This window comes from Megalobrama amblycephala, linkage group LG23 (assembly GCF_018812025.1).
Source record: "Megalobrama amblycephala isolate DHTTF-2021 linkage group LG23, ASM1881202v1, whole genome shotgun sequence".
NCBI classification, from domain to species: domain Eukaryota; kingdom Metazoa; phylum Chordata; class Actinopteri; order Cypriniformes; family Xenocyprididae; genus Megalobrama; species Megalobrama amblycephala.
The window spans coordinates 18,942,069-19,065,635 of NC_063066.1; the positions used below are offsets into that span (position 1 = coordinate 18,942,069).

The following is a 123,567-nucleotide window of genomic DNA, read 5'->3' on the forward strand; positions in this document are numbered from 1 at the left end:
CACACAGGACTCCTACAGGATAGTCGTCTGTAGAACTTCTGGGCAGGGTGCTGGCTGCTATCCCAAAATAAATAACCATATAAGAAATAACCATAATCTGAAATTGCGTATATTTCATCATTTATTTAACATTTTCACAAAAAATTTATCTTGTTCTCGGAAAGAACAAGATAAATAATAATAATAATGATAATAATAAATGCAGGCAAAAGCTCTGAACAGAACTTTTCATAAATGCTTTCTGTAGAAACCAGAGACAAAGGACCAAGAAAAACACAGCTGATAGTCCTCCATGAACACTGCACAAAATCTGTATTCTGTAGAAAGAGAGAAAATGTTACAGTATAGTGTAAGACAGCTAATTTAATTAAAGTGTATATAATACAAATAGATTTATTGTAATGGGGACTTTGTGCTCATTTTTATTCACATGTTGCAGTGTGTACCATAGTGTGCCTCTTCTGATGCCTAAGAGCAATATATCACATACTCAATGTAAATTATACATCAATTCAAAAAACTTAACTCTGTACTGACAAAATCTATATCTATATTCATGCATTTGCTGCACTTAAGATGTTACAAATGTGAATCAACAAATTTGATGAATAATGTGAGGTGAATAACGAGCACTTTTTAGGAAATTAAAACTATTATGTATTAAGTACTATGTACTTCCTGTTTACAATGTCTAGTGAAGCATAATTCTCTTGCCAATCCAATTAAAGCCCACATCTTGTACATCTTAGAAAAAATGTGTTTTAGCAATTCAGAAAAACTAAGAAACGTGAAAGCTGCTTAAAGGGATAGTTCACCCAAAAATTAAAATTGAAATATGATTGGAGTTATATTAAACAATGTCCTGGCTCTCCCAAGCTTTATAATGGCAGTAAATAGAGGTTTTGAGAGGTTTAGAGATTTTGAAGCCCAAAAAAGTGCAACTATCCAACATAAAAGATATCCACACGGCGCCGGGGGGTTATGCCTTCTGAAGTGAAGAAATGCATTTGTCTAAGAAAAATATCCATATTTAAAACTTTAAAAACTTAAATAACTGGCTTCTGGCAGACAGCCGTACACACGTCGACTTACAGCAAAAGAGTAACCCCTGAGGCGATGTAGGAGTAGTGTAAGCTTTGACGCGTCTCATTGTTCAAACAATTCACGAGTTCACATATCCATATAATTAAATAGAGTAAAGTTATGCGTATTTGGCGTGCTGTACGGGGAGAGGGCTCTGAGCTCGGAATTTTGGCCTGAACCCAGAGTACTCCCCCCGGTGTGGTAAAAGTAGATAGAACTATAAGTGAGGAGATGGGGTGGAGGAGGGATGCTGATAAACTCTCAGATGAACAGAGGTAAGTCTGCTGAATTTATACCTCTTGACATTGGTTGAGTTGATTAACTGAATGCTCTCCACCTGTGCTAATTAGGTTAATTATCTGAACATGCTCCTCCCGAACTTTGTATATAAAACTTCATATACAGATGCTGGTCATATAATTAGAATATCATCAAAAAGTTTATTTATTTCACTAATTCCATTCAAAAAGTGAAACTTGTATATTATATTCATTCATTACACACAGACTGATATATTTCAAATGTTTATTTCTTTTAATTTTGATGATTATAACTGACAACTAAGGAAAATCCCAAAGTCAGTATCTCAGAAAATTAGAATATTACTTAAGACCAATACAAAGAAAAGATTTTTAGAAATCTTGGCCAACTGAAAAGTATGAACATGAAAAGTCCAGTCCTTTTTGTCTTTAGCCCAGGCGAGACGCTTCTGATGCTGTCTGTTGTTCAAGAGTGGCTTGACACAAGGAATGCGACAGCTGAAACCCATGTCTTGCATACGTCTGTGCGTAGTGGTTCTTGAAGCACTGACTCCAGCTGCAGTCCACTCTTTGTGAATCTCCCCCACATTTTTGAATGGGTTTTGTTTCACAATCCTCTCCAGGGTGCGGTTATCCCTATTGCTTGTACACTTTTTCTACCACATCTTTTCCTTCCCTTCGCCTCTCTATTAATGTGCTTGGACACAGAGCTCTGTGAACAGCCAGCCTCTTTTGCAATGAGCTTTTGTATCTTGCCCTCCTTGTGCAAGGTGTCAATGGTCGTCTTTTGAACAACTGTCAAGTCAGCAGTCTTCCCCATGATTGTGTAGCCTACAGAAGTAGACTGAGAGACCATTTAAAGGCCTTTGCAGGTGTTTTGAGTTAATTAGCTGATTAGAGTGTGGCACCAGGTGTCTTCAATATTGAACCTTTTCACAATATTCTAATTTTCTGAGATACTGAATTTGGGCTTTTCCTTAGTTGTCAGTTATAATCATCAAAATTAAAAGAAATAAACATTTGAAATATATCAGTCTGTGTGTAATGAATTAATACAATATACAAGTTTCACTTTTTGAATGGAATTAGTGAAATAAATCAGCTTTTTGATGATATTCTAATTATATGACCAGCACCTGTAGGGCTGTTCAAACAAACAGGGCTGTGCAACAAACTCGAGCTCCTCTTCTCTTATATCGAAATCCTCTAATTCGTGACCAGTGTTTTGTTTTGCTCTATCCTCGAGCTTTCGTCATTGCGTCATGCATCGGGTCAGAGTTCACTTGCCGTAAATCGATGCATACGGCTGTCTGTTGGAAGCTAGTTATTTTAGTTTTTAAAGTTTTAAATATGGACATTTTTCTTACACAAACACATTGCATCTCTTCAGAAGGCCTTTATTAACTCCCCGGAGTTAGTAAAGTTGGTTATCTTTTATAATGGATGGATGCATTTTTGGGGGCTTCAAAATCTCATCCTCTATCTGCCATTATAAAGCTTGGGAGAGTCAGGACATTATTTAATATAACTCCGATTGTATTCGGCTGAAAGAAAAAAATTCATATACACCTAGGATGGCTTTCATTTTTGGGTGAATCTTTTAAGATGCTTTTCTGGGAAACGCAGCCCCAGACCTGTTGTGCACCAGTTCAACCGATTCATTGATATGATCTGAGTCATCGATCAATAGGACATCGATATTTACGATCGTTTAGTTAGAATAGGTATAACAAATACTGAAAATCCATGTGCACACAATATCAAGCACCTTTCTTCTGATTAAATAACTTAAGTGGAAAATGACTTATAAATCACTGGCAGATAGGCATGGTGCATTTCATGAGATGTTGAAGGCATGAAACGTTGAGCTATTCATCTGAATCAGAAGTAACATCTATCTCTGGTAAATAGAATATTATCTTTGACTTTTGTTTGCTTGTCATAATTTGTGAGAGTAGCATTTGCATTTTTATTTATTCTATCTAATGTAGTTTTAAACTTCTTTTCATTTAAGGATTTTTTCAAAACACAAATAAATAAAAAGAGTAGTGTATAGTTAAAGACGAGGAAATGTGTGTATTTGGATAGGATTTTTATTTTACATTTACCATAATGTTTAATACGGTATGAAGTAAATGAAATACAACATGAAAAAAAAACAAAAAAAACCTAAAGCAATACTGTTATCATCACAACAAATATTTCACTTCTGAATTGAGTAAAAACAACACATGGGATCTATAAGAGAAAAAAAAAACATACTAAAGAATGGATGAATAACACAATTTGTTATTAATAAGAAACAACAAGTTGTTATAAACGTCCTTGTATTTCACAACCTGTTATAAGTAGCTCAACATAACAAAAATAGAGTTATTTGCATTTTTGGAGTTGGAACAGAGGTGCTTGTTATGTTGCTATATATATACTTTAACTGTGAATAATGCGTTGACAGTTTCTGAGTAATAATATAATAATAATAAATAAGAAATTCCACTCTGAGATATTGTCTTTGCACTAGGTTAAGTGTGCTTTGCTTTGAGGCGTAGGGTTTGTGTACAAGTCAGTAATGAGATCTTGTTTGGGGTCATTAAAGGAAGAAGCATGTGGTAAGATGCTAAAAGAAAATTAGAAATACAGAAAATGAATAGAAATATGAAGAATAAGGTGTTTTGAGCGCTGCAGATCTGACTAGTTAAGGTCTAGTATTGTGTAAGAACAAGATCCTCATGAACACTGAATAATATTAAGTGTTATACAGACATTGATGCTGCTTGAACTGCTCAGTATCGCTGAATGTCTGGTTGCACTGGGAGCAGTGGTGGGAGTTTCGCAGCGGTGGGAGTTTCACCATTGCTTCTCCAATGTGGATGTGCTGATGCCGTTTCAGGTATTCCACTCGACTGAATCGTTTCCCACACGCCCCGCACTCATACGGCCTTTCACCCGTGTGGATGCGCTGGTGCCTCTCCAGGTTGCCGAGACGACTGAAGCTGCGGCCGCACTGCGGGCACCTGTGGGGACGCTCACCTGTATGAACCAGCTGATGGCGCTCAAGGGACCGCGAGTGCGTGAAGCGTTTGCCACAGAGTTCGCAGTGGTGCGGCTGCTCTCCCGCCTGCACGCATTCGTGGCTTTTAAGGCTCCAGGCGTGGCCGAACGCTCTCCCGCACACCGAACACTGATAAGGCCGATCCTCGGCCGCAGGACATGAGTGCTTCATGAGGTCAGATGTGGAATTGAAGCCGCTGCCGCACCGTGCGCAGAAATGCAGCATGTCGCCGCTCTCTCCTCCTGACTCCTCTTCCTCTTCCTTGTTCGTAGGGGCTGATGGGAGTTCTGCAGGGTCTGCCCTATGTGACGAGGACGACATACCCTGTTGAGAGCTGCATAAACCATCTAATCCGATGAAGGCCACACCTTCAGATCCACACGCCTCCTGAGATGGGCTACCCAGGCCGGACTCCGCCTCTTCACGTTCACGCTCCGCCTTGAGGGCCGTCTCCAGTCCACTGAGCTCGTCTCCACCAGTCATTTGTTCCTCTGACAAGGCCGGTTGTTCCTCCCACACTTCAGCAGCAGTGGATTGAGGGCCAGTAGGGGTGGGGCCCATTTCTCCTGCAGACACAAATACTAATCATTTGCACATTAAGGAAATAGTTCACCACAAAAATTTAAACGCTAGAATGGAAGACCCAATCACACAGACTGAGCCATTTGACCAATCAGAGCAGAGCAGGCATGTGGAAATGTGGAGGGGTTTAGAGAGACTTTGAATGAATAGTTTCAGACTCTTTGAGAAATTAGGTGATGTACAATGTATATTATGAGAAAATGAAAGTGTTTTTGACCTTGGATGCATGTAAACCTGTTGTAGGAGACCTCCAAAATGAAATTAGGCACATTTATAACATTTCAGTTCACCTAGTTTGCATTTATTTGATCAAATATAGAGTAAATACGGTATTATTATGAAATATTATTACAATTTAAAATAACTGTTTTCTATTTAAATACATTTTGAAATCTAATTTATTCCTTTGAATTTTCAGCATCATTACTCCAGTCTTCAGTGTCACATGATCCTTCAGAAATCATTCTAATCATTCTATTTTGTGGAAACAGTAACATTTTTTCAGGATTCTTTGACAAACAAAACGTTCAAAAGAATGACATTTATTAAAAATATGTTTTTGTAACAATGTAAATTTCTGTTATTTTTAAGTTTTAGATTTTTTTATAAGCTTTACTGTAACTTTTGATCGATTGAATGTATCCTTGCTGAATAAAAGTATTAATTTCTTAAAAAAAAAAACTCTTCCTGACACCAAACATTTTTCCATTTAAAAAAATAAAAATCAATATTTTATATATATATATATACAGTCAAACCAAAATTTATTCAGACACCTTGAACATTTCATTCATTAATACAGTTTATTCACTATAGTATAAAAAATGGTAATAAAATATGACAAGATCTACTTAAAGCAAAACATGGTCATAATTTGAATAATTTTTGGTTCCAAATTTTTATCAATTTTATTTTTTATCAATTTTAGTCCACTGTATGAAGAATGTTTGGGTATAATATGTCAGAGTTTACTTTATTTAAAAAAAAAAAATCTACTGTCTGAATAATTTTTGGTTTGACTGTGTGTGTGTGTGTGTGTGTGTGTGTGTGTGTGTATATATATATATATATATATATATATATATATATATATAGTGACTATTTAATCACCCCTCATGTTGTTCCAAACATGTATGCTGTTCATTTTTTTCTGCAGAACACAAGAGGAAATTCTGAAGAATTTACACACTTTTCTATACAACAATAACTCATAGTGCCCATGACTGTCGAGGTCCCAAAAAATAATAATCATCATTTAAAAAAAATACTTGAAACTTGACAGCCGTGGTCCCTATATACTGTTAATGTATGGAAAACAATTTTGTTTTCAATATTTCTCCTTTTATGTTTCACAAAAAAAGTACTACTCCTTCAACTGTTCATGCTTGCTATCACAAAAAAAAAAAAAAAAAATTAATAACTGTTTTCCCAAACAAAGCATTGCAGTGCTCACCGTGGGTGGGACTGGGGGAGGGAGGGCTGGTTTCACTTTGGTTCATCTGTAGAGCCTCTTGCAACAGCCTCAGGGAGTCTGATCTGTAGCCTTCCACCTTTATCCATCATCCCACAGAAGCAGAAAGAGCGAAAACGCAAGGTGTGAAATAAATTCCCTTTGCTCACAATAATGCATCTCTTTTAAAACTGATAATAAACATTTAAGACAGATCTGAGGTGGGAGTAACCTTGTGTCCTTGTGTTACTTACTTGCTGTTATTTTAACATTTAAACTTGTTTTAGTGCACTGACAGCATTTTAGTTTGATTGACAAGTGAGTGGGCGGTCCCTTCCTGATGCAGTCATATGCTTTTCTGACAACCTGTCCAATTGTAGTTTGAACAACTAGATGATAAAATGCATGGACCCTATTTACACTAGTAAATATTACGTTGTCCACTTTTGTTCTGATCTATCTAGTCTATGCATATTTCTGAATATGACCACCTAAATGACATGATCTCAATCTAGAGGGAAAGACAGTGACACCAGCACTGAATAAAAAGTCAGTTTCTATAATTGCTGTCAGTGTCAACAATGATGGGTTATGATTTTTGGTGCAGTTTTTGCACTTGCAAAATATACTTTGAAATTAGTTTGAGTGTGCAAAATGGGATTGTTCTCTTTAGGTCCTTCTCCTGTCCGTATCCCTCTGCATCTCCTCTCTCTCCTGCAGCTGTTTCCTCACATTCGATTGGTTACTCACCTCCTCTTTAATGCTGGCCACCTCCTTCCTCTCCCCAGAGAGACATATCCTTTCCTCCTCCTCCTCCTCCCCACCTCCACCTCCTCCAGCTGGCAGATGGACACGGAACACGTCCCTCCTCTCATCCCTCACTCTTCCAGTCCCCTCCTCCCACGCATTAGCACTCCACTCCTTCCCTTGCTTGCCTCCTGAGAGAGAAAGATGGGAGGGGGAAGAGGAGAGAGGAGGACAGGAGGGGGAGGGAGGAATCCAAAAGAGGAGGAGAGGAAGGAGAAAGAAACCTGAGAACTGAGGAGCAAGTCGCCATTATGGTTTCTCACTTAATGCACGATCAAACAACAGTTTTCACCCAATAAATCCGAGTTGGCCAGTGCGCTTACTTTGGAGATCCATTCTTCGCGCTTTGCGCACGGTGTCGTCCGCGCCAAGCAGACCAGCCGCACGCCGACTAGCCGCCCAGCCCATGCCATATTTGCGTTCGTTTCTCAATTTATTCTCTGTCAGCCTCAGTCTCAATTTCAGCGCTTCGTTCTCTTTTCTGTTCAGCGAGATTTCCACCAGGTAGTCGTTCACCGTGTCCTGGAAGAGTTTGGTGATCTCGCACACGGATGCGCGGACTAAACTGTCCATGACAGCGGTCAGGTGCGCTTGAAAGGTCTTGACCGATTCCGCCATAGCTTTACTAGTGTTCAGTCGCACATATAATAAATAAAGTTGTGTCCAACAAAACTATCAACGAATCCCTCTTACGCCATATATCAGCACCAGTTATTCTTCATGTTTAAAAACATCCGCTTTACAATAACAACACTTAATTTAAATACGCGTGTGGATAAAACAATATGACATCAACAGTAGCAACGGCTGTCACCCGTAACTTTGTATACAGCCAATGGAATGGACCCTGTTCCTCTAGCTTTAAGCCAGTGACCGCACAAATCAAACCCCAGAAAGATGAAATTCCACTCCAGTTGAGCGAACAAATATTGTCGTCGGTTAAAAAAGATCCGCGTTCATGTTTTACGGATGTTATGCGCTATCAGCGGAACAATTTCACCGAGTCGCGACCACCCCTCTCAACTCAAGAGGTTTTAATTCTCGCCTACAATATTATTTCCGGATGTTGCGTTCTGCGCATGCGCAGAGCTACCGTAATTACCAGAAAAAGTGGACCAAGTTATGGCTGGTTAGCTTTGGCAGCTAGCCCATGCTGGTAGATTTTTTAATTGAATGAACATTTGAAAAGTATACAATTATGCATATAAAAATAAAACATTTAAAAGATTAAAAAAAAAAAAAAAACCTACTACAAAAATAAATAATACATCAGGTATAAATTGTATAATTGTATAATTCTATCTATCTATCTCATAGCAACCACCCAGAGCAACCGAGCAACCACATAGCAACCACCCAGAACACCATGGCAACTGCCTAGCAACCACACAAATCACCCTGGCAACATTCTAGTAACCAGCCCAAGTACCATAACAAACACCCTAGCAACCACCCAGAATACCTTAGCAACCGCATAGCAACACCTTAGCAAACACCCCGAGTACCCTCGCAACCGCATAGCAACACCTTAGCAACCACCCCGAGTACCTTACCAACCGCATAGCAACACCCTAGCAACCACCCAGAATACCTTAGCAACCGCATAGCAACACCCTAGCCACCACTCAGATTACACTAGCAATCGCATAGCAACACCCTAGCAACCACCCAGAATACCTTAGCAACCACACAGCAACACCTTAGCAACCACTTAGAGTACCACTCAGAGTACCCTAGCAGCCACATAGCAACACCTTAGCCACCACCCCGAGTACCTTAGCAACCGCATAGCAACACCCTAGCAACCACCCGAGTACCCTAGCAACTGCATAGCAACTATATCTATTTCTAATCTATCTATCTCATCTGACTCTATCTATCTATCTATCTATCTATCTATCTACCTTTTAAAACTACAAATCTAAAACTATTTAAAACTGAAAAGCTTCAAACTACAAGCTTTTAAAACTTCTTCAAACTTTCTTCTTGGCTTTTTCAAGCTAACTTAAAGTTTGTCTCCAAACTTTTTAATCTAGTTTATTTTATTATGCATTTAACGTCTAGTTATTTTGTCTTCTTCTGTCATAAAGTGGGTTTCATTAATCTTGATATGAATTATGGCATTTTTGCTTGTTTTCATGTGAAGCAGGCCTACTTTGAACTGCATTCCTTTTTGAAATGTGCTATAGAAATAAGGTTTATTGTTATTATTAGATGTTTCAGCATAATATAAATAATAAATAAAAAGTTATTTTTGAGTAAGTAGTCACACGCCATTTATGGCACACACAGGTAATTGTCTTCAATTAATTACCAAAAAGAAAAGATGAGTTTGTGCATCTCGGACTGCATGCGCCAGCCAAACAACTGTGGAATGCCACCGGATCTGTCAAACCTTTATTGGGTCACACCACGCGGTGTTTTACGGTAGCCTAGAAGAAGCACTGGCATCGTGGTCACTTACCTTATTCAACCAGGGCTCACATCTGGACACATTCCCGAAGGCGTTGATCCTTCTACCTTGCACTATTTTGCAGTACGTGCCTGTCTCTCCGTTGCAGTCATGCCGATGTTCGTAGTGAACACAAATGTAGCAAAGGACTCGGTTCCTGCTGAGCTGCTGTCGGAGGCCACGCAGGAGCTCGCCAAAGCGATGGGCAAACCCGCGCAGGTGAGCAGACTGCATTTTTCTTCTTTTTATTTTTTGTATATTTAAAACGTTTGACTTTGCATTTTAGTCTGCATGGAATGAAGGACTATAAGTACTGCCACGAGACAACGAAACATACGAGAGATTACTGTACAGTTATCCTCTTAGCTGTAGCTTAAGTCATCTTGGTTTGTTATTGTCTTAAACCTAAAGACATTTAGCCAGCCTATGCATCATTATTTGTCTCGATTTAAGCTTTACTAGTCTAGTGATGGGACAGACTCATTTCCTTGAATCATGCTTTCGAACGTTTCAAAGAACCGGTTCAAAAAATGATTCAGTGATTCTTTTACGTCTTGACGCAATTCTGTTATCGCGTTATCACAGTGACAGAACAGTATGAATCTAGAATGTTCCAATAAATCCATTTGTAGGCATTTTTTACTGTTTATTAAGGTTCACTAATACGATACCTCGTATTAAATTACTGTGCATTTCAGTTTAGTGTTTTGCAGCAATTTTATGATAAACCATATGCGTTTAAATCATACGATAATAAAATACTTTTTGTTTTGACTCGAGAACCGCTCATGGGATCAATTTGGTCCGATCCGAATCGTTTTATGAACAAATTGAAAAGTTAATATTCAAAAAGAACTGTAGTATTAACTGTTTAATCTTGTCTGTCTTTATATTGATACAGTATATTGCCATACACATCATCCCAGATCAGATGATGATGTTCGGGGGAAAAGGAGATCCGTGCGCGCTCTGTTCTCTCACCAGCATCGGAAAGATCGAGGGCGCGCAAAAGCAATACTCAAAACTTCTTATGGGCTTGCTCAGCAAACACCTTGCCATTTCACCTGACAGGTAGATCCATACAATACAGCTGGCTCTCTTTTACCAGAAGAGCATTTACCAGAATGTTGTGCAAAAATAAAGTTTTAGCTTGCAAAGTGAATTGTAGTTTTTAAAATGCATATGCATTCATGCATATTAAATTCAAGAGCTGCTTTTCATATAAGGGGTTATTTTGTACATGTCAAATTTAGTTTGATGTTTGTTTAATGAAACTTCTTGTATTGTTTTTCAGGATCTATATAAACTTTGTTGATATGGATGCAGCCAATGTGGCTTGGAACAGCACCACCTTTGGATAAAGAAAATGGATTTATGGCCTGATATAAGGCTGCGGTTTCTATTCAAGCTTTACCTGGAGAAGAGCAGTTGGGAACATAATGCTTTCAGTCGATTAAGTCTTAACAAAAAGCACTTACTGCTTACAGCAGACACCATCTTATTTGACAATAAAGTTTTCTTTAAACTGTATTGAGATGGGTTTTTGTTATACATGCTTCTTGAAAGAACAAATGCTCAGGAAGTCATAATGCAGTCCACATAAAAATCTTAAAATGCAATTACTTTTTCTAAAACTAGGTCCAGAGGAAATATGATTGACAAATTCAGTTTACATTGTTTTTATAGTAGTTTTTAAACATCAGATTCAGATTAGTTTGCGCCAATCCTGGGTTTTAGGTAACATGAAAGTGACTTGGCTTTTAGCGGTGTTTATCACCATAGTAACTTATGCTCCACGGCCTAACCTGCTCCCGGGCAGATTATGTTCTGGTTTAGAGATCTCAAACCGAAATTGGGCCAATCAGATGTGAGCAAACTGACACATCCAATGCAATAGTCACTCCCTCAGTTTCTCTTCCTCCAAATTAAAGGTCACTATATGGCAACAAAAAAAAAAAAAAAAAATTAACAAAATTGTCTGGCTTTAATGATAATTACTTAGAATTATTTTATGATTTATATATGATTTATCTAATTATTATATGATATATTATTAATTACAAGTGATTTTAGTTTAGCAGTTAAGCAGTTTTAATGAATATTAATATATACAGATCATATGTAATATAAATAAGCTGTAAATAAACTTGAAATATGATGTGACCTTACATTTGAGTCTCTATCGCTATATTTGATCAACTATATAAACTAACTTCACCACTTTAACTTGCACTGATAGAGCAAGACATTTTCTTTTATCTATCCTCTTTCATAGACAAGTATTGTCATCAGTGTAAAAGAGTTTAAATACTTAATTTTCTTCAATCTCTTAACCTTCAGCAAAAGAGTTTTGAATCGCGCTGGCTGTCTTGCGAGAAGTGAATCATAGTTTATCACATGCAAGGCATGTGATTGGCTGTTCACCACTGATGTCACTCATTCATGTGCACATGCTTCACAGACTCAAGATCAAAGCCTGAGTTGACAAAGAAAGTTGATAAGCATCATGGTACCAACAAAGCTGGATTGGAGTGGTTTGGTTTTGTCAACTCAAAACTAATCCTATAACCCTGAGTTTGTTCAACTACCATCATGGTACAGGCCCCTGGTGAGAAAAAGTAATGCAAAAGTAATGCAATTCATTATTTTTTAATAAAAAGTAATGCAAAAAGTTAATTTTTTGGGGAGTAACACAATATTGTAACTTTCCCCCACACTGATTAGCATAATGATGATGCAGATTAAAGGGAGATCATGCTAGCTTTATTAGTATTCAAGCAGTAAAAAAAAAAAAAAAAAGTGATTTGTCATACATTGACAGAGTAGAGACAGGTAATAGCAAAACAGAACATTAAGAGTTTGAAAGCTTAACAGAAGAAACAAGGCAAGGTCAATTATCCAGTCCAGAACAACAGAGCTGCTCATCAGAAAACAGACGGGGAAATTTTCCCATTAGTCCATTAACATCATTATGCATCCAATGTCCAGGAACAAAGACGACTGACTAGAGGGAGAAAATGAATTAGGAAAAAATCATTTTATTGCTATTTACAAAAGCTATAATATGTTAAAAACAAGTTAATAGCAAAAAAAAAAAAAAATGCATTTCCTCACCGGTCTCCTTATAACCTCTACTCGCTCTTTAGCGCTTTTTTCAGGGCAGACACCACTTCAGCAGGATCGGGAAACTTCAGTTTGCGTGGAGGACCCTTCTTAATGCCAGACCACAAAACAATCTCTGCTCAGGAGAAAGAAATACAGAGGCAGCATATGCAAACAACTCTTTGGACATCCATAAATTGTGCTGTACAATTTTGTTACTCGATGGCATCAGAAAAGAGACATATATGGATACTGGTTGGCAGTCTTACCTTTGTCTCCCTCCATCAGCGTGACCTCAAAGCTGTTCCGCCGAGGTTTCTGTGGATTGAGTACCACCTGAAGATCAGGGTGGGAAGCCGCAAGTGCCTCACGCACACCTTCCGCATTCCGCCCGTAAACCCGTCAGCTTTTACTGTAAAGCAGCAAGAATATGAACATGACTCACATATAAGGGTGTCAAAGCTTTTTTATTAAAAGGGCAATATCTGCCACCTGCAAGTCATTTTTTTTAAGGTGCCATTTTATCTTTATGAGGGAGTTTTTCTTTTCTAATAATATGAAGACAGTCTTCTAATCATGTAAAACACTACAACTGATTGAATATATTCTATTAATATGGCTTTAAAATCAAAGTAGCAAAACAAAGCACCTGTAAATAACACACAAATTATTACACACTCAACACTGCATGAACATTTTAAATAACTAGCCATGTGTTCTCACCAATGCTCGATGACGACCCTTTGTCCTGTTTCTTCATCTTTTTTCTCTACGCCATCAAGCTTTTCTATCTTCTCCTCCACTGCAGCTGCTTCTGAATCTACATCAGCCTTGCGCTTCCGACCACGACCTGCATATTTAAAGGGTTAGTTCACCCAAAAATGAAAATAATGTCATTTATTACTCACCCGTTTACTCAGACCTTTGTGAAGCTTCAGAGCGTTATGAATCTTTTGTGTCGAAGCATGATTCGGATCGCGTGTCAAACCACCAAACTGCTGAAATCACGTGACTTTGGCGCTCCGAACCGCTGATTCGACACGCTGATTCATAATGCTCTGAAGCTTCCTGAAGCAGTGTTTTGAAATCGGCCATCACTATATAAGTTGTTATTTCGGGGTTTTTTGGCACACCAAAAATATTCTCGTCGCTTTATAATATTAATATTGAACCACTGTACTCACATGAACTGATTTAAATATGTTTTTAGTACATTAATGGATCTTGAGAGAGGAAATGTCATTGCTGGCTATGCAGGCCTCACTGAGCCATCGGATTTCAACAAAAATATCTTAATTTGCGTTCTGAAGATGAACGAAGGTCTTACGGGTGTGGAAAGACATGAGGGCGAGTAATAAATGAAATTATTTTCATTTTTGGGTGAACTAACCCTTTAAGTGGATCACAGAGTTTCAATTTTGCATACATTAAAATAAACTGGTAATCAAAATTGCATTTTTATATATATATATATATATATATATATATATATATATATATATATATATATATATATATATATATATGTGTGTGTGTGTGTGTGTGTGTGTATGTATATATATGCACACACATATGTACTGTCTGTACAACCACTTTACAATAAGGTCTTATTTGCTTATTGATTACAAACCCACTTTGCATACTTGTTGTCATAATACATTAATATTCTTAATACACACAATATTTATTTGTATAATATTCATAATTGTAGTCTAATTATTATTTATTATGGTCTCAAAAGCAGAAATCAGCAATTTAAAGGACATTTAAATCAGCATCCCATCAGCTATGAACAAAGTAATTTCAGTCAACCTGTAGTTATTGGGTTATATACGATATGCATTCATACTCGTTCGCAAGTTAATTATACGAACTTAAATTTGAGGAATTGTATGAAAGATTTTGCCTAATGTAAAATCTCTTGAGAAGGCGTGCCCTCACACAACCACCTTGACTCCCACTGAAAATACAGAACATGACAAACACGAAAACTCATATTCTGTTCATGTGAAGCGCAGCACAAAAGATAAAGTAATCTATTCTAGTTTAAAGACATTAAAAAGTTTTCAACACGTTCTGTGTTACGCACCTGATTTGGCTCGGGTCGCCATTGCAGCAACATGAGAAGTGTTTGGCGGGAAATGTTGAAGAAATAAAGCGACACGGACAGTGCCACCTTCTGGTGTGGAAAGTCTTGACAGTCTTCGCAGTCAAGGTATTTTTGAAGTTAGTGTGTAAAAACATTGAAAATGTCCCGGTATAGGGGTGTCATGCATTATACAGTATTAATTTGTTTAAATATGAAAGATAATGTAGAGTAATAGAGTTTTACACCACTACCAAGACGTTTTTTACCTTAATAACCACAAAATATAGAGGTGAATTCAGGTTGATTAGGACACTTTCTCCAAGTCATTTCAAAGGCAAAAAGTGTCCCATCACCCTGAATTCACCCCTATCAAAATTAATTTGAATAAAAAAATTGAAAACACAATTACAGAAAGTATTTTTATTGGCTTTTTGTGTATTTTTATATGAATAAATTAGAACACTGAAAAAATCGAAAATCAGTGTAAAATACAGTTCTAAATGTTTGAAGCACTAAGTCAGGATCTCATTATATAGCTGTAGATCATTTGTCTTTCATGTTTGGCTCTCAGAGTCTTGAAAGAAACAGAAAGTACACAAGACAAGACAATTAGAAATTAAAGGTGCAATAGGTGATTCTCTACAGAAACACTTTTTGTTATACTAGTTGAAAGTCTCCTCATATCCTGATGTTAAATGGTCTAAGTGTATTTTTATAAATATATATCGTCTGTGGAAGGCGTAGGACCAAAAAACGTTCATCTAATTATTATATTCAGCCCGAATTAAATAATATGATGTCCTACCTGCCTGTCAACATAGGCTATATTTTTACATACCCTTGCGCACCTCTGTGTGAAGTCTCTTCCAGTATGGGACATCCGAAGATGTTTTAATTCTTACATATGTGTCTTTGAGCAGCTGTATTTCTTCCCTGTTCATGGTCTGTCTTAAAATGAATTTTCTAAGGGAAATCAGTGCTGACAATCCATACTGTAGCCTAATAAAGAACAAGCAGATGCCACAATCAATAAATGTATTTAATTATAATGCTAAAATTATACTTACATGATATGATTAGGCCTTCAACAAAAAGACACAACAATTAATAAATGCATATTTTAATTATTATACTAAAATTATAGGCTACTTACGTGAAATGATTAGGCCTTCAGTCCTGTAATAAAGAACAACAAACAGATGCAACAATTAATAAATGTATAGTTTAATGATTATACTAAAGTTATACTTATCTACCAGCAGAAATACCATGTCTGGATGAAATGAAATGTTCTGGAGCAGAAACAATTTACTTAAGGAGACCAGTGCAGTCCTTGCAGACCATCAGTACTGTTATGATGGACAATGAACATCACATATCAAACTTCAGATTTTACAACAGAACACATCAAATAAGATGCCATAAATCTTGAATGTTTGGCAGTTTTGATCATTGTTATTTTATGAGAGAAACCACACAATGTCAATGTTAAGATCCATGTTAAGCGTTGTTACTTCAGATCACCATCATCGCCTCACAAATAGCCTGAAATCATCACCTTTACCTGTGCTTCATTAAAGTCTCACTTTATTCCTTTAAAATGTCTTGGTGATCTGTATAAAAATCAGCACAGTATTACCAATGTTTTGGCAATGGTTCTCAGTCGAGAATCAAAGATCCAAATCCAGAAATTTTAATTAATTTACAGTGCTTTAAAAAAAATAAATTCATAATGCAGCTGGAACGCATGACATCTTCACAAGTGAAAGACAAAGCCTATAGGCCATATACAATGTAGTATCAACAAAATACAATAAGACTATAAATTATGCAAATTAAATTAAGAAATAGCCTACAATAAATAAAGTGACGTTACATGATTGGGCTAGCCTACAATAATTAAACAAATCTTCCACAGTTTTTCTGGGTTTGTGTTTTTCTTTCTATCTTTGTTTGTTTGTTTGTTTGTTTTGTTTATACTTTTATTTTTAGAGGTTTTTTTTGTTACATTTAGATTATTTTGCTATTTTGATTCTAAAAGGGTCAAAATGGTCCATATTTCTGATGAATATTCAACCAGTAAATAACAAAATAGAAGACCTTTTTATGTGGAATTATAAGTTTTCTTTGCTTTTGTTTTTTTGAAGAACAAGGTATTACAGGCATATATATATATATATATATATATATATATATATGGTTATGGAATCATACTTGGGAATAAAGCTCTTTCTGATTCTGAACACGTTTTAAATTAGTCAGATTTTTCGATTCTTTATTTATATGAAATTTACGGAACACAGTCCAACGATTCAGAGTCAAAATACAGTAAATAACCATATCTGTGCAGTAATAATTTTAATTATTTAAAATTTAAAATTTCTTTTACTGTCTATGGTAATAACTGCAAGCTGAGAGGATCTTGGTCATTGGTCAACCATTGCATGACATCATCTCCAGGCGACACGACGACACCATCGCTGTGGTGTGTTGGTTTGGCAACACACCGGTCTGCTGTGAAGAAAGAAGAGATTATCTGTTAATTACAAGGTACAATTTAAACAGTGGATGTTTGGAAGAGTGTAAACACGTTACGAAATATTAAAAAATATCAGTTGCAAAAGCCCAACCTCGTCAGTTTCATTATATTCAACGGGCTAACAGTAACAAGCTAATACAGTGTGACATAATTCAAATAAAACACAGTATTTACCAAGATATATCACAGAGGGGACGAATTCAAACAGGTATAGCACAGTCATTTGTTACCGTCTCATGTTTGAGTATAGTAAAGTAACTCGCAAACATTGAACATCTTAGTTTTTTCTCTATCACAGCCATGACTGCAGAAGTCCCAGAAAAGTCAGCCGAGGAGGGCCTGAGTTCGTCGGGCAGTGCTGGGACTTCAGGCACACGATTCGACCTGGAGAAAGAGACAGAACTGCGTTTTGAGGTCGAAGCAGGAGAACGAGTCCAGCTCGAGCTGTTCTCCGGTATGGCAGAGGTGTTCGGATCCGAACTGAACCGAAATAAGAAGTACACTTTCGGGCCAGGCTCTAAGATCGCTGTGTTCACCTGGCATGGATGCACTGTGTCACTTTCAGGCAAGACAGAGGTGAGAGAGGCTAAAAGGATGTCGGTGGATACAATGACAAGGAACATGAATCAATTCAAACATGTCTTTCTTCTATAAATATAGGTGGCTTATGTGTCCAAAGATACCCCCATGATGCTGTATCTCAACACCCATGCAGCTCTAGAGCAGATGAGACGTCAAGCGGAGAAAGACAATGAGAGAGGCCCTCGGGTATGTTAACAGATGTCCCAAGCAATTTATTTCAAAGGTTTAGGGTCAGTAAGTTTTTATTTTAAAGAAAGTAATACTTTTACTCAGCAGTTTCCACAAAAATAATAAGCAACAACTTCTTGAGTAGCAAATCAGCCTATTAGAATGATTTCTGAAGGATCATGTGACACTGAAGACTGAATGATGCTGAAAATTCAGCTTTGCCATCACATGAATAAATTACATTAAAATAAACTAAATTGTAATAATATTCTAGAATATTGCTGTTTTTCTGATTTTTGATCAAATAAATGCAGATTTGGTGAGCAGAAGAATAGGAGAATCCGATGATAAAACGATTATAGATGCGTCTTGATGCATCATATACAGGATTTATTTTTCCACACTGTGTGACTATAGGCCTATATGTAGTTAATGGGATAGTTCACCCAAAAATGAAAATTCTGTCATTTACTCAACCTCAAGTGGTTCCAAACCCGTATGAATTTCTTTTTTCTGCTAAACACAAAGGAAGAATGCCAGTAACCAAACCGATCTCGCCACCCATTTACTACCATAGTAGGAAAAATAAATACTGTGGGGGGTGAGGTATTATTCTTCCAAATATCTTCCTTTGTGTTCAGCAGAACAAAGAAATTCATACGGGTTTGGAACTAGTTGAGGGTGAGTAAATGATGACAGAATTTTCATTTTTGGGTGAACTATCCCTTTAAGTTGTGTTTTAAACAGGGTTTGTTTTCATAGGTAATGGTAGTCGGACCAACTGATGTGGGAAAGACAACAGTATGTCGAGTGTTGTTAAACTATGCTGTGCGACTGGGACGAAGACCTACGCTGGTAGAACTGGATGTCGGCCAGAGCAGCGTGAGTAACAGATACCTGAACGATCAATGCAACATCTGCTAAACATTACAGAACTGTAAGAAATGAATTGCTATATGGATGCTTAATTGTTCTTGTCTGTAGGTCTCTGTGCCTGGAACTATGGCAGCTCTGTGCATCGAGCGTCCTGCTGACGTAGAAGAAGGCTTCTCTGTGCAGGCCCCGCTTGTTTTTCACTTTGGCTCCACCACACCAGGAACAAACATCAAACTTTACAACAAGGTAATGACAAATTTGCACTTAAGGGATTTGTTGTCTTTATACTTAAGTGATACACTGAGCTTTTGGCCATAAATTATTAGAGCAGATTGAGCTTGGCCACAAACTATCCTGACACTGTTTAATCAATAATAACAAGCAGCACATTAATCTTTCACTTAAATGCAGCTATAAAGTCTTGCTCTTCTTCTGTAATTGTTGATGAAACAACCAAGTCAATTTATGTAGCAGTAACTGAGGGAAAAGTAGTACTCGCTGGTTGCATTGTAACATGTTCATTTTATAAATCATTTTACAGCACACCAGCCACTGTGTCTAGTGGTTTCCAAAGTTACTAGCCACTCAGCATTTTCACTAGCCACAATTTTGACATCGATACCATGGGGAAAAACTTCCATATATAAATATATTTAATATTATCTCATTATTTAGCAGCAGAAATATTAGGCTGCTGTCACTTTAAGACCTGATGCACGGATCTATAATACTGTTACATGTGCATTTTCTTTTCTTTCGTTTCAGATATTTTTGACAACACTACATTGCGCTTAGTTTATTATTTCAGAAGCCATTTTAAAAAGACTACAGCTGACAAATGTATATATAAAATTCAACTCGTATACATGAAATTAAATTGTTAACCCATTTACTTGTTCAATGTATGTTCCTGTTTTTGTTTTGTTTTTTAAAGAAATTCATATTTTTATTTAGCAAGGATGCACTAAATTGATCAAAACTGACACTAAAAACTTTTACATGGTTGCAAAAAACTTTGTTCTTTTGAGCTTTCTATTCATCAATGAAATGCATTCCATTAAATTCCATTAAAATTCCATTAAAAATTTTAAGCAGCACTACTGTTTTCAACACTGATAATAAGAAATGTTTCTTGAGCAGCAAATCAGCATATTAAAATGATTTCTGAAGGATCATGTGACACTGAAGACTGGAGTAATGATGCTGAAAATTCAGCTATGCCATCACAGGAATAAATATTTTATTATGTTATAATATGCATCCTGGGTGAACATTAAGCCCCTTTCACACAGAGATTCTGGAAAATACATGGATAATGTGTCCCGGGATTTGCATCTGGCAATTTTCTGGGATCAACGCGCTGTGAAAGGGGCTTAAGAGACTTTGTTGAAAAATCTTACCAACCCCAAAATTTTGAACTGTAGTGTATGTCAGATTACAGAAGTAACAGGTTGTGAATGCTGTTTCAAGTTGACTTCACTATGAATAATCCAGACAAATTAAAAGAATGTTGTTATAATGACTAATTTTTTCTCTCTTTTTTTGTGTGTAGCTGACTTCAAACCTTGCAGAAGTGTTTTCCCAGCGCTGCGAAGTGAACCGCAAAGCTAGTGTGGGTGGCTGTATAATTAACACCTGTGGATGGGTCAAAGGTTCCGGCTACCAGGCTCTGGTCCACTGTGCTTCAGCCTTCGAGGTGGATGTTGTTCTAGTCCTGGACCAGGAGCGTCTCTACAATGAGCTTAAACGTGACCTGCCACACTTTGTACGTGTCGTCCTTCTTCCAAAATCTGGTGGCGTGGTGGAGCGCTCCAAGGACTGCCGGCGAGAGTCACGGGACGAAAAGATCCGGGAATACTTCTATGGTTTCCGTGGAACTTCCTTTTACCCTCACGCCTTTGATGTGCGCTTTTCAGATGTGCGCATTTACAAGATCGGTGCGCCCTCTATCCCAGACTCCTGTCTTCCCCTGGGTATGTCTCAAGACGACACCCAGCTTAAACTTGTCCCAGTCAGCCCTGGCAGGGATTTGACCCACCACGTGCTGAGTGTGAGTTCGGTGGAGGATGAAGCCGAGGCAGGTGCGGGTCAGAGCAGAGGGATTCTAGAGAGCCCCGTGTGTGGCTTCATAGTGGTGACGGCGGTGGACACACAAGCTCAGGTGATGACGGTTCTCTCACCGGCGCCCAGACCACTGCCACGACACACTCTGCTCATCATGGACATTCGCTTCATTGACCTTAAATAGAAACATACAAGTATTTGTAGCTATGTTTGGTTTTCAAAGGGCTCATTTTAATTATGTACATTTGTAAAAGCTGCTGTATTATTTTATTTTTTAATAAATTCAGATGCAATTTTATCTGTCCTTCTGAACATACAATAAAACAAACCAAAACCAGTTTGACTGTTATTCTGCATGCCATTTTTTTCTTCAGTGAAATTGCATCCTTTGAGCAAACAAATTGAGCAATTATTATGTTGACATGATAGATATTGTGTAGATACGAATCTCTTCCGGATCTCAGTTTGGGTGTCCTATACCTGTCCTTAAATGATGCTGGTGCCGAAGAAGATGATGATGCCTTGTTAAGAGTTTTATTTTTGGCTTATCAGACTCTACATCGGATAAACGACTTGGGGAGTTTTCAGCCCCGGGCATATACAGATCAAAAGCCGTTTCGCCGGCCGTAGAAAGACACTGAGATTAAGGGAGAGAGAGTATAGAGAGAGCTGAAGCTCCTCTTCCATCAGATAATACCGCTGCCCCGGGACCGGGATGTAGAAGAGAAACCGAGTCTCTAAATCACAGGATGTGTGATTAAATGCCTGCCATTTAAAGTACGTAAACAGTGGATATATCCGACACAGAGTGAGTATATACCAGTGGATGATATTCATAATAGATGTGTTATTACATTTAAAAAGTGTTAGACTCAATTTGCTATTTGCTTTTGCTCTGTGTCGACATCAGATCAATATAACCGCGTTTGAGATTCCTTCAGTCGAGGCTATAATAAATGGAGTCCGAGGCGTCACTTTGCGGCCTAGTTAAACAGAACGCAAAACACGAAATGAAAACTTAAATTATCGTATTTTGGTGTTGTTCATCAGTTATTTATCCTAATATTGAATAAATATGCATTCTTCTTGTGTTTTGAAGTATTGTTTTACTGTAAGGTAGTAAGTTATTTCGGAGGACTACATTCTTAGCTGTGGTGGTAAGCTAACGAAGACGGGACAAAACCGTAGGGTTTTGGGTTTTTGATTCAGAATTTTGCTTTCATGTCTGAAATTGTTTATGTTTTGATATTTAAGTAATATTGGAACTCAATTCACCAGTTTGGTTTGTGTTTTTGCTGTAATGAATGATTGTGTCAGTTAATGATTTGCCTACCTAAACAGCATTTTGGGGCATTATAGTTCAATTCAAACGTGTGCAGTGCACATATAATGCCAACAAATACTGTCCAAGTAGGTAGACAGCACACAAGAATTTTAAATGTAGCTTTTTTTTTTTATTAATTCGCAGGGCACTGCAGCTATCTATATTATAGTAAGCTGGTCCTGTCTTGTAAACGTAACAGCTAGCCATTTTCGTTGGAAAAACCATTGAAGCCACTTTTACATTGTATTTAATGTTAAAATGGCCATTGTGGGTCAGTGACATACTAACATAATTTTCCAGTTTATTATTGATTATGCTCTCTGGTCAGATATCATCTGACATCCATCATCCAGTTCTTTATTGATTAAAAAGTTGATGGTCAGGTATGATATAACATGTTTATTAATTAATCAAATCAAGATATAATTCCCATGTGCAGTGAATCGGTTTTCAGTTGGTACTGTGAATGAAGGCAGCAGGAGTAGCTGCAAGAAAAGAAGATTATGAGTCGTGTAATAAGGCTTTTGTATGCAACGCTCAAGGTCACTGTGTGGTCAATGGGACAGCAAAGCCAAGGAGAAAAAGGGGATAGTAAAGGGATGATGGGTTTGGGGGGTTTGTATACCAAAAAAAACTGGTGTGGTGGAGAATACAGGAAAAAGAGGCACACCCTTTCCTGGTGAGTCAGAAGTTGTGACACAGGGCAGCAAAAGCATGATCAGGTTTCAACACGATGTGTGTGTACACAGATGTAGGTTTCACAATTCATGTCTTTTACGTTTCGCTTTGTTCATGTGATCATTTGTATGATACAGGTTGCTTGTAAATGAAATGGAACCGGTATGGAGACTGCCAAGAATCTGTAAGATCAGGTCATGAGTTCATATCTTATGTGTTTCATCTTTTCCTCTTATAGAAACCGATCAGGCTTGTAAAGGAATCAAAAAGGAGCAGGGCGGCATTCTAGACTCATCAGTCTCATCTATGTGAGAAAAGAAAGGCCTCATGGGACACTATGCAGGAGTAAAATGGTTTTGCACACTCATGTGTCACCACGAATTGGAGTTTTCAACCCTGGACATATACGGATTGGGTGCAATTGCTATGGTGGACACGCACTCAGCAGTGGGTGTTCCTTTTTTGCATATGGACCTCTGAAAAACAACTCTGCCACGTTATCATGTGGATATCTAAACTTGCAAGATTCATGTGATTGTGACCTGGGAAACTGTGTTTTTCTGCTCACTTTTCGGCCAGTTTGTTTCTTATCAAAGTGTGAGCATAGATCACCCCAGAAGAGTGGAGAATGAGCTCTCATTTAGGGCACAAGATATCAAGAGCTCTGTTTTATATTTTGTTCTAGTAATTACGATCTTTTCTTAGACGGACTGTTCCAGGGGGAATCCAGACTCCCATTGAGATTGTAAAAAGAAAGTCATTTTTTTTTTTGTCTTGTAGTTTCTTTTTTTTCCTCATACTTTGTTTCACTGTATACCTCCTACCAAAACCTTTTTTTTCTTCCTGTAGCCTGACGTTGTACATGCACTCATCTGCTGTGATGCTTTGAGAGATATGACATTGGTCTCTAAGCGATACTGTATGAATGCCTGAACTCAAACTGCTGCTTCCTTTGAGCTCTTTTTAGTGTAACATGGGGCTTACCAGAGATTTGCACTAAAAGAGCTTTGCTGTCACTTGATTTTCCTTTTATTGACCAAATCTTGTTACATTCAAGCCATATGAACTTATTTTTGATGAAACTAGAGCTATTTTTGTATTACAGTAGTAAGTCATAGTATCACAAATTATGCGTATATGAATTTAGTCTATTTTTTATGTATCAGCACAGACATATACAAAAAGCATCTGCACTATTTTACATTAACGTTTGATTTAGGAAAGACATGCACCTTGATTTGTGAGAACATAATTCTATTTCAGTTTCACTAAAGTTATTGTTACGGCCATGGCTACACACCATCCTCACTCAGGTGGGAGACAAGCTTCCTTCTCTCTCTGACGGCTTCCCCTGTTCCCCAGTTTTTTTACTCCTCCAAATGCCTGTGGGTCTCAGTGTGGGCGGGGCTCTCGGAGACCCCTCCCCATCCCGCCCATTCCGCCCCAGTCGCTATGTGCCTGTGTCCGCAGCAACCGCCTTCCTCGTGGGGGCCACAACGCTGTTTCTCTGTTTCACGTGAGTAGCACCTAAATAAATTCATACAGAAATTCAGTATATCAGTTTTACTCTAAGTGTAATGAGAGCCATCTCTGCGCAGGTGTCCGTGGCTGTCAGACCGGTTCTCCTCCTCCATTCCACTCTATAATGCTGTGGTCTTCCTCTTCACACTGGCCAATTTCTGTATGGCCACATTCATGGACCCTGGCATCTTTCCTAGAGGTATGCACTTCATTTTGTTTTGTTTTTTTACGTAATTTACATTGAGAAAATGTGAGTAAATCCTGCATAGGAATGAATTGCGCCAGTGGACACGCACCATAAGAGAGATGAGACATAATGAATTATCATTACACCGCAGAATAAGTCTTCAGGAAAAATTGCTGTGTTTTCAGCGCTATGTGATCAGCCTTAGGAATAAAATATTCATATCCCCTGGATCAGATAGGTAATGTGGATCAAACACTTGTGTTTTTTGACATGCCACTTCATGTCACTTCATAAAAAAGTTGTGAAATAATATTTTTATGGTATGCCATAAAGTGTTTATTTTTAAATGTGATTGTTGGTACATTTTACCAATATTTACCATTCTTATATATTAAAAATAAAAATTAAAATATGAAAAATATGCAATATGAAAATTACTTAAAAATAAAAGCATTTTCTTATTAAAAGACAATATTTACTCCACAAAAAGCCTTTTAACAAAAGGCACATCTTGAAAAGGGCTCATCTTATATTCAAATATAATGTTACTAAAGATTTCTATTTGTAATAGATGCTGTTATTTGGAACTTTAAAGCCAAAAAATATGTATCAATGCAACTTTCATGAAGTAAAATCACTAAAAGCCTTCCTTCTGCCAGAAAAAAATAGTCCCTGACCGTGAACAGCAACAGAAGTTACATTATTACGCCATTAGATGGCGGCAAAGACTGTCTTTATGAGTGTGTCAGTCAGTAACGAAGAATTTCACATTGAAAAGATTGAATTGTTGTGAACACGGAACAAGACGCAACTGACAAATGCTTTGACTAGCACTATCAGTCACAGGAAAACCCCTTAACTGTTAAAAGGACAAGATAATACATCGGACATTTAAACTGGTTTTTTATTATGAACATAGGACTGACCTGAAGGAAAATGCTAAATCTGAATGCAGGTAATAAACTCGCTCAATCGATCTCTTTCTCACAACACTCTTCTACATAATACAGTAAGCTTCAATGAACAATATCACCTGAGAACAAACAGTTTATGTTGCTAAGAGTGGTTGCTAAGGGTGTTGTGTAGTGATACACAGAACCGTTGGGTGAAGCTATGTGATGAAATTATATTTTCCTTTGATTTTTCTTTTGGTGTGGTTATGACCTGGACAGTATTCATGAAATTGTGTTTGAGCTGTGACATGTGCGCACTTGTCTTACAGCTGAGGAAGATGAGGATAAAGAGGATGATTTCCGTGCTCCACTTTATAAGACGGTGGAGGTGAGGGGCATTCAGGTGCGGATGAAATGGTGCTCCACGTGTCGCTTTTACAGACCACCGCGCTGTTCACACTGCTCCGTGTGTGACAACTGTGTGGAGGTACACACAAACTCATCGTAGTATCGTAGTCTTGACTTTTTTTTATTGTCTAAATGTGTGTATGCATGTGTGTCTGTGTTTAGGAGTTTGACCATCACTGCCCATGGGTGAACAACTGCATTGGGAGGCGGAACTATCGTTATTTCTTTCTGTTCCTGCTCTCGCTCACTATTCACATTATGGATGTGTTTGGCTTCAGTCTGCTATACATCCTCCATCACACAAAACAACTGGACCAGATCCACTCTGGAGTCACGTATCCTTTACACATAATGCACTCACATATGCATGTGCACATAAATTACACACCAACCTGTTCAGTTCTGTTGGTATCCTTAACACACTACTCAGTATGGCAGTGATGTGTGTAGCTGGTCTGTTTTTTGTCCCGGTTGCGGGACTCACTGGGTTCCATGTTGTGCTTGTAGCCAGAGGGAGAACGACCAATGAACAGGTGTGTGTGTGTGTGTTCATGTGTATCTTTTGTCCATATTGTATGTGTTTAGTCAAACAGAATGATGTTCTTTTTCTGCCTGATTTACAAGGGCGTGTTCTCAATTTTCCTCTCTTCACCTCAGGTGACCGGGAAGTTCAGAGGCGGTGTTAACCCCTTCACACACGGATGTTTGAAAAACATTGCACATGTGCTGTGTAGTTCACAGGCTCCCAGGTTCAGAAATCTTATTTAAAGAAGTGTTTTGCAGATTTTGTTAGAATTGAAGTTCTAATTGTATGTAAATGTTTTTTTTTTGGGGCAGGTATCTTGGTCGCTTACGAAAGCCTCATTCTGTTCAGGTCCAGCCACCATTTTTGCGGCCACCTCTATCTGAAGCCCAACTTGCAGCTAAAGTCCTGGATAATGGCGTCCAGCAGGTACAAACATCTTGTCATACTTTTTTTCATCATGCTAACATTCATGGTTGGCAGCGCTTTCCAAATGGAGTAGGTCCGTAATGGTAGTTTTTTTGGTTTTGCGTAGTGTAAATTGTTTCAATAAATAGATAAAGATAATGTAATAAATATAGGATAATATATTTATAATAAATTTAGAATAGATATAATATAATAGATAAATTAGATGTGTGCTGAAAGGTTGTAGGTTCAAACCATAAAGCGAAACATAATTAGACATTGATTGATAATCATTTGAGCAGTGTTTTTGAGCCATATTTGGACTTTTATATTAAATTGGTTATCTTTTTTATTAATGTTAGACAGCCAATAAGTAAGCAATAAGCTACAAGAGGCTGTGCTCTTTCATGAATAAGTCACAGTTGAAGGGGTTGCTTCGCGTCGTGCCTAATAACACCCTTCAGCCGTGACTTATTCATGATAAAGCACTAGCCTCGAGTACCTTATTGCTTTTATAAAACGGTTACCGCACAATACAAATATTAAAGCCAAAAATATGTAACAATGCAACTTTCATGAAGTAAAATCACTAAAAGCCTTCCTTCCGCCAGAAAAAATAGTCCCTGACCACAAACAACAACATAAGTTAGATTATTACGCCATTAGATGGCAGCAAAGACTGTCTTTATGAGTGTGTCAGTCAGTAGCGAAGACGTTTACATTGAAAAGACTGAACTGTTGTGAACACAGAACAAGACGTAACTGATAAATGCTTTGACTAGCGCTGTCAGTCATGGGAAAACCCCTTAACTGTTAAAAGGACAGGATAATACATCGGACATTTAAACAGGTTTTTTATTATGAACATATGACTGACCTGAAGGAAAATGCTAAATCTGAATGCAGGTAATAAACTTGCTCACTCGATCTCTTTCTCACAATACTCTTCTACATAATACAGTAAGCTTCAATAAACAATATCACCTGAGGACAAACAGTTTACGTTCCTAAGAGTGGTTGCTAAGGGTGTTGTGTAGTGATACACAGAACTGTTGGGTGAAGCGGTCATAGCTGTGTTCTATTGTGAATAAAACACAGCTATTGACCAATCAGAATCAAGGACAGGAACTAACCATTTTATAAGTGGTCATTAAATTGCATATTTAATAAATTATAATAATTACAACATTAATAATGAATTTGATGTGTAATTGTTGTAGTCTAGTAATTATTTGGATACTGCTGTGCAGAAAAGTCATGTATAAAAAAATATTAAATATTGGTTCTGCTTTTCTAACGTTTAAACAAAAATAATTGACATTGGTTGTAAAAAAATCAATATCAGTCACCATTTTTCATTCTTACCTCCAAACTTTTCATTATTTAATATTTGTCATGCTCTTCAGACATTTTGTGTCTCTACAGCTGAAATGATCAAATTGCTGTCGAAAGTATTTGACATAAAATGCTAAAGATCTCTGTTAAGAGTAGGATCATACAATCCCTTTAGATGAACAGGCTATTTTTGCTAAGAGTTGCTCTGTGTGTGTGTACTTCAGTCTAAAAGTAGTCTGGAGATAATGGAGAGTCAGTCCACTGATGCTGATCCCCCTCCACCACCAAAACCAGAGCACAGATACCCTGGGTTGCCTCACACACAAAATGAAGGTTAGTGCACATGTAGATGTATCGTAGATGTCAGATCATGAGCAATATTGCTTTTTCCAATGATGTCAAGTAAAGATAAAAGGAAAAAATCATATATTTTTATAACAATCTTTTCTTTGATTCAGAGTGCAGCTTGCTGACTGAGGCTCCACCCACACCTTCATTGTATAAATATAGGCCGGCCTACAGCAGCCCAGGAAAAAACCACACGGCCTCCACACATTCCAGCAAGGTAAGTCTAATAAGTGCAAAAACTGTAAAATATATATTTTTTTGTTTAAGACAATCATGATGCACTTGAGGTTTGCATTGCATTTTTTTTTTTCCTTTTTTGTTTTTGTTAATCCTTTCTTTTATTATTTTTCTTGATTATCTGAAATCACTGGCAGTCAGTGAGCGAGTAAGTTTAGATGTGAGTCGTCCGTTGTTATGGTGTTTTGCACCTTGCTCTCGTGTTTTGTCATTTTGACTCTGCAGTTGTTGCGTTTTATTCAAGCTGGACTCTTTCCTGTTGCCGTTTTCCTCTCATTCTGAAGCATAACTTGACTCCTTTCCTTTCTTTTATCCATTCTGTAAAAATGGCATGAATCTAGTGTCAAATCCTCCTTGATGTTTTAAACATAATTCTTGTGCCTCCATACGTTCCTACGAAGCCCCTAAGGGGTAAAGGTGGGGAAAAATATGAGATGGGAAGAAAGAATTTTCCGTACTTCTGCGTTTACTCTGAAAACCTTTGTATTTTGCTGAGACACTTTGTTTGCTTGCAAAACTTTTGCATTCTCTTATAATGTGCTATTTTAAGTATTTTAAACTTGCAGTGACTGTATTTTGCCCCAGTCTGTTTAATTAAGTAAAAAAAATCTCAGATATGATTTATTTTGAGATTAAAGGGGACCTTTAATGCCCCTTTTACAAGGTGAAATATAAGTCTCTGGTGTCCCCAGAGTGTGTATGTGACGTTTCAGCTCAAAATACCCCACAGATCATTTATTATAGCTTGTCAAATTTGCCCCTATTTGGGTGTGAGCAAAAACACACCGTTTTTGTTTGTGTCCCTTTAAATGCAAATGAGCTGCTGCTTTCCAGAAGAAGGCGGGGCTTTAACAGCTCATGCTTCGGTTGCTCAACATCAAAGCTGGAGAATCTCATGCGGCCAAAATGATGATTGTCAGTAATGGTGTTCATCCTTACATTGTTCAAACCAGAGTCGGACACTGATGGAGAGACTCAGAAAGAAGTTACAACTTATAGAATGCATCTGGACGTTTGTGAATGGTTAGTGGATAAGTTTATGTAGCTGCTGTGGAGTTGATTCAACTTCCCGACTAGCATGTGCCATCATGTTAATCTTTTGTGCAAATGCAGCATTGAATTGACCACCGTTTTTGAAGCAGTCCAGCGTAAAATGACGGCAGATGCCGGCAGATTTGCAGATGTACTTTATGCTCTAACAGCAACATTTCACACTAATTAAAGTTAAAAAAGCGAAATCATAATCAACCACTCCTTTAAAGGTTTGTTTGCAAAAGCATTCAAATATATAGTTTTTCTATGCTTTTCAGTGTGATGGAATGCAAAACTTGCGCAAGAATCCAAAAGTTTTCCAAGCAAATGCAAAGTTTCTGGGTCGAACGCAAAAGTTTTATGAGAGAACGCAAAAGTATTTATGTAGAATTTTTCCTCCAATTTCATTTTTTTCCCCATCACTCTGTCCCCCTAGGGGCTCCGTACGTCCCTTTTATATGGTGTGGTTTGCTCAAACTTTGAGTTGTGTGCCATCCTTCATCTCTTTGGTGATGCTTCAGTTGTCGGGAACGTTTGGTGTATACTTCCTGTCTTTCTTTCTCCTCTCAGATGAGTCGAGGGAACAGTATGACCGAATCTCCCTCTGTCCCCGTCACCACTGGGCAGCCCAGCTACCGCTCAGACCCCAGTTTGTCAAGCCGAGGGGGTGCAGGGTGCCGTGGGGGAGGGGAGGGGGGTAGAGCAGGCTCGGTGGGGCTGGGTGGGGCCTCTGCGTTTGGCGGGCGATCTTACCCTTCTTTTACCGACACCCTCCTCCAATCAGCAGCAGCCTCTTGCTCCTCAAGCCTCCGCTCTGCCCAGACGGCCCACAATGCCCTTGGGCCCCTCATCTCTGAGGGTACAACCTCCACTAGCTACAAAAGTTTAGCCAATCAGACGCGCAACGGCAGCTTGTCATACGAAAGCCTGCTGACGCCGTCCGAAAGTCCAGAGTTTGAGTCTGCTGCTCATGAGCTGTCCCCGCCCAGACCGCACCCTCCGCACTCTCTTAGCACAGCACCGGGGCCCCCGCCTATTTTGGGGTACACGTCCCCTTTCCTGTCTGCTCAGCAGAGGGAGGGCTCTCTCCAGGCCTGCCCTGCCCCCCTAAGACCCTCCCCCAACAGAGCTTTCCTGCGCCCAACAAGCTCACCCCCTTCTCGAGCTCCACCCCTTTCTCCTCGCGCTCGCTCGTTGGGCTCCCCTCCTCCTGGCCCCGCCCCTGGCCATACACCTCTGGGCAAATCACTGTCCTACGGAGGTGGCGCCGAATTACAGCACCGCCCCTCTACCTCAGGGGGCGGGACTCCGATGCAGAAGTGAGTAATGCCTGCAGATTTTTAGCCGTCTCTCTCTTACCCCGCCCCAAATAACCTGCACGCCTGTGTGTGATGGTCAAGTAGAACATTGAGGTCCGGTGTTCGTGACTGTATTCATTTGGTTTGGTCTCTCTTCTTCTCTTTGTTCAGTAACACTGTCTCTTTCTTCCTGCAAACCATGGCCACTCTACTGTCTCTCAAATTTCTGTATGCACCCTCCATCTTTCTCTGTCCTTTTTCCTTCTCTGTTCTCTTTCTTTACGTTCGTCTGCTCTCTTCTGCCCTCCCCTCCTCCTGCCTTGTGGCCATAAGGATGACTCTGTCTCTGTGCTAAGGTTCGTCTTATTTTGTAGTTTTGATGTCTTAAAAGTCAACATATTAAAATTTACATAATTTACTTTCTAAATGTGTTACCAGTCTTACATTAGAATTTCCCAGTAATATTTATCATTTTCTTCTCTGAAAAAACTTCCTTTTGCCTGACATTATACCAAGGCGGATTAGGCTACTGTTATAGGTCAAAAAGCTTTTCTAAAATCTTAATTTCTAAATATTATAGTATAGAGTGCGACCCGGAAGTTAGCGTCACCCTGGTTCCCTTGACAAAAACGCAGTAGAATTTGTCAATTATCTTTTGGATTATTGCAGAAAATAAGCTCTGTACAACAAAGGTTTCTGATTCATACACATTTTGTTCATTATGATAATCTTCACAAATGAACACAACTTTTATGAATTTTTAAGCCTAAATACAATCGGTAGAAGTAAAAAGCTAAATGTAGACTGTATATGAACTACACCATGGTCACATGACGTCAACGTCACCATTAAGCTTTCAAGAACTCTTTCGGTCTTTATTTAAAAACATTTTCCCAAGTTTGAGTTAAAATAGACAGCAAGAGTGTGATTATGAACACAGTGAGGCTGTAATAGTGGACTGGTGAGTTTGCCCATTTGCTTTGAGTGAGTTTAATGTCCTTGACAACCTCTGTAGTCCCATTTAACTGCCTTTTTCAAGAATATAAATTAAAAAAAAACTTCACAAGGGGTATTACTGATGTATTTTATGTTGTAGAATAAAACTTGAAAGTATATTGAGCTTGTGTTCACTACAGACCTTATTTCAGGCATTTAACCAAAAATCCATTAAAAAAACGTATTGACTTCATGACGTCTGAACCAGAAGTGCTAAAATGCTGTTTTCTGGCCTACAATAATACATCATTCCTGCACCACTCTTTACATATTAAAATATATATATATATTGATAATATTAAAAATGAATCATTATTTTGGGCCAGTGTAAATGTTGCCAGGGCATTGAAGGCAAGTGAAAATCAGAAGTGGCCAGGAGAAAAATCCTTGAACCCTGACTAGTGTAAGGAAGGTTACAAAAATAGTAGCAAATTAAAACATTTGAAACAGACCTTGACCTTCCAGTCATTTGGCAATAAAATCCTTGCATAATATTATGGTAATAAATTGGCTTGTCATTTCATGTTGACTTGAACCCTTGTTTGTGAATGTGTCTTGCTTGCTTTGTCTCTGTTATATTTAATGCATATATTCCTACAACACTTTCACTGCATCCAACGTGTTTTTGGCTGCATTATTACCTTTTTCCACATGCATCCTAATTTTTCTTAAATTTCTCTCTTTTTTTTTTCCCCCCACCAACCATTCAGCTCGACTTTTAAACAAAACTTGGCCAATCATAACACCCACTCACACAAACCTGCAGGAGGGGTGAAGAAAGTGACTGGTGTTGGAGGAACAACCTATGAGATTTCAGTATGAACGAGAAAGAATCAGGATTCACTCGGCAGTTTTTGCCCTCTGAGCCTAGATTGGAAGGATGTAAAGCTGCTCAACCACACATGCAAAAAAGCATACAAAAGACTACAAACACAAAACGTAAGTGTTTCCCAGTCAAACTTCAACAGTCACTGTGGAGGACGTACACTGAGAACATGGACCAGTGAAGACGAGTCTTACAGCGTTTTGTTTTCTGAATATCAATATGGTACACAAATAACACAGACTTTCATAGTTATTTAAAGAATCATTTGGTACTTCAGTGTATTACCTACCGATTTTTACGCAAGACTGTCCAATGATCAATGGACATTCAGCCTTAGTAGGCGGGACCATGTGAGACACACTGCTGTCTTATCCAGAATGACGTCAACAGAAACCACAAACCTCTCAGCAGTCAGCCAATAAGCATTTAAAACATTTACAACATGAATCACTGTTAAGTCTTGCAGATTCCGGTGTGTTTCAAACCCTTAAAGGGACAGTTCACCTAAAAATGAAAATTCTGTCATCATTTAACAACCTTGTGTTGTTTCAAACCAGTTTGAAACCGCTTTTCCACTGCGTGGTACGACTTGGCATGGCTTGCTTTACTTTTGGTTTGCTTTTCCACTGCAGTTTAGTTACTGCTTCAAAGTGGGTGGGATTATAGACTGAGCATTATAGTTGCGCCGCCTCTACTGCCGTGGATCCGCTCCTCGGCTACCAATGAGAAAACCGTCTGCACGTTGTCTACTGACCGCGATACCAAGTCGGTACTGAAATTTTTAAAGAACGTGATGCTTTGAGCGCTGTTGAGCGGATTCGTAAACACCTCTGATTGGCCATTGTGTTCTCGTTGCTCATCAGATATGTCTGTGATTGGCTACATTGATCAACGCTTCAAAAACATGTTGTAAATAGTCATCAGTGGGCCTGTTTACACCTGGTCACTTCATGCGTTTTCACTGATCGGATAGCTATCCGATTGTGAAAAGACCAGGGCTGCGTTCCGCTCCAGTTTTAGACACGCACTCGCGAACTTCCCTACACACTTCCCCTCGGGGGAATCCCTGCCGCCAATTTGAAGTGCGTTCCACTTCGTGAAGTGGACGAGGGAAGTTTATATGGACAGACCCTCGCTCCCTCGATTTTTACACTTCAGGCAGCTCCATAACCCACAATGCAACACGATTATGACGTCACCGCATATCGCGTTTAATTTACCCTACCACAAACAATTCTATGATATATTAATTTTTTTTTTTAAACATTTAAAACACACATATATACATAAAGAATGCTGTATTAAACAAATTTGTAAGGGGAAAAAATAAATAATAAATCAGCTCCATTGCAGATTCCAAGTGATCAAGGGCTTAGGACGTTCCAGTTCAGCCCATTGCAAAGGTTCCGCCAGAAGTGGGCACTCGTGCAACGTAAGCAATGACGTACATCCTCCGAAACGCATTTGAAACGGATATAAATCCGATCGCTCAAACCACTTCAGAAGGTGGTCTGGGACGCATTCCAGGTCTAAATGCATCTGGTTGTTGAAACCACATTATGTAAATTGAACTCCTCCCAAAAATACTAAAAAATAAAAGTGTGAGCACGTGTTATAGGCTAAATAACATGTTATAGCCATATATGACAGAGCTACTGCATCACGCATTGCCGCAGATGAGCAGCTGAGTATCTCTTCAGCAAGACAACGCGCAAACTGCCGCAAATCAAAGTGAAAGTAAGTCGCAGGCACTCAAAACACAATCATCTTCATTAAAAGTAATGAGACTAAATGATTTTACCAGTGCTGTGGCCACAGACATATCTGATGAGTGCGTGAACACAAAGGCCAATCAAGAGGTGTTTACGAATCCGCTCAACAGCGCTCAAAGCGTCACATTTTTAAAATTTCAGAACCGACTTGGTTGTGCGAACAAATGATACTGCGGTGGCTGTTACTATTTAAATCTAGCGGGTTTGGTATCTTGTGTTTCAAATCCAATGACACTAGCAGTGGCGATTCTCTCTGACCAATCAGTGATCTGCATGTCACATTTTAGTATCGGTACGGCTTGCTTGGAACCTCAACCAAGGTTGTACTATTTAAGCGTGCCGTACCGTACCATGCAGTGAAAAAGTGCCAAAAGTGAGCCGTACCAAGCAGTACCATGCAGTGGAAAAGCACCGTATTTTCTCTAAAACACAAATGAAGATTTTAACAGATGTTCACGCTGCTCTTTTCCAGACAGTTGTGTCCATGGACTGCCCAGCTTCAACAAAGACAAAAAAAGCTCCATAAATGGGGTCCATACGACTTTTAAAGTAATAAGATAGCTTTTGTGAGAAACAGATTGAAATTTAAGTCGTTATTAACTGCAAATTATGCCATCAGTCACAACTGTCAAATCGCATATGCGTATACAGACTTCGGCACAAAACGCAAGAATTGCATTTGGTACTGTTGACATATTTAAAAACGTGCATGTGTGTTTTTCACAGAATTGTAATTTTTGGGTGAACTATTCCTTTTACCTTTTTTTTTTTCTTCTTCTTTTTTGTTTATTTTATACAGGTACAGGATGTATATTATAAGTATTAAATTTGATAAAGAAGATAATATTAAAATGCAGGCATATATGATGTATGATTGTTTGTTTTAGGTGGGAAGGTGTTTGTCAGATTTATATGGCTGCATCAGCCAGATGAAATTCTCAGCCAAAGAGACTCGTAAACAGATAGCACACTCGGCAAGTAGGAGCGAATGTATCTGTAAAGACACACAAGTTACTAGAGCACAAATGTTAAGCGAAAGGTCATTTACATTAAGTACTGAAGATACTGTATGCAAATTGTAACTTTGTGTCAGCGTGTCCACCAATCAAGAGCCATACTCTCTTGACACATGGTCAGCCAATCACAAGAGAGTTTATTTATTCAGCCAGAGGAGGCCAGTGCAAGTACATGCTGGATGCACCATCGTATAGATGGGGACATTGATTTTGAAATTTCTTTCTTTTATGTTATGTTATTATTTTTTTTTTTTTAAACTGGACATTGGTTAAAATAAACAACCAGAGTGCAGTCATTATCTCCTCATAGATATATAAGTTTGATTGTATTCCTCTATGTGAGAGAATGAGTGTGAAATTTTAGTTTAACTTACCTGACTGTTGTACAAGAGCACATTCCAACTATCCTTTTGGTTCAGATCAGAGGTCGTTCACGTCTTTTATCTGGCTTTTGAGGTCCGAGGACCAGCGGCTGGTCAGTGTAAGATATTAAAGCCGCTTATGCAGAGACACATGCAAGGTTTTTTTTAATCATTTGTCATTTCCACCATGGCCTTATGATGCCTTTTTAACTGTTATCAAGGGTATTTCAGTCTGTATTTTGGATCTGAGAGATGGCAGTTAGATTGTTGTGTTGAGTTTTGGGGAAGAATGCAGACTCTTTTTAACCCTTCTGTATTCCTTTAATGACTCTGAGTCACATGAGCAACACATTTTCAACGGAACAATAAATGATTCAAGAGTGAACACAAACTAAGTTTCCTTATTTTACATTGCAATGTTTTTTATTTCATTTTGTCATGATGTATAATGCATATCAGTGGCTGGATCAAGTGTTATTTATCAGTTCAGACACCTGCTTCACTAATAACAAGCACCATCTGCAAATGCATCTCTCGTTCCAGAGAATTCAGCAAGTAACTGGTGGTTTAAGTGCTTTTGGGATTTGGTTAAGTACATGTGGTAATCCTTTAGCAAAAGCCACTAAGGCTGATACAAATCTTCTAGTTCAATACCTTTCTGAGGTCAGGGAATATGCTGATGGAAGACTAAATAACAAGATTAAAAAAAACAGACCAGAATTCTAAACTTTGAGGAGGCCTTGTAGTATACTCTTAATAGAATTGTTCGTGAATAAAATGAAGCATTCTTGCCATTCATTTTTGAGTGGTTCTTGTATATGGAGACCCAAACCTGCATAAATTAAAAATAAATAAATAAATGTAAATATAGGAAAATAAATAAAGGAATATATGATTAAATGAATTTTTTTATTATTAAATTAATTCAGGACTAAACTTAGGTTTTGTATTATTTTTTCCCTTTATTATTTTTTAATGTTATTTTTATTTTTAACATTTTTTTCTCTATATCTCCATTCCTATAGAGGTGAGTAATAAATAAAAAACAAACTGTAAAAGTATTTTTTATTTTATTTTAAACTTCAAAAATATACAGTTGCATTTGTATAGTAGAGGTAAGCCATGATGTCAGCAGAGATATTTAACATTTAAAAATATCATCATTATGCTGGTTAATAATTAAAATAATTAATCTTGTACAGTACTTTGCAATCTGGTAAAACTGTTTAGAGGAAAATACATTCATATACAAAATCTAAATGATATGTTAACAGTCCAGGTAGCAGTCAAGTTCTTTATTAATATAAGATAATGACAAAATTAAACAGAGCTTCAGGTTTTCTTAAAGAGGTTAACTGAACCAAAAATTCTCTCATCATTTACTCACCCTCCTGTTGTTCCAAACCTGTATGCCTTTTTTTTTTTTCTTCTGTTTATCACAAAAATATATTTTAAAGAATATTGGTAACCAAACAGTTATGATTACCGTTGACGTTCACTGTATGAACAAAAATATCTCATGTTTCACAAAAGAGGATGGGTTTGGAGTGATATAGGGGGTGAATAAATAATGACAGAATTTACATTTTAGGTGAACTATCCCTTTAATAAAAATGTAAACCCAGAAGAATCAGGCGCACATCAGTGGATCATCACATAGATACTGGGCAGTTACTGATGCTGATGCATCCTTGGGTCGGCAATCAACTGAAATGAAAATTTTTAATAGACATTAAATGAATGTTTAACCAAGCAAAAATAAGAGCGCTAACACATACGTCAAAAAAAAAAAGTGAGTTTTTTTCAGAGTGAGTGCAAAAAATGGCAAACATACTTAATCAGGGGGCATAAATGCATGCTGATCCGGCAGCTGGCAGTACCAGGCAACTAGTGTCATCATCTGTCTCAATACTTAAACATGCAAAAACCCTGTCTGCCAGTGCGCTCTAATATCACAGTATTGAAGCTCTCTTATCCCAGCATCCTCTGCCTTGGCATCAGAGCCCAGCCAACACAGACAAACAAAAAGACCTCAGACGCTTGTGAATGCAGACACAGATCAGTCTCATTCACAGATGGTGACTACCAGAGATGGGAACAGATAGTCTGAGGGGTTAGAATGGGAAAGAGAGGGAGGAGGAGGCTTACGTTTTCTTCTCTTTGTCTTTTTTGATGGCAGAGGAGCCTTGAAGAGACTGTAGGGTTTCAGCAGCCACTTTCCTCCTGTTGAAGGTGTTCATCTCCTCTTCTAAATCTCTACGCTTCTCCTCCAGGTTCCTCTTCTCCTCCTGATGTGTACGTTTCAGCATCTCAAATCTTTCATGCAGCTGGGAATACACAACAAGAGTTCATCTAATAAGATATTTTTATTTTATTTTTGCAATGAAGTAAATTATTTATTATGAGTGTATCATATAATTAATTCTATTAATCTTTAATCGATTAACATCCCAAATTTTTACTGCTGAGAGACAAAAATAATGACTTTATTCAACAATTTGAACCATTGCCATATGCTCAGTGCAGGCTTCCGTGTTTACGTACGAACGCAGACTCAGTATTGGCCAGAGCTGAACACGTGAGCACCACGACGCATGCATGTGATGCTGACACAGGATCCAGCGTTCTGGCGTAAACAAGGAATTAGGAATAAGGAGTTCACTACGTATGACAACGGTTCAAATTGTTGAATAAAGTCGTTATTGTTTTGTTTTTGCACACAAAAAGTATTCTTGTTGCTTCATAACATTACGGTTGAACCACATTAGTCACGTTGTATAGTTTAACCATGTTTTTACTACTTTTCTGGACCTCAAAAGGTGCAATGATGTTGCTGCCTATGTGTGGTTCAGATACCCTCTGATTTCATCAAAAGTATCTTAATTTGTGTTCCGAACATGAATGCATGTGTGGAACAACATGAGGGTGAGTACTTAATGATAGAAATTTCATTTTTAGATGAACTAGCCCTTTAAAGGTGCCATAGAATGTCTTTTCAAAAGATGTAATATAAGTCTAAGGTGTCTCCTGAATGTGTCTGTGAAGTTTCAGCTCAAAATACCCCATAGATTTTTTTAATTAATTTTTTTAACTGCCTAATTTGGGGCATCATTAACTATGCGCCGATTCAGGCTGTGGCCCCTTTAAATCTCTCGCTCCCTGCACCCCCAAAGCTCTTGATTATAAGTGCAGTTATACAGTGCATAAACAAAGTTCACACAGCTAATATAACCCTCAAATGGATCTTAACAAGATGTTCATCATGCATGCTGCATGCATGCGTCGGATCATGTATAGTATAGTATTTATTTGGATGTTTACATTTGATTCTGAATGAGTTTGATGGTGCTCCGTGGCTAAAGCTAACATTACACACTGTTGGAGAGATTTATAAAGAATTAAGTTGTGTTTATGAATTATACAGACTGCAAGTGTTTAATAATAAAATAGCGACGCCTCTTGTCTCCGCGAATACAGTAAGAAACAATGGTAACTTTAACCACATTTAACAGTACATTAGCAACATGCTAACGAAACATTTTGAAAGACAATTTACAAATATCACTAAAAATAGCATGATATCATGGATCATGTCAGTTATTATTGCTCCATCTGCCATTTTTTGCTATTGTTCTTGCTTGCTTACCTTGCTTGCATAGTCTGATGATTCAGCTGTGCACAGATCCAGATGTTTTGCCCTTGTGCAATGCCTTGAACATGAGCTGGCATATGCAAATATTGGGGGCGTACATATTAATGATCTCGACTGTTACGTAACAGTCAGTGTTATGCCTGTTCTTCGGAGGTCTTTTAAACAAATGAGATTTATATAAGAAAGAGGAAACAATGGAATTTGAGACTCACTGTATGTCTTTTCCATGTACTGAACTCTTGTTATTCAACTATGCCAAGGTAAATTCAATTTTTGATTCTAGGGCACCTTTAATAAATCTTTAATACATTAGCTCGATTTCTGCCCGAGTCTCGTCGGATTCATTTTCACCAGCTGTAGATGTGAAGACAGCACCTCCCATGAAATCAAGGCATCATATCAAGCAAGTTTTGAATAGGCGACCTCTAGCGGCGAAAACTACATAGTGTGCCTTTAAAACAGTGGTACTTCTTACCTCTCTCTCCTTTTCTTTTAGCTCTGCTTCTGTCTCCTTCACTTTGTTGACAAACATCTGTCTCATCTGCTCCTCCTTGAGTTGTAGCTCGCCGATAAATTCTCTCCTCTTGGCCACGTATGTCTCCTGCAGACTGTATGTGAGGACAGATAGTGAGAAGCATTTTCACTTTTCATTTCATTTGATGCCTCACAACAAAACTGTGAACTATGTAATGTTTCCATTATCATATAAGTTTCAAATCAATTTGCTGATTTTTTTCTTTTACATGATCTACTTGAGAAGAAGTAGCAGCATTATGTAAGACTAAGACTGACTAGTACAAGTTAGCACTTAGTTGTAGAAGTGTCTTGGATGAGGTCTTGTCAGTACCTGAAGGGTTCGCTGTCAGGGTCAGTGTCTTTGAAGCCCATCTCCTCCAGTTTGCAGCGGCGGTACAGCTCATAGTGTCTGGCGTGGGTCTGTTCCCTCAGGTCCAGCATGTTGACACGGATTAACATCTCTCTCAGCTTTACAAAGTCACAGTGACTCTCATTCTCCACTGAGGACAAACAACATAACTACATTAAAGTCACCATGAAATCAAAACTGACAATTCTTTTTTTTTTAAAAATGAAATATTACAGTATTTATTATAAATGATTTATCATCATTATTTAAAAAAATTAATGTGCCTAAAAATCAAGTCTTGTCCCATTTTTTCTTGTTCAAGAAGTCATTTCACTCAGATATACATCACAATAGGGAAGAAATGACTATCACAACTACCATTTCATGTCGACTTTAATAATCTGGTGTAGTTCTCATGATGTCTTCAGCAATCAAGACACAGTTTGTTTCATTAATGTTGACAATCTATGTTTAAGATAAGCTATGGCTGTACTGTCAGCCATTAATAGAAATAAATATATCGCAGTGGATAATTAGGTAATCAATCATATGCCACTTTAATCTACAAATTGGTATTGGTCTGTATGATTAGTTTGTATGCATTACAGTGCGTGTACTGTCGAAGAAGATGCTGCATTTATTTGATGAAAAATACAGTAAAACAGTAATACTGTGAAATATTATTATAATTAAAAATATATATATTTTAAAAAGTCATTATATATAATCCTGTGATGGCAAAGCAGAATTTTCAGCATCATTACGCCAGTCTTTAGTGTCACATGATCCTTCAGAAATCATTCTAATATGCTGATTTGGTGCTTAAAGGGATAGTTCACCTAAAAATGAAAATTATCCCATGATTTACTCACCCTCAAGCCATCTTAGGTGTATATGACTATCTTCTTTGAGATGAACACACTTGGAGATGTATTTAAAAATATCCTGGCTTTACCAAGCTTTATAATAGTAGTGAATGGGGGCGCCTGTTTTGAAGCCTCCCAAAAAATGTATCCATCCATCATAAATATAATCCATACGGCTTCTGGGGGTTAATAAAGGCCTTCTGAAGCAAAGAAAAAATATCCATATTTAAAACTTTATAAATGAAAAGAAATAACTTTTATAAATAACTTTATAACTTTTTGACTTGCTCCAAATGTGTAATCCCTGACGTGATGTATGACGCAGGATGTAGGAGTATCGTAAGCTTAGACGCCTCTCACGGTTTAAACAAATAGGGCTGTGCATCAAACTCAAGCTCCTCTTCTCTTATATCGAAATCCTATGACATCTGTCTTTAAAGTTTCTCAAATTAGACTTCTATTTTGTGACCGGTGTTTTGTTTTGCTCTATCCTCTGAGCTTCCTCATTTGTCATTGAGTCCTGCGTCAGGTCAGAGGTTACTCTTCCGCCGCTAATTGATGCATACGGCTGTCTGCCTGAAGCTAGTTATTATAGTTAATAAAGTTTTAGATATGTACATTTTTCGGTAACACTTTAGTATAGGGAACACATATAAACTATTAACTACGACTTTTCCCTCAATAAACTCTGAATTTACTGCTTATTAATAGTTAGTAAGGTAGTTGTTAAGTTTAGGTATTGGGTAGGATTAGGAATGTAGAATTAGGTCATGCAGAATAAGTTATTAATATGTGCTTAATAAGTACTAATAAATAGTCAATATTCTAGTAATATGCATGCTAATAAGCAACTAGTTAAAAGACCCTAAAATAAAGTGTTACCCATTTTTCTCATACAAAACCTTTCGCCTTGCTTCAGAAGGCCTTTATTAACCCCCGGGAGTCGTATGGATTATATTTATGATGGATGGATGCATTTTTTGGGGGCTTCAAAATAGGCCACCTGTTCACTACTGTCACAGACACGTCAGGTTCCACCTCACTGCCTTACCCACGCACTCAATCACCCGAGTTCTGATCACCGTCACCTGCACCTCATCATCACCGCAATCATCAGCACTATAAAGCACCCACACTCACACACAGCATATGTCCGGTCTCGTTTGCACTACAGCATCTGTATGCTTACCTCAAGGACTCCTAAACGCCATACTTACCTGCTCCAGTCGTCTCCTTCAGCTCCTTCGTCTCCTGGTCCCCTCGTGTACCTACCTGCTTGTGTGTGTGTGAGTTTCTCCGCCGTCATCCCTCTACTCATCTCTCCATCTGCATCTACAAAACATCAAAGGACAGTATCACATTCCCTCATCCATTCAAGAACTGCTATATACTCGCTATTTCACCATCTGCTCTACTGTTTCATAAATAAACTTACCAGCATTGCTTTTATTCCTGCCTCCGTGTCTCTGTTATAACAACTACCATTATAAAGTTTGGTAGAGCCAGGATATTTTCAAATATATCTCCGATTGTGTTCGTCTCAAAGAAGATAGTCATATACTCCTAGGATGGCTTGAGGGAGAGTAAATCATGGGATAATTTTCATTTTTGGGTGAACTATCCCTCTTAAGAAGCATTTCTTATTATTATCAGTGTTGAAACTGTTGTGCTGCTTAATATTTTTGTTTTGAAAACTCAAATGAACAGCATTTATTTGAAACAATTTTTTTGTAACAAAGCAAGTCAAGTCACCTTTATTTATATAGCGCTTTTTACAATGTAGATTGTGTCAAAGCAGCTTTACATTGATAACTGGTATATAATTTTGGCTGCACAGCAGCTCTTAAAGAATAGTGTCAATGCAGGCAGTTCAAGGCACTGTTGATTATCAAATGTCAAGTCAAATGTCAAGTGTCCCCAACTAAGCAAGCCAAAGGCGACAGCGGCAAGGATCCCAAACTCCAACAGGTGACATCAGGTGGCAAACAGGTGGCAAGTAGGTGTTAAAATGGAGAAAAAAACCTTGGGAGAAACCAGGCTTAGTCGGGGGGCCAGTTCTCCTCTGGCGAACAGTGCTTTGTTACGACTCAGATTGCTATCATAAGGCCATAAGAGTCTTTTACTGTCACTTTTGATCAATTTAAAGCATCCTTGGTGAAAAAAAGTATTAATTTCTTTTTTAAAAAATCAACATTCCCTGTGGCTGCACAAGAAGCATAATATACACAAAGTATCAGTTGCATCCTTTGCTATTCATTTGCATTTGCACTAAAATGTTTCCTGTTTTCAATGGTAAATAAATAAGAGAGAAAAATAAATAATTGCCCAAATTGTCAAATTTTTTCTAACCTAAACTAAGTCAATGATAATATCTTCATCTGCTAGTAGCAGTACCTACCCTGTACCACTCCCCATGGATACTGTCTGGCTCGCACCATTTTATTCCCAATTTTAACCTCTTCACTGCTTCCAATCACAGCAAAAGGCAGATGCGCCTGCAACACAAGTGACTGGATCAACATTGAAGGTGTCTCTAGGAACATATTGTGTATCTGTTCTGATTCTGATCAATAGCAAAATTGTTACAAAACATTTAAAAATAATAATAATTTATTCTGACAGTTAATATTCTCAATAATATATATATATCTTACATTCATAGAAGAGTTTATTTCAGCCACAGCTTCATCGTCTGTTGGGAACTGGTAGATCTGAACACCATTGCTGACCAGTTCACTCATGATCTTGATCTTAAATTTTTGAAGCTCACTTTTGGAAATAGTGTCTGCCTTTGCAATGATGGGAATAATATTTACCTGGTTGGAAAGGAAAAATATGGATATAAATGAATAATATATATATATATATATATATATACACACACACACAAACAGTTTGTGAACACAATACCTTACTGTCCAGTTTCTTCATGGTAACTAAGTCCAGAGATTTCAGTGAATGTCCAGTGGGAGCAATAAAGTAGAGGCAGATATGGATTCGTGAATCATGATAGTTGTAAAGGGAACGTTTAATTTTAAGCTCTTCTTCAAGGAAGTTTTCAAACTGGGCATCAATGTAGTCCACAATAGGTTTATAGCTGCAGAGAAACAGGGAAAGGTGTAAGACTTTAATTTGATCCTGACATTTCATTATCAATGTCATTGCACCATTCATATATTTAAAGGTGCAATATATAATATTATCTGTCCGCTAGAGGCCTTTTCAAAACAAAGGCGTAGTTTGATGATGGCAAGTTGGAGCGTGAAATCTTGGGACATGTGGTCTTTATATTACAAGCCGGTGGAAAATAATCGGGATAGAACTCGGGCAGAAATCATGTTCATGGATGCGATTATTAATGTTACTGTAGTATGAAGGGTGGCTTGTGTTGATAAATGGCATGAAATTAATTTTAAAACGTATTGTATGATGGAGAAAATGCTGTATTACTGTTACTAAAAATAAAGCTGCATCTGATTATGCTATATTAGCTACTTCACAAAATAGTGTTTTTCTCTGAGGCATGGTAAAGCATGATACTCGCAAAAAATCAAGACAATTAGATTTAAACAATAAGACTAAACGTGTTGAGCTATACAATAATTAGTTTTCTGTCTATAAATATATCAAAACAGATGTTTTAATGTTTTGCAACAAAATATAACCGCAGACCGAGGGTAACGCGGGTATGACGCAATTGACAGGCGACTCCTCACACGCCCCGGAGCCTTGGTTAAAATTGCAATTTTCTCACGATTTACAAATAGTTGGAAATATTTGGGATATTGTAAGTACTCAAGTGAACAAAACATATAACACTGGCCTAGTGGTTTTTGGATATTTTACTGCAAAATTCTTATGTATTGCACCTTTAACATAAGTCTCAAGCACTAACCTTTCTTCTTTATTAACCTGGTCGCCAAATCCCACTGTGTCTACAATGGTCAGCTGCAAATCCACATTGCTTTCCTGTAGGTTGTACGTTCTGGGTCGTAAATGCACCTCGTTCTGGAAGTGGCTGGCCTCTTCATTTTCAAACGATGTGTTAAAAAGTGTGCTCATTAAAGTAGATTTGCCGATCCCAGTTTCACCTGTAGAAACAAAGCAATATCTTGCAATCTCTTGCTTCAATCTTAACATTTAAATGCCAGCTCTTCAGGATTTTAAAAGCACTTTTCCTCACCTACGCAGAGAATGTTGAAGCTGAATCCTTGGCTCACTGATTTGCTGACCAGCTGATCAGGTAGACTGTCAAAACCGACATGACCGTTGAGAGAGAGAGTCCTCATCTCCTCACTCTGAGAAATTACAACATCAAGAAAGTACGACATGATATACCAGGAAAACATTGATAGTGTCATGATGAATAATTGCCACAAGGGTATTTGTAAAAATGTCATTTTAGTGGATGTAATCTAGCAAATAAAATCTAACAAAACGTTTATTGTTGTTTTCAATATTAATAATAGTTTTAATAATCATGGCAGGTAAATGCAGTAATGCATTTGCATATAGTTGGGCTATGTAAGACTTTTTAAGAGAAATTAATACTTTTATTCAGCAAGGATGCATTAAATTAATCAAAAGTGACAGTAAAGACACTTATGTTATAGAAGATTTCTATTTCAAATAAATGCTGTTCTATTGAATTTTCTACTCACATCAAATAATCCTGAAAAAATAATGTATCACAGTCTGCACAAAAATATTAAGCAGCACAACTGTTTTCAACATTGATAATAATAAGATGTTTTTTGAGCAGCAAATCAGCAAAATATAATGATTTCTGAAGGATCATGTGACACTGAGGCTGAAAATTCAGCTTTGCCATCACAGGAATAAATTACATTATAAAAAAATATTAAAATAGAAAACAATTATATTAAATTGTAATAATATTTCACAATATTATCAGTGCTCCATCATAAATATACCAAAAACTGTCCTGGTTTTGCATACTTCACCCTAATATGTCTATTAATATATGGAGCTACTGATCGAAGCGGAGAAGCTGACCCATGTCATTTTGTAACTGAGCATATTGGCATGCATGGACCCGGGTTTGAGTCTCGATCACAGAGAAAAGCAACATGCTGAGGTATTCAGAGCTTCTCACTCTGTACAAACACAAGGAAGTGTTTCACACAGCCTTCATCTGTTCCACTGCCCCAGTATTCTTAACACACACTGGGGCACAAAGAGCTCTTTATGCAGCCTGTGTTTCTCAGTAACTGAAGGTTTCCACTGCCATTGCCCCGAGAAACATCTTTTAAGTGCTGGGTTCAAAGCATAAATGAACAGTAGTAGAATGATACTCTTGGACAAATGTAAAAACACCACAAACTTCATTAGGAAGAGAAGGACATTGGGATGCATGTTGACTGAAGTGGCAACCAGAAGACAGCAAAGCTGATCTGCTTACAAGAACTAATCAGCTTGAAATGACTTTGACAATGGATTTAGACCCTAATGTTAAACCATAAATATAAACTACAAGCATATGTATGTAGAAAAAGTTTAGTAATATTAGCCTACCTACAGAATGTCATGCATTTGGACTTATAGTAGGACCAAACTCAAGCAGAATCCTATTTTTCTCCGTTGCAACAAACATCTAAACACATACTGCATATAACATCTTGCACATATTAGCACATAAATATAGTTTTATTTATTTAAACATAGCAAATTATGAAATATGAACAAAGTTAAAGCATCTTGACCAACTAATCCAGTCGTCATACCTCTCGATGTACACATTCCAACTTTATCAACAATAAATATGCATGTTAAACTTTGAATAATAATGTACAGTAAATATAAGAGGTAAATAACTTACAGGATATATGTTTACATCTGTGGCAGCCATGTAGATAGTACTGACACTGACAGTATGCTTTCATTTATTGAGCTTACTCTCTCTCTCTCTTTCTCTCTCTCTCCTCCCAATATGGCCACTTGATGGAAACACCCCCTGGCAGATTAAAATGCTGTCCGTGTTGCCCCACGTTCACTCCTCCTCCTGTGCTTACAAACGCACTTGTTTCAGAAAAGACTTGTTTATTTGCTTTGAGTGTCTCTCTCAAGTGTCAAATCAAGTCTTAGTGCTGGGCAAGATACTCCGCAGATATAGCTAGCTAATCTAACAGGAAGCAACTAAAATAAAAATAAAAAAGCAGGCTTTAAAATGGTTTGAATAATAATAAAAAACATTTGAATAAAATCTAATTAAACAATTATCGTCTGTATATACTGTAGTGCACTGTGTCTACAGTAAACCGCCTGAAGTGGGCGCAATTTGGAGTTATATACAAATATGCCCAGTAGGTGTCGCCCTTTATCCGTTTTATTTATACACCTAACCTACAATCACACACGCGAAGAAATGGACACTGAGGAAACGGCTTTAAATGATACAATTTCAAAGATAACAAAATATTAGATCAAGTCAGACCTTTTAAAAAATATACTTTGTCTTAGAACTAACTTCACTTCTCTGAGAAATGTTTGCGAATCTCCTTTAAGGAGAATGAAGTGAGTTTCCCCTCAGTTTACACAGGTGTAATTCATCGCATTAACTATCAGCATGTTCCACAAACTTTCTAAGTCACGAAGTTTAACATTAACATCTATATTATTTTATAGCTTACATTAATTTTATGTATCTAATTCAATGACATTCATACACTTTAAGAGTTACTTCAAGTGCCCGAACACGGTTGAACTGCACCACAACCAACTGATGGTAAGTTAACTAAACTCTGTTCATTCATATTGAGAAAAACTGTAAGAAATTACACAGCTTTAAAATCTAGTGTGATGCACTAAAAAGTTAACTAAATAAAGACAGGCTGCAAACAAGACCCATTGCTTTATAATACTCTTTATTTAGGTAATCCACACAGTACAGTGTAATCTACACAGTACAATTTCTCCATTCACTGTAAAATAAGAAACATTTTTAAAATATTCATCTTGAAAATCTTACACCTATCTCATTCACTGTAAACAAATTATTGTATGAATCAGAGCAACTTGTTCATTTAAAGAGTAGACTACTGAGTCACACCTGTCACCTCAGAATATTCCCGCTTTGTTCCAAGTATGCAGACGCCTTGAATTATTGATTATGGGATCAGGAAATAAACAGTGATATGCTATGTTTATGTATTTTTGTCCAGGAAAACATTGCATTTCACTTAGTATATAATTAATAAAGCCAACTACCTCATAAAGATCAAAAACTTCTCATGGCTTCAATGCTGTTGTGATTCTCCTGAACAAATCAGCAGTTCTTGAGCAGTTTGATGTTAAATCCGTTATGAATTAAGTTCATTTATACAAGATCCGTAAGTATCACATTTCTGAAATGGAACTGGAATGATCGGAGCACCTATCTGGCCATCGCTCATGGAGGCAGAGCCCACCTAAAAAAATTTAGTCCTGGGCCCTGTCCATGTTAGTGTTGCTGATGACCCTGATCTAATCACAAAATAATATTCAACACATTATAAAAACCCTATCCATTATCATCCACCGAGAAGCATGATTAATAATACTGAAAACCTTCAGAGAATCTTTAAGAACAAGGACTTTTGTGCTTTTGTCAAAAAAACAAAGAATGGTTACCGATATAACTACCACCATATTCACGGAAATGTACGTGTTCTTAGTTTGATTTCATTACTGCCAACACTACATTCATGAACTGAACAAATGTGGCACATAAACAGTCTCACAACAACAAATATCAGAGTGCTCAACACACAGCTAACTGTGAGCTGTTACACTCTCTTATTACATTACATATTAAACATTACACATATTTAAATACCTCAACACATGGAGACTTATTCAATTAAATGGAAAGTTCACAAAGATTAACATCATTAATCGAAAAATATATAACATAGCCAAAAGTACATGGACACCCAAACACAATATGCGATTTTTGAAATCCTAATTTCGAAAATTATAAGCATTAACTGATCCGTTTACTGATATTTGACATTTCACTCTTCTAGGAAGGCTTTCTATGAGTGTTAGATCCAATGATGGGACCGGGCTCACAGTCGGTGTTACAATTCATCCTAAAGGATGGGGATTTGTGCAGGCCAATCTTCTTTTTTTTAAAAAGGTGGTAAATTCTAAGTCTCTAGAATGTCACTGAATGCAGTTGCATTAAGATTTGGCCTCAGAAATGACTGAAATAATCAATCCTGTCCATTCAAAGGAGTTGTCCACAAACTTTTTGCTATGTATTATAGATGGTAAATAGGAACAGGATTTAAGGAAAGGCAATGTAGCACTTTTTTGTGTGGAAAAAGATACAGAAAATGAGTACATTAGCATTCTATTAGTTATTCTAGGAGGTTTCATGTAGATTGTTGTGAGTGAGGACTTTAACAAATGTAACGAAATATGGCACATGAAAAATTTGAGGGTAAACCAAGGCCTTTCATTAAACAAAAAACAACTGAGGTTTGACAAGATTGTATAGAAAAACAATGCGTTTCCTTGAACTGCTAGAGGAATGGACTTTGGAACAGTCAATGAGAACACGTTGAACTTTAACCTCACACTATTTTAACTTACAAAAAGTTTGTTCATGCACTGTCGGCAGGCAGAAGAAATCATATGAACATACACACTATTCTTGTATTACACACTAAGAGTGAAACTCAAATACTGAGGATAGTAAAATAGATAAAACTCTTCTTAAAACTCATGCTGTAGTTTATTGGTTTATTAAACCTGGGTCTAAGGAAATTTGCAGCATAGGTTTGTATTTGGCAACGTTTTAAACGGATTGCACTATTGTCATAAAGAGGTTCCATGACTTTTCTTGAAACTGAAATGAAATTTGGCAGTACTGAATAAACTGCAACCATCATGAAGAGATAAACACGAAATACTGACAACAACAATGCAATACAGACTAACCCCAAAAAAAAAAAAAAAAGGAGGTCAACACCAGCCATCTTTGATCCTTACTGAAAATGGCATTGAGTGGCACATGGAATAATCTGGCAGCAAACAAAATTGTTTCAGAAATTAAAAAAAATACTAAATGTACAGTAGTGAGCACCGTCATACACGTCAGACAAAAGACCTGCACAAATCGGCAACAACAATAAGGATTTAACTTAAAAACAATTAAAACAGTCAAAAATGTAAAAATATCTTACAAAATGACTGAGTTGGGATGTCCTAGAGAAGACCGGGTGAACTTTGGCACACAAAAAGATGTTTTAGATGGTACGTGAAACCATTACAGTAGAGAGGAGATTCACCAACGTTTGTCTTTACAGTCCTTTGTTGAAGTAGACCTTCTCTACTCCAGGATGACTGGCTCGAATCTTCTCCTGCAGCTCTGGTTCCAAGCGGCTCACTGCCATAGAGCTGAATGCATTTAATTAGAAACAAATTGGAATTATGAAGTGCAAGAATGATTTACAAACCCAAACGAATCATTCTGAAAGGATTCAAAAGATTCCAAAATCATACATGCATTTAGTTCCAAACAGTTTTGAGAAAGTTCTCACCTCTTTTGTGGGAATAATGCACAACACAACGGGGTCGCAAACACAAGGCTAAGAAGAAGAAAGAAGATACAAAAGAATGGGTCACAAATTCTTGAATTCTTTTCAGAAAATAACATTTTATTAGACCGTCTATCTATCTTTGGCAACTCACCAAAACCCAACCAAGCCAACTTGAATGGGTGCACTCATCCACGGAAACCTCTGAAAAAATAAAGGGGGGGAAAAAATCAACCTGGCAGCAAAGCCCATGATTCTATGGGGCCATTGTAAGGGCTAAAGCATTCAAGCAGACTGGACACTGTAGTCGGGTATGTGCGTGCTCTGTTAAGGCTGAACAACTTTCATTAAAATTTTCAGTCAAGTAAACAAAACGTTTACAGTGCAATTTTGAAATTACCTTGAGGAAGGCCTTCTTTTCCAAAGAGTTCATTAAAAATGGGGGGATGGCTACAGGAAGAAAAAAATTAAATTAAAAGTTAAATTGCTTGCAATTGCAGTGTCCCATAACCAGATATGCACTTTAATAAATCAACATTGCATGTGCATAAGACAGTGTGGGCTGAAAGTTTGAGAAAACTCATGAAAATCCTAATATTTTTAATATCATATATTTTAATATAATATCGTTAAACTAAATTTCTGGGTTTAAAGGTGCAGTAAGTGATTTCTGAAAGGCATAGTTGATATCTGAAATCAACCCAAACAAACACACCCCTCCCTTCATTGCTCCGCCCCCAAAATGCACCAACACGCAATGCAAGAGTGGATGTCTCTTTACCATTGCTGACACCAGCTCCAGACAAACACTAACACTGAAAACTGTCATGTTACTATATTTAACATTACATTACAGCATATCTTGTTTCTGTGAAACATAGCAAAATATAGCAAAACCAATTTTACTCCCGTATGGAGCAGAAACAAAGCAACCTCAGCATCCGATTTCAAGCGCTTGCCTGATCATAACCCTTCTTTTTCCAGTGATATTCCTCTGACCTTTTCTTGTTTGTAATATCTCAGCCATTTCTCTTTCTACAGTCTTTCTTCAAATCTCCCTCTTGCTCAATCTCTCTCCTCCTCCCCCATCATGAGTGTATACACCCCCTACTGCTGATTGGCTACAAGTGTGTTTTGGTTAGGGCTGTGCGATTAATTGTAATTGATTTTCGATTTTGGCTTCCAACGATTACGAAAACAAGATAATCGAGGTAAATCAATTATTGTGCCGCGGCCGCATTCCGTCCAGCGCAGCTTGCTTTCCTTCACAGCGGTATGTATTAATTCCTCCCTTCAAAAGCCCAAACTTAACATCCAAATCAGCCAAATAAGTGAGTGTTGTAATATGCAGTCTACAGTGTTATTAAAAGTGCATAAAGCCGCAAAAGAGACTCTGTTCCCCAGGTGGCTTTCTGTGTGCGCACTCTGAGTCTGAGCCAAACACGGAAAAGCAAATGGGCTTCACGCCTAAACGCGTACAAACAAAAATGTCAAAATGCGTTTTTGGAGAGTATTCACATAAACACAGTGGGTTATGTCTTAAATAAATGTACACAGTTGAGAAAGAAAAAGCATGTGTAACAGTATATTGGATCCGTGCATTAGCTCTTTAAGTGACAGCAGCCTAATAAACCTGCTTCAGTAGCTTTAATAAGGATTAATCTATATTTAATATGTATAGTAAGACTATGCAGTGTTATTTTACATTTGATTATTCATTTTTTTGTTGTAGGCTATTACTTATGTGAATACCACTGTTAATACATCTTCCTGAAAAACTTGAAAAACACTGTTTATTTAATTTGTATTTTCGTTCTGTTGTATTCATTTGTCTGTTTTGTTTATAATAGTTTCTTTGTTTTTATTGTATTGTACTGTTTACTTTTCTTATGTAATTTTTTTAAGGACCTTTTTCTAACATTAGTTAATTTTTGCTTAAGTAGTTAGTTTTTGCTGAAGTATCGATAATTGTTAAATTTCAGTGATCATATCATATCATACCAAAAATAATCGTGATCATGATTTTGCCATAATCGAGCAGCCCTAGTTTTGGTCCAATACACTTTAAATCCAGAAATCATTAACTACACTTTTAATAAGCAAAGTCAGCTTAATGAAAGACAAACTCAAGACTTTTAGAGAAAACAAACCCATTCCCGGAGAGGCCATGAGGATTCTGGAAACCACCACTTGTGTGATGGCCTGTTGAGCTGCCTTTGAAGATTCTCCTAATCGATTGTCATTCTCATCTGTTATTGGAATGCCATGTTTGAGTTCCCTGAAACACAAAATGAAAGACATGCTCCATATGACATACTCACCTCATGTCTATTATAAATGAACAGCGACACGCAATATACATTACTGTTCAAAAGTTTGGGATCAGTAGAGATAATACCCCACAGATCATTTATTATACCATGTTGTAAATGCCCATTTTTTAAGGGGAAGGAACCCTGTCTTTAAATGCACATGAGCTGCTGCTCCCCACTGTCAGGTGGTGCGTCCCGTGAGTATTAAACCAAGTTCTCTTTCACGTCTTATTGCGAGTAAACTGTCAAAAACACACAAAGTTCACAAACAGTGGGTTATGTCTGTGAACGTAAACAACAGGGAAAGAAAATCGCATGTGTATATTAGATCTGTGTATTCAAATTAAATCAGCATAATATACAGTACCTACTGGTTGGATATGAATCCAACAACAAAAGAAAAACAGAAAATCACTCACTGCTCTTGACAATAACTTTTTTGGCGAGGAGATAAACATGTTGGACTGTGTACAGCTCACTCAGGGCGGGGTCAATGCTAATAGGGCATAGTCTGTCAGCAGTTGTGGGCAGGGCTAATCATTTGTGACATCATAAAAGCTACAATCTGCAAACTGCTTGTTCTGAGACACTGCTTATGAATTATGGGGATTTCAAAAATTTAGGTGGATTGAATAGACTGGACTGGACTGGATAAAGTGGGTGGATTTTTACCATTATAGGGTGGTTGTGTGCATACACTGCTGACACACATTTATGTTTAAACACCATGTAAAAGGGAATTTTGCATAATAGGTCCCCTTTAAAGGTGCAATCGAACGTTTTTTTTTTACAAGATGTAATATAAGTCTAAGGTGTCCCCTGAATGTGTCTGTGAAGTTTCAGCTCAAAATACCCCATAGATTTTTTTTAATAAATTTTTTTTAATTGCCTATTTTGGGGCATAATTAGAAATGCGCCGATTCAGGCTGCGGCCCCTTTAATTGGTCGCGCTCTCCGCCTCCTCCCGAGCTCTCGACTCTATCATTGCATAAACAAAGTTCACACAGCTAATATAACCCTCAAAATGGATCTTTACAAAGTGTTTGTCATGCATGCTGCATGCATACATCGGATTATGTGAGTATTGTATTTATTTGGATGTTTACATTTGATTCTGAATGAGTTTGAGGTTTTGCTCCATGGATAAAGCTAACATTACACACTGTTGGAGAGATTTATAAAGAATGAAGTTGTTTATGAATTATACAGACTGCAAGTGTTTAATAATGAAAATAACAACAGTCTTGTCTCCGTGAATACAGTAATAAACGTACAGTAATAACTTTAACCACATTTAACAGTACATTAGCAACATGCTAACAAAACATTTAGAAAGACAGTTTACAAATATCACTAAAAATATCATGATATCATGGATCATGTCAGTTATTATTACTCCATCTGCCATTTTTCACTATTGTTCTTGCTTGCTTACCTAGTCTGATGATTCAGCTGTGCACAGATCCAGACGTTAATACTGGCTGCCCTTGTCTAATGCCTTGAACATGGGCTAGCATATGCAAATATTGGGGGCGCACATATTAATGATCCCGACTGTTGCGTAACAGTCTGTGTTATGTTGAGATTCGCCTGTTCTTCGGAGGTCTTTAAACAAATGAGATTTACACAAGAAGGAGGAAACAATGGAGTTTGAGACTCACTGTATGTCATTTCCATGTACTGAACTCTCGTTATTTAACTATGCCGAGGTAAATTCAATTTTTAATTCTAGGGCACCTTTAAATTAATCAATCATAACAGTAAAGACATTTATAATGTTACAAAAGAGTTCTATTTCTGTTCTTTTAAAATTCTAAAAAATCCTGAAAAAAAAGTATCATGGTTTTCACAAAAATATTAAGCAGCACAACTGTTTTTAACATGGACAGTAACAAGAAATGTTTCCTAAGCACCAAAGCAGCATATCAGAATGATAATAGACTGGAGTAATGATGCTGAAAATTCAGCTTTGCCATCACAGAAATAAATTACATTTTAAAATATATAAAAATAGAAAACAATATTTAACAATATTACTGTTTTTATTGTATTTTTGATCAAGTCATTGCAGCCTTGGTGAGCATAAGAAACTCTTTTCAAAAACATTTTAAAAAATCTTGCCAACTCCAAACTTTTGAACAGTAGTGTGTATATATTAAGTATATGCACTTAGGATCTTTTTGTAATCACAATATTCCATGACTACTGAACAACCAATTCAGAGTAAAAAGGTCAAACCACTTTATGCAAATAATTTGTTCTAGATAATTATTTACCGTTGTCTCATGAGTGGAATATTGATACAGTTAGCAGCAGCTACAGCAGCGAATGGAACAAAGCGTCCTATGAAGTGGAGACACATGCTGAAAAACAGAAAATTTAATTTGTTAAATATACATAAATACTAATTATTACATGAATATATAGTGAGCACTGAGCATAATATTTAATACTTTGATGTGAAAGACTTTCAACAGATTAGTAAGCGATAACCAGTGATCGAAGTGGGACAAAAAAGTGCCGGTGCTCCTGAGGGTTGAAATCGCGTCAATGGTTGAAATCCCGTTTCGAGGGGCGGGGTGGTCAGAGAACCGGCAACATGTGAGAAGTGCCAGTACACAAGAAAAAGTTAAGGTACACTACAGATTAAAATACAGAAATGCTGGTACTGTGTACCAGCGTGTACCGGCCCACTTCGAGCACTGGCGATAACAGAGCATTACCTTTGCTAATGCATTTAGTCCTAAAGCAGTAGCCACGGCTCCTGTGGTGGCTGATACATATGCTGTGCCAAGCTGGCTGCAAGGACATATATTAGGAATTTAGGGATATTGCAAATTAGTTGAAAGAAGAAATGCATAAAGTGCATCTAAATTCCTCTCACTTTACTGTGATGGGGGCGTCTCCGCTCCTGTTGGTGTAGTTGACTATTGCATTGAAAGATTGATTGATCCACTGCCAAAACAGAACTGCTGGAGTCGTTCTAAAAGTGAGAAAGTGTATAAATATTCAGCATTATATGTGGTGAAACTGTATTATCCAGAGAAAAAAAATATATAGCTACACTATATAGCCACTATAATAATGGATTACACAGCAAAACCCAGCATGATTCACCTGTAGAACGTCATCATGCATCCAGTAATGGTCATGTTCATGGGGACCTGAGCAGACATACGACCAATCAGGAGCATTTTCTCGCCTGTGTCTGGATGGAATGCCGAGTCAAAAACATACTTCGCCCTCCATAGCTCATCTTCTGTGAGACCCGGTGATACCACCCCTTTTCTTCAGGGATAAGAGAATGGAAGATGAGGTGTATTTGGTATCTGGCAAACTCAGCATATGTAACAGTGAATGGTATACAAAAGCACATACTGTAAATGAATGCAGAGTAGAGTCTTACTTGTAATCCTGAATAATCTGACGTGCTTTTTCTAATTGTTCATTTGACAGGAGGATGTTTCTAGGGTCTGTGACAGTGAAGAAATGCTTTGCTCGACCCACAAATGTTCCCTGATCCCAGCGTGGCTCTTTAATGTTTATGGAGGTGGAGAGCTCGGCTGCCATGGTACACTGTGAACATATTACACTGTTAAAACCTTGGAGACACAGCACTTATTCTTTTAACACACAACAGTGGGAATGTATTTGAAAACAAGTAATTTTTCAAAAGATTATGGTTGTACGTTTCTTACCTAGTTTCTTACGCTCACCAAGGCATTTTTTGGTCAAATATGCAGTAAAAACAGTAATATTTTGAAATGGTATTACCATTTAAAATAACTATTTTCTATTTTAATATATTTTAAAATGTAATATATTAATTGTACTTTATTTCTGTGATGACAAAGCTGAATTTTCAGCATCATTACTCCAGTCTTCAGTGTCACATGATCCACCAAAAATTATTCCAATATGCTGATTTGCTGATTAAGAAACATTTATTATTATCAATGTTTAAAACTGTTTGTGCTGCTTAATATTTTTATGGAGACTATGATACTTTATTCTAGTATTCTTTGATAAATAGAAAGTTTTAAAAAAAACAGCGTTTATTTGAAATTAATGTTTTATAACATTATAAATGTTTTTAATTTTTAATCAATTTTATGCATTCTTGCTGAATAAAAGTATTGATTTCTTCCAAATAATAATAATAATAATAATAATAATTATTATTATTATTACTTGCCCCAGACTTTTGAATGGTAATGTAAATCCTAAGATAATTTTAATTAAAGTTTATTCCCTATATGGAGAAAACACTGTATTAAAATTAGGGTTGCAAAGGGGCGGAAAGTTTCCTGTAAATTTCCGGAAACTTTTCACAGGAACTTAACCTGGGGAATTTTGGAAATATTCCAATTTGAAAACTTAACAGGAATTTAAGGAAATTATAAGAATTAATTGGAAATTTGGGGAAATTTATATAAATTTATCATATTTATATAAAATGTATCATATAAAAACATAAATATAAACATTTTGTTTGGTCATAACATGAAATAACAGTTATTTAATTTTCGCATTCAATTAATTCTAATTTAGTAAATATGTAAAATAAATATATTTTTATTGCAGCAATTGTTATGTGTTATTTATTTCAGTGTCACATGATCCTTCAGAAATCATTCTAATATGCTGATTTGATACTCAGTTATTATCAATGTTGGAAACAGTTGTGCTGCTTAATATTTTTTTTGGAACGTAATACTTTTTTCATGGTTCATTGATGAATAGAAAGTTAAAAAGTACAGAATTTATTCAAAATAGAAATATTTTCTAACAATATCACTTTAATATCACTTTTTATCAATTTCACACATCCTTGCTGAATAAAAGTATTAATTTCTTTCAAAAAAAAAAAAAAAAAATTACTACCCCAAAATTTTGAACGGGAGTATATTGTTACAAAAGAGTTCTGTTTTAAATGAATGCATCAAAAATCCTGAAAAAAGTATCACAGGTTATTAATCAGCACAACTGTTTCCAACATTGATAATTGAGTATCAAATCAGCATATTAGAATGATTTCTGAAGGATCATGTGACACTGAAGACTGAATGATGCTAAAAATTCAGCTTTGCATCACAGAAATAAAGTATATTTTAATGTATATTAAAATAGAAAACCATTATTTTAAATTGTAGTTATATTTCACAATATTACTGTTTTTTTCTGTATTTTTGATAAAATGTGCACGTTATGGACTGGGGGAATGCACAGTGCATGCAGGGTGTGTGGCTTTAATAGCCCTGCAGTAATTAGTGTGCTGTGTGAATGTGATTGAGGAATGTGCAGGGTAAAAAAAAAATAATAATAAAAAAATAAAAAAATCAACTGAAATTGCATTAAATCTGATTGTTTTAACCAAAATGAAGCTGCAAGATATTTTTTTTCAACTACATTTAAGTACCCTGTTATAGGCTAACCTGCAATTTTGCAAATTCGCTGTTCATTTCCATTAATTCTCGTTAATTCCCATATATTCCTATTAATTCAAAGTTTCCAGCTTTGAAAATTCTCAGAATTCTCATCTAGAGAATCAAAAGCCATTTAAGATTTTAGAGAGAGAGAGAAAAAAAGAACTGAATAATGCTTGCACATGACATTCCTCTCTCGATTAGGCCACCGCTGAATCAGCATGTAGTTTCTAAAGACACAGCTGATCAGCCAAGCAAAGAAAGGCTTGAAAGAAAGGCTTGAACATCAGTCACTCTGAAAATGACATGTGGTGCTGCAAGTCCCATATAAAACATATGTATACATATGGCCTTTGTTTCTATTAAAGTATCATATTAGAAATTTAGTCACAGGGGAGGGGGCTGGTTAATAAAAGGGTAGCGCACACAATTTACTCATTATCATTTATTTTAAACCTGTATGACTTTCTTCTGTGGAAGACAAAATAAGATATTAGACTGAATGTAAAGAACTGACAGTCTTGGTAATCCTTCACTTTCATTGCATCATTTTCCACACAATGAAAGGGAAGATTACGGAGGCTGTCCTTCTGTCAGACTGCAGCACTTTTCTCAAAAAAGAAAGCTATATGGGTTTTAAATTATACAAGGTAGTATTTTGGGGTATTTGTACTGTCTTTGTGATTATTAACTTTCCAATGACGAATAGAAAACCAATTTTAGTACCAAGTCCTTCAAGGTTGAATGCCAGATAAAACTTTCAGACGAGACAGGATTTAACCTGTTATTTGCATGTGTATATTCCAAGAAAAGGCATTCACAGAGGCAGAATTAAATAAATTAAATAAACCACACGCTTTCGATGTGCAGTTTGTTGAGATTTTATCTTGACAACACACCAAAGCCGGCAAAAGGGAGGACAATAAATCACGCGTTTCAGTTCAATACCGCTGACAGCTACAAAAGTGGGTCCGCGTCTTTTTAAATCAAATCATGGTTCATGTGCTTCGCACGAGATCACTTCGGTGTGTGCGAGCCTGATGCTTTGGTTTGAGCTGCTTCTTTTTTGTAACCAACGTGTGTTTCACTGGCGAAAGAATGTCTGACTCGTTTGCGCTATTCGGTTCTTTTGAACAGTTGAACCGGTTCAAACAAACAATTCAGGGATTCAGCGATACGTCACGGACATCCCACACGCTCAAGCAATTTAGAGATTGAGTTTTAAACTCGATTTCATATGCGTACTGACAAAACTATTCATTTAAATTGCAAACACATTTTATTAACGTTTTATTTGTAATATATTTGCTATTTGTCAATGAAGTAAGTTACTTTCTGCTCCGCAAATATATGGGAACGTTTACGTCTCACTACAAATTGAAAGAGACGCTTCTCGTTGATTCGGACTGATTCAATCCGGTTCGTAAACGAATCGTTCAGTCAATTTCGTAAACAAATAGTTCTGACCATAGACCCGTATTTGTTCTGACTGCTGGGGTGCTTCTCAAATGAAAGGCTGCGTATCTCGGCTGCCACGTCATCAAACGTCACTGAAGGCCGTCTCAATTAGAAGGATCCTTGAAAAGCATCCTTCGTTTCGCACCCTTATTCAGCTGAATTTGAAGGATTGATGGGATGTATCCTTCGCGACCTTCATACCAATTCCCGAAATTAAACTGACAGAAACAACTTGGTATTCAGCTTGTCTGAATTTATCATGAAATGTAAGACAAAAATAATGTTTTGTAATGACATGAAAGCATGTTATATTTTGTTTTGGTGTAAATTACTCACATAACACTAAACTGCCAGTAATGTAAGCCGCTGGAAGACCGTATATGACTGCGATTCATCGTATTTCATTAAAGGGTTAGTTCACCCAAAAATTAAAATAATGTCATTTATTACTCACCCTCATGCCGTTTCACACCCGTAAGACCTTCGTTAATCTTCGGAACACAAATTAAGATATTTTTGTTGAAATCTGATGGCTCCGTGAGGCCTGCATTGCCAGCAATGATATTTCCTCTCTCAAGATCCATTAATGTACTAAAAACATATTTAAATCGGTTCATGTGAGTACAGTGGTTCAATATTAATATTGTAAAGCGACGAGAATATTTTTTGGTGCGCCAAAAAAACAAAATAACGACTTATTTAGTGATGGCCGATTTCAAAACACTGCTTCATGAAGCTTCGGAGTGTTATGAATCAGTGTATCGAATCATGATTCGGATTGCGTGTCAAACCGCCAAACTGCTGAAATCACGTGACTCTGGTGCCCCGAACCGAAGATTCGACATGCTGATTCATTGTGCTCCGATGCTTCATGAAGCAGTGTTTTAAAATCGGCCATCACTAAATAAGTCGTTATTTTGTTTTTTTGGCGCACCAAAAATATTCTCGTTGCTTTATAATATTAATATTGAACCACTGTACTCACATGAACTGATTTAAATATGTTTTTAGTACCTTTATGGATCTTGAGAGATTTCAACAAAAATATCTCAATTTGTGTTCCGAAGATGAACGAAGGTCTTTGGTGTGGAATGACATGAGGGTGATAAATGACATTATTTTCATTTTTGGGTGAACTAACCCTTTAATAGAAAGCCAAATAATACAAGAATTTGTATTACAAATTATTTTTCCAAAATTAAGTTGTATTAGTCTTTTCGTGCCGTTTTTTTTTATTATTATTATTTAATCAATCATATTCAACAATTTTACATTAGCCAGGGGTCTTCATGCCGTGCCGGTGGGGGCGGGAACATGTGTGACGTAGCCATGCGTCACTAGCGTTTAATGCTGAGGAGGACTCGAGCCTACAAGCCTCTGAAGGACTGAACTAAGTAGGACACAGCCTTCCGTTTGAGAAGCTCCCATAGTGGGCACAGGTTCAACCGATTCATTAAAGAAAGATCCGACTCAAAAGAACAATTCATTCACGAATCGGACTTCATATCGTGCTTTTTAAACATGAAAACAGTAGTGCACTGTGGATTGCAGTGATAAGATACAGACCGATACACGGGCCTCTTGATCCGAAATGAACTTTGAACAGAGACGCAGCGTTTGACACTTTGCCCAAACAACCCATTTCTTGCCCAATAGTGTGCTTTAATGACTATTTATTACTCTGTATTGTTTCAGTAGTCTAGTAATAATATGCATGCACACATCTTATTTCATAGGCTTTATCTGACGTGTTAAAGCATTGATGCTCTTTAAAGAGCAAAACAATATGGGATAAATGAAATTATTTAGATGGTGTCTTGTTTTGAAATCAATTGTTAGAATATCATCATTGTAGCCCATTGGCAAAGAATGGTTCAAAACCAGTCAGTACCGGTTGGGTGGCTTCCATTGGGGTTTTCAATATGTCATAAATCCAAATATAAATTATAATATGTGTAAATATCATGATAAAAATATTGGAGGGATGCTTCATATGATACACATCTTAATAAATTTTAGTTTTATCTTTAAAACCATCTGTACAACTCCAGCTGTGCACCTCTTTATCAACCTCTGGACGCCACATCACAAATCCACTAACTGGCAGCATAAGGTTTTACATTCTAATGCAGCCAATAGAAAAAAAGAAAGAAAAATATATCTTGAAAAATGACATCCGTGAAAAAAATATAACGAAATGTCCTGTTACTTACAGTGCAACAGTGCAAAGCCCGCCGTCAGACAAAATCACAGCACTCCGCAGCAGATGTCGGTCTCGCGCACTGAGGCTAATTTGGTATTTATGAATGTGAAGTACGCTGCAGTCAAAGCCACCCCTGTGCCCAACCAACCAGAGGCGCTGCTGATATTTCAAAATAAAAGTTTCCAATATTTTGGGAAATATTTGTAACATGAAAATGTTAGATTTATGTCGCGATCCAGGAAATTATTTTAAAAGATAAACAATTAGCAACGGGATTTTAGTTGCTTACGTTCAGTTACGTTCGAGTTTTATAAAATACTTTAGTCAGTCAACGAAAAGACTTTTGCTATGAAATCAAACGAATGAAAATGTTTTGATTATGAAATTCAGTGTTCTTCAAACACGCCTGATCAGGTCTAATAAGTCTTGGGTAAGTCAGTTTTTATGACATTAGTCTGTCTAAAACGTAAATAATGAATCTTTAGTATGAATACATTAAATGAAAGCACCACCGTCTGTCATTTCTATGTAATTTCTATGTAATACAGATGGCAATTAACACTTTAACCTAGTATTTCTTTATTAATTGATTCTCTGAAGAAACAAACGAATATGTTAATTACTTAGAGATGCCAGTAACTTCATTAAGCCATGAAAACTTTTTAGCTAAGTAAAACCCGTCTAATGACTGTATTGAGGAGCATAATTAACAAGAGTTAACAGGTCTAAGGAAATAGCTCCATCTAGCGGATATTTTAAACACCAACCAAGTCATTCCTGTTATGTATTGCGTTGTCATGTCCGCATGTCTGGTATGTCAAGTATTAAACTCACAATTTTAAACATGTAAATATTTTTTAAAGGACAGTTAAGTGGACATAAGGGTGAATTTTAAATAAGAAATATTTGTAATAAAATTTTTCAGATATTTTATCGTTTTTTCAAAAATGTAAATTTCAACGGCTCTGGACTATATGAAGTCTTCACATTTTAAAATATTCCATAATTTTCATTGTATAAATAGCTCCCTGAGCTTGGCCAGATCTTTTTTTTTTTTTTTTAAAGTCTCCTGTATTATAACTTTCCTTAACTCAAATTCCAGTACATTTTCATTTTTTTTTAATACAGTGCTCACAACTGTGCTGCATGACAGGAATGACCTAACCCAAATTGACAATCAAAATCAATCAGAAACCCTGATAACATTTTGCACCATCCTACAACAGAGGACGAACAGAACTTTACTTCTGTTGTCTAAAAAGAAACAGGCTTTACATAGATAAATAGCACGAGTCTTTATTGCCTTCAAATCCCTATTTAATTTGTGCTCTGGTTTACAAATTATTAGGAAATAATGCAGTAACATACAAAAGCAAAAACAAACAAAACCAAAGCTCTGTAAACTAAGTACAATAACAAATACTGCATTGAAAAAGTGCTTAAAGGACAATGACTAGACTAGACCTAAAGTGTCTCATACCCACCTGCAACAAACACGGCAGTAGGCAATCATTTAAAACAGCAATCGGACATTTGCCAGATGACAGCTCATTGTGAACCCGAGGCCATGCAGCATGAAAATGCAGCTATAATAAACAGCACTATTTTAAGATCATCACAACTTGTACATTATCCAGCCATAAGCATTTAGTGTATATTCAAAGAACGTTATTCCAAAACACAGCGCTTTAGAAGAATGCACATAAACCCATTAGTCTGGTGAAACCCTTACATCCTGATAAAAACACAAGTTATTTTCTAGAAGAGAGAAAAGTACAGATGAAAGAGTAGTGTTACATTTCATGTGTTTGTTGAGATGACTGCAGTTATCTTATTGCAGTTTTACATATGGCACATGATTTGGTCCAAGGACATGGGTTAGTGTTGGAAATTTTGAACAGATGAGCATGTCTTCTATGAATAACCATTGTCCACTGGTCAGATAGTGCTGCAATACTGTAATTTAAAAAAAAAAACCTTCCCATTTTAAAGAAAATAATCTGGAGTGCGACGAGTGACGTGAGGCTCTCCTCTACGTGGTGCTGGGTCAAACTGTAAACTAAAGGAAATCATTCTGTTAATAATAATATTTACAACTGTAAAATTACAAAAATGTATCAGGTTCAGGAAAGAGAAATTATCAATAAAAAAAAATGCTTTATGTCATATACATACAAGGAGTACTTGAGCGTGTCATCAAGTTCCATGATCGCAGCCTGGTTACCACATCGGTAGCAATAATTAGGTGCGCTGAAGATTGTTACCACATTACGTTCATGACACCAGTTATAACCCTGTGAAAATGTTTTTAAAAAATATATTAGCCAGTAGCTTATCAACAATCAGTTGGTCTACTGATTGTTGAAACTATATGAAGACTTCAGACGCAAAAGCCTCTAAGTTCCGTCTGAAATTTTCTTCCAAAATGAGCATTTTAATCAAGCTTGTTCAGTAATTTCACTTTAATGGCAATTAATAGGTCTTTTTCATTGCCATTAAAGTGAAATAACTGAACATAAACATACAAGCTTGATAAAAATGACCATTTTATAAGAAAATTTCAGATGGCATTTAGAGGCATTTTAGAAGTCTTCAAATATTAATAAAAACTATATTAAAAACAGTAATAAAAATGTCAGAAACATAAAACTAAATTAGTAAAACTTGAAATGAAACTGAAAAATAAAAAAATTATAATAGTATCTCAATGATATTAAAATAATGCTGTTTGTACAGTTTCAAATCTATGAATACTAAAGGGATAATTCACCCAAAAATGAAAATTCTGTCATCATTTACTCACTCTCATGTTGTTCCAATCCTGTATGAGTTTCTTTGTTCTGTTGAACTCTAAAGAAGATATTTTGAAGAATATCTTCTTTTGTGTTCAACAGAACAAAGAAACTCATATAGGTCTGGAACAACATGAGGGTGACAGATTTGTCATTTTTGGGTGAACTATCCCTTTAACAACTTCTCTACATATACATAAACATTGGTAATCAACCTCTCTTTTACCTCCATCACTAACTGGTGAGCTCTTGAGACCAGAGTCAAGCAGTTGGCATGGTTAAATGTTTCTGAGATGTCCTGGCCAAATGTGTACCCAGCCCCCCTGGGGGAAATCCCCCAACCTCCACGGTCATCTGGATCTGACCAGAGCAAATCACACATGGGACCCTGCCAATAAGATTTCATAAGCTTCTGTGAGTAGTATTCGCAGCTGGGACTCTAAATAATTTTGAATATTATAGTAACACAATATATCTTTCTGATATTCAAAGGTGGAGTTTGTACCTCATGAGGAACTTCTTGGATCCGGTCCAATGCACGAATGTGATCCAGCGTGTCAATTGAAGGTGACAATCCTCCATGGAGACAGAAAATCTGTGCAGACAGTTTGATTTAAGCCTTATGTGCGCTCAAATTACTGTGCAACATCTTTTTGTTTTGCTCTAAATGTCATAAAATAGTTACAACAAATGTAACATTGCTAATCACAAACCAATTTACCTGTGTGTCTACGAGGGCTGTAAGAGGAAGGTAGTCAAAGAGATCTGTGAAATATTTCCAAACATTAGCATTTCCATATTTTCTCAGGCACTCGTCATAAAAGCCATAAACTTGTGTGATTTGTCTGCTTTCGTGATTTCCACGGAGGATGGTGATTCTCTCTCGATATCGAACCTTGAGGATTTGTTACAAAAACAAGCCATTAACACAATACAAATTCACATTTCTTGTATTAGTAACTTCAAATCAATGTTAAAGCTGTGTCTATTCACATACCTTTAAAGACACCAGCAGTGTGACTGTCTCTACTGAATAGTAACCTCTATCCACATAGTCTCCCATGAATAGGTAATTAGTATCTGGAGATTTACCCCCGATCTTAAACAATTCCATAAGATCGTGAAATTGGCCATGTACATCTCCGCATACTGTGACCGGGCATCGAACTTCCTGGACGTTCGACTCTTTGGATAAAATTTCTTTAGCCTGGAATAGATAAAACAGGCAGGTTAGACTACAAGTCTCAACTATTAATCTAAAGTGCATTTAATATTTCTAACAAACTGTGGGATGCAATGTTGATTAATAAATAATGGAATATGCTTAATGGGCCTTTGTTCTTGGAAACAGATTAAAGGGTTAGTTCACCCAAAAATGAAAATTATGTCATTCATTACTCATCCTCATGCCGTTCCACACCCGTAAGACCTTCGTTCATCTTCAGAACACAAATTAAGATATTTTTGTTGAAATCCGATGGCTCAGTGAGGCCTTCATGGGGAGCAATGACACTTCCTCTCTCAAGATCCATAAAGGTACTAAAAACATATTTAAATCGGTTCATGTGAGTTCAGTGGTTCAATATTAATATTATAAAGCGATGAGAATATTTTTGGTGCGCCAAAAAAACAAAATAACGACTTATTTAGTGATGGCCGATTTCAAAACACTGCTTCAGGAAGATTCGGAGCATAATGAATCAGCGTGTCAAACCGCCAAACTGCTGAAATCACGTGACTTTGGTGCTCCGAACAGCAGATTCTGTCAGTAAGTCAGTAATTTGTTTGTTTTGGCGCACCAAAAATATTCTCGTCGCTTTATAATATTAATATTGAACCACTGTACTCACATGAACTGATTTAAATATGTTTTTAGTACCTTTATGGATCTTGAGAGAGGAAATGTCATTGCTCCCTATGAAGGCATCACAGAGCCATCAGATTTCAACAAAAATATCGTAATTTGTGTTCTGAAGATTAGCAAAGTCTTACGGGTATGTAACGACATGAGGGTGAGTAATAAATGACAGAATTTTCATTTTTGGGTGAACTAACCCTTTAAGAGGAACTAAATACACTGTAAACATTGTTTGTCTGATAACATAAAAATGTGCTCAAGTGGTATCTTAATTAATTTATTATTATTATTGTATTTTATATATTAAAAAATATATATTTTCCCTCAATAATACACAATGAGGCAAGATCTTCCTTTGTGCTCCACAGAAGAAGAAAAAAACATGCAGGTTTGGAACAGCGTGGGTGAGTAGCCTACATGATGACAGAATTTTCATTTTTAAGTAAACTATTTAAAGAAAAAACTGCATATTTTCACTTTTTACATCGTGAAGGGAAAACTTATAGCAGAACATTGAAAATTTTGGTTTAACAGAATAAGGACATACTGATTAATGCAGGTGGACTAATTATGGATGCTCCACTTTAAAATAAATAATAATATTGCTAAGCAATTTAAACAAGAATGGCTTTATTTTTAACACATTAAAAGAACATAAATTACATATAACACATTTTTTTCCCCTCCTCCCGACTGACTGAGGCTGGTGAACGTTTACCGTCCCATGTTGGCTTAGAACGCAAAGACAAACCCCAAACTCTGCCTGACAACGAACAACAAAAGTGGGCATAACCTGAAGAGCTCTGGTTGCTAACTGCGCCGCACAGCCGACAACCAATAGTCACATTCATGGCGCACAGACGGCCAATAATAGAATAATTCGGCACCGCCATCTTCGGATAAATGGCCAGTGGGAAGGGCGCACTGCAACTGTATCTGAGCCGATAACAAATTTAGACAGTCTGCTGCTGCGCCCACGGGCCGCCTGTCCCAACACGTGTTTTATCACACAGCGCAGGACTGACACAGGTGACGAGCACAGTCACACCGAACTCACCTTCTCGCATAAAATTTTCACTTGGTTTTCCGACAGTTGTTTGCACTCGTTCAGTTGCTCGATCCATTGGTCCAGTTCTTTCGTGAATAGCTTCTCGTCCATTCTCGACACTTCCTTAAAGCATTCAAGTAATGTTAAAAATCAGGTAAAACGACTCAGAATGCTTTATATGGGTTTGGCGTCATGCGTCAAAGTAATCAATCCCAGTTGAAAATAAAGCTGTAGAGTCCTTGATTACTTGGAAACGGACTGAAACGCTGTTACTTTTACTCCCGCAAGAATAAAACGATAATTACAGCTAGTGCTTTGTGAGCAGTAAACGATTAAAACTACAGCCTGAAAGCTCCTTTGATTTCGGTCGGACTCTGGTTATGATGCGCAGCAGCGACGAGAATCCGCTCATGTAGGTTGACGTCACCTAATCCGCATTCAAAATAACGAATCCTACTACCGCGAAGGCTTGCCTCTTAATATTCAGGAGCCAGGCCTGTTCCATTGGTAGTTTACGGTGCTGCATATTTCACAACATAATTAATATTTATAATCCATTAGTTCGCAATAGGAAGGCTATCAGTGAACGTCAGCCTGACCTTATTAATATTGACCAGACAAGTTTTCGCCATAGTAGCGTTTGTCGCAGATCTATTGCTTTGTCTCTTGTGCGTTTAGCGCCGCCAACTGATAAACAATGGGAATTACAGTCATTTCAGAACCGCTACATAGGTTTTCTGGTGTTAAATTAATAATTTTATTATAATTTATGTTCTGTTGCTGCAAAGTGAATTATATTTTTTACATAATAATGATAATAAAGCTATTTTTTATTATTATTATTCTCTGTTTCTGGAAAGTGTAGGATCTTTTTAGCTGTGTTTGTGTATGTCTTATGTTAAGAAGCAGTATTCATCATTTAAAATTCATTATTTAAACTTTGTTATTCATATACTGATTTAATGATATAATGTGGTCATGTTCATATGTTTTTATATTCTCATATGTCTTATAGTTGTTTTTTTATTTCTGTGACGGCGAACATAGATTATTCTGACTGGACTTTCTTCCCTGTGAGAAGAAACTTTTCATTCGAGTTCCTTAAATGAATAGAAATAATAATTTAAAAAAAACTCCACACAATACACGTCCAATAAGACACAGTGTGACATGGCGACAAATATCTGCACCAAATAAATATATATATATGTATGAATAAATATCGAGGACAAATAAGTGGCACCAGCGACTTCTGGTATTTGCTGAAGAATAGTATTAATTCCCACCAGCAGCTGACGCATGCGTATAAGCTATTCATACTATTTTATTATTTTTTTCTAGTGAAAATGGCTGCCTTTCAGGTTTAAACCTCAGCGTTTCAGGGAAAAAATATCCATCCCTTAAACCAGAATTAGCACGATCGTTAAGGAAAAAAGCATCTTGCGCTTCAAGAATGTGCATATTCCTGCGCGAATAAAATGATGCTTTTGCTTTCAAGAATGGAAGATAGATCTGTTTCATGTTTAACCCATTACATTCCGTGATCCGCGTTCCAGATGAGGTAAAGTTCTTTCTTTATTGCATTATTTAACGCAAAATTGTATCTATTTTATATTAAATTTCTTTTTATTTACAGTAACTGAAAGAATATTCTGTATTAACAACCGAATGGCGCCTGAAAAAAAAGAGACCAAACATGCAGATTGACAGGACAACGATGGACTTGCATAAGAGATATTTTGCGGTCTCTGGCATTTTGTGATAAAACATTGTGTTTGCTTATCCAACTGTACATTATTGCGACATACTTAAAATGTGACTATTTCCATAGTTTGTATGCCTACGACTCTCTGCGTTAACTTTCCATAGTTAATTGAACAGGCTTGTTGTTTTCTTTTTGATTGACGTCGTCAATCAATCACTTGCGATGCACGCGGTCGTTGTAAGATGTTGGAAAAGTATAATACTTTTATTTTCAGTTGTTATTTTACAATACACATAAACATTTTATACATCACTGTGTCTTTTTCTAATCCAATGTTCTTTTAAAATATATTTTATTTGAACAGAAAATGATGCACCAAGTAGCCAGCAACAGCAACGACTATGGTCTGGGTAGCATTGGGGATGATGGGCAACACCCAGCCAGTCATTTTGAGTTGTGCAGTTCACAGTCCAACAAATTTTACCCCACTGCTCCACCTCCCTCGCTACAACTGCCACTCCCAAACTTGCCCCCCTTGCCACAGAGCATGATCAAGCCCATGTCTTGCCAGATGCAGGACTCCCAGAATGAATTTCACTCCCAAAACGTTCGAATGAGGGGTGCAGATGCTCCAGAGGGCTCTAAGAAAAAGAAGGGCCTTGGGAAGTCCGGACGACGAGGCAGGCCCTCGGGTACCACCAAGTCTGCAGGCTACAGGACAAGTACGGGACGACCGCCCGGGACGACCAGAGCAGCGGGATTTAAAACCAGCCCAGGAAGGCCGCTGGGCACCACCAAAGCTGCAGGCTACAAGGTGAGCCCAGGTAGGCCTCCAGGCAGCATCAAAACACTATCAAGGCTTAACAAACTGGACTATGGCGCCTGCAACGGTGCACCGTTCCCTTACACCATGATGCAGAAGAGGGCCTTGTGCGAATCCACTGTGAAAGAGAAAGACGCTACCGAGTGAAAACCATTTTTTATTTATTGCAAGGAGGGACTAGGGATGTGGGTGCATGTCCAAAGTCACAGTGAATTGTGTTTGCAATGTCAAACTCTTGCAAGGAACAAAAAGAAAAGAAAAAAAAAAAAGATGGATTTTGATACCTAAGCTTGTGTATGTGCCAGTGTTCTCCTTTTGTGTATCTTTTTCCAAAGACCATTAGCATTACCTTTCTCGCTATGACGTATGTTAATCTATTGTACAGATGTGCATGACGGTAGTATTGTGAAATAAATACAGTATTGAACACATATTAATCTTTTTGGTCCTTAGACTTTGCTCAAGTAAACTGCGATTGTGTTGTTTTACATTTACCTTTTACTTAAAGCTTTTGATGTAAAGTTACAGTCTTCATCACACCTGGTTTGTTTCACTCTAGATTTTAGGACATTGCATTTGACTTGAAAAATCTTATCATCAGTAATAATTCTTCTGTTCCCCTGATGTGTATGTGAAAGTGCTCTGTTTGTAATGTCTAACAATATGTTTATCTTTTTTGTTGTTGTTGTTGTATTTATGAAATGTCTGGTGCCCTTTTAAGACAGAAGATGATGTGGATTTTTGATTTAAAAAAAAGTCAAGTCAGATTTCAGCAATGGCATAACCTTTCGTGCTCTTGTAAATATAACTGTGAGTTTATATCAGCCAGTGTGCTCTGTTCCATCCAAAATTGTTTTGCTGATTAATGATCCCATTTAAAATACCATGTTACTTTTGTTTTTGTTTTTTACCACTGGGCTAAAACAAGTTTTAAAGTCTCAATTTTGTGTAATTGAATACACCTGATCTGATAAAAAAATAATAAACACTTATCACTCAAAAAATATAAATTGTGTGGAAGAACTGCTGAAACACATTTCTATACAAAAAATTAGTACGATTTATAAATTATTTTTAAATACCAATAGAGTTGGTATTAAAATTGCTCTTTTAAAATGTGGCAAGTATATATATATGACTAACTGTTTCAACGATAAAATACAAAAAATAGACAAAGAAATATTATAAATAATTGATTTGCATTGGCTGAATAGGAAATTTGTTATAAATATGGTAAGACAAAATAGCACCAAAAAATAATGCCATGAACGTTAATTACATATTTTTACATTTTAGAATTTTTAATATTCTTTTTCAAGTCACTAACATTTTTATGGAAACAGCAGGCAAATTATGGGTTCTCTCCTACTGTCTTTGTTCTGGATTTATATCAGTGTCTAAACAAACACTAAGTGTGGAAAAGCTATAATGACCAAATTCTCTGAAAGGGAAAGTTGACAGATTAGACTAGTTTTTCTTTTAATGCAAATTTTTGGCGACTTCTATATCTATTTCATATGGGTAATAGTAAGATAGGCCCAAAAAAAATTTGTCTCATTTTATCTCATGACAATAGTGGTTGACGCATGTTTGTGGCAAGCCATTTTAACATGTATTCCCTTAATCTAACTGCCATCTGTTTCTATATTAGTAGCACATAGAAGCATTTAGCGTTTTTTTTTTAATTTTATTTGTGACAAATAACTATTCCATTACAGAAATTAATTACAGTTATTTGCTATTGAATTCTATGGGGACAACTATTCAGTATGTTTTGCTGTTTCCCCTTTATTGGTATCTAATTCAGGTTTAATAATATGCCTATCAAAATCATAGTAATATTTGAAGAGTTCAGATCCAAAAGCCTCTAAGTCCATCTGACTTGTTTTCTTTTAAATTAACTTTTTTTTTTTTTTTTTTTTTAACCAGGTTCCTATGTTTAGGTTTTGTAATTTCACTTTAATGGCAATGAAAAGGCTATTAGTCAGATATTAAAATGCCTTATTTTCAAAAATGTCACTTTAGTCAATTCATTGGTATTTAACAAATTTGACTGTCTTTTGCTGCAGTCCATGTGTGCTTTTTTTTGCAAAAACCTCTAAGTCCACCTCTTTGCCAACAATAGTAAAAAGTCTGTTTTTGTCAGTTTTACAGCAGCAAAATGAACATTGCTGTGCTCACTTGCTACTTGCGAAATCCTGTCATTGCCACTGTAACAATGGACAAAACATGATAAAATCTTGCAGCCCGGCAATTGAAAGCCAGCTGATATGCACACCGTCCTTCATCTTGAAATCACATGATTCAATTTGCGTCTTCTGATTTGTTCTTTCTGTCAACTGACAAAGGGAAGTAGCGTTTAGCGGTTTCTGCCAACGAACAGTTATTTCTGAAGGGCTAACGCTGGGATTTAGCAGATTTGAAGCGAAAGTATTTGATTAACATATATGTGCAGAGAGCATTCGCTCAATATCGTTATCTCATTTTGGACGGAGGTGGTTATTACCTTTTGCATTAGAACTCTTTATTTCATATCTCACTATTTACTTGCCATATCAGCCTGGCTAATTTATAGTAATAAAAATCTTACTAACAATAATAAAAATGTTATAGAATAATAACTAATAACAATAAAAATAAGTAATGACAAAAAGGTAGTTACTACTAGTAAGCTATACATGTTAAACCCGCTTGCCATAACTGTCTGACATATTACACTTATGCGTGGCATGGCCTAATTTCCAACCACCCACAAAATGCGCAAAGAAAACTTAGAAAATGAAGCATGTACGAGCTTGTGTATTTTAATCGAGGCCAATAAATTGTGTTTTCTCCTCATATGACTTCGTGTGGTCGGCTACCTTGCAAAGCACGAGTCGTCTCTCTAAAATGGAGGAAGTTACGCCTTTGTTAGGACAAGGAAACAAATGGCGTGAGGGTTAAAAAGCAAATGCTCACTGTTGTATCGTTCCATGCACCCAACAAGCACCGCGTCGACTGTGACAGTACGCATGGCGCGTTTTAAACAAAGTTAAACTTGCGTTCGCTTGCACATTGTCCATATGCATTTACTGCAAGTGAGAGATGTACCTGGGAAATAGTGAATCGGGTTAAGTGGATGTGAATGTATACCGACTGGGGGTTGGGTGTGCTGTGCCGATTGGTCGCTCTCACCAGCACACACACACACACACACACACAGGCAGTCAGTCAGGGCTTGTTTTAACACACACATACAACCAGGGGCACTCGGCAAGCGGGGCAAACAATCATGTATTTCAATAGAAATCGTGGCCGCTGAAAAACGTGCTTTCGATGTATTGACGTGGTGCTTCGGGGGAAAGTGACAGGCGCTCAGTTTCATTCTCGTTTATTTATTAATCTCCATTTTTGATGTTGGAGAGAGAAATGAGTGCCGAGGCCGGGCCTACTGGTGCAAATGCTGCTGGGATTTTGCAGATCCGCTTTCACAAATTGACCAAAAGTAACGCTACATGCTCGAATTTGAAGGGCTTTCCGGTGGTTTTGTCGTGACCGAGTCGTGAATGGTAAGAAACCGGCGATTTCTCTCCTGTACCTTTTGTATTTGGTGCGTTTTTCATCTCACCGTCGTGGGTGACTTTACTGCTGTACGACTGTATGGGAACTGTTGATGCACATGATGATAATGTAACATACTTTATCAGCGTTTTCACACTGAAATCGCGGTAGAGGTCATCTTTGAACAGTCCAGTAGGGGCATAATAAAGTGTCTTCGACATAGCGATTTATGTTGAGTTCTTTCAAGCTTTCTTATCTTTGTCTTGATGGATTCTTGACAAGACGGCCTACGAGGGTTGCGGCTTAAACCCGAGTAGCGACCCTGTTGCAAAATCCACTTTAAGATGCTAGCTGTGTTTTGGAACATGATAGCTGGTTTCTAGTCGGTGTAAGATGGTCATTAGCAGGTCGACCTGCTACCATGCTCCAAAAACCATCCTGGCCACCTTAATCCGGCATCTGGTTTATTGCTGGTCTAAGTTGGTCTTCCACCTCGCGCCAGCTAACAGCTTAAGCTGTAATGTTTTAGCAGGGATACTGGTGTTTTGCAATATTACAGTGTTTTTGCTGTTAAAAATGGTCATTAATGTGGAATCATCTTGTTTGGTGCTTAATTGTTTTGAAACCTTTGGTTTATTAATGCACAACTCAATAGTGTTCTGTGGCCAGTTGCAACAAACCGCTTAGAAGTTCAGAAAACCCTGAGTTCTAATTCCAAGGTTTTTATATCGTCTTAAAAACATCTTCTAAAAGCATTTTCCGGTTTATTTTGTTGCAGGATGGAGCCATGACAACATGAATCAGTCCTACAAAGTGGCTGGCAGGGATGGCTCGGAGTGTCGTGGCAATCCACAGGAGTCCAAGGCACTTGATAGCCGCATCAGCTCCTGTGGACACCAGAGCACAAAGCGACAGGGGGACCAGGGGTCTGCCATGCATTTCTTGAACTCTGGCTACAAACTCTCCGCATCGTCGTTCGCGTACAATCAGAGAGAATCCACCTCCAACTACAGCCCGCTGAGGAGACTTCAGGACCTGACCACTATGGTGAACCATGCGGACATGAGTTTGCAGGACAAGGACTTTCACGGGCGAAATAAATTGCTCATGCACAACCCCATTGGCGGCAGTGAATTCGGAATAGGCCTTTACCACACGTCCAATTCGCAAGGAAACACAGACAGGACTACTATTCAGGATCTGGACAAAAATGGTTTCTCACCAGTAAGCTCTGATAGCTTGGAACACTTTCCATCCATCCCAAATGGATTTTTGCATTTCGAGTCAACACTGTTTGACAGCGGGGACAGCAAGGATAATGACGAGGATGTGGATGGTGGGGGAGAAGCGGTGGCACCGTTTAAAGACGCGTCAAAGAAATGCCAGAAACGAAATCTGGCAAATACAAAGTCTCAGAGCAGCCACAGGCTGGACCTAAGTACAAACAAACATGGAAGTTGTAACCTTGTTGCTAAAAATACAGTGAAGTCTGACCCTCCTGCTAGTCCCTCGCATTTGCCTGTTGAGGTCATGATGGAGGATTTTGATAGTATGGATGATTATTCAGACAGTGACTGCGATCTGCCCAGCACTGGGAAAAGCGCTTCAATATTCAACTCTGGTCTCTCTAAAAGACCAAATTCACCTAGTGACTCCCATTCAAATCCTGTAAGATGTTTTTATATTCAACTGATTTGTTTTGTTGTCTTGATTGTGGTTTTTCCCCTAACAGGTGTACAGCAGGTGTTATAGAATATAGTTTCACTTAAGAACGTGCTGTTGTCCAGGAAGGGAAATCCATTTTATACGTGTGTGTGTGTGTGTGTGTGTATATATAAAAAGGAATGCACCAAAATGAAAATTCTAGGCCGAAACCGAAAATTCAGGATCGTCACAGAAAATTTACAAAAAATCTAGGCTGAAAACTGAACCTGAAAATAAATAATCAAAGTCAAATAAGTCAAACTTATTTAATCATCAACACTCAAATAATTCAAACTGAGTTGTACAAACATTTAAAATACACATAAGGCAGTTTTTGTCAACTTTTTTAAAACAGAAATGTTTCTACTACAGTTTGTTGGTGAAATATAAACATTTAAATGACAATCTGTAATAACTTGTTTTCATGACAGATTTCATTCAAACATAATGAAGACATCACTAACAGGTTAAGTAAAAATAAATTGAATACATATTTAGCTAAATACTCTTTAGAGTTATGAGGTAAATGTAATGTTAAGTGACACTGTATAGCCTATAAGCTGTTTTATTGACATCTTTCCACGGTTTAAACACTGATTGAGCGATTACATGAGACGCGATTCATTTTAGTAAGTTTTAATTTATCTTTCAACATTCCTTCTGGTGTTTACCCATCTTTGTTTGTTGTTGTAACTAGTAGTAAAGAGGAAGGGGTAGTCAGTTCACGTGTGCTTGAAGTGCTGCCACCTAAACCGAGGCAATACAGCGATCTGTCACGCCATTTTAAAGAGCGGCAAAAAGACATTTATTGTTTGAATTTTGTAATAAAATCAATTTTAAAAGTTGAAACTTTTCTTCATATTAAAAGTAACATTGCACAAAGCTTTTTGCGATTATTGGATGGCAGGTGGACTACAAATGTTCTAGTGCCATCAACAAAAAAAACAGCATAGACTAAAAGATTTTAGATTTGAGAAACCATAACATTACTGATTAAAATCAAGAAAATAATATTGTCAATTCAGAGCCAGTGTACACGTTTAACTATTGTAGCTTATCCATGTTGTGTGCACGAAATAGACACTGAACAAAGTCAAAATGTGCCATCGGAGAAGCACTAATTAAATGTCTTTTTCGGTCACAGAAAAATGTTCGCTAGCCGAAATTTTGGTGCATTCCTAATATATATGCAGTGTATATGTATACATATTCATGCACACATAGTGGGGTCCAAAGGTCTGAAACCACATCAAAAATCTGTGATTCAAAATCATATTTAAAACTTGAAATAAACATTTAAATATAAAGAAATTATGACATTTTTTAAAAAAAGATTCTACCCTAATCATCTAACCAAATTTGAGATACTGATCATGTGAACTCGTCTATATGTTTTTGCTTCCATTGAAGCACAACATGCTCTTTGGATCATCTCAAATCATGCTGGAGAACATGATCATCAGGTTTACACACATGTGTGGGGCACCTTGAGTGTCTGCTGTTATTAAAGCAAAATAAAGTTATTTCATAATGGACCAAAAAAATCAACTGCATTCAATCAGAAAATGCTGAATAGAAACAATTCCACTGGTAGTTTTGGACCCCACTGTATGTATTAATAATTAAAATTTTTAAATTTAATTAAAAACCGAATTTGCACACTAACACAAAAATACCAGAAAAAACTCAATGTGCAGGGTTTTTTTTTTTTTTTTTTTTAACTGATACTGTGATCATTTTCAATCGACCACAGTAACCCGCTGATGCAGATAATTTCACAGCAACGTTGGCTGGACCAATAATGTGAATTTGGGGTGGGTCAATCAGGTTTTTTTTTACCAGTAGCACACAGCGGGAGTGTTTGGGTAACTTTTTTGAAAACTCACTATTTTTACAATCCTGTATAGTGACATTAGTGGTGCATAAATGACACAACTCGACTTCAGCAACACATTTGCTTCTTTTAGGCTGAGGTATGTTGATTTAAAGTTGGTATTGCCCAGTTGTTTTTAAATTGCAAGTTGCCATAGACAGAAGTCATTTGTATTACCTTCCCCTAAGCTGAACCACAAAATTGCATTAAATTGTTGACTAGGAGCTCAACTTCATTTTTTTCCCCTAGCAGAGCAGAGGTGTTAAGTGCTTGTTGGTTTATACTTATTTTGTGAAACTTAAATGGCCACAACCTTTGTCACAGTTAGGACAAAGGCCCATATGCACTTGACCTGTATTTATCTGAAATGCTAAGAATAGCGTAAACAATCAATCTAAGCAGTCTTGTCTCATGATTAACGTTTAATGAATGATGATTGAGGTGACAATTTTTTTAATTTTAACCCAAAGTCCAACAGCCCAAAGAAGAAGCAGCTTCCAGGTGTAAAGTACTCTGTTGGAGATGTTGTATGGGCCAAATTCAACCGCAGACCCTGGTGGCCCTGTCATGTAACCACTGACCCACAGATTGAAGTCCACACCAAAATGAAAGGTGATTTCTTTTGTTATGATACACTTTTGTAAAACTATTCGTAGGGGATGTCTAATTTGTTTATATTCTGTCATCTGATGCGGCATTGCGATGATGGGACATGTTATTGACATGATATACTTATTGTTTTGCTTACACTTCTGTGATGTTGTTACAGTGTAATTACACAAATAAATACAGAGTAATATTAATTAATTACATGCACTTACTATAGGGATAAGGTTAATGTTTGGTTTGTGGAGTTTTTGGTTGGTTAGATTTAGTTATTTATAATTATGCATAATTTACTGTTATTACTACTATAGTAAGTACATGTAACCTGTGCATCACCTTTTAAATAAAGTGTTAGCACTTGTTCTCCTTTTACTTAATATTTAGACTTTCTGCAGTCCATTTGTCTATATCATTAAGACAGATAATATTATTTTCTTTCCACCGTTCAAGAAAGTAAATGCTTATGTACTAATTTATATTTCTGTTTAGCTTGCAACTTGGATATTTAGCATTATTACCGCTGAAACCAAAATGTCTTCTAGGTTAAAACATTTTTCTGAACCCATTGTTGTCATATTGTCACAGAATGATAACATTTTCTTGCAGATCCCAGTCGTCGGCCATGCCGCCTCTATTTTGTCAGGATGTTTGGGGAGATCATAGATCAAGCTTGGGTCCCGGCAAAATCCACTTTTCCTTTTGAAGGAGGTCATCAGTTTGAAAAACTCCCTGTTCTGAGACGGAGAGGAAGACAGAAGGACAAAGATTACAAATACACGGTAAAGTGTTGCAACTTTTTATGCTGTTGGGTCATTCTGTGTCAACTCAACCAGAGATAAGTCAGTTTGCACGCCTGTAACTCAAGAAGTATTAAAGATATCTTAATATCCTTTTAGATTCTGGTTATTATCAAACTTTTCCTTTGGTATCTTCATTTTATCTTCAGGTTCAATCCCAGAGATATGGAGATCTTAATGCGGTTTCATTAGTAAATTGGTCAAATGTGGGTCTCTTTTCATACAGCTGATACTTTTTTTCTGAAGATATAATATCTGAAGAACAAATAATGTTGAAACTAGCAATGTCTCTCTTTTTTTTTTTCTATCAACACAATTGTATAGAACATATCTGTCTGAGTGCCATAAATATTATTTTTCCAAAGTTGTCATGCCTGTTATCTTCATTTTTAAGACCATATATGGTTCAATCAAATGGATATAGGGATCCCAATGTGACTCCATGTTCAAATAGTTGAATTTCACCCATTTTCAATGGTCAAAAGGCAAATGTTGATAACTTTTCAAACAGCTGATACTTATTGGCCCGGTTTCACAGACAGGGCTTAGATTAAGCCAGGATTAGCCTTAGTTCAATTAGCACATTTAAGTAGCTTTTATGAACATGCTTTAAAAAAAAAAATTACTATTGTGCAACTTGAGACTTACATATTTTATTTTAAAATATGTCAGTGCAAGTTTCTTTCAGTTAAAACAGCTCAAACATGCATTTTAGTCAGGAACTAGGCTTAAGCCTTGTCTGTGAAACCGAGGGAGGAAGTGTTAAAGATATCTTAATATAATTTTAGATTCTTGCTCCTATCAAACCTTTCTTTTGGAATTTTCATTTTTAAGGCCCTTTATAGTTCAATCTTGGAGATATTGGGATGTAAATGTGGTAACATTATTACGATGCTGTGTATTTGAAAATCCCTTCCTCCAAATATTCCTGAAACTGATTCAAATATATATTCTTATAAATACACTTTTGAGAGCAAGTTAATGCGCCTCAACTTGACAATTTCAGTGGATTTTTGGCACTTGCACCTAACCCTGGGATATCGTCGTTCTAAACACTGCTTTTAACCCCAGGTAAAGGAACGTTTCACACTTGTAATTTAGAAGCGGAGTTAGCACCGCTTTTAACCTGGGGTTATGAAACCCTGCTCCGGAGCAGGGTTAGCACCACTTTTGGTGCCACGTTGATGCTCATCTTATGAATACCTATGATTAATTGTTAACGCCGGGTAAATTGTGAGCAGTGTGAAACATGAAGCAAGATAACCCAGGATTGTAAATTGTTCTGATAGAGGAAAACCAGATACATTTCTAGTTTCAGCATTATTTATTCTTCAGACATTGCCCGTTAAATGGAATAAGTATCAGCCATATGCAAATGGAACCACATTTGGTTTTTGACAATTGAAAATAGGTAATATACGACAAATTGAACATGGAGCCACATTGAGATCACCGTATCTGTAGTATTGAACCATATAGGGCCTTGAAAATTAAGATTTCAAAAGAAAACAGCCGTAGAATGTCTTTTTAAAAGATGTAATATAAGTCTAAGGTGTCCCCTGAATGTGTCTGTGAAGTTTCAGCTCAAAATACCCCATAGATTATTTTTTTTTATTCATTTTTTTAACTGCCTATTTTGGGGCATCATTAACTATGCGCCGATTCAGGCTGCGCGGCCCCTTTAAATTCTCGTGCTCTCCGCCCCCGGAGCTCGCAACTGCCTTAAACAGCATAAACAGAGTTCACACAGCTAATATAACCCTCAAAATGGATCTTTACAAAGTGTTCATCATGCAGCATGTCTAATCGCGTAAGTATGGTGTTTATTTGGATGTTTACATTTGATTCTGAATGAGTTTGATAGTATGCTCCGTGGCTAAAGCTAACATTAAACACTGTTGGAGATATTTATAAAGAATGAATTATACAGACTGCAAGTGTTTAAAAAATGAAAATAACGACAGTCTTGTCTCCGTGAATACAGTAGAAACGATGGTAACTTTAACCACATTTAACAGTACATTAGCAACATGCTAACGAAACATTTAGAAAGACAATTTACGAATATCACTAAAAATATCATGATATCATGGATCATGTCAGTTATTATTGCTCCATCTGCCATTTTTCGCTATTGTCCTTGCTTGCTTACCTAGTCTGATGATTCAGCTGTGCACAGATCCAGACGTCCTGCCCTTGTGTAATGCCTTGAACATGGACTGGCATATGCAAATATTGGGGTCATACATATTAATGATCCCGACTGTTACGTAACTGTCGGTGTTATGTTGAGATTCGCCTGTTCTTCGGAGGTCTTTTAAACAAATGAGATTTATATAAGGAGGAGGAAACAATGGAGTTTGAGACTCACTGTATGTCATTTCCATGTACTGAACTCTTGTTATTTAACTATGCCAAGGTAAATTCAATTTTTAATTCTAGGGCACCTTTAAGAACCAAATCTAAAATCATAGTTTTATATCTTTAATATTTTTACAGGCATGCAAAGTTTGGAAAAACAATATTTATGGCACTCTGACAGGTATATTTGCAATTGTGTTGATAGAAAAAAACCAGATCCATTACTAGATTCAACAATATTTGTTGTTCAGATATTTCTTTTTAAAAGAAAAAAATATCAGCTTTATGCAAAGAGACCCACATTTGGTTTTTGGCAACTAAAAATGTGTACGATTTACTAATTTACTAATGGAACTGCATTAAGATCTCCATATCTCTGGGATTGTACCATATGAGGCCTTTAAAATGAAGATACCAAAAGAAATGCTTGTTAAAAAACAAATTATAAAAGGATATTAATATATCTTTAAAACTTCTTGAGTTACAGGCATGCAAACATCGGGCAAAAAACACAAGAAGTGCTTTGTCCCATTTTTGAACTGTCACCATTGGCATATAATGCAACAAAGATTGCTAAAGTCAACAGATTTTACTAGTAGACCTAACAATCTCTGTGTAAAAATAAAATAATGATGCTGCCATCTTTCTAAAGTCATTTTTACCCCATGTAATTTGGCTCCAAATCTCAGGTAAAAATTATCATTTTGACATTTGATTACTGAGTCAATGCATCCATTACATTTAATATTTTGGTTTTCATCACTATTTTTTTTTTGTCTTTCTTCAGAAAACATTAATAAAATCAAAAATTTGAGCTGGGGAAGTTTCTGAAATTAGGTTGATTTGACATGGAATGGTCCTGTTATATTTTGAACAATGAATGCTTATCAAATGAGATTAATGCTTTTGATAGAAAGTTTACTATTTTTGTTCGTTCTACAGGTTCCTAAGCGTCTAATGCCATCATGGAAAGCTGGTGTCTTGGAGGCAGAGGCAGCATTAACTAAATGGTTAAATAGTGAACCTCCATTGTCTTTAATTCCTGATGTGCACATGCCTATTACAGAAGACAAGGCACCGAAAAGTCCCACTTGTCCGACGCCTAATACACAGTCCACATCATCAAGCTCACTTTTGTCCAATGGACTAGATGCGTCCATTAAGAACAGAGGAAAACCTAGCACTGGAAGCAAAAAGAAGGCAACTAAAAAGAATAGCTCAACTGTAAAATGTCCTGTAAAACTAAATGAGAGCTCTTTATCATCTAAATCAAAATCCAACCCTTCATCACACAGCTACAAACCTTCCACAGCTGCTGAATGGCACAAATCAGACCACCTAGATAGTCCGTATTCAGATATTGACTCGGTCCCAAGGATTCTGTGCCCCAAACGTTCAGAGGAATTGCTGCAGGTAGAGGTGGCAAAAGAATCAAGCACTAAGCCTAAGAAAATACAGCCAAGTAAAAAGACGAAAAAAGCCATTGCGAACAAGCCGGTGAAAAAAACAGAGTCTAGTTTAAAATGCACAACAAACAGTAAGCTAAAGAAGTCAATGCCCAAAGAAAAAACACTTAGGGCTACGAACTCCAGACAGAAGGAAAGCAGTTCCCCAGGGTCGTCAGATGGGTCTTTCGCCATGCACTCTTTCTATTTTCCTGCCAGCAGTGGCTTAATGTCAAGAGCACTTGCCGCCAGAGAAGAAACCAAGGAGGAAGACATAAGTCAGGAGCCAAAGTCTCGCTCACCGTGTGCTGGCGGTGAATGCTCAGAGATTAACAAGTGCTCATCCCCCATTGACCGTTCTGAGTTGTTAAAACAACAATGGGAGGTAAAAACAGAGGCCAGTGAAGAGTCCACAGATGCCTCCATCTCCAACACACCCCCAAACCCAACTCTTATTAAGTTTACTAGAATCCGAAATGAGAAAAATGGCATTCATAATGGACCTCGACATAAAGGACCTAAGTCAGAGGTGACTGAATTCTCCCTTAATATCAAAAACGAGAGCATGATCTCGGACACATCGTCTTCGTCCGTCCCTTCTCCCTCTGTCTCTCCCATGGATGCTTTACAGGATATGAAGGAGCTTTCTTTCAGGTCTCTTGTCAAAGAGGAATGCAGTTCAGGAGAACCTTCGCTCCGTGCGGATTCAAACTACAAATTCAGCACTTTCCTAATGCTCCTGAAGGACCTGCACGATAGCCGGGAGCAGGAAGGGAAACCTTTAACCCTCCCTCCCACATCTCCATCCTCTCTCATCAGGGAAGAACCTTCTCTCATCCCAGCTGGAGAAGATGTAACGAATGAGGTGCTTTGTGAAAAGGACTGGAAGGCGATTGCGGATCAGAACAGTCAGCAGGGAAAGACGTCAACGCCGAACAGCTCAAAACAGAGCAAGGCCAAGCCAAAATCGGCGGCGAAAAAGGAGATGAAAAAACACGATGATGGGAACAGTGTAGTCTCTCCAATAAAGAAGCAGAACTCAACGGTAGGTTTGGATGTACTTGAAAAGGGTTTGCCTCTGTTAGGGGAACTTTCCAACTCTCACCAGGATGCTGTTCCTGACGTCTGTGGCAAGGGCTCCATCTCCAAGTTTGCTCCTAAAAAGCGATGGCAAACATTTGGCACCAAGGCAAAAAGCGATTCGGTTGGTTTGAATCAAGATGTAGTGAAGGTGTCCACAGAGCTAAATGGAGTCTTCAAAGACAGTCTTCAAGAAACTGCTCATTCTGACAGCCCTGATAAAAAAGATGCTTCAGGTAAGTACTGAAATATTAGATTAAGTCCCAAAAGTTGAAAATCTCATAAATGTTTTATGCAAAATTCAATGAATTCTTCTGTTCTCAGAAAACAAAAGACTCAGAAAACCAAGCAAGAGGCTGATTGAATGGAGTGAAGAATATGAGCAAATATTTTCCACAAAGAAGAAAACAAAGAAAACCCCTGAATCCTGTAAAACGGTAAGCTAATTCTACAACACTTTACGTTGTTTCTGTTGACCCAGTGGACTTCAACCTACAAATATTGATCCTTTTTTGGTATTTAAAGGGCTAGTTCACCCAAAAATGAATGTTGTGTCATACTCACCCTTGGTCCTTCAACCAATCAGATCAATGATCCGGGTGACATACTTTGCAGAGCGACGCGAAAACTCCAGACAGGTTTAGTTTGTATTGGTTTGTAGCATTGATCAGTGGTTTGCAGAAGCAGCAATGGCATCGAGCGATTTTTGCAGGTTGTGCAAAAAAAACATGAAAGCGAGTGGTATTTACACCCACTCGATCGATTTGTTTGCTAAACTAAAGAAGTCATTCAGCATCGTCGAGAGGTTGAAAGGAATTGGATTGACGGTCATGCTTGCCGACGCTTCTCTATCGTCATCGTGTTATACCCGCTAATAGCGAGCAAGGTGGATAAGCCAGTCTGTGATTGGTTCCTGCAAAAGTGTAACAGAAGCAGCAGAAATGAATGTACTGGTTTCCAGACTGAGTTGCCGGGCGAAATCAAATCGCCGGCAGATCAGACTGGGTTTACCCAGTCTACCTCATGTTAGCTATCAGGCCTCAAAAATTCAAATTAAAAAGTATAAAAACTATGACATATGGGGGGGAAGTATTAAAACGATGGCATGATTCAATTTTGGGTAAGGTATTCTTAGTGTGCAAACTGTATTGCTGTATGTGAATAATGTTGTTTCATGCCTTTCCTGAAGGGATCTTGGATCACCAACACTAATGCTGCACAGCCGACATCAGAACAGATCGAACCTGAAGTTTTAAGCTCTTCACCTGAAAAACCCTCTGAGCAGGCCACACCAGATGAGCAGAAACAACAACCAGAAGGTCTTGCCCCACCTTCACCATTACCGCCATCCTGTGGAGGCACATCGTTGGACAGAGAGTCGTGTGAGAAGAAATCTGGTAAGAATGTGTACTTTAAGACACTTTATTTCACTTATAACTATCAGCTCTATGTATAAACATAATTTATATTGCTCTTGCAGCATCCTCAGATAGAAAGAGACCACGTAAGCCTGTACATAAAATTGTAGACAGCACCTCTGAGGGGGATTCTGTGAAGGTCCCAAAGAAAGAGGTGAGTGCTGAATTTGTGTTATCAATATGATTTGCAAAGAAAAATTACATTCTTTGGAGTCTTTTGCATTTTTTGTTCTTTTTTTTTTACCTCTGCTAAATAAGGAGAGTAAACAACACGATAACAGCCAAGATGACTCAGGTGTCAAAGATTTGCAGGTAATGTTTTGGGATGTGCTTTTTATGGAATGTTTTTTTTAAATAGTAATACAGGCATTAAATCTAAATTAAATGTATTTTTAAATTACTAATGTAAAATGTAATATTATAAAAAGTAATTTAAACATTATATAGCAATGTTAATAATAATAATTTAGAGAATCTGACAAGCAATACTACTGATGTTTTTACAGAAACAAGAAGAGCCTGGACCTACACCATCAAGCCCTTGTGCTGTATCAGGTTTGTTTTTTTTTCATGCTTTACTATATTCTGTCATCTATTTGTTGTATTTTATTGAGAATATTATAAATGATCCACCACCATATTTTGGAAAAAATTTGCAATGAGATTTATTTCTGTCATCCTCAGCGGCAGCACAAAGTGAGGATGAGACAAGAACATCATCCCCAATCCAGCAGGACACACCCAGCGTCTGCCAGAACCAGCTTGAAGGAGAGCAGTGTAGCCCGTCAAAGCCTCAGGCGAAGGAGCCACACACAGATGGCGAGGACTCCCTGATCTCTGAGGTCATTATTATTAGCTGCACAGTTTTTCATCACCCTAAAATTAATATGATGTCATAATTTACTCCCCCTCGTGTCGATTGCAAACCTAATATAAGTTTTTCATGTTTTATTCAAAACTTGATTCGTCATCTCTTTTTTTTATAGAGCTATTTGACTGTTTTTTGTGTTTAATTTTCAGGTTTCTGGTGCAGGACTCAATGACAGTGCTTTTTCAAGCAGAGATTCTTTATCAGGTGACTTCTCAGGACTCTTGACCAATAGAAAATCAGGAGAGAGAGGCGGAGGTGCATCGTTGAAGGAGAATGTTTGCCAGGTAAAAATATTATATATACCAAATGCTTGATGCAGATAATAATGTTAGATTTAGACAATATAATTTTCCCTCTTTTAGTCCTTTTGCTTTAGGAGCTTGGTCATATATTGATACACACTACCATGCAAAAAGTTAGATTTTTTTTATTTATTTATTTTTTTTTTAAAGAAACTTTAATCAGCAAGTATGCATTAAAGGGATAGTTCACCCAAAAATGAAAATTATCCCATGATCTACTCACCCTCAAGCCATCCTAGGTGTATATGGCTATCTTCTTTCAGACAAATACAATTAGAGATATATTTAAAAATATCCTGGCTCTTGCAAGCTTTATAATGGTTGTGAAAGGGGGGCCAGATTTTGAAGCACAAAAAAAGGTGCATCCATTCATTATAAAAAACAATCCACATGGTTCTTGGGAGTTAATAAAGGCCTTCTGAAGCGAAGCGATCCGTTTTTGTAAGAAAAATATCCATATTTAAAACTTTATAAGTTAAAATAGCTAGCTTCCTGCAGATGAATCTGCGAGAATATCGTACAAATATATTGAAATCCTCCAACATTTGTCTTTAAAAATTCTCGTTTTAGACTTCTAATTCGTGACCAGTGTTTTGTTTTGCTCTATCCTCTGCGCTTCTTCACCCTGGACACATCATTACATCATGCGTCGGGTCAGGGGTTACTTGGAAGAGCCAGGATATTTTTAAATATATATCTGATTGTATTAATCTGAAAGACGATAATGAGTAAATCATGTGATAATTTTCAATTTTGGGTGAACTATCCCTTTAAATTGATCAAAATTGACAGTGTAGACATTTACAATGTTACAAAAAATCAATTTAAAACGAATGCTGTTCTTTCTACCTATCAGCATATGAGAATGATTTCTAAAGAAAAAAAATCAAATAAATGCAGCCTTGGTGAGCATAAGAGACATTATTAGAAACTTATATATATATATATATATATATATATATATATATATATATATATATATATATATATATATATATATATATATATATATATATATATATATATATATATATATATATATATATATATATATATATATAAATTACCAACCCCAAACTTTTGAATGGTAGTGTATGACCTAAAAATGATTATCATAGCCGTTCAGTGTAAAATTGTTTTGGGACTGTATGGTGTAGGTATGTGAGAAGACAGGTGAACTGCTCCTCTGTGAGGGGCAGTGCTGTGGTGCTTTCCATCTGCAGTGCATTGGCCTCACTGAGACGCCTAAAGGCCGGTTTATCTGCCAAGAGTGTAAGACAGGTAAGTGACAAGCATCTAACACACAATCTTTTTCAAATTATGATATTGTGTTTGATTCATGAGGCAGTCGCTCCTTGTGAATCCAGTTGCATAAATAAAGTTCAGTTCAATAACGATTACACAGTGAACACATTAAAGTTAGCATGAAATGGAAGTTGCGATAGTATTTTCTTCCTTATTGTGACGTATATCTGAGTGAAACAGCTTCTTGAACAAGAAAAAATATCTGTTGGGGCTTGGTTTTGACCATCGGGAATTGATTGGACGGTGTGGTTTGCTATTGCTGTGATCTCATGTGAGTGACAGGTTGTCCCGCCCTCACGCTAGTAAGCACGTTAGAGAAGAGATGTTGCTGCAAGAGGGAGAGGAACTTATTTTGATTAAAGATTACGAGAATTAAAGGTGCCCTAGATTCAAAAATTGAATTTACCTTGGCATAGTTGAATAACAAGAGTTCAGTACATGGAAAAGACATACAGCGAGTCTCAAACCCCATTGTTTCCTCCTTCTTATATAAATCTCATTTGTTTAAACGACCTCCGAAGAACAGGCGAATCTCAACATAACACCGACTGTTACGTAACAGTCGGGGTGTACGCCCCAATATTTGCATAATGGCAGCCCATGTTCCCAACATTATGAAAGGGATTACACAAGGGCAGCCAGTTAACGTCTGGAGCTGCACACAGCCGAATCATCAGACTAGGTAAGCAAGCAAGAACAACAGCGAAAAATGGCAGATGGAGCAATAATAACTGACATAATCCATGATAGCATGATATTTTTACTGATATTTGTAAATTGTCTTTCTAAATGTTTCATTAGCATGTTGCTAATGTACTGTTAAATGAGGTTAAAGTTACCATCGTTTCTTACTGTATTCACGGAGACAAGAGCCGTCACTATTTTCATTTTTTAAACACTTGCAGTCTGTATAATGCATAAACACAACTTCATTCTTTATAAATCTCTCCAACAGTGTAGCATTAGCTGTTAGCCACGGAGGACAGCCTCAAATTCACTCAGAATAAAACTTTAACATCCAAATAAATACTTTACTCACATAATTCGAAGCATGCATACAGCATGCATGACAAACATCTTGTAAAGATCCATTTGAGGGTTATATTAGCTGTGTGAACTTTGTAAATGCGCTGTAATATAGTCGACAGCTCGTGTGGCAGGGAGCACGCGATTTAAGGGGGCGGCACCGAGTGTAAATCAGTGCATTGTTAATGATGCCCCAAAATAGGCAGTTAAAAAAATGAATTTAAAAAAATCTATGGGGTATTTTGAGCTGAAACTTCACAGACACATTCAGGAGACACCTTAGACTTATATTACATCTTGTGAAAAAGCATTCTTGGGCACCTTTAAAAAAATGATGTGCTCTGATAAATCATTTATAATAAATACTGCAGTATTCCATAAAAAATAAGAATTGTCAATTTTGATTTCATGGTGACTTTAAGACTTGTAATATGCATGTCTATGTTTTTCCTTCCTGTAGGTGTGCACACATGTTTTGTGTGTAAAAAGCCTGACAAGGAGGTCAAAAGGTGTATGATCCCTGTGTGTGGGAAGTTTTATCACATGGATTGCATACTGAAACATTCCCCCACCATCGCTCAGAACCGCGGCTTCCGCTGCTCCCTCCACGTCTGTCTGTCCTGCTACATCACCAACCCCGCCAATCCTGGTATCTCCAAAGGTGATCGTCATTCAGCTATTACATAAAACTCACTGATTTGAAGAAAAAAAATCTGTTGTTTCAAATATAACAAAAGGATCTGTCCGTGATCATAACTTGCTGATCTCACAGGCCGTTTGACCCGCTGTGTGCGCTGCCCTGTGGCTTACCATGCCAGTGACTACTGTATGGCTGCCGGCAGCGTTCCATTGGCCAATAACAGCTTCCTGTGCCCCAATCACTTCACTCCACGCAAAGGGTGCAAAAACCATGAACACATTAACGTCAGCTGGTGTTTCGTGTGTTCTGAAGGTACGTACACCAGTCGTCACTATTCTCTCTCTGTCAGTGGTGCCTAACAAGACTTACAATATTTATCTGGCGAGTGATAAACCGGCCAAAAAATGGGCCCTTACTTCTTTAGGAGGAAGTCTGCTCTGCTGTGAATCTTGCCCTGCTGCCTTTCACCGTGAGTGTCTGAAAATTGAGATGCCCCAGGGAAGCTGGTTCTGTAACGACTGTCGAGCAGGAAAGAAGCCCCATTACAAGGACATTCTTTGGGTGAAAGTGGGCCGCTACAGGTTTGCGCATTTTCACCAATTTTTTCCTCTAAAAATTATAGTGCAAAATTGATATTCACTGATGCATTTGTGCCAGGTGGTGGCCCGCTGAAGTGACTCAACCGAAAAATGTTCCTGATAACATCTACCGTATAAGGCATGAGGTGGGGGAGTTTCCTGTACACTTCTTTGGCTCCAAAGACTATGTGTGGACGTATCAGGCTCGCTGTTTTCCCTACATGGAAGGGGATGCCAACAATAAGGACAAAATGGGAAAGGGTACAGATGCCATCTATAAGAAAGGTAGTTTTCCGCTCTTATCTAACACAGTGTCCTAATTAAGTGATTTGTCCACACTGAACATGAAACTGCTATGTGGTGCCATACATCATAGCCAGTCAGAACATATTTGATGTCTAAAATAAAGCTATGTGGAGAGGGATTTTGACATATACTTTGTGATGACATTGGTTTGGACAAAATCTTGACATGGATTCTTTTGTAATGTGGAAGAAATCTGTCTTATTGCAAAATTGACTGATTACAAAATGGTGTAAAAACAAATTTTGTATAAAAGTTGAAGTCACTTTAGAAGTATAAAGCCTTAATATTCAAAGGTGCATGTGTAGCATACATCTTATATAATATGATATCATATAGAGCATGCCAAATGATTATATTTTAAAGGGGTCTTGAAAAAGAAAATACATTTTCCTTGATCTTTTAATATGAGGGCTTTGTACTTTAAAAAAGTCTCATAGCTTAAAACGTTTTCCATTGTTTAAAAAAAGCATTTATGTAATCAAGCTGCAAAAAATTGCTTTTTTGATGGTAGTTTTGTAGCATCTGACACATCACTATATATTTGCATGTGACTGCCTCTAAAGCAAGACATCGACAAATCGTTTTACATAATTGCACCATAGTCCCCGCCCACTGACACTGATACTGATACTTTTTCCTATGCATTGACGTTAGCCAATTATAACAGTGGCCATTTGACAAGCATTAAAAGAGCCGCCCCTTAAAATGAATAATTTCAGACAGGGTCAGAATGAGGGTTGAATATATAATAAATAAATACATTTTATATATATATATATATATATATATATATATATATATATATATATATATATATATATATATATATATATATATATAAGAAAAAGTGTGTGAACCAATTGCAGAATCTGTAAAAATGTGGATAATTCAAAATGCATGTTATTTTTTGTTTAGTACTGTCCTGAGTAAGATATTTTACATAAAAGATGTTTGCATTTAGTTCACAAGACAAAACAATAGCTGAATTTATTAAAATAACCCCATTCATAAGTATGTGAACCATTGATTCTTAATACTGTGTGTGGTTACCTGATGATCCACGACTGTTTTTTTGTTTTGTGATGGTTGTTCATCAGTCTCTTGTTTGTTCTGAGTAGTTAAACTGAGCTCTGTTCTTCAGAAAAATCCTCCAGGTCCTGCAGATTCTTCAGCTTTCAAGCATTTTTGCATATTTGAACCCTTTCCAGTGACTGAATGATTTTGAGATTCATCTTTTCACACTGAGGACAATTGAGGGACTCAAACACAACTATTAAAAAAGGTTCAAACATTCACTGATGCTCCAGAAGGAAACATGATGCATTAAGAGTCGGGGGTGAAAACTTTTGAACAGGATGTCACAATTTTTCTTATTTTGTTTAAATATCATTTTCATTTAGTACTGCCCTTCGGAAGCAACAGAAGATACTTGCATGTTTCCCAGAAGAAAAATTAAGTACAATTTACCTTGATATTTGAATTCAAAAGTTTTCACCCCCCATCTATTAATGCATCGTGTTTCCTTCTGAAGCATCAGTGAATGTTTGAACCTTTTTTAATAGTTGAGTTTGAATCCCTCAATTGTGCTCAGTGTGATAAAATGGATCTGAAAATCATTGTCACTGCTGGAAAGGGTTCAAATATGCAAAAAATGCTTGAAAACTGAAGAATCTGCAGGGCCTGAAGGATTTTTCTGAAGAACAGAGCTCAGTATAACTGTTCAGAACAAACAAGAGACTCATGAACAACCATCACAAAACAAAAAAAAACAGTCGTGGATCATCAGGTAACCACACCCAGTATTGAGAATCAATGGTTCACATACTTATGAATGGGGTTATTTTAATAAATTCAGCTATTGTTTTGTCTTGTGAACTAAATGCAAACATCTTTCATGTAACATATCTTACTCAGGACAGTACTAAACAAAAAATAACATGCATTTTGTATGATCTCTCTTATTTTATTAAAATTATTCACATTTTCACAGATTCTGCAAGTGGTTCACATACTTTTTCTTGCCACTGTGTGTGTGTGTGTGTGTATATATATATATATATATATATATATATATGTTTTTTTTTTGTGGAAAAAGATAATTAACATCATAAGTGAATCTCAAGGAACATAGTAAAATAGTAAACAAAAAATTCATATCATGCCCACTTTAAAATGTATTCCTTCGATATTGAGATAAATTTGGTTTAAATATTTTTTTTATTCTTCTTAGCTTTAAATGAAGCGGCCGAAAGATTCAGGGAACTGCAGGCGGAAAAAGAGATGAGACAGCTTCAAGAAGACAGGAAAAACGACAAGAAACCTCCTCCGTACAAACACATTAAGGTAATGACAATAATGAATTAAATTAAATAATAACCCAATGCTGTTATTTTTGTCTTTGGAACACAAAATTAGACTTTTTGAAAACTATATATGCAGCTTTTTCCCATAAATCGACAGTTTCTTGATAATAAAAAGGAGCATAGAAGTCCATATAACTCATTCTCATTTTGTGTTCCATGGAAAAAAAAAATAAGATTGAATGGCATATATGTGTGAGTGAACTATTCCTTTAAGACATTTCTTTTGTGTTAAAGGGTTAGTTCACCCAAAGATGAGAATTCTGTCATTACTCACCCTCATGTCGTTCCAAACCCGTAAGACTTTTGTTCATTTTCGGAACACAAATGAAGATCTTTTTGATAAAATCTGAGAGATTTCTACCCTCCATAGACGGCTACATCCACTTTGACTCTTCAGTCACTGATCTCATGTACACTGTTCGATTTTCGCTCAGGTGAACAGACCAATAGGGAAGGTGCAAATAATCACGGCAGATCTGTCTGAGATACCGCGCTGCAACTGCAAAAAGACAGACGAGAACCCGTGCGGCATTGACTCGGAGTGCATCAATCGCATGCTGTTGTACGAGTGTCATCCTCAAGTGTGTCCAGCAGGGGAGAATTGTCAGAACCAGTGCTTCACCAAACGGCAGTACACCGAGGTGGAGATCTTCAGGACACTGTCACGTGGGTGGGGTTTACGTGGTGTGTCTGACATCAAGAAGGTAGGTATTTTTTACTTGCTGTTTTTTTTTCTTTCTTTTTTTTTTAAGTGGCAGTGAAATGGAAGTTGTAATAGTCTTTTCTTCCCTATTATAACGTATATAAGTGAAATGATTTCTTGAACGAAAAAATGTAGGGCAGGAATTGATTTTGTACATCAGGAATTGATTGGATCATTTTAGTTTGCTGTTGGTTTGATCTCATGTGAGTGACAGATTGTCCCGCCCTCGTGTCGGGAAACACAACATAAGAGAAATTGTTTTTCTTTTTACAATTGATTATATTTATATAAATTATTATTGGTGTGTTTGTGTATATATATATATATATATATATATATATATATATATATATATATATATATATATATATATATATATATATATATATATATATATATATATATATATATATATATATATATATATATATATATATCAGAGATATCAAATGTTCGGAGGTGTCACCATGACCACTCCCTCTCCTTGGTCTTTAAAAATGGCTGACATTAACTTAGTGATCAAATTTAACACCCTTATGGAAATATTATAATACTTTTATTATCATTTACATGTGACTAATTTTCAAATTTATTAATTTTCAAATTAATTTTCAATGTTTGTCATAAATCAACATCTCAGGAAATGTTATGGTGTTTCAAAACAAAATATGACTTTCTGTTACGAAACAGGACATCGATTTTATACATGTCCTCAGTAGAGGACACCAGGACTTAAATCATGTTTATCAGGCATTTTGGGAGACAACAAGTCAATAGGGAAAGAAATTATACATCAATATTCCTGTGAAATATTAGATATTATTATGAAAATCTTGCCAATTATTACTCCTATTATAACACTTATTTTTTCATTACATGTTACTCCAAGAACACATTAATATGCAAATTACACACAGAATGTAGATACATTGTATATAATGGAGAAAAAAAAATATTTATGACCATTTTACACACACATTGCATAAAGCAACATGGTATATCAAATCATTCTGTTATATCTTTCAGAACATAATTGAGAATCATCTTTATTCAATTTATTCCCATTGTTTTTGCCTTTTCATGTCTATTCATGTCTTTTTTTTATTTGATGTCCACTACAGAGGACATTGCATGACAAATGAATAAAATATAATTTCTCAAAAATGTTATTTTTCCATTTTTGTTCTTATGCTCTAAACAATGTAATGACATAAAAAAATACTAAATTCACAAAACATTTTTTTATGCTAATCAGGAGGATATGTATACTTTTTTATTGGCTATTATTCGTGCTCTACTAATTATGTCTCTCTTCCCCATTTAATTACATCACTTGACCAATAGGGAGCTTTTGTGAATGAGTATGTTGGAGAGGTCATTGACGAAGAGGAGTGTCGAGCCAGGATCAAACACGCACAGGATAACGACATCTGTAACTTCTACATGCTCACACTGGATAAGGTCAGTCACCTGAGTCGACTCTCAATCCAGATTCATCTTCCTGATAACATGTTTTCCACTTACCTTGACACCGGGCTGTGTTCTTCATGTACGTGCAGGATCGCATCATAGATGCCGGGCCGAAAGGAAACCAAGCGCGTTTTATGAACCACAGCTGCCAGCCAAATTGTGAGACACAGAAGTGGACGGTGAATGGAGACACCAGGGTCGGATTGTTTGCGTTAGAGGACATTCCTAGAGGTGGGTTTAAATCTGAAGTAGATAATATGCTACACTGAAGTGGGTGAATGTATATTTAATAGGTTTGTCGGCTGTTCTCAGGTGTTGAACTCACTTTCAACTATAATTTGGAGTGTCTGGGTAACGGAAAGACGGTGTGTAAATGTGGGGCATCCAACTGCAGCGGATTCCTTGGTGTCAGACCGAAGGTGATGCATGCTGCATGTATTATGGATTTGTTTTTAAAGAAATATTCAGGATTAAAGTTGAGCACATTTTGTATGTTATACTTCATTATTTACCTGTTCCATCATACTCCAACTTTCTCTTTCTCAGAATCAGCCCACATCTGATGACAAGGCACGGAAACTGAAAAAGAAGGTTGCTGCGAAGCGCAAGAGTCAGTTGGAGGTCACCAAGGAGCGAGAGGATGATTGTTTCTACTGTGGTGATGGAGGGCAGATTGTGTCTTGTAAGAAGCCCGGTTGCCCTAAGGTCTATCATGCCGACTGTTTGAATCTGTCCAAGAGACCTGCAGGTGAGTGGATCATTTTCAAACAACATGAGTGTCTTGAATTTAACTATACCTTGCTCTGAAGTTTGATTATGATTATGATGACGTTTCTTTCATGGTAGGCTCACCTTTTCTTCCCTGTGTTGATGTATTTTGAAAAAAAAAAAAAAAGATGAAAAATAGATGAAAGCCTTTTGTTTACTCTACCGTTCATATGTCTGGGGTCGATAAGCTATTTTTTATTATTATTATTATTATTATTATTATTAAAATGTTCTTGAAGTCTCTTGTGCTGACCAAGGCTGGATTTATTTGATCAAAAATACAGTAAAAAGAGCAATATTGTGATGTTATTTAATTTTAAAATAACTGTTTTCAATTTAATATATTTTAAAATATAATTTATTTCTGTGAATTTTCAGCATCATTACTCCAGTCTTCAAAGTCACATGATCCTTCAGAAATCATTCTAATATGCTGATTTGGTGCTCAAGACAAGTTTCTTATTATTAACAATGTTGTGCTGCTGAATATTTGTGTGGAAGCTGTGATAAATGTTTCAGAAATCTTGGAAAGAAATGAATGGAAAGTTCAAAAGAACAGCATTTATTTAAAATGGAAAACTTTTGTATTATTATAAATGACTTGACTGTTTTTTTTTGTTTTTTTTTTAATCAGTTTAATGTGTCCTTGCTGAATATAAATATGCTTGCTATTACTAGTTTGTGGCAAGAGGTATTATGCAATTTTGTGTATTTCTTTCTGGAAAACCATGGCTGTAAAGAGTAACATATTCATAATGATTTCTGACCAGTCTTTAGAAAGTGGTATTACACAGTAGCATTTTAATGTTTAAACAAATTGTTAACATACCTAATATATAAAAAATGTGAACCCTAAAATCTTTTTTTTTTTCATTCTAATTTTCTTCACACCTCCTTGTGGCACCCCTGGGGGGGGTCCTTGGGCTTCAGTTTAAAGGTTAAATACAATTTAACATTTTTTAAACGAACAGAAAAACATTCACTTTTAATTTTAACAAACTGTTTCAAAATTATTTCAGCACTTAAATTTTCTTGCTTTTGTAATGCTAAATCATGGAAAAACTCTTCCACCGTTGGCTATTTAGTCAGCTATTTGTAAATGTACATGTTGTAGGATAATGATTACTGCCTGAGAATGTGGCTGAAATCAGTTTTTCACGATCTTATTCAAGCTGAATCATGATTGAATCTGCCCCGTGTGCATTTTTCAGGCCGTTGGGAGTGTCCGTGGCATCAGTGCAACGAGTGTGGGAGGGAGGCGGCGTCCTACTGCGAGATGTGTCCCAACTCCTATTGCAAACAGCACCGCGAGGGAATGCTGTTCATATCCAAACTGGACGGCAAGCTGTCCTGCAGCGACCACGACCCGTGTAGCCCCAATCCTCTGGAACCGGGCGAGATTCGGGAGTACAGGGAGACACCCCAGTCTGCCATACTGCCTGCTGCTCCGCTCTTCATTCCTGCCCCTAACAGACCCGCTTTCCAAGCCCAAAGAGACCCATACGCAGACGAGGTGGTGGACAATGTGGTTTTGCCACCCTCTTCCCCTTCTCCTTCTAAAGACATCAAGGAGGAAGATATGAGCGATGAAGGCGAGGTGGTGGAAGGAGTGATCGTGGATGAGGGAGAGCATGTAGACCTTGAGGTTGTGGAGGATGATGATGATGATGATGATGATGATGATGTTGAAGAAATGGACGACTGGGCAGATGAATATGCAGATGATGAATTTGAAGGCAATGAGGACTTAGGGGAAGTGGAGGGGGATGACCAGGAATCATCATGGGATGAGTCTGTTGAAGGAGAAAAGTGAGCTCTCCTACATTCATGCTAGACATCCATCTCATGCACACACAAACTCTCTCTCTGATGAGGATGGCGGACACAGTGGGTGACCTGCAGGGAAAGTCAGCTGCTGTTTTTCCAGTCGGTGCCCAGCTGAATGCAAAGCAACTTTTGAGAAAGATGGACATGTGCATCATTCTTAAGCCTTCTTAACCCAAGTCCTCTTGGAAAAGTCCATAAAGAGGGTTGAACCTGGTGCTGTGGGACTGTGACTTCTCAGTCCTTTTGTTGGTATATAATTAGTGTCTGGTGCTCTTTTGTGCATTTTTTTTTTTTTTTTTTTTATTTTCCTCTTTGACTTGTTTACATTCTCTGATCTACACATAAGGATGACCTCATGGGGGCTTGAAATGGGGCACTACAAACCATACTGTGTTGCGTACGAAATCTGCCATGCATAGATTTTGATTACACTTCATTGACCAACCAATTTGGTTTTTTTAAGAACATGTCTGATCATTTCTAACAAAAAAAGAAAGCGCAGACCCCCAAAGCAGCAGACCCTTTACCATGTGATTACAATGACATAGCTACATCATCAGGCCCAAATACGGCTTTACGCTCCACGGGTCACGGTGCTTGAAATGTCTGTCTGTTAGTGTAGCCTAGTGGCTAAATGAGAATGAATAATAGGAGTCCTAGTAAATCTTTTCAGCTGATTTGTGAATAATAAAAAAAGAGTGCTACTGTCAAAAAAGGACAAGGAAGTGTGACATACCCAGCATCAACCTGCGTGATTTCAGTCATGCACTTTGTGTTGCATTTGTGTTTTTGTGAAACCTTTCATTTCACTTCACTTCTCAGAAAATTGTCAAAACTAAAGAAACTTTTAGTTTTAAGTTTTAGTCTAGAGGAGTGATTGCATCACCTTTCGTTCTCCATGCTTGTGGCCTTTGAGTCTTGATGCTTTTAGGAAAGATGAGTTTGTACTTAGATAAGATGGATGTTACACAAGGCCTATCTCTACTTCCCTTAGTTGCTTCAGTTCAACCACCATCTCAAAATACTGGTCCAAAATCTTCAGATGCCTCGTTCATTATCCATTCAGAATGTCAGAGAAATTTAGTCTTGTTTGTATGTGTCTATGAGCAGGTAAACTTTAAAAGGTGCCTCTGAATGTTTTGCACTCTTTCAGAGATCGGGAGAAATCTCAAAACGTCACTTATATACATGAAACCCGTAACTTTTTTATTTTTTGCCGTTTAATATTTCCAAGCTAAAAACTCATTCAACAAACTGGCTGATGAAACTTATTATGTAAGTTCATTGCGGCTGCTTGGTCACCCTCTATTCAGATTGAAGCGATCATAATATGCAATAATGTTTGAGGGATGCAGATGACCCCTTAAAAATGCATATTTTGACAAATAAATGCTGTCTTTCCCCAAATTATTTTTTATTTGTAATAAAAAATATCATACTAGAACCCATTTTTGTTTCTAGTAGTCATATTATGGTTTAACTTTTGTAACCATACCAATTTGGATTATAAATATTGAAATTTCTCTCACCATCACTTTATTGTCAAATTATAAAAGCACCTTTTGTTTGCAATATCATTGTGCACCAGGTACAATCCCTGATTGAAAAACTGCCTCATAAAATGAAGTAATGTTTGTATTAACAGAATATGTTTGAAAAAGGAGTTATGTTCCATCACTCATATTGGTTTATGTTTCAATGCCTTTAGGCCTTTCACTCATTATTTCTGGTTCTATAGCTCTTTTTGCAACCTAATCATGCAGATGCTTTTTAAAAAAGTTTTTTTTTCTTCTTCTTTATCTTCATCATCATCATCATTGACCATTGTACTTCTGTTTTCTTAGCTCTGTGTAACTTTCAAAGTCATGTTTATTGTCTTTCTCTATTTATGGACTTTGTATAATCTTTTTCACACATTTTTGTGTTCCTTGTTTCTTGTATGTTTGCTAAATCTGCTGCTGTGTTTCAGCGCTCCCTTGATACCATGAAGAGGACAAAATGCAGATGACAGTTTCCTGAGGACATTTGGGCAAAAAGATTGCTGCCATGTTAGAGACCCATGATTTTGTACTGTACCTTGTGCATAATAAATATTATAAGTAAAATTTTACAATAGACACCAGTTTACTGTTTTTTTGTGTGTGTGTGTGTGTTTTTAACAAAATCAACTGTCCTTATTGGATATATGTAGATCACACCAGAGAGTAGTGACATTTAAATGTCATCAATCAAAAAATTACAAAATCAAGAGTCAAAGACGCATATAGAAAAGTGTAAATGTTACCATTCCTAGATATTTTTCTTGTTTTTCTAACAAAAAAGACCAGCAAGCATCTACATACCATAAATAAAACTTGAGTCTCAGTTGTAAAGAGCTTATGCGATACAATATTTTGCAATGGGTCCTGTGAAAATCCTCTATACTAGTCCCCCATATTTTTATATAAATGAAGTCCCGGAGTACAAGCGTATTGTCCCATATATTTGTTAATTACAGCTTCATATATATTTGTTTTATACTAGAACATTTCTTGTTTGCTGGTTTTGTTGGTCTCCAATCTGTTGTTTTATATATGTTTCTGGTTTTATAGACACATCTAATAATCGAAAGAGTTTGTGTTTTGTTGATCTTACCATTGAGGTAAATCCATTTACACCTCCAGGCCGCGGGTGGCAGCACAGCGTCAAACACATCACTCGAGAAGAAGAGACTCACTGCATCGCATCAGGGACGTCTGCTGGTGAAGTGGTGTCAAAACAGGCAAGAACATCATGTATTATTTAATTTACGCGTTTGACACAGCCTTCTAAAATTTGTTTAAGGTCAGTAATAGACTGACATGATTTAATTACAATCGTTAGTGTCAAAGTACGTGTTGAATTTGCGAGTTTTAGACTCATTGTAATAGCTAGATGTTATCCCGGTTATGCTAACAAGCTAACTGATTGTTTTGATCGTGTAGTATCTAATTTCAACGCACAATTTCAAATATTTTTACTGTTTTCTTTAAGTAGACATAAATGTCTTTGTAGTGGCTCACTCAAACAGTTGAAATAAACTCAGATTGATAGCTGCTGGCTATTTTAGCTCCATCATTATGCAGTGTTTGGGCTGTATAACCCTGACCCCGGCAGACTTTTTATACATTTGTTTTAAACTGAGAAATCCACAGTAGTTTATTCATGCTTAGTTTCATTCAGACTTTTTTTTTAGACTTAATTATGCATTGATACAGTACTGCTTTTTAGTGTTACATTTAATTCCAATTAAGGTTAACTGGTTGCAAAGCATTTCAGTCTTTATAGGCTGTTTGTTTTGATGACAACAGGCCTGTGAACCTAAATTCTTGGAACTGTATCTTGTAAGTGATCCGTTTATTTTTTTAGAAGAACATTGTTGTTGCATGTCTTTAGTTTAGGAATCTAAATATTAGATTTTATGTAATTTTTTTTTTTTTTTTTTTTTTTTTTTACAAAAGGTGTCACTCTGACTTTTGGCAATCTTGTCTTCCCTGGAATGCATTTACTGACCCATTGGCTTGATTTAATCAGCACTCAGTCATGCAACAATTCCATTAAAGTTGTTCATTTAAATTATTTACCTTGAAATTAGTTTGGTTACATTTACAATTTAATATTTCCATCATACCAACCTAAACCAGATGATTGGAATGAACAACCTAAATATGTAGTAATAGTAGCAGATTACACATCTAATGTAGTAGGTGTGTAATCTGTATATTTTTGTTGACTTTATTTTCTATTGTTTTGCAGGACGTTGTGTGTGTGTGTAAGCTGTAACGGCTGTGCTGATGGAGCAGTGTGCATGCGTGGAACGGGAGCTCGAGAAGGTGCTACACAGGTTTGTCACATATGGGCATCAGTCAGAAGAACGGCTGGATGAACTCCTGAGGAACGTCTGTGAGCTGAGGAGTCGATTGGTTGCCTACGGTGAGCTCAGAATCTGCTTGGACTCCATAATTTGGGCTTTGGTGCAATATGAGCCTCTAGTAGTTTGGTATTTATACCTTAGGCAACAAAACAGCTATTGGTGACTGAAATGAAGGCTTGGTGATTCATCTGAATGTCACAGAGCAGAATATATGTGTGGTTACTTTATTTTAAGGTGTCCTTGTTAGAGTTTTAACTAATAAATTAACTAATTAATCGTAGTAATTTTTCCTGTAAATAATCACGATAATCACAATTAAAAACATTGGAGTTTTTAGCGTTTTTATATTGTAATAATTTCACAGTTTCTCTCCAAATTAATGTCGAAACAACTTAAAGAAGGTATATTTTAAATATTTGTTTAATGGCATCTTTTTTATGAATGAAGGCCAGTATCATTGACACTAATACTGGTACTGATATCTGTATTTATTTATATATTTATTTATTTTTAAATGTTAATTATAGACATTCAGCGTTACAGTATAACTACAAGCTATCATTTTCAACATTAGGCTTTAAAAAACAATTTAAGAGAATTTAATTTAAAAATTTGAAGTAAATTTAAGTGAACTTAAAGGTGCAGTATGTAATAATTTTGTCCGCTAGAGGTCGCTAGAGGCCTATTCAAAACAAAGGCGTAGCTTGATGATGTTTGAGCGTGGAATCTTGGGACATGTGGTCATCACCTCATCGGCCGGTGGAAAATAATCGGGATAGGACTCGGGAAGAAATCATGTTCATGGAATGCGATTATTAACGTTACTGTAGTATGAAGCAGAGCAGGACCGAGTGTTGTGGGAGCTGAACGAGGCCGCTGGAGCGATTGTTCAACACGCCGCGAGCAGCGGAAATTTTATTATGCCACAGTCGCTGGCGCTGCTTCCGCTTTTCTGGTCATGAGTATGAGGTAACGCAGCTCTGTTTATCATATTAGATACATTGAGTGTGTTGAAAATTACGTTATAACATTACTCTGTGCGTTCGCTCGGCGACTGCTGTGAGACACTGTTGCACACTGCAGTAAGATAGATCCATTTTATAATAACATAATAAATATTGGATGACTTGTGTTGATAAATGGCATGCAATTCATTTTAAAACGTATTGTATGATGGAGAAAATTATGTATTACTGTTACTAAAAATAAAGCTGCATCTGATTATGCTATGTTAGCTACTTGACAAAATAGTGTTTTTCTCTGAGGCATGATACTCACAAAAAATCAAGAAAATTGATTTAAACAATAAGACTAAACTTGTTGAGCTAAATAACAACAATTAGATTTCTGTCTATAAATATATCAAAACAGTTGTTCCCTTGTCTATTAAAATGTGTAATTTATTAAACCGTCTTTGGTGTTTCCATGGTTTCTACAAAGTAAAACCGGAAACCGAGGGTAACGTGGGTATTACGCAATTGACAGGCGACTCCTCACACGTCCCGGAGCCTTGGTTAAAATTGCAATTTTCTCATGATTTACAAATAGTTGGAAACATTTGGGATATTGTAAGTACTCAAGTGAACAAAATATATAACACTGGCCTAGTGGTTTTTGGATATTTTACTGCAATAATATTACATATTGCATCTTTAAAACAATCTTCCCCTTTATAATAAATGTCATATTCATATTTACTGTAATATAGCCTACAGAAATTGAATAAATAAATTCACTGCATAAATTATAATATGTATTATAATATATTTTATTCTTATTCCTAGACTTAAGAATAAGTATGTTTCATGAGGTTCATAAGTGTTAAGACTAGGTCTCAGCTCCTAAATTATTTAGGAGAGCTGCAGAGGTCTCCTAACCTAGTTAGGAGTAACAAGATGGCAGTAAAGAAGAGGAAACACACACTCTCCAATAAAGATATGATGTATTTGAGTTATATGATGACATGGAGTTGATAAAACGATTTAAACTTGCTTGTCAATTCTTTTTGTAACTGACCTAATAAAAAATGTAATAACTTTAAATAAATGTGATAATTTTATAAATAAAGGTGATAGAGAGGATCTTTTCGTCGACTGAGAAACCAAACACTGTTAGTGAGTTTTTGAAATGAGCGCATGCGTAAGAACAACCCCCCTCCTTCACAGCTCATTTCGAGGGAACGCCTCACAAAACTCGTGCATGAGTATTTGAACACGAGTGTTTACCACCGGCATTCGCTGTGTTGTGTTAGTGGATTCATTATGTCGGACTCACCGCAGGTAACTCATAATCTGCAGTTGTTACTCCTGTCTCTTGACAAAAACATTGCATGCAGCGCCTGTGGAGTGTGGAAAGTTACTGGAGAGCGCAGCCTCGCACAAGGAACGTCATGGCAGTGATTGACAAGCCAGAGGGCCAATCCGCGCACGTCTCTCACAAGGAACGTAACGGCAGTGATTGACAAGCCAGAGGGCCAATCCGCGCACGTCTCTCACAAGGAACGTAATGGCAGTGATTAACAAGCCAGAGGGCCAATCGTTTACGCGATGAACGTTTTTAAGGCCCTACCTCATGCACAGATGATGTATATTAATATTATTACTTTCAGTGCACCTAATAAATAGTCTTTTATCAGTTAGTAAAGACAGTTTCAAGTAATATTGCAAAAATGTATAAAACAAAACATCCTCTTTAGCATCTTTAATAATTGTTTAATGCATTTTAATACATTTAATGACTTTGAATAAACTTTTTATAACTTTAAATGTAACTACCTCTCCCACGCTACAAATCAATGTTGTGACTGTAGAAATTAAATAGTAATGACTTTTTTTGGTGACTGTAAGAATGCAGCAGTGCACCGGTGATGACTCTGACCCATCAGTCCACAGTGAACAGGCTCTTAAATAGTGCTATTGCTAAACTTAGCACACCAAACATAGTGGCCAAAATTGATGTGCAGTTTTGTTTTTTTTGTTTTTAATGACCCTACAATTTTGCTTAAACCATCAAATTATGAGGAAAATATTTTTATTTTTATGTTTATATTATTTAAATGTTTTAAAATATGAGGGAAGGATAAAACACTAAACTAAGCAAAGGTATTTATCTGACAATTTTGGGCAAAAAAGGGAAATCTACAGCTACAGATTTCAGAAAACTGACATTGACTACAACATAATCAGTTTTAAATATTCCATTGGTTCTCTCTTGTTTTTGCATGTGTTCATAATTTCTTTGCATGACAGCCTGGCCAAAAATAATTTGAAATAATTAGAAATTTCATTATCACACATGAAACAATTGACTCCAAGCACAGCTACACGATATGCTTGCATCTTTTAACACATTTTTGAAAATATTTGAATTAAGGTTGAATATGTCAATTTTCATATGGCTGGACATCACATTTGGCGACTACTCTATGGCAGTTCATTGACTTTCCAACTGACCATCAAACCATGCTACAAAAGCAAGCCACTTTTATGTTGATAGTGGGCTTCCATGGAGTTGTTGGAGCCAAATTGACATTTGACAATTGACATTTACCGATTGTAAATGAAGAGACATATATCAATAGAAAAAGATTCCATACCATCAATACTAATTTGTGATAATTTTGCACAATTCAAAGCTATTTTTAAAAATAAATTAAAATTAACATTTCAGTGTCTTTTTAAATGATTTTTTTTTTTAAATAATAACATTAAATGATTGGTGTTGTGCTGCTGTGACTTCACCCTTGCAGACTCTCTATTGCCTGATTCAGAGGTTGAGGGCGGCCATTTTGAGTTGACATCATTGTAGTCCTTAGTTCACAACACTTGTCAGCACTTAAGAAAATTTGCAAAATGGTAAATTTGTAGTATAGTGGTACTTTTTTTTATTTTTAGCTCTGAAAGCTAGTTATCATCTTGGGAGAGAGTGACTCATATGTCAATGCTTGTAAATGAAAACAAGTCTAAAGAGGAGGAGGAGGAGGAGGAAGTCAAACAAGTGCTTTTTCAGCTTTGAAAAAGCCCAATTCAGTGACATTAAGTCAGGAACAATAGGTGTACTTTAGATGCCTGCATAAATAATAGCCTGCAGTGCAAACAAACATGTAAAAACTGAAAAAACTGTGTTTAGCTGTATAACCTCTAGCCCACACGTTTGTAGATGGTTACATAAGCATAACTCTGTTACATAGATGAGTCACAGTAGCATATGTCTGTTCAGATCAAAGTCCACTGAGTTGTTATATTTCATTCTACTCCATTTCTACTCTAGGTGTACAAGATGCGGATTTGTCAGTGCTCCATCAAACAATGGCCCAGTGCTGTAAGGAAATCAAGGAAACTGTGCAGATGCTCGCCTCAAGGCATAAGGACATCCATGGTAGTGTGTCGAAAGTGGGGAAAGCGATTGACCGAGTAAGAGTTCGAGATCTTAATTGTTTGTCTTGTTGTTTAGTTTAATTAAATCAAATATTAACAGCACATTAAACACAACAACAATTTATCTAAGTTAGGGTTTCCCAAACTGGGGTTTGCAAACACCTAAAAGTTTTGTGAGGGAACTGCAGACCGTTCTTGATTGATTGAAAGCTAATAAATAATGTACAATTAAAATAAATCAAATTAAAATAAAACACTTTTAATATTTTATGTTTACCTGCAGCCATGTGACCATTGTCTGCCATCAGAGAACCATGAACATATATGTTAACAGATATGTTAAAGGTGCCGTAGAACGTCTTTTTAAAAGATGTAATGTAAGTCTAAGGTGTCTCCTGAATGTGTCTGTGAAGTTTCAGCTCAAAATACCCCATAGATTTTTTTTTTATTAATTTTTTTAACTGCCTATTTTGGGGCATAATTAAATATGAGCCGATTTAGGCTGCGGCCCCTTTAAATGCTCACGCTCCCCACCCACGGAGCTCGCGCTTGCCTTTAACAACATAAACAAAGTTCACACAACTAATATACCCCTCAAAATTGTTCTTTACAAAGTGTTTGTCATGCAGCATGTCTAATCGCGCAAGTATGGTATTTATTTGGATGTTTACATTTGATTCTGAATGAGTTTGATGGTGCTCTGTGGCTAAAGCTAACATTACACACTGTTGGAGAGATTTTTTTTAAAGAATGAAGTTGTTTATGAATTATACAGACTGCAAGTGTTTAAAAAATGAAAATAACGACAGTCTTGTCTCCGTGAATACAGTAAGAAACGATGGTAACTTTAACCACATTTAACAGTACATTAGCAACATGCTAACGAAACATTTAGAAAGACAATTTACAAATATCACTAAAAATATCATGATATCATGGATCATGTCAGTTATTATCGCTCCAGCTGCCATTTTTCGCTGTTGTCCTTGCTTGCTTACCTAGTCTGATGATTCAGCTGTGCACAGATCCAGACGTTCTGCCCTTGTCTAATGCTTTGAACATGGGCTGGCATATGCAAATATTGGGGGCGTACATATTAATGATCCCGACTGTTACGTAACAGTCGGTGTTATGTTGAGATTCGCCTGTTCTTCAGAGGTCTTTTAAACAAATGAGATTTATATAAGGAGGAAACAATGGTGTTAGAGACTCACTGTATGTCTTTTCCATGTACTGAACTCTTGTTATTCAACTATGCCAAGGTAAATTCAATTTTTAATTCTAGGGCACCTTTAAATTATTGAAACATTAACTTAAAATTTCACTCCAAGTAAATGCCTTTGACTTTCCCAGTCCCTTTGTCTCTTTTCACAGTAGTTTCTGATTGCTTTCTTCTTTCTTTGGTAAAAGTGACAAAGTACAGCTCAAATTCTGTACTACATTGATGATAAAATTAGCCTTTACCATAGTAAATAATATGTGGTTGGAAATGTGTCTTTTAATTGCTGCATTCTCTTGTCCAGAACTTTGATGCGGAGGTGAGTGCAGTTGTAGCTGAAAATGTCTGGGACTCTCCAGAGAGGCAGAAATACCTCAGTGAAACTATCGTAGAACACCTGTATCGACAAGGCATGCTGAGCGTTGCAGAGGACCTCTGCCAGGTATGCTTTTCTTTTGTGTTATTTCAAAAATACTGTAAAAATTAGTATTAATTTCTGTAAACATTGATGTACTTCACATTTATGTTAAGCTCTGGATATATAAGTGCTTGTATTTTGTTGACAATTTGATCCTGGCAATAACATTGAGTGTTTCAATCTAACTTCACAGGAGTCTGGTGTAGTAATCGACATGAGCATGAAACAGCCATTTCTGGAGCTCAACCGCATTTTAGAGGCTTTAAGAACACAAGATCTCAGACCAGCTTTAGAGTATGTGTCCCATCCTTCTGCTTTCTACTGCCCACTTTTATTTTTTATTTTATCTTCATGTACACTTCCTTTCAAAAGTCTGGGGTATGGTAAAAATGGTAAAAATATTACACAATATTACTGGTTTTACTCTATTTTCGATCTGACCCCAAACTTTTGTATGGTAGTGTATCTATACACAGTCTTTAAACATACCCTGGAATCCTTGAGAACACTGAATTGGACGGGGTGTGACTTAAAATATTAGTTTGTTGCTGTAGATTTCAGGTTAGTAGTTCTAATGGTTATTTTGGTTGTATGATTGCTGTGGTAGGTGGGCGGTGACAAACCGTCAGCGGCTGCTGGATCTGAACAGCACTCTTGAGTTCAAGCTTCACAGACTCTATTTCATCAGCCTGCTCAACGGGGGCATCAGCAAGCAGCAGGAAGCTTTACAGTATGCACGCCATTTCCAACCGTTTGCCTCACAGCATCAGAGAGGTGAGGAAAGGTTCAGTCCCGAATAGATGAAAAACGGCCTCTTTAACCTCAACAAGGCTTTTATGTAAACATGTGGGTGGAGCCAAATCACCCTTAAGGCTGCTTTACCAGTAATGTCATGTTACTTGAAGCAGTTGTTTTGTTCATTTTTAAAGTTCTTGATAGATTGACAGCTGTAGTACACTACCAGATTCATTGTAATGAACAAAGTCTGAGATGATATCAAAGCCTTGTTTGTGTGTGCTCTGTAGATATTCAGATCTTAATGGGTAGTCTAGTGTACCTCCGCCATGGGATCGAGAACTCTCCGTACCGCAGTCTGCTGGAGACGGATCAGTGGGCAGAGATCTGTAACATCTTCACACGGGACGCTTGCGCCCTGCTTGGACTCTCTGTGGAGTCCCCACTCAGTGTCAGGTCAGAAAAACGTCTACAGTCTGCTCTTTCAAGTCCTAAAATCATGTAGGATTTTAAACGGGCCCTAACCAATGATTACTTTGATGTCAGGCCTTCTGCAGAACTTCTGAATTAATTCATGTCAACCCCTGACAATATCTTAAAATATGTCAGTGCCATTGTTTTGTCTCACACCAGTAATGTGTTTTTCTAAGGCATGTTTACTAAAGCTGCTTAAAGGATTAGTTCACTTCAGAATTCAGATTTCCTGATAATTTACTCACCCCCATGTCAAGATGTTCACATCTTTCTTTCTTCAGTCGAAAAGAAATTAAGGTGTTTGATGAAAACATTCCAGGATTTTTCTCCATATAGTGGACTTCAACGGCTACCAACGGGTTGAAGGTCCAAATTGCCGTTTCAGTGCAGCTTCAAAGGACACTATCCCAGATGAGGAATAAGGGTCTTATCTAGCGAAACAATCAGTCATTTTCTAAAAATAAAAATAAAAATTTATATACTTTTTAACCACAAATGCTCGACTGGCACTAGCTCTGGATGCACCACGCATTCCGTAATCAGTAATCCCGTTGGAAAAGTCACACGTAGGCGGAAGTACCATGGTAGGACGAAAAACTCTCATTCACTCTCAAATCTCATTTTCTTCTTCAACTTCAAAACATCGTTTTTTACGTTTTTTTGTAAAGGGCGTTTCACTTAGTCTTTGCACGTTCGCTTTGTAAACACTTGCTCGGTACTTCCTCCTACTTAACGCGTGACCTTTCCAACGTGAACACGTAATGCATGGTACATCGCAGAGCTAGTGCAAGATGAGCATTTGTGGTTAAAAAGTACATAATTTTATTTTAATTTTTTTTTTAGAAAATGGCCGATTGTTTTGCTAGATAAGACCCTTATTCCTCGGCTGGGATTGTGTAGAGACCTTTACAGCTGCGTTTAACAGCAAATGACTGAAGAAAGAAAGACAAACATCTTGGATGACATGGGTTAGTAAATTATCAGGAAATTTGAATTCTGAAGTGAACTATTACTTTAAGGGTGCGTTCACACTTGTCATCTTTGGTTCGATTAAAACGAACCCTGGTGCGATTGCTCGGTTAGTGCGGTTCATTTGAACATATGTGAACGCTGCCATCCGAACCCTGGTGCGCACCAAACAAGCGGACCGAGACCGCTGAAAAGATGGGTATGGAAGTAAAATAATGCCAAATGTTTTTGAAATAAAAAGCTTGTTGAATTGCACTATTTGAAAAAAATATGCATTACATTAGCTGTACTTGCATTTAGATGCACTGTATTTTTAAGGCTTGCATTTTTATGGGATGAAATTCAACATGGTCGTATATTTAGGCTGTGAATATTTCAATTAAAAATATTTCACACACATTTTCATTATTAAAAATTCAATAATTCATATTCACCTTTTAGATTTCACTTCCAAAATATTCATTCTGTTTAAAAATACAACCTATAAAATTCGACTAGCAATTCTCAGTCCATTTTATTTCGCTTTACAAATTCGCTTCCACAAATTCAGTGGCTCATATTCGGCAGAAAATTCAACATTTCACATCCGGGAACTGCAGGAAGAGCAGTAGAGTGCCGATGCATCATCTCTATCTGCTGTTAGTCATTTATGTTTAATTCAGTGTCTTTATGCTTACTTTCCCTGTGTAGCTACAGATTTCTCTCCAGTGAACAAGATAACGTTATTGCCCGATGCTGGTGTATAGATCAAACGTTAAATCTGAGATAGACATATATTTCTCTCTGTTGTTTAGTTTCCTTAACTTTATATCGCAGCGCTGTGTTGTAATACTAGGGCTTCCCATAGGCGCCGATTTATGTTTCTGCCGGTGGGTGCCCAGTGCCCCCCCCCCCCCCCCCCATTACATTCATATTATATTACATATAAATCCGCACTTACTTTTCGTGTTCCCTAATAGTGTAGTGGTAGAAATGTTGTTAATACAGTCAGAGGTCCAGCCGTGCTCTAATTATCAGTGGTTCGAATCTATCCTCATATCGTTTTTTTTTTCTCTCATAAAGTTCAAAGAAGTTAATTAATGTTTGTATATCAAGAGCAGGGACATGTCTGTGTGCATTTTGTTAATGATTTCCCTGGAAAGAAGAGTCAAGCGATAGATTGACGCGTATGTCAGAAGACTAACTTACATGAGCGAGCCACGCATGATTTCAAAAACAACACGTTTCAGCGCTAGTTCGCTTCTTATTTAACTCAAATCAACGTCAACTTGATGTTTTATTTGCATTATATCTGTGCAGCAATATGACAATTTCGACCCAAAAAGCACATTCTTTTCACGAGCGTTGTCGCGAGTCATGCTCTCGCTGATATCTGATGCAAGGAGTGTTTGAGCGCGCTCATGTATCTGATCGAGAGAAGAGCCATTTGTGCTCGCGCATCACTTGGATGCGCTCTCGACGTTTGCCATTAAAATATTCCCATATAAACGGTCTTATTAAACTATAAAAAAGGGTTTGGATAGTGTCTGAAAGCTCCAATTGATTTTCTATTGGTTAAAATCAATGGAGAATATCTCGTATATTTCCGTGGGTGCTCGACCATTTCCGTGGGTGCTCCAGCCTATGCTTCCCTCATCCGTCATAGCTGCCATCAGGACATATAAACTCTTAACACAGCTTAATGGACTCGTACAGTGATATAAAAGACCAAACTCGCACCTCATTTGTGATGTAGGTTAGACTATATAGGCTCCAAGAAAGCAGATACTGGCATTAAGTTGATTTGACGCTGAACGTTTGATTATGATATTCGCAAATTTAGGGACTGTCTCTAAAGTTACAACATTCTGTATTCACGTTTCTACCTTCAATAGCATTTAAAGAGAATGACTTAGTCACAAAACCAACTGTAAATTGTTCATCTAGGTGTCAGGTATAATGCAAACCTTTTAGATTTTTGATGTTTATTAAAATAAAAGGTAACACTTTATATTAAATAGTTGATATGAACGAACAATGAACTGCACTTCTACAGCACTTACTAATCTTTGTTAATGTTAATTCCAGCATTTACTAATACATTATTAAAATCAAGAGTTGTATTTGTCAACTTTAGTTAATGCACAGTGAAGTAACATGAACAATGAACTGCTGTATTTTTATTAACGTTAACAAAGATTAACAAATACAACAACAAATGTGTTGCTCATGGATAGTTCACATTAGTTAATACATTATGAACCTTACTGTAAAGTGTTTCCAAATAAACTGTCAAGTAATATGTAAAGATTGCTATGTATTTCACTACTGTTTTGGATCATACAAAAAAATGCCATAATTTAAAGCTCAATAGCATTTGATGAGAATGATTAACAATCACCAAAACTACCTGTGAAGTGTTCATCTATAGGTGCCAGGTCGAAGAGTGATGCACCCCTCTCTCTCTCTCTCTCTCTCTCTCTCTCTCTCTCTCTCTCTCTCTCTCTCTCTCTCTCTCTCTCTCTCTCTCTCTCTCTCTCTCTCTCTCTCTCTCTCTCTCTCTCTCTCTCTCACACACACACACACACACACACACACACACACACACACACACACACACACACACACTCAACTCAAAGTACATGCACATATACTTTTTCTTTTTTTTACACATTCATCACACAATTAGTTCTACTTAGTTAATTTTATTTCTAAATTTTATTTAAAATTTGTATAAGCAGGATAATCTATGATCAGGTAAAATAAAAAATGAACAAAGTAAAAAAAATTGTGTGATGAACGTGTAAAAAAAATAAAAAAAGAAATAGTATATGCATGTACTTTGAGTGAGGTGTGTTTGAATATGTATATGTGCATGTGTGTGTACAAGAGTTTGGTAGAAGGTAGAAACGTGAATACAGAATGTCGTAACTTTAGAGACGGTCCCTAAATTTGCGAATATCATAATCAAACGTTCAGCGTCAAATCAACTTTATGGCAGTATCTGCTTTCTTGGAGCCTATATAGTCTAACCTACATCACAAATGAGGTGCGAGTTTGGTCTTTTATATCACTGTACGAGTCCATTAAGCTGTGTTAAGAGTTTATATGTCCTGATGGCAGCTATGACGGATGAGGGAAGCCCTAGTATTACAACACAGCGCTGCGATACAAAGTTAAGGAAACTAAACAACAGAGAGAAATATATGTCTATCTCAGATTTAACGTTTGATCTATACACCAGCATCGGGCAATAACGTTATCTTGTTCACTGTAGAGAAAGCTGTAGCTACACAGGGAAAGTAAGCGTAAAGACACTGAATTAAACATAAATGCAGCTTTTGTGTCTTTATCAGCTTTTCTGCATTTATACTGGCCCTGATAATCATCACACATTCACTTACCGCTTGCTCTAATTCTGTAAATCCGTTTTTATGAATGAATGACTTACTAGCGTTGCTTTGGTCTTCCTAAACAGCCGCTAGCGACACCTGCTGGTGAAGAAGACTAACAGCAGATAGAGATGATGCATCGGCACTCTACTGCTCTTCCTGCAGTTCCCGGATGTGAAATGTTGAATTTTCTGCCGAATTTGAGCCACTGAATTTGTGGAAGCGAATTTGTAAAGTGAAATAAAATGGACTGAAAATTGCTAGTCGAATTTTATAGGTTGTATTTTTAAACAGAATAAATATCTTGGAAGTGAAATTTGAAATCTGAATATGAATTATTTAATTTTTAATAATGAAAATGTGTGTGAAATATTTTTAATTGAAATATTCACAGCTTAAATATACGACTGTGTTGAATTTCATCCCATAAAAATGCAAGCCTTAAAAATACAGTGCATCTAAATGCAAGTACAGCTAATGTAATGCATATTTTTTTTCAGTTAGAGCAATTCAACAAGCTTTTTATTTCAAAAACATTTGGCATTAATTTACTTCCATAGATGGGTCTCGGTCCGCTTCCAAACGAACTCTGGTGCGGTTCGAATGATATATGAATGCAACACGGACCAAAGACATGTAACCGAACCAAAAACAGGAAGACGAGACCCTAAAAAGGACAGAATCCTCACGCATGTCAGTTTTTCTTGTCATAGTCGCAAGTTTGCCCTTCACGGGCATCAGACGCGCGTCTCCATGCAGCAGATCATTTGTGTGTGTGACGGATGGATTCCCGCCGGTGTTTTGACTACTTTATACATTTTATAAGCTCTTCACGAGTTCCCAGCTGGCCAAAATACCATCACATGCAGGCTACGCACCGCTACGCACACACAACGAGCGCATTTACCTCAGCAAACAGCATTGTTTTGGATGTTCGGTAAGTTCCGTCTCAAAATAGGCAATACGTCATAAAATCCGACCAATCACATTGTGAATGTATCCCTATGCCTTAAGGTTCGGTATCCTTTAGTTCGGTGATAAAATTGCCAATCTGAACGCTAACCGGACCAGGACTAAATGTTTTTTTTTTCTTCTTTGGTCCGGACCAAATGAACCAAACGAAACGAACTACAAGTGTGAACGCACCCTAAATGTCCTAATTGAACTAAGGCCTAATCCTGTCTTAATCTAAGCTCTGTCTGTGAAACCAGGCCCAAGTCTTTATACAAGTTTTAGAAGTAGGTAGTTCAATGGAATGGAGGAAAACGCAAGGCTCTTGAGGCACGCTTTTAAAAGTTAAACGTTTAAAATCTTTAACTTGAAGTGCCCAATTTTTATATTGTTTATTTAGTGCTTTACTCGTCTGCCTAATGTACTGTTTGTTCTCATCATAATGTACTCGTCTGCATAATGTAAGTTTGGAATTTGTACGAATTTTTAAGTCTTCATTGTCACATAATCCTTCAGAAAACATTCTAATATGCTAACTTGGTGCTCAAGAAACATTTCTTATTGTCAATGTTGAAAACAGTTGTGCTGTTTAATATTTTTGATGAATTGTTCAGCACGTCATGTAAATAATTAGATGAGAATTTACAGTTTTAGGCACCATTTGCAATTTGTATTGACAGTAAAATCTTTTTCCCCATCAGTTTTGCGTCCGGCTGTATGGCGCTGCCTGTTCTCATGAACATCAAACAGGTTATTGAACAGAGACAGTGCAGCGGAGTTTGGACACATAAGGATGAGCTGCCAGTAAGTCTCTCTCTTTACCTTTAATGCTTGTTCTAAAAGTTTTAAATGTATAAATGTCTTTGTTGAAATGTTTTACTTGTACGAATTGTAATGTGAAATGTTTACATTATAATTAGGGATCCACTAATGACTTAGAACAAGATTTACTGATGCCAGTGGTTTGATAGTTCAGTTATTTAAACCCTGATAATTAATTATGCAACACAAACAACTGATTAAAATAATTATTTACACAACAAAATAAAAGTATCTCTATATCATGTTTTAAGACCAGCTGAGATATGGAAACTAAAGTGATATTCATGTGTATGTGACTGACAAATGACCAATGGACTACCAAAATTAAGATAAATTATACATTCTATCCATCTCCTTGTTCAGACTGTTGTAAGTTATTATAAACAGAATACACTGAAATAAAAAACAATCATGATTATGGTTACAGCTGGCTTAATTAATTATATACATGTCTGATATGTGCATGGTACTTACTTTTTATTGGCTGATACATCTGCTAATTATAAATAATGATGAATAAATGTGGTCATTTCAAAGACATTAATGCTTAATCCATCCCTGCTGTCTGTGTCTATTTGTGTTTAGATTGAAATAGACCTGGGGAAGAAGTGCTGGTATCACTCTGTGTTTGCCTGTCCTATCTTGAGGCAGCAGACATCAGAGAGCAATCCACCCATGAAGCTCATCTGTGGACATGTCATATCCAGAGACGCTCTTAACAAACTCACCAATGCTGGAAAGTAAGACTCTGACTTATGCGTCACCAAGACTCAAATAAAGCGTACTTCACTCTATATTACATTTAAAGTTTAATCTGTGCTGCCCAACTGACCCTAGACCTGATGCCTGATTATTTAAAGGTGCCCAAGAATGCTTTTTCACAAGATGTAATATAAGTCTAAGGTGTCTCCTGAATGTGTCTGTGAAGTTTCAGCTCAAAATACCCCATAGATTTTTTTAAATTAATTTTTTTAACTGCCTATTTTGGGGCATCATTAACAATGCACTGATTTACACTCGACGCCGCCCCTTTAAATGCCTACGCTCCCTGCCAAACGAGCTCTCTACTATATTACAGCGCATTTACAAAGTTCACACAGCTAATATAACCCTCAAATGGATCTTTACAAGATGTTCGTCATGCATGCTGTATGCATGCTTCGAATTATGTGAGTAAAGTATTTATTTAGATGTTAACGTTTTATTCTGAGTGAATTTGAGGCTATATGCTCTGTGGCTAACGGCTAATGCTACATTGTTGGAGAGATTTATAAAGAATGAAGTTGTGTTTATGCATTATACAGACTGCAAGTGTTTAAAAATGAAAATAGCGACGGCTCTTGTCTCCGTGAATACAGTAAGAAACGATGGTAACTTTAACCTCATTTAACAGTACATTAGCAACATGCTAACGAAACATTTAGAAAGACAATTTACAAATATCAGTAAAAATATCATCTTGCTTACCTAGTCTGATGCTTCATCTGTGCACAGATCCAGACATTACTGGCTTGTGTAATCCCTTAAACATGGGCTGGCATTATGCAAATATTGGGGCGTACACCCCGACTGTTACGTAACAGTCGGTGTTATGTTGAGATTTGCCTGTTCTTCGGAGGTCGTTTAAACAAATGAGATTTATATAAGAAGGAGGAAACAATGGAGTTTGAGACTCACTGTATGTCTTTTTCATGTACTGAACTCTTGTTATTCAACTATGCCGAGGTAAATTCAATTTTTGAATCTAGGGCACCTTTAAAAAGTGCAATCTACAGTGGTTGCTACCAGCAGTACCACTTGTAGCATTAGTTGATCGACATATTATTGCAAATAATTTTTTCACTTTTTCATGAATCTGTTTTAACCCATTCTTAAGCTTTTTGGCACTTTTTAAAGATGAAATGTGTTATTCTTTTTATGTTAAAGAGGCCCTATTATATGTGACCTAAACAAAATCACCTAGTTACCATACCTTAAAATCCCTGGTTATACCATGATATTTGGCACAAACCAAGTCAAAACCCATGTCTATAGGAAAAAAATATATATTCAACTTTTTTTTCCATGATTCCACAATTGTTAATGAAACAGACCTAAGACCTACTGTACCACACGGATCTAATGTTACACATCACGTTTTTTAAAATACTGTAATTCTGTGTATGTGTATATATCTGGATCACGTGCTGTCCGAGGCGTTCTTTTTGAGCGCACTTCGGTTCTGTCAGTCAGCGCCAGTAAGTTTGTTTTGTTTACATCAGCATGAGTGTGAAAATCACATTTAAAAGATTAGTCCACTTTCAAATAAAATTTTCCTGATAATTTACTGCACAAGATGTCATCCAAGATGTTCATGTCTTTCTTTCTTCAGTCGAAAAGAAATTAAGGTGTTTGATGAAAACATTCCAGTATTATTCTCCTTATAGTGGACTTCAGTGGTCTCCAAACGGTTGAAGGTCAAAATTACAGTTTCAGTGCAACTTCAAAGGGCTTTACACGATACCAGACGAGGAATAAAGGTCTTATCTAGTGAAACAATCAATCATTTTCTAAAAAAATACAAATGTATATACTTTATAAACACAAATGATCACCTTGCAAGTGCTTCCGCTTTCCGTATTCTTCAAAAAGCTTACGCTGTATGTCCTACGCCTTCGCCATTCTACTTACGAAATGAAGGCGGCACCAGTTTTTTCCGTAAGTAGAATAGGGAAGGCATAGGACATACAGCGTAAGCTTTTTGAAGAATACAGAAAGCGGAATGGTGGAAGCATTTTCAAGGCAATTATTTGTGTTTATAAAGCATATACATTTGTATTTTTTTTATTTATTTTTTTAAGAAAATGACCGATCGTTTCGGTAGATAAGACCCCTATTCCTCGTCTGGTATCGTTTAAAGCCCTTTGCAGCTGCACTAAAACTAATTTTGACCTTCAACCGTTTGGAGGCCATTGAAGTCCACTATAAGGAGAATAATCCTGAAATGTTTTCATTAAAAACCTTAATTTCTTTTTGACTGAAGAAAGGAAGACATGAACATCTTGGATGACATGGGGGTGAGTAAATTATCAGGAACATTTTATTTGAAAGTGGACTAATCCTTTAACTGGTTCAGACTCATGCCTTCAAGAATTCACTATTAATATTCACAAAGTTAGAATGTTTACAACGATACCAAACTTGTGCCGAGGGAAGCGCCAGTTGTCGAGAAGCGAGCAGAGAAACCTGCATTTTTCATGGACAAAAGAAAAGGTACTCTCAGAAAATATCCAAATAAAGATACTTTTAGATGTTCAATTGCTATTTGGAGCATTGGGATCACTAGAAGTGGGCTTAATGAACTCATTTTTGTAAAAACCTCAATTTCGACATTGACATTTTTCATTTGTTTTGCCTGTAGCTTGAAATACGCCCATGCACATTCCAACTCATTTTGCCAGAATGGGTCACATATATTAGGACCTATTATACATTTTCAACTTTTTTAGTGTGTAATATTGCATGAAAGCATGAAAAGGGTCTGCAAAGTTACAAAGCACAAAGTCCACTCCAAAGGGAGTTAATTAAGCACTGCACCCTGAAATGCCTGTTGTTGTCCTGAGTTTTCTTCTGTAAATGTACACATCACTATTCCTGATTTCAATAATTCCCGCCCAAGGCAGTGCAAAACAAAGAGGCGAGGCCTGGTTGAGTTGCTTTAGTAGCGTGTTGAAAATCGCGGTTATGGTAAGGGACATGACATTTCCGAAACATGCTCAAAGCGGTTGAACAATCACAACATGCTGGCCCAGCTGACCAATCAGAGCACACAGCACTTTTTTGAAAGGAGCGACCTCATAGAGACCAGAACTAAACAGAGCATTACTGACAGACTGGGAAGAGAGGTGCTGCAACAATGTAAAATATGTGATGAATAAGGTGTTTTTTGAACATTCAAGCATGTGAAACTACTAACAACCACATAGCAATGCCCTGGTCACTTCACCTTTTAAACTAATTTCAAGGGGTTCATTGTTGTTCTTAAATGTTGTTTTCAGTTATAAATGATATAAATGTAGTATTTTCCTTACTGACAATGTCTTAAACTCTCTTCCCAGGCTTAAATGCCCATATTGTCCAATGGAGCAGAATCCATCAGATGCCAAACAGATCTTCTTCTGATGTCTTTTTTCGGAGCGTAGCTGAATGACGTGTTGAAGGCCTCTTGGAGCCGCAGTTAGAATGACCTCATTCACTGGCATGACGAGCCTTCTGTGGCGGCTTCTCCCCCGTGACGCCACCTCCCTCTCCAAAGCTTTTAGTTTACAGAGGCCGGTGGCAACATACCTGTAGAACCTGAGTCAGTAAGTGTACCTAATGAGGAAAAGATCTTGCGGATCGTTCATTTGTTAACACAGCCTAGTATAAACAGGCTTTTATGAGTACGTATGTGTGTGCGCATTTCGCTTCCTCTCCATTTGTTTTAATTGCAGAGTATTTTTAAGTTTCCATGGTATAACACCTCTCTTTTTCTTTCTTTGTGACTTTTTATTAAGCGAATGGGAGTGATGCATATGTGTGGGTGACTTCTTGCCAGAATATATCCACAGTTTCCTCTTTTGAGATCACATTTAAATACATGAACGGGGATTCTTTGCACGTGAACGTGGTAGAATTGGTTTTTCAGTATGCATATTAACAATGATATAGAATAATAAAAATAAGGATTGGTGAACGGGTGACTGTTGATTTATAAACAAATTACATCTATTCCCAATGTAATAAAGGCTGTTATTGGAGTGAATGGCGTTTTGATTAGTGCATCATTGTGAATATTCATCAGAGATAAGACGGTTTGTGTGTGCAGATTGTGATCTTGTTCCTTGCGCTGGTCTGATGTCAGAGGAAACCTCTTTGTCCAAGCCATGTGTCTTGCTGTTTAAAAAAAAAAAGGTTTAAATTAATATACAGCAGTGATTTGTGATGGTATAACTTTTCATTAGTATAATTACATGTGTAATGTATTGAAAACACTTGCACACACCAATAGTTTCAACACAGATTTGACTAGACTTACATTACCTCTCAGCTTCGGGCTCCTCTGCTTACATAATCAAAACACGTTGATTCGAGAAATGCATCCTCTGCAGACAGTTGCATTAGCGATTGAAACTTTGCCAGCATAAAGTACTGAAACAATATGCCCGTTAATGTACATTTGATGGTAGACTGACTGTGTTTTAATGTTCCCCATCAAAATGTGACTTTCCAGGTGTTTTCCATAATCCATGAATGTAAAGTTCACTGTTTATATCTGTATAGGTGAAGGGAGACGGTTGAATAATATTGTATCCCTAAGGATATTCATCAAATGCTCACTGGCTTAAACACAATGTAACTGCTAATTGTTCCGTTCCATTTTAGGGATCGATATCTCGAAATGTGCATGCCGAAGCGGAATGTGTGGTTTGTAAATTTCCCTTTTACAGTGATTGAATGAAAATGAAATTTCACAGCCCTGCCCACCACAAGCTTCACCACAGACCTGAGACTCAATCGCCTATCAGAGAGAGAAAAACTTTACCGGAGCTCTATGACATTCTCGAAGGGCAGGCGTGAACCAGCACAGAGAATGTCTTCTTTTTCCCCTCCATTTTGGGAAAGGCAAAGGCTGTCCTCTTGTTTAATCCTTTAAGAGGTGTGTAGGAGTGCTGTGTGGCCACTGACATGTGCTGATAATAAACGTTGTCTGTTATTTCTTTTAGGAGACAATCATTTATTACCTCCCTGAAATTTGTAAGATCAAAGCAGAGTATTGTGAGTTTAAGAAAGTGATTTTTGTTTTAGTTTTCATTCAGTGATTGAGAAATCTCTACTAGCTTTCTCTACTAACTACTGCGAGGCAACTATTGTAAATATTTATCTTCTAACAGTACAGTATGTTTATTATACTTGCATCTAAATAATAAAAAGATTTATACTCAGCTTTTGAGTTTTCTGTCTGCCTCTACACACAAGTTTTATAATATAAATGAATGGATTGTACAGTCTTATTTCAGCCCTCTGATGCATGATACCTCAAGAATATTTTATACCGTCTTTCATTATGCAATCATTTACTATCTATTAATATGCAATCATTTCTCTTAGTATCTACTGTCAATGTTAGACATGCAAATGCACTGCTTATGATCAAAAGTGAGAGTAAAATCTTTTACATTGTTTTAAAGACTTCTATTTCAAACAAATGCTATTCTGTTTTTCAAAGAATACTAAAAAATGCATCACGGATTCCAAGAAAATCATGTGATGCTGGAAACTGGAGTAGTAGCAGTAATATTTCACAATACTACTATTTGAATTTTTGATCAAATAAATGCAGCCTTGTTGAGCATAAGAGACTTCTTAAAAAAAACAAACAAAAAAAAACATTACCACTGAATGATAGTATGTTCACAATTGTTGTAGGTTAAAGGGATAGTTCACCCAAAAATGAAAATTTTATGTTTATCTGCTTACCCCCAGGGCATCCAAGATGTAGGTGACTTAGTTTCTTCAGTAGAACACAAATGATGATTTTTAACTCCAACCGTTTATGTCTGTCAGTCTTATAATGCGAGTCAATGGTCACACAGTTTGTAAGAGTCAATAAATCGCGCTCTGACAACGGCAGTGATGTCTCGCGCATATACTTCAATGAGTGCCAGACATCACTTCCGTTGTCAGAGCGCGATCAGACCTCGCCAAGCGAATGCTGAACGCAGTTGGACATAGTGGTGTATTAGAGGTAAAAAATGATATAAATACTGTTCGGTTTCTCGCACAAACTGATCGTTTTGTGTCTTAGATCATCAATGTGCCGTCACAAGCCGCAGGGTTTAATTTGGATTCGTCTGTGCATGTTTATTGACTCTTATAAATTGTGTGACCATTGACTCGCATTATAAGACTGACAGACATCAACGGTTGGAGTTAAAAATCATCATTTGTGTTCTACTGAAGAAACTAAGTCACCTACATCTTGGATGCCCTGGGGGTAAGCAGATAAACATAAAATTTTCATTTTTGGGTGAACTATCCATTTAATGGTTTATGACATATTCTTTGCTTCACTACAAACTGATGTAGATTACAGCCATTTGATTGTTGATGCTATGGACATTAAAATACCTCTTGACTGAAACTATTGAAAACAATAGCCAGCAAACTGTTTTAAATGAGATGTTGACCCTTTACTCCCACAAGAGGGAAACCTCAGTTCACTGAAGAAGCTGTAAAGGCTTGCCATGTCAAGACATCAGACTGTTACAATGGCCAGAAGATTATTTACAGGGATTTATTGGAAAATTATAATCTTGCGGAAGTATTTGTTTTGATTGCTTTGATACAATTAAAGCTTAGTCTTTGTTGTAATAAAAGAAAATCTGTTAAGAATGCCTTTGATATTGTGACCATGACATACAGCAAAGTTTGTTTCTTCCCATTAAGGATCTAATTCTAACCCTTATACAGACAACGTACATACTCTTTAGTCTCTTGTAGGAGGCATGAGACAGAATTTTTAATTCAATTCTGTTATCATTATCATAGTTGAGTCTGTTTGGAGTATGTGGGGCACATGACCTAGTTCAAATTTTCTGGGCTCGTTTTGTCAGTTTGACCTAAAGCCAACACGTCTGCCCATGGTGCTGGACATTCAGACTTTGGAGCGCATATATTAATCTTACTTTTTTTCAGCAAAAAATGCAGGTAAGCACCCTTAGAGAAGATCCTTATAGGCCCTCCTGGCCTCTGGACCCCCCTGTACACACAGACATATACATGAAGCATATTTTGCATATTACATTTTTTTTAGCATCAAATAAATCAGAAATATTGATGACTTTGGCTATTTTTATACCCTAATAGGGCAACATATCCTGGGAGATACAACTCATAAAATCCAAACGTACATATCAAAAATTCCTTTGGATATGTTTTACTCCAGATGATATAAAAAGTGCATGAAATGATTTTTTGCTGATCATTTTCCACTCTTGCCTGTTTTAGGTCTAAGTCTCACAAACTTTTATAAAAAACTTTAAAGGTTTTCGCCTTACAGCAGTGGTTCTTTCAGTCATGGTGCATAAAAAAAAGGGATTAACTAGATAGAAAATGAACCCAAGGGGGCAAAGCTATGAATATAGATAAAACAGCAGCATTTTTTCCCCCCCCTTTTTTGAAAACAAGTTTCATGTTTTATGTGAATTTTTTTTAATTAAAATATTTTTTTTTTCAAAGGCTATTTCTGTTATTTTTCGAATTTCTTTTTAAACGCTCGACATCTAACTTCTTAGCCCTGTTGCTTTTCTCAGACTTTTAATACCAGTGAACAACTTCTTGCTTTTGAAGGAGCCACTTAAGTCTCTACCTGAAGACCGAATAGACTCCTTATTGTCCGAGTGACAATGACCCATTCTGATCCATGAAGCACAAAATTCCTCTCAGTAAAGCTGAATCTGATGTGCAGGTGTGCCGGGAATTGTGGAGTCACATTCTTCCTCTGAGAAACTATCTTC

General features: G+C 36.9%; 11 protein-coding genes and 1 long non-coding RNA gene across 22 annotated transcripts; 7 read left to right on the plus strand and 5 right to left on the minus strand.

Moving 5' to 3' along the window:
- Window positions 1-3,420: 3,420 nt before the first annotated feature.
- Window positions 3,421-8,379, minus strand: si:dkeyp-121d2.7 (zinc finger and SCAN domain-containing protein 22). Of its 2 annotated transcripts, none has more exons than XM_048176702.1 (4): window positions 7,558-8,379; window positions 7,178-7,365; window positions 6,431-6,527; window positions 3,421-4,961 (listed from the first exon to the last, which is right to left on the minus strand). In XM_048176702.1, exons 1-4 carry the CDS (start codon window positions 7,850-7,852, stop codon window positions 4,090-4,092), a joined length of 1,452 nt encoding a protein of 483 aa, XP_048032659.1. In that variant the 5' UTR covers window positions 7,853-8,379; the 3' UTR covers window positions 3,421-4,089. The 2 variants fall into 2 exon arrangements, with proteins under 2 accessions (XP_048032659.1, XP_048032660.1); XM_048176703.1 differs by having other exon boundaries at window positions 7,178-7,465; window positions 7,558-7,794.
- Window positions 8,380-9,622: 1,243 nt separating this feature from the next.
- On the plus strand, window positions 9,623-11,216 carry mif (macrophage migration inhibitory factor). The gene is made up of 3 exons (XM_048177014.1): window positions 9,623-9,905; window positions 10,588-10,757; window positions 10,981-11,216. Exons 1-3 carry the CDS (start codon window positions 9,798-9,800, stop codon window positions 11,045-11,047), a joined length of 345 nt encoding a protein of 114 aa, XP_048032971.1. The 5' UTR covers window positions 9,623-9,797; the 3' UTR covers window positions 11,048-11,216.
- A 1,103-nt stretch (window positions 11,217-12,319) lies between these two features.
- selenoh (selenoprotein H) lies at window positions 12,320-15,029 on the minus strand. Its single transcript, XM_048176023.1, has 5 exons — window positions 14,878-15,029; window positions 13,512-13,638; window positions 13,058-13,200; window positions 12,801-12,924; window positions 12,320-12,690 (listed from the first exon to the last, which is right to left on the minus strand). Exons 1-4 carry the CDS (start codon window positions 14,897-14,899, stop codon window positions 12,818-12,820), a joined length of 399 nt encoding a protein of 132 aa, XP_048031980.1. The 5' UTR covers window positions 14,900-15,029; the 3' UTR covers window positions 12,320-12,690; window positions 12,801-12,817.
- A 2,237-nt stretch (window positions 15,030-17,266) lies between these two features.
- Window positions 17,267-21,443, plus strand: clp1 (cleavage factor polyribonucleotide kinase subunit 1). Of its 2 annotated transcripts, none has more exons than XM_048176021.1 (6): window positions 17,267-17,427; window positions 17,715-17,992; window positions 18,077-18,184; window positions 18,929-19,048; window positions 19,151-19,288; window positions 20,595-21,443. In XM_048176021.1, exons 2-6 carry the CDS (start codon window positions 17,717-17,719, stop codon window positions 21,288-21,290), a joined length of 1,338 nt encoding a protein of 445 aa, XP_048031978.1. In that variant the 5' UTR covers window positions 17,267-17,427; window positions 17,715-17,716; the 3' UTR covers window positions 21,291-21,443. The 2 variants fall into 2 exon arrangements, with proteins under 2 accessions (XP_048031978.1, XP_048031979.1); XM_048176022.1 differs by having other exon boundaries at window positions 17,313-17,624.
- Window positions 21,444-21,555: 112 nt separating this feature from the next.
- On the plus strand, window positions 21,556-34,254 carry zdhhc5b (zinc finger DHHC-type palmitoyltransferase 5b). Of its 2 annotated transcripts, none has more exons than XM_048176019.1 (12): window positions 21,556-21,914; window positions 23,347-24,624; window positions 24,707-24,828; window positions 26,039-26,196; window positions 26,280-26,452; window positions 26,548-26,650; window positions 26,775-26,866; window positions 26,955-27,069; window positions 28,608-28,716; window positions 28,842-28,948; window positions 30,571-31,319; window positions 33,005-34,254. In XM_048176019.1, the coding sequence occupies exons 2-12, from the start codon at window positions 24,488-24,490 to the stop codon at window positions 33,114-33,116; spliced, it is 1,977 nt and encodes a 658-aa protein (XP_048031976.1). In that variant the 5' UTR covers window positions 21,556-21,914; window positions 23,347-24,487; the 3' UTR covers window positions 33,117-34,254. The 2 variants fall into 2 exon arrangements, with proteins under 2 accessions (XP_048031976.1, XP_048031977.1); XM_048176020.1 differs by having other exon boundaries at window positions 21,556-21,883.
- Window positions 34,255-37,323: 3,069 nt separating this feature from the next.
- Window positions 37,324-47,644, minus strand: septin8b (septin 8b). The gene is made up of 10 exons (XM_048175769.1): window positions 47,493-47,644; window positions 45,837-45,951; window positions 45,549-45,744; window positions 44,564-44,750; window positions 44,308-44,469; window positions 44,052-44,148; window positions 40,770-40,938; window positions 40,398-40,530; window positions 38,419-38,597; window positions 37,324-37,977 (listed from the first exon to the last, which is right to left on the minus strand). Exons 1-10 carry the CDS (start codon window positions 47,520-47,522, stop codon window positions 37,974-37,976), a joined length of 1,272 nt encoding a protein of 423 aa, XP_048031726.1. The 5' UTR covers window positions 47,523-47,644; the 3' UTR covers window positions 37,324-37,973.
- A 97-nt stretch (window positions 47,645-47,741) lies between these two features.
- Window positions 47,742-48,873, plus strand: LOC125258757. The gene is made up of 2 exons (XR_007182679.1): window positions 47,742-48,187; window positions 48,348-48,873. It is a non-coding gene; the product is annotated as an uncharacterized LOC125258757 (long non-coding RNA).
- Window positions 48,521-62,755, minus strand: sfxn1 (sideroflexin 1). Its single transcript, XM_048175773.1, is given in 12 exon segments — window positions 48,521-51,055; window positions 51,199-51,246; window positions 51,350-51,399; window positions 51,596-51,645; window positions 53,346-53,473; window positions 55,784-55,854; window positions 55,856-55,870; window positions 56,231-56,306; window positions 56,392-56,490; window positions 56,625-56,795; window positions 56,914-57,083; window positions 62,605-62,755. Coding segments are annotated over 11 exon segments (969 nt in total). The 5' UTR covers window positions 57,078-57,083; window positions 62,605-62,755; the 3' UTR covers window positions 48,521-50,958.
- Window positions 62,756-63,870: 1,115 nt separating this feature from the next.
- On the minus strand, window positions 63,871-68,729 carry ppp2caa (protein phosphatase 2 catalytic subunit alpha a). The gene is made up of 7 exons (XM_048175774.1): window positions 68,302-68,729; window positions 66,384-66,593; window positions 66,108-66,281; window positions 65,892-65,981; window positions 65,613-65,774; window positions 64,770-64,888; window positions 63,871-64,653 (listed from the first exon to the last, which is right to left on the minus strand). Exons 1-7 carry the CDS (start codon window positions 68,401-68,403, stop codon window positions 64,581-64,583), a joined length of 930 nt encoding a protein of 309 aa, XP_048031731.1. The 5' UTR covers window positions 68,404-68,729; the 3' UTR covers window positions 63,871-64,580.
- si:ch1073-44g3.1 (uncharacterized protein LOC797133 homolog) lies at window positions 67,425-71,826 on the plus strand. 4 transcript variants are annotated; one of them, XM_048175775.1, is made up of 3 exons: window positions 69,179-69,853; window positions 69,929-70,036; window positions 70,362-71,826. In XM_048175775.1, exons 2-3 carry the CDS (start codon window positions 69,989-69,991, stop codon window positions 70,965-70,967), a joined length of 654 nt encoding a protein of 217 aa, XP_048031732.1. In that variant the 5' UTR covers window positions 69,179-69,853; window positions 69,929-69,988; the 3' UTR covers window positions 70,968-71,826. The 4 variants fall into 4 exon arrangements, with proteins under 4 accessions (XP_048031735.1, XP_048031736.1, XP_048031732.1 ...); XM_048175778.1 differs by lacking the exons at window positions 69,179-69,853; window positions 69,929-70,036 and adding an exon at window positions 67,425-67,648; XM_048175779.1 differs by lacking the exons at window positions 69,179-69,853; window positions 69,929-70,036 and adding an exon at window positions 67,717-68,273.
- Window positions 71,827-73,728: 1,902 nt separating this feature from the next.
- Window positions 73,729-99,920, plus strand: nsd1a (nuclear receptor binding SET domain protein 1a). 3 transcript variants are annotated; one of them, XM_048175767.1, is made up of 25 exons: window positions 73,729-74,368; window positions 75,139-76,028; window positions 78,408-78,549; window positions 79,150-79,322; window positions 82,644-84,462; window positions 84,551-84,663; window positions 85,416-85,623; window positions 85,707-85,798; window positions 85,903-85,956; window positions 86,151-86,199; window positions 86,329-86,486; window positions 86,665-86,799; window positions 87,975-88,098; window positions 89,609-89,809; window positions 89,921-90,100; window positions 90,213-90,369; window positions 90,446-90,651; window positions 92,903-93,015; window positions 93,470-93,739; window positions 95,083-95,199; window positions 95,298-95,439; window positions 95,521-95,627; window positions 95,755-95,956; window positions 96,907-96,913; window positions 97,188-97,329. In XM_048175767.1, the coding sequence occupies exons 2-24, from the start codon at window positions 75,156-75,158 to the stop codon at window positions 96,909-96,911; spliced, it is 5,640 nt and encodes a 1,879-aa protein (XP_048031724.1). In that variant the 5' UTR covers window positions 73,729-74,368; window positions 75,139-75,155; the 3' UTR covers window positions 96,912-96,913; window positions 97,188-97,329. The 3 variants fall into 3 exon arrangements, with proteins under 3 accessions (XP_048031724.1, XP_048031723.1, XP_048031722.1); XM_048175766.1 differs by lacking the exon at window positions 96,907-96,913 and having other exon boundaries at window positions 73,732-74,368; window positions 86,151-86,187; window positions 97,188-99,920; XM_048175765.1 differs by lacking the exon at window positions 96,907-96,913 and having other exon boundaries at window positions 73,733-74,368; window positions 97,188-99,920.
- A 495-nt stretch (window positions 99,921-100,415) lies between these two features.
- Window positions 100,416-120,993, plus strand: rmnd5b (required for meiotic nuclear division 5 homolog B). 3 transcript variants are annotated; one of them, XM_048175770.1, is made up of 10 exons: window positions 100,416-100,564; window positions 101,578-101,754; window positions 105,965-106,107; window positions 107,595-107,732; window positions 107,902-108,002; window positions 108,316-108,482; window positions 108,734-108,899; window positions 114,910-115,012; window positions 115,616-115,770; window positions 119,128-120,993. In XM_048175770.1, the coding sequence occupies exons 2-10, from the start codon at window positions 101,616-101,618 to the stop codon at window positions 119,189-119,191; spliced, it is 1,176 nt and encodes a 391-aa protein (XP_048031727.1). In that variant the 5' UTR covers window positions 100,416-100,564; window positions 101,578-101,615; the 3' UTR covers window positions 119,192-120,993. The 3 variants fall into 3 exon arrangements, with proteins under 3 accessions (XP_048031727.1, XP_048031728.1, XP_048031729.1); XM_048175771.1 differs by having other exon boundaries at window positions 100,495-100,626; XM_048175772.1 differs by lacking the exon at window positions 100,416-100,564 and adding an exon at window positions 100,670-101,165.
- Window positions 120,994-123,567: the final 2,574 nt, after the last annotated feature.

What these genes read in the sequence shown, in the direction of transcription:
- si:dkeyp-121d2.7 (XM_048176702.1), bottom strand. Translation starts at nt 7,852, where the DNA reads ATGGCGGAATCGGTCAAGACCTTTCAAGCGCACCTGACCGCTGTCATG. An exon ending in GCGAAGAATGGATCTCCAAA is followed by an intron (nt 7,366 to 7,557) that starts GTAAGCGCACTG and finishes TTTCTCTCTCAG; the next exon opens with GAGGCAAGCAAGGGAAGGAG. An exon ending in TGGCCAGCATTAAAGAGGAG is followed by an intron (nt 6,528 to 7,177) that starts GTGAGTAACCAA and finishes TGATGGATAAAG; the next exon opens with GTGGAAGGCTACAGATCAGA.
- mif (XM_048177014.1), top strand. Translation starts at nt 9,798, where the DNA reads ATGCCGATGTTCGTAGTGAACACAAATGTAGCAAAGGACTCGGTTCCT. An exon ending in CGATGGGCAAACCCGCGCAG is followed by an intron (nt 9,906 to 10,587) that starts GTGAGCAGACTG and finishes ATATTGATACAG; the next exon opens with TATATTGCCATACACATCAT. An exon ending in CTTGCCATTTCACCTGACAG is followed by an intron (nt 10,758 to 10,980) that starts GTAGATCCATAC and finishes ATTGTTTTTCAG; the next exon opens with GATCTATATAAACTTTGTTG.
- clp1 (XM_048176021.1), top strand. Translation starts at nt 17,717, where the DNA reads ATGACTGCAGAAGTCCCAGAAAAGTCAGCCGAGGAGGGCCTGAGTTCG. An exon ending in CACTTTCAGGCAAGACAGAG is followed by an intron (nt 17,993 to 18,076) that starts GTGAGAGAGGCT and finishes CTATAAATATAG; the next exon opens with GTGGCTTATGTGTCCAAAGA. An exon ending in TGGATGTCGGCCAGAGCAGC is followed by an intron (nt 19,049 to 19,150) that starts GTGAGTAACAGA and finishes TCTTGTCTGTAG; the next exon opens with GTCTCTGTGCCTGGAACTAT.
- zdhhc5b (XM_048176019.1), top strand. Translation starts at nt 24,488, where the DNA reads ATGCCTGTGGGTCTCAGTGTGGGCGGGGCTCTCGGAGACCCCTCCCCA. An exon ending in GGAGAACGACCAATGAACAG is followed by an intron (nt 26,651 to 26,774) that starts GTGTGTGTGTGT and finishes TCTTCACCTCAG; the next exon opens with GTGACCGGGAAGTTCAGAGG. An exon ending in TGGATAATGGCGTCCAGCAG is followed by an intron (nt 27,070 to 28,607) that starts GTACAAACATCT and finishes TGTGTACTTCAG; the next exon opens with TCTAAAAGTAGTCTGGAGAT.
- septin8b (XM_048175769.1), bottom strand. Translation starts at nt 47,522, where the DNA reads ATGGCTGCCACAGATGTAAACATATATCCT. An exon ending in CCTGACAGCGAACCCTTCAG is followed by an intron (nt 40,531 to 40,769) that starts GTACTGACAAGA and finishes CCTCACATACAG; the next exon opens with TCTGCAGGAGACATACGTGG. An exon ending in TAAAAGAAAAGGAGAGAGAG is followed by an intron (nt 38,598 to 40,397) that starts GTAAGAAGTACC and finishes GTGTATTCCCAG; the next exon opens with CTGCATGAAAGATTTGAGAT.
- ppp2caa (XM_048175774.1), bottom strand. Translation starts at nt 68,403, where the DNA reads ATGGACGAGAAGCTATTCACGAAAGAACTGGACCAATGGATCGAGCAA. An exon ending in CACTGCTGGTGTCTTTAAAG is followed by an intron (nt 66,282 to 66,383) that starts GTATGTGAATAG and finishes CAAATCCTCAAG; the next exon opens with GTTCGATATCGAGAGAGAAT. An exon ending in TCCAAGAAGTTCCTCATGAG is followed by an intron (nt 65,775 to 65,891) that starts GTACAAACTCCA and finishes TCTTATTGGCAG; the next exon opens with GGTCCCATGTGTGATTTGCT.
- si:ch1073-44g3.1 (XM_048175775.1), top strand. Translation starts at nt 69,989, where the DNA reads ATGCAGATTGACAGGACAACGATGGACTTGCATAAGAGATATTTTGCG. An exon ending in TGCATAAGAGATATTTTGCG is followed by an intron (nt 70,037 to 70,361) that starts GTCTCTGGCATT and finishes TTATTTGAACAG; the next exon opens with AAAATGATGCACCAAGTAGC.
- nsd1a (XM_048175765.1), top strand. Translation starts at nt 75,156, where the DNA reads ATGAATCAGTCCTACAAAGTGGCTGGCAGGGATGGCTCGGAGTGTCGT. An exon ending in TGAAGGTCCCAAAGAAAGAG is followed by an intron (nt 85,799 to 85,902) that starts GTGAGTGCTGAA and finishes CTGCTAAATAAG; the next exon opens with GAGAGTAAACAACACGATAA. An exon ending in GTTAGAGGACATTCCTAGAG is followed by an intron (nt 95,440 to 95,520) that starts GTGGGTTTAAAT and finishes GGCTGTTCTCAG; the next exon opens with GTGTTGAACTCACTTTCAAC.
- rmnd5b (XM_048175770.1), top strand. Translation starts at nt 101,616, where the DNA reads ATGGAGCAGTGTGCATGCGTGGAACGGGAGCTCGAGAAGGTGCTACAC. An exon ending in GAGTCGATTGGTTGCCTACG is followed by an intron (nt 101,755 to 105,964) that starts GTGAGCTCAGAA and finishes TTTCTACTCTAG; the next exon opens with GTGTACAAGATGCGGATTTG. An exon ending in GATCTCAGACCAGCTTTAGA is followed by an intron (nt 108,003 to 108,315) that starts GTATGTGTCCCA and finishes TTGCTGTGGTAG; the next exon opens with GTGGGCGGTGACAAACCGTC.